At 33.5% G+C, this 142,616-nt stretch overlaps 15 protein-coding genes and 2 non-coding genes across 21 annotated transcripts in view; 5 read left to right on the top strand and 12 right to left on the bottom strand.

The window, feature by feature from the left end:
• Positions 1-7,001, bottom strand: part of LOC105965918 (uncharacterized) — a 10,316-nt gene extending 3,315 nt beyond the window's left edge. Inside the window, exons 1-23 of the mRNA XM_012990468.2 lie at positions 6,620-7,001; positions 6,330-6,415; positions 5,873-5,972; positions 5,667-5,774; positions 5,462-5,578; positions 5,095-5,245; positions 4,753-5,000; positions 4,460-4,648; positions 4,237-4,313; positions 4,021-4,138; positions 3,843-3,926; positions 3,665-3,757; positions 3,478-3,579; positions 3,310-3,378; positions 3,063-3,158; positions 2,852-2,959; positions 2,544-2,657; positions 2,119-2,202; positions 1,758-1,886; positions 987-1,329; positions 298-341; positions 109-192; positions 1-30 (exon numbers count right to left, since the gene is read on the bottom strand). The exon at positions 1-30 is cut by the window's left edge and continues 39 nt beyond it. Of these exons, the coding sequence (XP_012845922.2) occupies positions 1-30; positions 109-192; positions 298-341; positions 987-1,329; positions 1,758-1,886; positions 2,119-2,202; positions 2,544-2,657; positions 2,852-2,959; positions 3,063-3,158; positions 3,310-3,378; positions 3,478-3,579; positions 3,665-3,757; positions 3,843-3,926; positions 4,021-4,138; positions 4,237-4,313; positions 4,460-4,648; positions 4,753-5,000; positions 5,095-5,245; positions 5,462-5,578; positions 5,667-5,774; positions 5,873-5,972; positions 6,330-6,415; positions 6,620-6,661 (2,616 nt within the window). The 5' untranslated portion in view covers positions 6,662-7,001. The remainder of the gene's footprint in view (positions 31-108; positions 193-297; positions 342-986; positions 1,330-1,757; positions 1,887-2,118; positions 2,203-2,543; positions 2,658-2,851; positions 2,960-3,062; positions 3,159-3,309; positions 3,379-3,477; positions 3,580-3,664; positions 3,758-3,842; positions 3,927-4,020; positions 4,139-4,236; positions 4,314-4,459; positions 4,649-4,752; positions 5,001-5,094; positions 5,246-5,461; positions 5,579-5,666; positions 5,775-5,872; positions 5,973-6,329; positions 6,416-6,619) is intronic.
• Positions 7,002-22,723: 15,722 nt separating this feature from the next.
• On the bottom strand, positions 22,724-27,162 carry ASG5 (Protein kinase superfamily protein). The gene is made up of 5 exons (XM_012974465.2): positions 26,568-27,162; positions 26,174-26,358; positions 25,886-26,075; positions 23,940-24,331; positions 22,724-23,300 (listed from the first exon to the last, which is right to left on the bottom strand). Exons 1-5 carry the CDS (start codon positions 26,653-26,655, stop codon positions 23,010-23,012), a joined length of 1,146 nt encoding a protein of 381 aa, XP_012829919.1. The 5' UTR covers positions 26,656-27,162; the 3' UTR covers positions 22,724-23,009.
• Positions 27,163-31,843: 4,681 nt separating this feature from the next.
• Positions 31,844-34,070, bottom strand: LOC105951098 (glycosyltransferase family protein (DUF23)). Its single transcript, XM_012974489.2, has one exon. It carries the CDS (start codon positions 34,013-34,015, stop codon positions 32,306-32,308), a length of 1,710 nt encoding a protein of 569 aa, XP_012829943.2. The 5' UTR covers positions 34,016-34,070; the 3' UTR covers positions 31,844-32,305.
• Positions 34,071-37,962: 3,892 nt separating this feature from the next.
• On the bottom strand, positions 37,963-41,972 carry LOC105951070 (uncharacterized). The gene is made up of 9 exons (XM_012974464.2): positions 41,412-41,972; positions 40,619-40,661; positions 40,397-40,478; positions 40,251-40,296; positions 40,065-40,163; positions 39,653-39,721; positions 39,223-39,574; positions 38,954-39,111; positions 37,963-38,801 (listed from the first exon to the last, which is right to left on the bottom strand). Exons 1-9 carry the CDS (start codon positions 41,841-41,843, stop codon positions 38,220-38,222), a joined length of 1,863 nt encoding a protein of 620 aa, XP_012829918.2. The 5' UTR covers positions 41,844-41,972; the 3' UTR covers positions 37,963-38,219.
• A 2,385-nt stretch (positions 41,973-44,357) lies between these two features.
• LOC105951097 (HMG1/2-like protein) lies at positions 44,358-46,352 on the bottom strand. Of its 2 annotated transcripts, none has more exons than XM_088815354.1 (8): positions 46,245-46,352; positions 46,083-46,129; positions 45,479-45,568; positions 45,295-45,352; positions 45,156-45,200; positions 44,966-45,046; positions 44,803-44,871; positions 44,358-44,678 (listed from the first exon to the last, which is right to left on the bottom strand). In XM_088815354.1, exons 2-8 carry the CDS (start codon positions 46,127-46,129, stop codon positions 44,658-44,660), a joined length of 411 nt encoding a protein of 136 aa, XP_088671480.1. In that variant the 5' UTR covers positions 46,245-46,352; the 3' UTR covers positions 44,358-44,657. The 2 variants fall into 2 exon arrangements, with proteins under 2 accessions (XP_088671480.1, XP_088671479.1); XM_088815353.1 differs by having other exon boundaries at positions 45,479-45,577; positions 46,245-46,334.
• A 3,427-nt stretch (positions 46,353-49,779) lies between these two features.
• On the bottom strand, positions 49,780-51,955 carry LOC105951096 (HMG1/2-like protein). Its single transcript, XM_088815352.1, has 8 exons — positions 51,815-51,955; positions 51,670-51,716; positions 50,706-50,798; positions 50,524-50,581; positions 50,402-50,446; positions 50,216-50,296; positions 50,068-50,127; positions 49,780-49,974 (listed from the first exon to the last, which is right to left on the bottom strand). Exons 2-8 carry the CDS (start codon positions 51,714-51,716, stop codon positions 49,957-49,959), a joined length of 402 nt encoding a protein of 133 aa, XP_088671478.1. The 5' UTR covers positions 51,815-51,955; the 3' UTR covers positions 49,780-49,956.
• Positions 51,956-55,751: 3,796 nt separating this feature from the next.
• On the bottom strand, positions 55,752-59,473 carry LOC105951069 (putative F-box/LRR-repeat protein At3g58880). The gene is made up of 6 exons (XM_012974463.2): positions 59,346-59,473; positions 59,114-59,208; positions 58,750-59,026; positions 57,011-57,636; positions 56,334-56,477; positions 55,752-56,237 (listed from the first exon to the last, which is right to left on the bottom strand). Exons 2-6 carry the CDS (start codon positions 59,198-59,200, stop codon positions 55,896-55,898), a joined length of 1,476 nt encoding a protein of 491 aa, XP_012829917.2. The 5' UTR covers positions 59,201-59,208; positions 59,346-59,473; the 3' UTR covers positions 55,752-55,895.
• Positions 59,474-63,268: 3,795 nt separating this feature from the next.
• Positions 63,269-73,621, bottom strand: LOC105951068 (RAD3-like DNA-binding helicase protein). Of its 3 annotated transcripts, none has more exons than XM_012974461.2 (28): positions 73,050-73,621; positions 72,827-72,908; positions 72,584-72,659; positions 71,497-71,561; positions 71,379-71,423; positions 71,189-71,289; positions 70,964-71,105; positions 70,633-70,694; positions 70,487-70,560; positions 70,332-70,402; positions 69,626-69,713; positions 69,439-69,511; positions 69,264-69,359; positions 68,572-68,680; positions 68,123-68,216; positions 67,953-68,036; positions 67,695-67,851; positions 67,339-67,535; positions 66,869-66,913; positions 66,677-66,705; positions 66,461-66,582; positions 66,181-66,228; positions 65,674-65,798; positions 65,271-65,593; positions 64,210-65,080; positions 64,029-64,106; positions 63,711-63,830; positions 63,269-63,614 (listed from the first exon to the last, which is right to left on the bottom strand). In XM_012974461.2, exons 1-28 carry the CDS (start codon positions 73,456-73,458, stop codon positions 63,591-63,593), a joined length of 3,810 nt encoding a protein of 1,269 aa, XP_012829915.2. In that variant the 5' UTR covers positions 73,459-73,621; the 3' UTR covers positions 63,269-63,590. The 3 variants fall into 3 exon arrangements, with proteins under 3 accessions (XP_012829915.2, XP_012829916.2, XP_088671477.1); XM_012974462.2 differs by having other exon boundaries at positions 67,737-67,851; XM_088815351.1 differs by having other exon boundaries at positions 68,572-68,668.
• A 920-nt stretch (positions 73,622-74,541) lies between these two features.
• On the bottom strand, positions 74,542-77,747 carry LOC105962634 (PKS-NRPS hybrid synthetase cheA-like). Its single transcript, XM_088815992.1, has 4 exons — positions 77,721-77,747; positions 76,618-77,357; positions 76,023-76,529; positions 74,542-75,913 (listed from the first exon to the last, which is right to left on the bottom strand). The coding sequence occupies exons 1-4, from the start codon at positions 77,745-77,747 to the stop codon at positions 74,542-74,544; spliced, it is 2,646 nt and encodes an 881-aa protein (XP_088672118.1).
• A 4,033-nt stretch (positions 77,748-81,780) lies between these two features.
• On the top strand, positions 81,781-85,817 carry LOC105951067 (Pentatricopeptide repeat (PPR) superfamily protein). Its single transcript, XM_088815350.1, has 3 exons — positions 81,781-83,531; positions 83,956-84,045; positions 85,255-85,817. The coding sequence occupies exon 1, from the start codon at positions 81,799-81,801 to the stop codon at positions 83,452-83,454; it is 1,656 nt and encodes a 551-aa protein (XP_088671476.1). The 5' UTR covers positions 81,781-81,798; the 3' UTR covers positions 83,455-83,531; positions 83,956-84,045; positions 85,255-85,817.
• TRNAQ-CUG (transfer RNA glutamine (anticodon CUG)) lies at positions 84,571-84,642 on the bottom strand. Its single transcript has one exon. It is a non-coding gene; the product is annotated as a tRNA-Gln (tRNA).
• Positions 85,818-85,864: 47 nt separating the features above from the next.
• TRNAQ-CUG (transfer RNA glutamine (anticodon CUG)) lies at positions 85,865-85,936 on the bottom strand. Its single transcript has one exon. It is a non-coding gene; the product is annotated as a tRNA-Gln (tRNA).
• A 2,735-nt stretch (positions 85,937-88,671) lies between these two features.
• Positions 88,672-97,485, top strand: LOC105951087 (Calcium-binding EF hand family protein). The gene is made up of 13 exons (XM_088815349.1): positions 88,672-89,344; positions 89,931-91,317; positions 92,131-92,346; positions 92,435-92,662; positions 93,103-93,173; positions 93,519-93,590; positions 93,694-93,792; positions 94,229-94,300; positions 94,404-94,518; positions 95,404-95,472; positions 95,577-95,862; positions 95,950-96,025; positions 96,695-97,485. The coding sequence occupies exons 1-13, from the start codon at positions 89,201-89,203 to the stop codon at positions 97,097-97,099; spliced, it is 3,240 nt and encodes a 1,079-aa protein (XP_088671475.1). The 5' UTR covers positions 88,672-89,200; the 3' UTR covers positions 97,100-97,485.
• Positions 97,486-98,459: 974 nt separating this feature from the next.
• Positions 98,460-102,563, top strand: LOC105951064 (Pentatricopeptide repeat (PPR) superfamily protein). 2 transcript variants are annotated; one of them, XM_088815348.1, is made up of 3 exons: positions 98,460-101,690; positions 101,787-102,062; positions 102,286-102,563. In XM_088815348.1, the coding sequence occupies exons 1-2, from the start codon at positions 98,592-98,594 to the stop codon at positions 101,787-101,789; spliced, it is 3,102 nt and encodes a 1,033-aa protein (XP_088671474.1). In that variant the 5' UTR covers positions 98,460-98,591; the 3' UTR covers positions 101,790-102,062; positions 102,286-102,563. The 2 variants fall into 2 exon arrangements, with proteins under 2 accessions (XP_088671474.1, XP_088671473.1); XM_088815347.1 differs by having other exon boundaries at positions 102,137-102,563.
• A 14,874-nt stretch (positions 102,564-117,437) lies between these two features.
• Positions 117,438-121,423, top strand: LOC105951063 (monosaccharide-sensing protein 2). Its single transcript, XM_012974456.2, has 6 exons — positions 117,438-117,742; positions 117,846-117,952; positions 118,082-118,642; positions 119,194-120,068; positions 120,297-120,484; positions 120,784-121,423. Exons 2-6 carry the CDS (start codon positions 117,874-117,876, stop codon positions 121,220-121,222), a joined length of 2,142 nt encoding a protein of 713 aa, XP_012829910.2. The 5' UTR covers positions 117,438-117,742; positions 117,846-117,873; the 3' UTR covers positions 121,223-121,423.
• A 7,056-nt stretch (positions 121,424-128,479) lies between these two features.
• LOC105951062 (monosaccharide-sensing protein 2) lies at positions 128,480-133,448 on the top strand. The gene is made up of 6 exons (XM_012974455.2): positions 128,480-128,785; positions 129,393-129,527; positions 129,709-130,269; positions 130,468-131,396; positions 131,885-132,072; positions 132,755-133,448. The coding sequence occupies exons 2-6, from the start codon at positions 129,449-129,451 to the stop codon at positions 133,197-133,199; spliced, it is 2,202 nt and encodes a 733-aa protein (XP_012829909.2). The 5' UTR covers positions 128,480-128,785; positions 129,393-129,448; the 3' UTR covers positions 133,200-133,448.
• Positions 133,449-140,897: 7,449 nt separating this feature from the next.
• Positions 140,898-141,870, bottom strand: LOC105973568 (RING/U-box superfamily protein). The gene has a single exon (XM_012998603.2). It carries the CDS (start codon positions 141,736-141,738, stop codon positions 141,160-141,162), a length of 579 nt encoding a protein of 192 aa, XP_012854057.2. The 5' UTR covers positions 141,739-141,870; the 3' UTR covers positions 140,898-141,159.
• Positions 141,871-142,616: the final 746 nt, after the last annotated feature.

The following is a 142,616-nucleotide window of genomic DNA, read 5'->3' as shown; positions in this document are numbered from 1 at the left end:
TAAACCAGGTTCGATTCTTGAACACAGTGCCTTCACGGATCAACGGAGAAAAAAATTAATTCGAAGTTCCGAATTAAATAATGTAAAATATGTCGGGAAACAACTTACAATGCTTGCCAGTGTAAATGCACCGAATGCACAGATGACGAGCAGTTTTACACCCCAAATGTTCAGAATTGGAGCGTGGATTTCCTGGATTAAAAAAAATTAAATAATTAATTAGTTATAATGAGTAAATAAAGTAATTATAAAGCTTATACATAAACCAAATTTCAAAATTAATATGCTATTTATTACCTTCATATATCGAGCAAGAAGTCCGGGTTTCTGTTGATGACTGCCTACGATTTCACAAGTGATTTTTGTGTTAGATTTGTGCTTTCATTGTAATAAGAAAAAGGGGTAAATTACGGCCACCCCTGATGTATGGTCAAATTACGAAAAAAACCCCTCATGTTTGGATAATTACATCTACCCCTCAACTATGAATCTTCTTACATCTCCACCCTTATGGTGTCAGATTCAATATAATCATCTAGATTTCGTGTGGAATGTTCTCTAGTTTGTACTCGTTTTGTGCAAAAATACAGTTTCTGATGCACCACAATCTGATATATACAAGACAAAAAACACATTTTATGATCATCTAGCTTCAAAATGTGGAGCTCGAATGGGATAAAACGGGTCCAAAATTGAGAATATTCCATATAATCTAGAAGATTCCACTAAATTTGAAATGCTTGACTAGCCAAGCAGACAAACGGCCCTGCATCTTTTTTATCCCCCACATTTCTATTTAGAATATTTCAATTCTCGATCAGAAACCGCAAGGGTGGACGTGCAAGAATATTTATAGTTGAGGGGGGCGGTTGTAATTTACCCACACATGAGGGGGGGTTTCGTAATTTGACCATACTTTAGGGGTGGTTGTAATTTCGCCAAAAGAAATATTAATAAAAAAAAATTATAAAAAAACAATGTAGTACCTTGCTCCGAGTCTCCATTCGAACCAGATACTTTGACGCAAGGGAAACAGTCAACACGATTACCCTCGGCTCTCAAAAAGTCAAAGACGATCAAGGCGACAAATGCCGTAACTTGAAGAAGAAAATCCAAGAGGACCGCTAGTGCGGCAAACATGGAGAAGACGCGACAGGCTGGCATAGGAATGAAGCTTCCGACTGCGAATGCCAAAACCTCGGATAGACTAGCTAGCGTAATAGAGGGCCCCACTTCTACGAGTGCGTTACTAATTCTTCCCTCGATCGGCAGTTCCACTTGTTGTCTCTTTACTGCATGAACAAGTATGCACATGTTGTCTACCCCAACCTGACAAACACGGAACAAAAACCAATCAAATCACTAAGGCCTCGTTTGGCTCCTACGATAGGAAAATCCGATAAATAATCTACCAATTAGCGAAGATTAGTGTCGTTTTTTTACGGGCTGGCTCGAAAAATTATTCGATTAACCAACCAAACGAGGCATGAGTGTAAGTTATGTTCACAATTACTATCTCGAGCAAAAGCAGAAAATGCAGGCACTATGTAGTCTATTTCTTCTAAAGTCGAACACGAGTGGGAATATATTAATAATTATGATATGGGAATTTTTCATTTCAAGTGAAAGGCATCTGATTCGAATCGAATATTCCCTCGAACATGTACCACTATTATTTTAAATTAATTATTAAAAAAAAGGCTCATAAAAAATCAAGAAGATGCAGTTTAAGCATATTCTTGAAAGATGGAACTTACGGCCAAAACGAGAAAAGGGATGACTTCCATAATTATTAGTGTTGACTTCATTCCAACTGCACTGAAAAATCCGACAGATGCAAGTACGGAAAGCATAACGAGCATAACTCCCGATAGGCCAAGCAATACCTGCGAACTCAAACGTACAATATTAACCAATAATAAGAATGATTATTTAAAAAAATATTTTCATGTTTTTTTACGGAGAAACTTGAATTATATGAAAGAAAATTTGGAATGCAATCACCCGTTGGGTAAAATTGGATGAGCAGAACAACGCAGTGTGAACATACGTTCAGTCAACATCGGAAATAATTTAAATGTGCATGCAAAAAAATAGGCTTTTTATACGAAACCATACCTTAGAGGAGATATAGCATGTGGACAGACGAGACGTGTCTCCAAGAGTCAATGATATGTAAGCAAACATTACAAGATAGCTTATCTGAAACCAAAAGATATATTGATGAGAGAGAGAGAGAGAGAGAGAGAGAGAGAGAGAGAGAGAGAGAGAGAGAGAGAGAGAGAGAGAGAGAGAGAGAGAGAGAGAGAGAGAGAGAGAGAGAGAGAGAGAGAGAGAGAGAGAGAGAGAGAGAGAGAGAGAGAGAGAGAGAGAGAGAGAGAGAGAGAGAGAGAGAGAGAGAGAGAGAGAGAGAGAGAGAGAGAGAGAGAGAGAGAGAGAGAGAGAGAGAGAGAGAGAGAGAGAGAGAGAGAGAGAGAGAGAGAGAGAGAGAGAGAGAGAGAGAGAGAGAGAGAGAGAGAGAGAGAGAGAGAGATTCTTCATACCAAAATAGTGATAGCATCGGCAGTACTTTCTCTTTTTAATTCTTCCTCGACAGAGCTTTCCGACGAAAATGAAAGTGTTAAATTTCTAGACTGGACCAACGGTAAGAGCTCGTCCTGCAAATGAGTTCAGCAGCAGTTAAAAGCTGACGTAAGTAATGATTAAAAATATTACGAAAATAACACTGCATATTCGAAGATGAACGCTCTTGAAATATTTAGATTATTGGAACATATTAGACTCAATATAAATAGGCCAAGATCTATTTCCAATTTAATAGATCAATACGAGAACAAATAGTGAAACGAACCTTTGCCAGCTGAATGAAGGCTTTCTCCCATGCCACTGCTCGTTTCGTACCGTTCCCTTCTTTGTCTATTTCGTTGTTCACGGGATAAGTCACAATGAATGCAGAAGCCTGCTCGGAAAAAAAAAAAAAAAAAGAAAAAAAGAAAAAACATTTTTATTTTTATAAATATTTCATACACGAATAATCGACTAAAGAACGGTACAAAAATTACCTCCAAATAGTTATTCCCGGAGAAACCACCAAGAGCAGTGCTTGGTTCGAGTGGGGCTTTAAATGCGCTGCTGCATGTTTCTGCTGACGTGTAATGCTATAAAAGGCGAGCATAAATTTCAAAAACATCGGATAGTATATATATGTGTGTGTGTGTGTGTGTGTGTGTGTGTGTGTGTGTGTGTGTGTGTGTGTGTATATATATATATATATATATATATATATATATATTAAACCGCTGAAAATACCTGAAAACAGTATTCGACGTGATCCAGACCCCCGAAGCTGTCATAGTTTTGAGGATCCATCTTGAAATACTATCGCAAAGTAAATAAGAAATAGTTATATAAAGTTCTATATATATATATATATATATATATATATATTAGAAATTCACGAGATGTTCAAAATGAAACCTGAAGAATACTTTGAGTGGCACAATCGTTGCCAAGTGGCTTCAGGCAAATGTCAGTAAGAGATACCATCGAACCCGAATAATTAGCTCTGATGGCATCGACCTACAACGATTAATAAAAACCTCTCTGAATTTTGAAAATTGATTATAAATCCGAATAGCGCAAAATTCGAGGCACGTCTTTTTACCTTTTTTTGTATATCAAATAATAAATTGATACTACTATCCGTCACGATGCTCGGTGCTTTTCCATGCGTATCCGGAATTGTTGCTATTATGAGCTGGCAAAAAAAATATTCAAGATTACATTTTTAATCGGAGTTACTTTCGGGCAAAGGATGCGAAATAATTAACTAATGCATTTACCTGTTCGATTCTGTAAAAGGGTGAGAGATGAGTGTCGAAGAATTGCTTCTCTTTCGCAGCTCTGCTTCCGGGCCCCACCCATAACTGCAAATGTTTATTATAACATAAAAAAAAATCGTCTAATTTTTTTTTTTTAAGATTAATCGATAACGAATATAAAGATCCTTATTTATTATACCTTCTCGGGCCTCGTCTCGACTTGAAAACGTACGAGACCCAAGCAAAGCACAAGTACGATACCAACTGACGAGCACAGTACGAGAACGGGATTTCTAGCTACCCATGTTCCGTATCTCCTGAAACGAGACATTCGATCGACCATATTAATAAATCAACTAAATAAAAAAAAATTCGTAATTGTAAAATGAATATAAAAAACAATGATGTAAATCACCTGTAGAACTTCGACATATATCCTTGCACAATCGAAAGCTGTACTCCGTTCGTAATTTGCGGAACATCCTCGAGCATCTGAAAATCAAGAAAATGAAAAAAAAAAATCACTAAATTAAGAAAATCACAACTTTTTCGTGTCATTTCGACCAACAAAAAAAAAAATTATTCCTACAATGTAACTTTAATAGAATATATCTTCGGAAGTTGATATAGGCACTTACCTGCATAGGGATATTTTCGTCTTTTCGACTGTTTACGCGGCGAATGATGCCACCATTGGGTACATTAACTAAAGGTTTTGTTTTAGATACAGGGCTCGTTTTCCTTTTCTTGTAGAAGAAACCCCACCCGAGAAATACAGAGACGAGTACAACATACAATATCGCCACTGCCACTTCAACGCATTTCGCCTGCAATTATCAAAAACCGAAAAAAACAATTATCAAGATCCACAAAAAAAAAAAAAAAAAAAAAATCGAGCATGTCCATTAATTTAATTAAAAAAAAATCTCGCCTTTATAGACCCTATTCTGACTGAACATGAACTTTTCTTCAGAGGCGCAGGCGAAGCCGAACTCGAACAAACCGCCGAATTCGGACAATCGCCACACGAGCATCCCAAAGAAGTGTCGCCGCACGAATACGTTGACACGTTCATAGGTTTCATTCCGGAAGATTCCGGAACACCCGACAAGAAATTGATCGAATACGGCGATCCCGGTACACCAAGCCCGGCCCGCCTTCCGATAAACGCATACCACTCTGCCATAACAACGAAAAGGAAAAAGAAAAATACATATCACAAAGCTGCACATTTTAAAAGCTAAAAAATAATCGCTTCGTTTTTTTTCCGCACCTCTGAAATTTTTAGCACCGGCACCGATGAATTCAATGGCTCGAGTATTCATAGTACCGAATTTCACTTCTTTGCACGATTCGAACATTCCCTCTCCAAAAGCGTCGGTTATATAAAAATCTATTCCGTCAACTGTCAAATTTCCCTTAGCCTGTAGTACAGTAGAACCTCGATAAATTAATAACCTCGCTTAAATAATAGTTTCTTCTGGTCCCGACTCGGTAAAAACCAACTAAATTATTAGTTCGATAATTTAATATTTCGCTAAATTAATAGAATTTTGCTAGTTCCGACTGTATTAATTTATAGATGTTTAACTGTATATTATAACGGTAATCGTAAAGAGTGGTTGAGTTGAACAACGAACCTTCGAAATCGAAGTCACGTTAATAAACTGACTCTGGTTAGGCGAACACGTAAGCTCACAGAATAGATTCAAGAAATTTCTCAAGCATGCCGGACAACCTACAAGAAACGGAATTGCCTGCAAAAAAATTACAAAATTATCAATTAATTAAAAAAAAAAAAGAAGATAAATCGGAAAATCGAAGTGTTTTTTTAACTTGTCTTACTTGCTGGACTTGTGTTCGTAATGTATTGAACTGTGCCTCGGTACAACATACGTTTCCGGTAATTGTTGGGCACAAACTCTGAATCTTCTCCGATAGTAACTCATCAGGCTGTAAGCAGAAAAAAACAATCGGAATTACGAACACGAAATAAATAATCGAAAATTTGAATTAAGCCGGGGGCTGCAGTACACTACACTAGATCATACCGTGACCGACGGTGAACCGAGAGGGCAATTTAGTACTTTCCCATCGCTGCGAGCTCCGCAAATGTTGTACATAGCACAATACTCTTCAGAATGTCTTTGTCTGAAAAACAGATGAAACAATTGTGATCAGTTCTTCTAGTTTAATTGGAGATTAAACTCCGAAATTCGTAAAATCGAACTCTTTTTTTTTTTTTTTTTTTTTTTTGCTAAATTCAACTGAACTTGCTCACAAGATATATATAGAAAATCATGAATCCAGAATTATTAGTTAATTACATCTGCAATCAATTCCTTAGAAATAAATTCAGAACAACTTAGAAATCACACACACACACACACGCATATATATATATATATATATATATATATATATATATATATATATATATATATATATATATATATATATATATAGAAGCAAAAAATATGAACTTGAAAAGTGAAATTATCATTTTACCCTCCAGTGGAATTATCGGTGAGCAGAAACCTCGTATCAGACCGCTCCGAATTCACCACCGCCGCCGCCGCCGCCGCAAAGAAAACCTGAGAAAATTCCCGCACATCAAATTTCCACCAAAAAATTTCCTTCAATTTCAACGGCAGAAACACACACACACACACACACACACACACAGAGAGAGAGAGAGAGAGAGAGAGAGAGAGAGAGAGAGAGAGAGAGAGAGAGAGAGAGAGAGAGAGAGAACGGCATCGGAAAACACCTGGAAAAAAAAGTCTCCGACCACTTACCGCAAACACCGAGAGAGAGGAGAATCTCAATTTCCTCGCCATTGCAGAAAAAAAATGGAGCTTCGATTTTCGAATGGGAATCCAAAGCTGAACCCGGAGTATTTAATATACTCGACGGGAGAAGAAAGAGTTAACAGACATTTGGTACTCAATGTCAAATGGTCTGTATATATACATACAGTTATATATATATATATATTATATACATACAGATAGATACAGTAGTTATGCGGGTGTATATATTATATATATATATATATATATATATATATATATATATATATATACATTTTTATATAATTTCAGAAACATATGGGGTGGGGGAATGAGGTAAAATTCCTTCGCGAGTTTTAAGGAACTAAATCCGAGTGTAGAAATTGACGGAAATGCCCTTGCTTTCGGTCCCTTGAGTTGGGCTAGGGGTAATGAATAATGTTTCCCATTCTCAATTCTAAATTTGTATCATTACAAATTGCAATATAAAATTATTGTTTCAATTATTATTTTAAAGCAAAATCAATTATGTCTTTAAGATATTTGATTTCATTTAGGGAAACCATAACGTTATAAAATAAAATTAGATAATGAGTTACATATTGTGTATAATTTATTTTTTATTTTAATAGTGGTTAAAAAAATATATATATTCGCAGCTAACTAAATTAAACTAGCTTACAAACCATACGAAAGAGGTAAACAATAGGCTAACCATGTGTAATACGTTCGACAACCGGTACACAAGCTCAGTTACCCCCAACGGATTTATATGCAATTTCTTCTCTAGTTCTTTTTCTTATTTGCTTATTTTTCGTAATGACGAACATAAACATTTCTTAATTACTTACCAACTAATTAAAGATTTAGTCTAGTAGTATCCGAGTCTCTATCACAATGAAATTTCGAGTGGAATCGGGAATTTGAGTCCATTTAGTCATTTTCGAGAGAAAATTTCTTAATTACTTCTTGAATCGACTACGCCGACCCTTTATACATCCTGCAATTATAGCTTGGTTAAATTTTAGATCATGATTTTTAACAATCCGAATTCAACTATTTTTGCCAACACTTTCTCAGTCGAGTTTTTAGTACATGACTTGCTAGTATAGGGGCAAAAAGTTACCAATTTGTTGAGTACCATGTTTTACCAATCGAATATTATCGAAAAAAATATCAAACTTATGGTTACCATATCATTCGATACTCTAATAGTTTGTAGGGTAATGATATTACATTCTCAATGTCGTGGTAATATTGTGCATTGCCATACGTAATACTATAGTGCATTTTATTTTATTTTTGAAGTTTTATTTCATTTTTATAACGTAATAGTTATAAGTTTATCTTATTTTTTTTTATTTCTAATACTTTGTTATTACGTGTAAGTTTTCTCATATTTTCTCAATTAAATGCCATACGTAATATATATTCCTTTAATAACCAAACACATATGATATAAATTAATAAATTTAGGTAGATGAACATTTAGCTCAACAAATATAATGAAGACATTCACATAATGCATATACAGTTAAATCTTTATAAGTTAATACAGTCGAGACTCGTAAATTTCTATTAATTTAGCGAAATATTAAATTATCGAACTAAAATTTTTGTGGGTTTTTACCGAGTACGGACCAGAAGAATCTATTATTTAAGCGATGTTATTAATTTATCGATGTTCTACGTATTACAAAATTCATTGGTGTGAAGGACGACAACAATTTTTTTTTAAATTAAAATTTAATATAAGATAACAATAGAGTACTATATACCACGGTGTAGTACCAAAAGTAACGATATACTAAACATTAGTATACCAATGTTCTTAATACGGTCGAATTTTTTATTTACTATAAGTTACGTTTGATACGCGATGATAATCATAAATTTCGATATCAATATCAATGCAACCCCAATGTATATATACAATATGATAATTTTATGGTTGTATCAACAATTATAATTTAATTTTTTTTCAACTTAAAAGGGTATGTTGGTACTTTTCAATGTGTAACAAAATATTAAAGTAATGTGAAAACATTTAGTTATATGGATTTAGGAAGAACATGAAATTGACACGTTACTACCATTTTTGTGTGTGAAATCAAATTGGCATAAAATGTGTGCAACAAACAAAATAAATCCTCTTTTCCTCTCCCTTAGTGGTGGGGCTTAAAAGATATGATTTGGAAGTGTATGAATTTTTTTTGTAATTTTCCAATTATATCCCCTAATAGAAATTTAGTTGCTTTCATGAATTTAATTCACTGTTGTTCTTCATTCTTTTATTTTGGATTTAATTAATAACAATTAATGATAAAAAAAATGTATTTTTTGTTATTAAGACAAATAAAAATGGCACGCACCTAATGAGTTATTGAGATGCTACATCTGGTCACATACATCAAGCGATTTTCAACCACTGATGTGGTTAAATAACCATCCACTAAACATACATACATACCGATGCATGTGTACTTATATGCAGATCAATGATTAATAATCATCCGATGTATTTCACTGCACCTGATGAATAGTACTAGTAATCCATATCAAGTTATCAAGTGGACATAGTCAAATAACATTTTGTATTGCATAAAGCGCCTACTAATTAGTTTATTTGATTAAATATTTTAAATATTAGCACATTAAATTGGACATAGGCACTTGGCATTTTATTCAAATCACTAAAACATTTCAAAGTTATGAAAGCTAATCATACTAAAAGTGGATAAATTAAGTTATTAGATGGATTTTCTTCTTACATTCTAACTCACCAACCCCACTAATTGATGGTTCATTTTGAAGAGGTACTCTCCTTATGCCAGTGACGGTGTCAACACAGGGCTAGAGGGCCTACGTGAAGAAATGTAATTTTTTTTCATCGGTTTCGTACGATAAATTACCTTGCAAACATTACCTATAAGTATATCATTTCATTCACATATTGAAGATGCGCGTGCCATATATTCTTCGAGTTAAATGTTTTGTGCTTATAGAGTTAAACTTTGATAAACTAATGCAGTCGTAAATAACAAAATTTTATTTATTTAGTGAATATTAAATTATAGAATTAATAATTTAGTAAATTTTTTATCGAATCAGGACCAAAAAAAAATTATTATTTAAACAATGATTCTTAATTTATCCAGATTCTACTGTACTTTACTAAACAAACTCCGTTTAAGAGTAAACACATGGTGGTATGAATTGGTTAACATAAAATATCATTTTGCTTGAATTAAACATTAGACAAGAGAGTTGGGTTTCCAGCTTGGAGGTTCGTGTCATGTTAGTACTCCAATTTAATGATGATGCATTAAATTATTCTTGGGAAATCAAAATAATTCATTAATGCATTTACTATTTTTCGAAAATGATGAAAATCAAAATGATCTTATCTTTTTTGTATAGAAGAAAATTTCTCATTTACTAGTGTAAAGTGTATTTTAAGGTTGATTTCCACCAAATAAAGAAGGGTCTGTTCTATGTTATACCGGATAAAATATATCGTATAGATCTGTACTACTCATATGTATACAAACACACATATTTAAACACATCTACATTGGTGTGTATAGATCAACGGTAAAAAAAATTTCGGTGTAATTTTTACCGGTTGTAACATAGAAATACCTGTAAAGAAGTTGTTGACAAAATTATATAAGTATCAAGGTAAAGTTGGATTTTTTTTTTAAATTACAGTCACCCATGAGATAAAATTAAATTATGGGGGAAAAACCCCCTCATGTTAGGTTGAAAAAGGCAGTTTTAGATAGGGGTGTGAACGACTCAAGCTCGTGCCGAGCTCAGCTATTTTGGCCGGCTCGAACTCGAGCTCGCGTCCTGTGGCCGAGCTCGAGCTCATCGAGTTATTTTTTTGGGCTCGAGCTCGAGCTCATTTAGTTTTCTTTTTAGTTATTTAGTTTTATATTAAAATCAATTAATTTTATTAAAATTTATTTATAGTAAAATGAGAAAATTATAAAATAAATAATGAACCCTAGCTATATATTTTTTTAATTTGTATTTATTATTACCATATTTTATATTATTATGAATTATCTAAGTAATATAGATTTGTTTCTATTTAAATACTATAAATGTTTATTATTATAAAATATTTATTATTTAGTTAATAATATATATATATATATATATATATATATATATATATATATATATATATATATATATATATATATATATATATATATAAGCAGCTTGCGAGTCAGCTCGCAAGCTGTCGAACAACTAAAATTGGGCTCGAGCTCGTGTTCGGGCCGGCTTGGCTCGTGTACCACCCCTAGTTTCAGATACACCATAATCTAATATTTACGAACAAAGAGACACAGCGTATAATCATTTTGTTCAACATGTGGAGCTCGAATTAAATAAAACGGTACAAAATGAAGAATATCCCACATAATCTAGAAGATTCTACTAAATTTGACACCACTTCAAATAATGTGTAAGAAGATTCATTATCGAGAGTATAACTATAATTACCAAACATGAGGGATTTTACGTAATGACTTTACATCAAAAAGTGACTCCAATTTACTCTTCTTTTAATTATATCTGAAACTCTAAAAGGACACATCATACAAGAAAAATATTTAAAAACTAAAAAGACGCTTAAAGAAAATTAAATGGAAATGCAAAAAAATATTACCCTTGAGGGCAAATTGGTAAAATGATGGGAGTGTGGTGTTAAGGTTAAACTGCTTTAGATTACCAATAGTGAGTTGTCTGGTGGAGAAAGAGTAAGAAAATTGACTATGTTAAAAAACCATAAAGAAGAATTTGGACAAGTAGACAGTTGGGAAGATTGGAAGTGGGATTAATGATGAATCATGTCGTGTGTGACAAATATATATTTATATATTTATTTTCCCCCATATATTCTAGATGAAGGGGTCCCGAATATTCCTTTTTTTTTTTTTTCATTAAGCAAATTTTGAAGTTATTGAGCCAATGTAGGTAGAGAATGTTGAAAGTTATTATTAGGGGTGTGCTTGGTAGGGTAATTGTACCAAACCCCTCGGATTACTATTATTATCGAAATTTCGGTATTATGAAATTCTTTACCATTGCCCTACTAAAAAGTTCGGTATACCGAAATTCGGTATACCAGAAATTCGGTACGGTCGGGTATGGTAATGGTAATTACTAACTTATGTTATCTACTATTTAAGTTTAAATTGAATATCATTTTTTCAAAGCAATTCAAGGTATACATGTTTAAAATGTATAAAACTAGTTTTTTAAAATATAAGTATTCTAAATATATGTTCTTAATTTACTTAATATACAATATTTCTTAAATACAATTATAATATAAAAACTTTTAACATCAATTATATCATCATTAATGAAAGCAATTTAAAATATTTTTGACAACGTAAAGAATATAATTAATTTTAACTAATAGTATTTAGTTAGGATACTATATTCATTTTTTATATATAATAAATAAATTACTAAATAAAATTTTATTACTTAATAATATTTCGATATGGTAGGGTAATATCATTTTAATAATATTGAGTATCGTTGTCCTACCAAAACTTTTCAGTAGGATACGGTAGGGTATGATAATAATTCGGTAGAAATATTTCGATAAAAAATCGGTAGAGTTGGGTAGGTACTGGACTAGAATAGCCAGATGATTGCCATTAGACGCTCAAATCAGAGATCGCAAGTGAAAATAAGTAAAATAAAATAAAAAAATAAAAAAAGGTTTATAGATAGTCAAATTAATTAGCACTTACCTCAAAATGGGAAGTGACCTTCCACACACACACATATATATATATATATATATATATATATATATATATATATATATATATATATATATATATATATATAAAATGAAATTTAAAATGATTTTCCATTTTGAAATCGATATATGACAATTGACAAACGTGTTAGGCATTTCTTATGGGTATTATTGGGGGGTTGTTATCAAATTAATACCTTTGAATTAAACTTTGCTTTCTTGGGCTATGTTTGCAAAAACTTTCATAAAGTTAAAAGTTGGCGATTATGAGTAAGATTTGAAACAGTTACTTATTTTTAAAAGTTGACTGTGTTTGTAAACGAGAAGAAAAATTAATTTTAACTATTTAATTGAAAAGTTGGTGTGTTTGTAAATAACTTTTAGTTTATTTTGTTAGTGTAGACGCATAAAATTAATTAATTGGTTAATTAAATTAGCCAATTAAATTGTGTCTAAATTAAATTATAATTTATCTTGCAAAATAAGTCATGGAGATAATTATCAATTAATTATTGGCCAATAGGATTGTTTCTTCTCTTCCAAGTTATAAGAGATAAATATCAATTTAAAGAGAGCCAATCAAATCGCGCCACGTCATCAAGTAGACTTTAAGTAGGACTCTTATTCTACCACTATAAATAGGGACCCTCCCTACACAATTCAAGGCACAACTCAAGAAGAAGAAAAACCGTAGGAGAAAATTCTCTCTACAATATTCAAGTCGTTCTTCATCAAATTCAAGGCGTTCTTCATCAAATTCAAGGCGTTCTTCATCAAATCAAGGCGTTAAAGCGTTTAATTCGAGATTACGGTGCTAAACCCTCGAATTAACGTTATTAACATCAAATCAAGATCGAAGGAAGATTGAAGGGCCAAATCCATCAAGAACTCCAAGATCTTCAAGTCAAAACCCGTCAAAGTTCAGCGTTCGATCCGAGATTCAAGTCGCAAGACCCTTGGAAGACGTTATTCAAATCCAAATCAAATCCGGAGAAGATCAAGTCAACGACCTGACTCTGAAATTCAAAGTCAAACGCATATTATTCTTGAGAGAAGAATCAGAGGATTAAATTAGAGTTTGTAACCCGCAATATTTTATTTTAATTCAATAAATTTATATTTGTGCAAGTTTTTCTTGTTTGTCTAAATCGCAGATAAGAATTTGTTGCTACAGTTAGAATATCTAATTTTGCTCTAATATGTTGAGTCTGGATAAGAATTGTAAGGGTGAAAATGTAAAATGTCATGTTTTAGTTAGTTAAAGAAGGACTTTTAAATTAGAGAAGCAACTTTAAATGTGATTTTTCGATTACGACTTAAAACGGTTTTTTTTTTTTTCTATATAGATTTAGAAAGAAAATTTTCTGTTGCAAACATTAAAAAAAAACACATTACGAATAAAAGAAGAAGAACTCGTAATCAATTTCCAACAGTTTAGAATTAAACATGAGCAAATTACGGCCACCCCTGAGTTACAGCCACTTCTGCTTTTTAATATTTTTACATAAAATTTATGTAATTCCGTTATTTACCGAACCAAATTATATATTCATTTCGGTAAACGGTAAACAGTATGAAAGTTGGCGTAACGAAATGTCGGTTCGTTTTACCGATTTAACATCCTTTAATTTACTTCTGAAAGTGATATTTTAGTAAGATAATACATAGTTGATGGAGGTAGCTGTAATTACCTAAACATGAGATATGTTTTTATAATTTGACCATAACCCAGGGGTGGCCATAATTTTTCCCATAAACATTTAATCCCAATTTAACTCAACAAACAATAACTTTTGTTTTTAAATAAGTTCTTGCAAACACCACCAAAATCATATCGTTATTGTATAAGCAATCCGAATTAGCAAATGATCATGTAATATAGCGAAAATAAAGGATTCAATTTTTGAATATAAATCAAAGTTTTATAATAAATCCAAATCGATTTCAACCATAACTTTCTAAAATTCAAACTCATGCATAAAATCATCAACACATGGCATAATTAAGTTTAGCTTTTGCAAATTGAAAGAATCATTCAAATAAAATTCCACGTCATCTAAAAATCGCCTCAATAATATATGATAATTAGGAATATATACTTCGAAAAACTATTTAAAGCTATTAATAAATAATGTCAAAAAATATTAAAATTAAAATTAATTAGGAGTAAATAATTAATCCAAAAAATGAATAATATAAGTGGGAGTGAAGTGACGTTGTTATCATCATCATCATTTTCTCACACTTTAAGCCTTTTAGCCACGCCTCGGCTCACGCCAAAAAGATAGTTAAAATTATTATAATATATATTTATATATATAAAATAGAGTAAACTGCAAAAACTACCCCTGTGTAATCTCGAAATAGCAAAAAACCCCCTGTGATAAATAAACTAGCAAAAACCCCCTGTGAAATTATTTAAATAGCAAAAACCCCCCTATGGAACTATTTGAGGGTTGACTTGATATAAAAAGACACAAATACCCCTGGAGTCTTGCAATTAATAAATTCTTATATTTTATAAATATTTTAATTATTTTATTTAAAAAATAATCAATTTAGTTGTTTACTATTTTTTTTAATTTCTAAACAAATAAATTAAAAAGAATAAATATACATATAATATGTATATATATAAATACATTTTGAGGGACAATTTTGTCATTTCAAGTCTAAAAAATCAGCTGGGGGGGATTCTGCCTTTGACTAAATTTCACAGGGGGGTTTTTGCTATTTCGAGATAACACAGGGGTAGTATTTGCAATTTACTCATATAAAATATATAGAGTTTATTAATTTTAATCAAATGTTTAGAGTGGGATCAGCTAAATATTCCTTGCTTTTAATTAATTATTATTTTCTCCCATGTTGTAATAAAAAAATGTCGAAAAATGTGAGAGATTCCAGGGTGACAATCTTAAAAATTTGGTTAATTACGGTAACTTCGGAGATGAGTTTAAGTTACAAAAAAGTCCTGAACTATGAATTTTCTTATAGGTTCACCCTTGTGGTGTTAAATTTAATGGAACTTCTAGATTATGTGAAATATTCTCCAGTTTGTATACGTTTTACCCTATCCGAGCTCTATATTTCGAAACAAGATGGTTATGAAAAGAGTCTTGACTTGTAATTATCAAATTGTGGTGCATCTGAAACTGCATTTTTGCACAAAATGAGTCCAAACTAAAGAACATATCACGGAACCTAGAAAATTCTATTAAATTTGACATTATAAGGATGGAAATATAAAAAGATTCATAGTATGCAGTTATTGTAATATAAATGACAAATTATTAGATTTAAAAATTATAGAAGATAGAAGTTGTGATAAAAGAAAAATGAAACAGAAGTTAATGAATAAAAATGTAAAATATATCTCTGAATATATAAATTGGCAAAGTATTAATATTATGTGTTATAAGTTATAACTTGTATAGGTTGTATAAGTTATCTAATATTGACATTCGAGGCCAAAATAATTTATTGACTTTACTTAATAGTTAATTCAATTCATAAATAAATTAAAGCAAAAAAATAGTGAGAGTGGAGAGCCACTAGGTAAATAAGTAGTAGACAGTCAATTTTGACTTTGGTTGACCGTGAAATCATTTGATGTAATTATCTGCAACGACAATTTGACAAAAGGCAAATCATATCAAAGCTTGACATAAAAATTTGAATATAGTAGCATCATGACTATTTGAAATTGAATAGTTTTGGTATTTACAACAAATTTTACTTCAAATATTAATTACACTAGAACATAGATAAATTAATAGTTTTGCTTAATACTTTCTCTCGGTTCTGTTTTGGTGACACTATGCTAAATAATTAACTCGATGATTTGATATTTCACTAAATTAACAAAGTTTTGTTAATCTCAACTGTATTAATTTATAAATGTTTAACTGTATTTGTGTATATATTAATATATGGGTATTAATATTTATATTAGTAGATCTTAGGTTAATACTCACATAGTTTGACGAAATTAAAATTGAAAAATTGACTACTTTTAAATATTCTTTTGGCACTTAAATGATTAGAGGGACCCAAGGCAAAATATCTTTTTCAATAGAAAGAGAGCAACAAAGCAAAAAAAAATTAATGATGGAAATAATAATAATTATTATATTTGGCAGTGATCAGAAATTTCAGACATGATTTTTTTTTTTTTAATTAGGACTGTATACATAGGATCACACACTCCTAGTAAAATTGTTTCTTTCCTAGTTTTGAGCTCCTAAAATTGAATTCTAATATTTTTATTTTTATTTAATTTTAATTTTAATTTCCATTTTTTATTGTCAATAAAAGCCTGATATTTTATCTATTCAAGTTCACTTGTCACTTTCCTCTAATTTATGACATCAATTATAGGATAAACACAACAAGAGCATCTTCAATAAAGGGATTTTTAGCTATGGAATATTTTAGATTTTTAGGCAAAATTATAAAAAAATACTCATATCTAGCCTATCTATAATCACCAAAATACTATCGATTTCTGTTTTTGTCTTCATCCGACCTTCTTACGGTGTGATTGTTATGTAATTTTTCTAATTCTAGGAAATATTCCCGGAAAAATGCCGAGATATTATTCTATGAAGGTTCATATAATTAGCAACCGAATACTAACATTGCAATATGATGTTGAAGAAAAATAAGTTATTGTAGAAGGTATATGAAGGCCACCTACATTTACGAGGCTGCTCTTAGGGTTATAATCGGCATATTTTGGGAAATATTTTCTAAAAAAAAATGATCACGTGCAAAATCACACTGTGTAAGATTAAAACAAACGTTGGAGGAATTTTGATAATTACGAATAAGTGAGGTACTTTTTTTATACTTCAACCTAACTTTATGGGGGTTTTTGTAATTTACCCAAAATTATATTTACTGACATGAATAAATTATAATAATTGTGAATCAATATACTAATATATAAAATCAAATAATATGTATATGTATTCACTTAAATGAGAGAATTGGATAGAGAAATAGATTTTAAACTAAAATCATTGTCAAGCGAAGGTGGGATTGGTAGTGATAATAATAATCCTACAATGATTAATGCAGAGGTGGGATTGATGGGGTTGGTAGTGATAGGGCAAAAAAACAGATGGATCATATCGAAATTAGTATATATATATATATATATATATATATATATATATATATATATATATATATATATATATATATATATATATATATATATATATATATATATATATATATATATATATATAAAAACATTTGTTCAAGAAAATCGGGAAAAGTGAAAATTAGAATCAAAAAATTGTTCCAAAATCGAAAACTTTCAGATGAAATTTGGAGAAATTCAAAAGATCCAATTTTTCAATTATCTCTAATATACAATATATAATAATATTGGAATTTAAAGCGTAGAGTTTGGTAATATTTTTGAAATTTATAATCGGGTTGCATTTAGAATCTAACATATATTCAAATTCCATTCCAAATAATATGAGAAAAGTCAAAATAAAAACTTAAAAAATTAAGAATTAAAAAAAAAATATTGTGCAATTTGGAACATAGACTGAAATTGCACAATTCAGAAAATTTTGCTTCAATTTTCACCCCTGGGCAATGTTTCCTCAATGGTCAAACCCCCACATATATATAAATTTTTAAAATTAAGATGCAAAATAATTGATGTTTGAGAAGGTAATTGAGTGTTACAAATAATACTTTAAATGGAGTAACTGTTACGATATAGGTTATATTTCAAATCAAGGTGCAATAGCGTATTAAATCCTAAAATTTATTGGACTTTTTTTTAGAAGAAACTTCGATTTCATTAAGATCTAGATATTGCTTCTAACATGTAGAGAACCAATTAAGCGACACAATGACCGCCGGATCGGAGGAACGACCTAACCCGCCTAAACCACAACCATCTTCAGCCGAGTGAAGAGATGCATCAAAATTAAACAATATAACATCTCCAATGGGCGCCTCCCACCGAGTTGTTGTTCTTCTATTAGCTCGAGAAAGTTTCGGTCCGAGCACCAAAGCTCCGCAACTCCTAAATGTATTGGACTTACTAGTACAATTGTGCGATTATAGTACATCAGGATCTTGATAAATTAATAACCTCATTTAAATAATATTTTTTTTATGGTCCCAATTCGAGGACAACGTGCCAGAAAAATATTAAAAATCAGCATCACATAATTAATCAAACTAAATAAACTTAAGCAATATTGTTTTGGTATTTTTAGAAAGGAATAATATCCAGCGGCGCAGGCCGCAGAGCGTGCAGCATGCTCAATTTAATTAATTAATTCAAAATTACACGATTTAATATAATTAGGCGTAAAGTGTACCATTAGCATGGGATTAATTCGTAATTAATCCTAATTAAACACACGTCTTTTGGGTTATCAAAGATTCTTTCTAGTGTATATTTAAACATATATCCTCCATAAATTTATTGAGTATCACTTTTCTTAAGGTATTTAAAAATTGATTTGAAAAAAAAAAGAAAAAAAAAAAGTCTTTATGCATGGTTTCTTGATATAGGAATTCATATTTTTGTAGAATTATTTCGTGACGAAATAGTATAGATTGAATATCGACGAACAATTACACGCGTATATATGAACGTATGCTGTGTAAATAATTTTTTTCGGACATGAAAAACTAATTTTGATTCCGTTGGAACGAAATAGAATAAAGAATTAAAAGGGAATATTAATTAATTAACTAATTAATTAATTAATTAATGTTGGATGAAATGAGGACACATGCAAAATGAGTGTTGATGTGTAGGTAATGATTATGTGAACATGCTTAGGGATTTGAGTCTCAATCATTGCTTTCTAAACACAGGCCACCAAAGTTTTAATTTAAAATTTTAAAAAGTTGTAAAAAAGATTCTTAACAATTTATTTAGCCCCTTTCACAAATTTAGTTGGTAACAACTTTTTTTTTTTTTTTTTTTTTTGAATTCATATTCTTCTGCAATACATATTAAATCTTGATACTTAATACTTCAAATTAGGGTGGAAATCGAACATAACGGATCGGAAATGGTTTTTTTTTCAGAAATTTTCTAAGTTTTTTTCGAAGTTGGGAATCCCACATTTTTGTTCCAACATAATAGGAATTCAAAAATCCATTCTCGATTTCGAAATGCCTCGGGATGAACGGAATTTCGAAAATTTTAGAAATTACATTAATTTATAGTTTATCATTCCAAATATGAATATTATGGGAATTTCATTATTAAAGAAAATCAGTTTTTTTCGAAATTTTACAACAATATAAAAATGAGAATTTTTTATACCAACTATTTTTTTCTAGAGTATCAGTTTACTTGGTCCTTGCATATTTAATTTTTTTTATAAAATATATCCTAAATTATATTATGGAATCAAACAATATATCATAAAATTATATTACACATATATTAAAATATTGTGTATATATAGAAAAATAATTAAAATATCCGAAACTAAAATCGAATCGAATATCAGAATTTCCAATAATTTTATATCCAATTTCAATTCCGTTCCAAAAGAATTTAAAAAAATCGAAAGTCGGAATTTCAGAAATCGGAATGTAAAAAAGGGTACGAAACAACAACTACTTATGCTTACTTTTCATTAATTTAAATCTCTCAAAATTTTGAAAATAAATATAGGTGTTTAATATATATTTCTTTTGACTGCAAATAGTATATGATATATATATATATATATATATATATATATATATATATATATATATATATATATATATATATATATATATATATATATATACCCATTATTACTACTATGCGTAATTACAAAGGAAAATTGAATTTATTGCCACATTTTCATCATAATATGTTCAGCACACTTTTTTATTTATTATTATTATTTTTTAATTATCATTATTGCTTCCTTTTTTTTTTGGTCAGATATAATGTGCAAAAAATCAGTATTCTCATAATCAGCAATAATTTATTGAGCTAAAGTGAAATGAAAAGGTAAATCATTGAAAAATAAAAATTCCTGGGTTTTTCTTTTTATATTAAAAACTTGTATATATATATATATATATATATAAAATATAGTTATTGAGAAAAATATTCGTAATAGTAGTAATAAAGAAAATTATTAGATTGGATGAGGCTATAAAATGATGAAAATAAATATCAAATTTCATGATTAGATCAGCGCACATTAACACCAACAAGTTATCGGATCACGGTTGGACCGGTTCAACCGAGTTTTATTTTTTTATTTTTTTATTTTTAATTTTTATTCTTTTAATTATTTGCATTTAATTTTATAGTAAGTAAAATAAAATTTAGTTTTTCTTTAAATTATTTGGACCGGTTCAAGCTTAATATTTTTTTACACACAGTGTATCGACACACACATATCACATCTGATTTTTTTTTTTTCAACTGGACAGTAAAAAGTCGTAATTTTAGCGATTTCATATATTTCTTTTAGTATAAAAACCTATGATTTTGAGTAAAAAAAACCCCTATCGGTTTCAATCGGCCGGTCCGGTCCAAGTTTCAAAACACTAGATAAGTGTTTTATTTCACAAGTCTTAAATCTTAATCATCAATAAATAAGAAGATTGTGTACGAATATTCTTCTCACAATTAATTACCAATTAATGGCTACAATTATTTCGTAGGAATAGGAAAATAATTAAATTATGTGATTGATTAATCATGGATAAAAGTTTCAAATCTAAATAAATGCCGCTAATAATAAATGTTGATAGTAGAAATTTCAATTATTTGAGTTTCATGAGTGTTGTTATTTAGATCCAAGCATTGGGTTTTCAAATTGGGCTTAGAGCAATGGAATGATATCTCCGGCCCACATTGAAATGATATTTGACATAAATGCCCCTAGGGATGGCAAAAAAATCCGAACCGCTAGCTATCCGCGGGTATCCGCTCCATTTAAAACCCGTTACCGAAACCATTAGGGCTTGGTAAAAGAAAAGAAAACCGTCATGTTTTTGGTATGGTTCTTGTTTTACCTTTACGGTCATGGGTACCCGACCATTTAATATATATATATATATATATATATATATATATATATATATATATATATATATATATATATATATATATATATATATATATATATATATATAATTCAACAATATGAATAAAAAGAAATAGTTTTACGAAATTTTAAATAAAATATTAAATAATTTAGGGAGGATATGTTTGTATAATTTAATTTTTTTTTTCTTTTTTTCTTCCTCTGTTATGAGAGTTACTTAAACGTTGTCGGACCTAAAGTTGTTTTTTATTACCATAATTTAAATGGTAAATGGGTATCTGTGGGTACCCGGATATTCATGGTAATGGTTCTGGTATTTCCATTAAATTTTTAAAAAGATTTGGTATGGTCATGGTTTGAGCTATATTAAATGGTAATGGTTCTGGTATTGCACTTTTTCGAGGGTACCCGCCCCGCTACCATCCCTAAATGCCCCTAGCTCCACCACTTGCGGTGGTGGTTGTGACGGGGATAATGGTGGTGGCTATCGGTGGGGTTGGTCTCACTCGACTTTGCTCTTCCACTCGCTTCATCTTGATCCTACTATTTTGGCAATTAAAATCGGATAATAATTTAACAAATCGGTAATTAAGATGAAGAAAATTTGTGGTAAAAGTCGGAAATTTTCACATCAGAATTGACGGAATTCAGAAAATTTCATCTCAATTTCCACCTCTATTACTAATAAGGGTAAATTACGGCCACCCCTTGAGGTAATGTCAAATTACGAAAAAACCCCTCATGTTTGGGTAATTACAACCACTCCTCAACTATGAATCTTCTTGCACGTCCACCCTTATAGTGTAAACTATGAATCTTCTTACACGTCCACCCGTATAGTGTAAAATTGAACATAATCTTCTACATTTTTTACGTGGAATATTCTCTAATTAGTACTCGTTTTCTGCAAAAAAAAAAAAAAAAATCAGATGCACCACAATATGATATTTACAAGCCAAGAGACGCATCTTATAATCATCTCGTTTTAAAATGTGGAGCTGAAATAAGGTGAAACGAGTACTAACCAGAGAATATTCCACATAATCTAGAAGGATCCACTAAATTTGACAATGTAAGGATAGACGTGTAAGAAAATTCATAGTTAAGGATAATGGTTGCAAACTTGCAATTACCCAAAAATGAATGGTTTTTTTGTAATTTGACATTTCCTCGTGGGTTGCCATAATTTACCCTATATATAATGACAGAAATATAGCAAAATCAGGGAGAGAAAAAACAGCTCTTACAGAACAAAGTCCACAATTTAATTTGCACAAACCAATCTAATTTAATTTAATTTGCATAAACCGATTATCTTCTAGAAGCACAACGATCATCGAAAACGAACAATGTCTCGCTACATCTACTCTTAAAAACCCACAATTTTCATTCCTAGAAGAAACATTAGAACCCGAAAAAAAAAATTGTGTTAGCAGCAATTTCGATGATATATTTACAGTAAATATAATATAGCTACAAAAGACGACTTAAAAAAAAAAAAAAGGCTTCTTACAAAAAAAAGTAACCGATGCGCAGTGTAATAATAAAATCACACATTTGGAAAATCATGTCTTGTGGAATCAACTTGAACATGGAGCTGAGATGGCGACGAAGATGTTCGATTGTGGGACCTACCTTTGAGGGAATCTTCTGCTTGAGAAGCTAAGTATTCGAGCGCCATAACAATATCACTAATTAGGGGTCTAAAGCTTGCTTGTTCTTGAAGGCACATTGAAGTTATTGCAATTGCATGGTGTAGGCTTCGTATCGAGAATCGACCTTCTAGAAGCGGGTCCACCATTTGCACAAATTTCCTTCGGTCCTTCAAAAACGGACGAGACTGCAAAAAATATCATCATAATAAATTAATAAATTAATAAATAAATAATTTTCTAGTGTTCGAAGCAAATGTTCATATTGTGTGGAAAATAAATATGCTGGTAACATGTATGAGAATATTTTCTAAATCAATTTCGTGTTGGGGAAGAATAAACGACCCTACAATTCCAATTCCGAGTTCGAAAAAATCGGAAATTGGGAATTCACCCCCATTTCGGAAATTTCAGATTTTCGGAAATTACGTCACCTCTATATTTTCAGAAATCGAAAAAAAAAATTCTAATTTTCTTGAAAAAATACTTCAACCAACACATTCGAAACTTTGATGCAACTTCTTTCGGAAAAATCGGATATTCGAAAGAAATTTCGTACTCCAACACCCAAAAAACTCGGATCGAAATCAGCTGAATTCAGAAATTATATTCCGATTTTCCACCCCCGACCACAGAGATTGCCAATACACCACAAATCTAATTAAGTCTTGCCAAACAAATTATTATCACATTTTTCATAAACTAAAATTCAAGAAAATATATATATATATATATATATATATATATATATATATATATATATATATATATATATATATATATATATATATATATATATATATATATATATATATATATATACTCACCCAAACAACAAGATTCTGCTCTCCCGGAATTTGAGTGCAGTCAATAGCTTTTCGTCCGGTAATCAATTCCAACATAACAACACCGAAGCTATATATATCGGATTTCAGAGTCAATTTGCCGCTCATTGCATATTCCGGTGCACAATAGCCGTAAGTACCCATTACACGTGTCGAAACGTGAGTGTTATCACCGACGGGCCCCAGTTTGGCTAGCCCGAAATCAGACAGCTTCACATTGAAGTCATTGTCCAATAATATGTTCGACGATTTCAAGTCTCGATAAATGACGGGTGGATTTGCTCTGCAGTGCAGATATTCGAGCCCACGAGCTGCACCCACAGCTATCTTCAGTCTAGTGCTCCAACTCAGCGGCTTATTGCCAGCCTGTAAATCTACAAATAAAAAAATAATAAAAGAAATTACTCGTGTTTGTTGAAATGTATTTGACCGAAATATAGAAACAATGCTAAAATAATATGTAAGGTAAAAAAATTCATTTTCAGTTTGTTTGGAAACAAGGATATGACTTTGATAGACTATATAATCATACGCAATCAAGATGTATCAAATGTTTGTGGTTCAGGTTTCAAGCCCGTGATTAGAAACAGGCCCGGAACATAACCTAGCGTATGAATTATAGAATTATAAACCAAAAACATAAGGGAACCCATATAATACATTATCATCGACAATATAATCTTATCCAAATTCAATCAATCTTAAGAGTTCTATCAATATTCCCAAACGAGGCATTAGTGTATAATATTACATCCTCGTTTGGCTGCCAAGATAGGATTAGCCAAGTTAACTCAATTGTATGATTGCCAAATCCAATACACAATTCCACAATAAACCAAGATTATAGCTACTTTTTCCCACAATTGCGGCCCGGATTTTAAATTCATCGGCTAATCAAACATCGAATAAGGTCCAATTACTAAATTAATCATGACTAATCTGTCTAAACAAGTGCTTCATCGCTTCCAAAAGGACAACAATCATGAAAATGAAATGGACAAAGAAGAGCTAAAAAAGTTGATTGATTAAAACTCGTTTCTTTTCCCCACAATTGCAGCCCGGCCCGTAAAGTTATTGGAATAACCAAACATCAAATAACATCCAACTATTTAATTAATCATGACTAAAATGTCTAAAAAAGTGCTTCGTAATGCAAAAGAAATAGACAAAGAAGAGCCTAAAAAGTAGGGATGGCAATGGGGCGGGTATGGGGCGGGTTTTGCAATCCCCATCCCCGCCCCGCAATGGAAATCCCCATCCCCATCCCCATTAAAAATCCCCACGGGTATTAAAAGAATCCCCATACCCGCCCCATAAAATCCCCACGGGTATCGGGGCGGGTAAAAATCCCCGTCTATTTTTTTTCTCTTTTTTTTTTAATAAATAAATATGCACTTTACTTATAATTTAAAGGTTTATTTCAACAAATAAATCATTATTTAATTATAATACTAATATTTAATTATATAATGGAAACCTAAAAATCCCAATTTTTAACTAATATTTAATATATTACTACTATTTAATTATTTATATTTAATATTATAATTAAAAAATATATATTATATATATAAATAATGCGGGGCGGGTACGGGGACGGGTACGGGGCGGGTCTACGGGGCGGGTATAGGCAAACCCATCCCCGTACCCGTACCCGGTCAAAAAAAAATTTCAATCCCCATACCCGCCCCATTTTTTTTCGGGGCGGGTAATACCCGAAAATTTCGGGGCGGGGCGGAGCGGGGATCCGTCGGGGCGGGTCAAATTGCCATCCCTACTAAAAAGTCGATCGATTCGCTATTGTCTACTAAGGGTGAAAACGAGAAAGCGTTGAAACATTGAAAAAATAATCGAAGAGCCAATAGTTAATATAAATAACAATTTAAACCAAAGAATTGAAAAAAATAAAATAAAAAATCATTGATTACCAAAAAGATGATTTTCGAGACTACCCATCGGCATAAACTCGTAAACGAGGAGCCTTTGATCACCATCGGTACAATAACCGATTAAATTCACAAGATTCGGGTGGTGCAATAAACTCAGCATAAGAACCTCAACAATGAATTCTTGATTCCCTTGATGCCCTTCTAGGTTAAGTTGCTTCACTGCAACAACCTTATTACAACATAAATAAATAAATTCGCATTAATATAAAATTAAATAAAAAAAATCGGAAAACAAAAAAAAAAGTCGAGAGCTTCTTATAATTTTACCAAGCCGGATTCTAGGCGGCCCCTATAAACACTTCCGAAACCGCCCTCGCCGACTAAATTAGATTCTCGGAAATTCTGCGTAGCCATTGCAAGGTCCTTGAATGTGAAACTACGAGCCGCATTGCCCTTTTGTGAATTGCTCTCTTTGCCTTTCGATCTCACCGAAAATCCCTTTTTCGCATTCGCTATCGTATTTTCAATTACATAAAAAACCGAAACAAATATATATATATACACACATCAATGTCTATGTGTTGCAAATTGCACAGTCGAAAAATGAATATAAATTCCGTATCGAAACATCGATTTGAAGAACAAATAAGCATCAAACCAACAAGTTAAATAACTTAAAAAATTAAAATTAAAATAAAAAAAAATGAAAAAAAAAATGAACCTGAAGTATGAATGGATCTTGGAGCTACATCTTCATCACAATCTCTCACATCCTTAGTCCGAGGTTTCATGCAAGAAAAGCACCCCATCTCTTTCCTCAAACACCCCACCCACCCCCCAACCCCCACCCCCACCCCAACCCCCTTTTTTTTTTTTTTTTTTTTTGCAGATTAAAATTTGCCCTCACAAAATTCAACTCAACTATTACAATTTACACACTCAAAACTCCAATTACACTTCTAAACAGATCTGTGGAGAAATTAAACGATTACCCACAAAACCCAAAAATCAAAAGAGTGCAACTTTCAAGATTTAATTTTTAATTAAATAAGAAAAATAAATATTAAAAACAAATAAAGAAAGCCCAGAAGAATCAAACCAAGAAAGAAGATTTCTTTTTTTTCAAATTTCCATACAGCCCTTTTGTCAACGGTAATCTCTGCTCTTTATTCTTCCTTCATTCTCGATAAAAATGAAATCTTTTTCTTTCTCACGAAGTGTTAGTGTGTGTTTTAGTGTGTGTGTGTTTTAGTGTGTGTGTGGGTGGGCCTTTTGGGAAAAGCAGAGCAATAAAAGCAGTGAGATGGAGGGGATTCAGGTCACTCTCATTCATCACAGCTAGCATTTAAACGTTTTGGTAAGCATGGGCAGTGAAAGTACTAAAATACCCTCGGCTGTTAGTGTATTTTACTGATTAATCATTTTTTAATACTCAATTAGTGGGAAATTCAGACAATGAGTGAGACAAAAAAGGGGGAACTAGATTTGGATTTCACATGGGGATTAGTGCCATGGAAATTGATTTTCTTTATTTATTAGATTTTGAGGTCAAATTTTTTTATTATTTTATTATTTGTTTTGGGGTGGGTCTAACTTTTTTTTTTTTTTTTTTTAAATCAAGAATTGCGTTTTGGTGATCTATAGCGCTTATAAAGTATGAAAATTTAAATATTTAGGAGTTATAAATGCATTTATGGAGGTAATATTTTATTGATGCAATTACTTTTTAGGAATATTAATATTGTAAACTTTCAAAAAAAAAAAAAAAAAAAAGAGGTACCCTCTTTAATTCAAAAAAAATAATTTGTATATGTCTTCAAACTTTTTCTGGTAAAATCGTAAATAGATACAACCAATTGTTTCATCGGGTACATAATCACCATTGATTTACAGAACTATGCACACATCCCCTGTTAGTGATATACTCGATGTAAACTTCGTCGACTGTAGTATATAACTCACCTTATAATCAACAAGTATTCGTAATTCAGGCATTATAACAATACAACATGACTCCTACAATTTTACTATGTTGTTTATGGATTGGGTCAGTCGATTATCTGCTACACCTGACTAACCGAGTTTAAATAAAACTAATATCACCATCGACCCCATTTTATTGAATGCAATCATTCAACCACGCATGGGATGTCGGTTGCTAGTATTTTTGACCATCTCTTTTATATTTATAAATTTAAAATATATATATATATTACTAGTTTCATTAAATGAATTATTTAGTGCATTCAATACATATAATAGACAATTTATGTAATATATTTATAAAAAGTCAGTTGTTCGAGTATTATCGTATTTTCAAGGTTTTAGCAACCACTGACCGGCCCAACTGTTCACGTGTCGTGTTGATTTTCGGTCCAACTTTAATGAGTCGTATATATGATAATTAATTATTGGCTAAAATTTTACAGTTAAAATTAACCCATGAATATATCTAATTTTTAACAATTGTTCCTTTTTTTTATTTAAATTAAGTTTTTGAAATATGATATAATACACTAACAAAGATGTTAAATTGGGAAAACCTAGTCATTCATATTTCTTCCTAACTAAAAAAAGCTAAACAATAAAATAATTGGGAGTTAGGGAGAAATACTCCAAAGTAATTGAAAAGTCTTTATCAAAGAAAGTGACTTACCCCCAATTATTGGGTTTTGACAATTGTGTGATGATAAATTGCCAGACACTATTTCTTATTTGGGGATTCAATTTTTTTATTGGCAAATAAACAATAATTTAATTTAATACTCATTTAGTCAAATATTTTGTTGAAAATATACAAACTAATGTAGCTAGACTTCACATTTTTTTTCTTCAAGATCATGAATGTAATTGTAATTAATTTAAAAATATTTTAATTTTACGTAATTGTTTGAAAAGAGTATAGAGTACGAAATCGTTAGAGATTTACTTACGTTGGACTTTTACTTATTTCATTTTAATTGTTTTAGATTAGGGAAGATGATCGATGTTTCGAGAGAAGTGTCTAAAAGATCTCGGAAGAGGCCGTCCGCCGTCTGAAGAGAGTTCAGCCTTGGAGTGAGTTCAAGAAGTGCAGATTGAGTGAACTGCAGTGAAGAAGACAAGAAGTTCAAGTAGGGTACAAGAACAACGTATTACATAAAGAAGAAGTCTTTATTTTATTTTTAATAAATATATATATTGTACGCATAAAACTGAAAAAAAAACTTATTTTCATGTCCCTGTAGATGTAGACCACGCTTGTGTCCGAACCACATTAAATATCGTGTATCTCTTATTCTTATTCTGCTTTATAATCAGAATTAATAATTATACAGGATCAGTAGTTGCAACATAGTAATAAGTATGGTAGCAATTAACCAAGTTCAACTAAATAATTAGATTTCTATAGGCATATAAAACAGTAAAATAATTCATTTATTATCAAAATCGACCTTAATACCATAATGAATAGACTATATATTATGTGAAATTACATTTAAATAATATGTATGTATGTATGTGAAAAATCAGAAGCAGAAAATTAGGACCACTATGCATCAAATTATTGAATGCCAAGTTTGGTTGAGCCAACAGCCCCATTTTCAACAATATATCAATGTTTTGCCTTTTTCTGAACACGCACAATGTAACTTCAATTATTATTTCTATATTTTCGTAAATTTAATACGTGTCAATAATTTATATTTCTTTTTTTTTTTTTTATTATTGACAAAATAATGGATGATTAATTATTAGTATCTCTACCATTATTGTAGGAATTTATTTATTTATTATTTTTTTTTCCTTTGGCTTTGAATGATGTGATTTAATATCATATTTACTGCACAATGAAATAATTCATCACCATAATCTGCTTAACATGCTTTTCCAATTTAAAATTCTTTCAAGTTGCATTTGGCTGGAATCATTTCAAAATTAATAAAAAAAAAATTAATTATTTTCGATTTTAAACTAATTTTGTTGATAAAATCATTTTATTACGACTTTCAATTAATTATTTTGGTGAACTTTTTTTAAATAATGTAATTTGGGCCGTTTTCTAGATACAACCCGTTTGTCATAAATTATTGGGCCTAAAATGAATGAAATTTGGATCCGATTTAATCAATATTCTTTTTTTTTTTTTTGGTAAATTACGGCCACTCCTGAGGTATGCAAAATTACGAATAAACCCCTCTTATTTTGGTAATTACAGCCACCCCTCTTGTAAATATTTTTACATAAAATTTATGTAATTCGGTAATTTATCGAACCAAATCGTATAGTTAGTTCGGTAAACGGTATGAAATGTTGGCGCATCGAAATTTCGATTATATTTTACTGATTTAACATCCCTAAATTTACCTCTAAATGAGTATTTCCGTAAGATAATATAACATAGTTAAGGGGGTGGCTGTAATTACCCAAACAGGAAGGGGGTTTTCGTAATTCAACCATAATTCAGGGGTGGCCGTAATTTGCCCTTTTTTTTGGCTAAGAAAACTAAGCTTTACTAATACAAATTAGAACCTTATTTACAAACATGTTCGTGAACTCAAATTTGAACCGGCAAAATTCGAGCGATTGAAGGCAAAGCTCATGCAAATACATAAGGCTTCGTTACGAGGATGGCCATCGGTAGTCATTGAAGGAGATTGTCTTCAAGTCATTACAGAGTTTTATAATAGATTTCGATTCGTAACACTTGTTCTAAACAAACTTTTGAATCGCCGTTTTCGATTATGAATTTCACATTTCATAATCCCATTTTTTTTATATTTTTAAAAAAATTGTTTATGAATTTGAATTTCAGTCAAGCATTTGAAAACATTCCCCAAATTCTTTACTTGAATTGAAGTCCACCGATTTAAATATTTTTTTTTATGTAGGGTAAAAAGGAGAAAAACAAATGACCCAAGATATGCTAATGGGATTGATAACTTTGTAAACAATTAAAGGATAAATTTACCTAAAATTAAAAAGAGTGAACACTTAACTTTGTGTAAAATTGAAGTACTAAAGTTATGGTAAGTTAACTAAAGTGTGGCGGCCCTTTAGCTATAAAGCCATGCCCTACGCTCATATATTATATTACTATTATATATTTTTTACGATAAAATAAATATTAAAAACTCTAGCAAGAACGAGTGAGCTGGTGAACAACTAAAATGGATTTGATTCGTTTTGGTAACGAGTCGACTCAGCTCATTTACAGATACCAATAATATTTTTGACTTTTAGGATAGATTTGTAGTATGTGTATTGTAGACTGAAAAATTGGGATAAAGAATCCTCACCACAAATTTATATACACCTATAAGAACACCTTTGTTATATATTGCTATATGAAAACCCTTTCTTTTTTTAACCGTGGGTATCAAATTAATTGTCAATGGGAAGTTATAGGGGTGGTTTTATTTGCAATTGTCACATGTTAACTTGTGATTGGATGTTTAGGTGATTACATTTTTGATAACTCAAATTCCGGCAAGTATATATTTACGACCCAAGAAGTGAATTTTCAAAATAGAAACCTCATTTGATAACTCCATTGGAGTTCAATAAATTCTATTTTTAGTTTATATAAATGTTGGTTAAAAGTTTGAATACTCTATTGATAACCCCATTGGAGTTGCTCTAAGCTTATAAGATGTATAAAAGAGCTTATAAGCTCATCAAGAACATTTAAGATCTTTTACATTGAGTAAAAATAGCTTATAAGCTTATCCAAATAGTTTAAAAATTAATTTTAAAATAAGACGTAATAGTTTATCAACTCTTAAAACAACTTATCAAGAAGCTTATCAAATATTTAAAATAAAAACGAGCATGTCCGAATAATTATTAATTAGTATGTACCACATTCTCAACAAGTCAATTTCAAACTCTATTTCTTGTGCTAAGTTTAGTGGCAGCCACTAATCAAATTTCTTAAAAGTTATTACTAAAAATAATACTAACAATCAATAAATCATTTAATCAACTCCCATTAAAAAAAAAAAAAAAAAAAAAAAATTAAATGTTGTGTGTGTAAAGTTGTCATCACTAATTGCAGCAGTTTAATTACAGTTCCACCAAATTAAGTTGAAGAAAGCAAAACGCCATAAGCCAACCCATTTTTAAGTTCAATGAACAACTAAACACATTAAAAATACACCTCCTCTTTATATTTTCTCTAACTTCTCATATACTAATCAACTTTTGAATTTAAAAAAAATTAAAAATTGAAAAAAATTTAAATATAACAACTATGAACAAAGTCAAAAAATCCTAGAAAGAGAAAATATGTAAGAGAAAAGTATATCTCCAAAAAAGGTACCTTGTTGACATGATCAAGCCATCTTCATATGCCGCACGTGCAATCTCACATATTCTTTTCCTCCATATCCACACAAGAACAACTTCTTCACAAGCCAAGAATCCCGATTTTTTTACTCGAAAAACCCTAATCGAAAACCGACCGAAATTAATTAAGAATTATCTTTGCCACACCATTCTAAATCCGGAATCCGATTCGACACCGAACCATCTCAAAGTCAAATCCCTCAACTTATTATCGCGCACCTCGCAAAACTTCTGAGCCCAACCGGTGGGCTCCACGGGAGCGAACCCTAATCCGGGCGTCCGGTCGTTCGAACGAGGGTTCAATTTCTCGGTCCAATCCAATACGTAAGCCGAAACGCGCCTCCTAAACTTAGCCTTAAACTCGGGCCAAGCTTGGTACTTGTAGTGGTTCACGACGATGTTGTTCGTGCCCAATTTCCTAGCCTTGTATCCTTGCCTCAAGTAAAAATGGTGGATCACGTTGAGCAACGAGTGGTCGATTGCGTCTAGTAAGACGATCGATTTGTGTCGATTCTCGAATCTTCTCCGACAATTGTACCCTTGGAGTACCCCCATTTTCGGATGCACGGTTTGGTCCGAGGGGCCGAATTCGTGACAATTGATGCTGATTTGACCTAGTCTCGACGAATTTGTTAGGTGGATGAACGGGTGTAGCAACGTTTTCGAGGGGGTCGAGTGGTTTTGCCAAGACGGTGAATACACGAATTCGTCGACGTCGAGATACATCATCCACTTGCACGAGTGTTTGGCGTAGAGGGCGCTGTGCGAGAATCCGGCCTCTTGGGTTTTCGGCCACCGCCAGAAGTAGGTGCTGACGTCATACCCTAGTTTGATGAGGTCAGCAACGGTGGAATCGAGGTTGTCATCGCTGCCGTTGTCGTAGAGGAGGAATTTCTCGACGCCGATCCGGGAGTGGTACACCACCCACTCCTTGAGGAACTTGGTGATATCGTACACCATGGTGGTGGCGCACAATAGCGAGTTGGGGTTGGATGGGGCTAACGTGCGCGGGGGCGTGTAGTACGCCACTGAGGGGACCACCTGATTTTCCGCGACGATCTGTAGCGAGACTTTCGCTGGGCGGGACGGTGACGGCGTTAGTGGGGGCCGTTTGCAGCGGAACACCTCTTGCATGGAAGAGGTGACGGCGGTTTTGACGCCGTTAATCGCGTCCTCACCGAACACGCAGCGGAATTCACTCGGCTCGCGGTTGATCCCCTGCCTCGCGTTGACGCCCTTGACGAACAGAACGACGTCGTCTTCCGTCGTTAGGGAATCGTACACCATGTGCGACCACCGTATCAGCGACGGCGAATCTCGCGCCGGGTGGTGATTCTCCGGCGGCGACTCCGACAGCACCGGCTGCTTGAACGGGAGCCTCCGGCGAGACCTCGGCGGAAGGAGGCAACTGAACGTCGCTCGATCGGGAAATGGCAGTACGCCGGCGAATTTCGCCGGCGTAGCCTCGTTCGTGTCGTACAAACAGGAGTAATTGCCGTCGAGATTCGAAGGGGCGGTTTCCGGCGAGACGATTACGAGTACCTCCCATTCGGGGAGGAGAACCGCGGTGGTGGATATTGCCGGCGGCGGCGGCGGCGGAGAGGGGGAGAGGGAAAGGAGGAGGACGGAGGTAGTATCGTGTGGGGGAACTGTAGCGTCTGTGAGGTTTTCGTGGATGGCATAATTGCCGGAGGAGGAGGCGGAAATGATGGCCGGAGATGGGCGGAGGTGGTCGGAGGAGAAGGTGGAGATGGCGTTGCGGAGGTGGTGGTGGTAGAGGGAGGCGCAGATGAGGACCGAAGCGACGACGTATAGGAAAGTTGTGCGGACTTTTCGGGCCATGAATGAATGAGAGAGAGAGAGAGTGTAGAGAGAGAGAGAGAGAGGAGAGAGAGAGATTTTGGAAGGAAGGAAAAAGAGTTGGGTTCCTTTTATATATATGGAATATATATTATTATTAATTAGTAATTAATAATTAAGGAAATCCAAATCAAAAGTCATATTAGTACAGTGATTATTGCTTAATTACCCTATATAGAATTTTTAATTGAATTAGGGTTGAAGGGAAGTTAAAAAAACACAAATGATTTTCTTTGAAGAAAAGGTTGAAAAATAACATGGAAGATTAGTATTTAGTAAGGCTGGAAATCGGACGAAATGGATCGTAAATGACTTTTTTCGGAAAAAAAATATTTTTTTTCGAAAGTGAAAAAATGGGTTCTGATTTCTATTTCAAAAAAATCGAAATGCAAAATTTCATTTCGATTTTGAAATCGAAGGAATTTTGGAAATTTCGGAAATTACATTAGTTTTCAAGTGTAATGGAAATATTGTATTAGATATTTAGTAAACAGAAAGATAAAATGCTCATTTTAAACTAAAAAAATATTGGGACGATCCTAATTCAACTATACATTTTAATTCAACAAATGGTCTTGTGGTTTTAACATAGTTTACTTTATGTTGCTTTGAACAAAACTTATGGACTAATATTCAATTGTACACGTGTATTTGTTTGATGCATATTTCACACGTGTGTTTCTATTTACGGTGAGTCACCATTCATTGTGTTTTCTTTAACGTAAGATCAGAAGTACACAAATCATTTTCCGTAAGTGATGGTCTAATGGTTGGAATAAGTGAGTTTGTATCAATTGTTTGAAATTCGAATCTCATTGCTAACAGTCATTAGTTCAAGTCTGTCAAACATAATTAGTCTAGTGTGATTTACGTTTTTCTCAATCTATACTCGAGAACATCTATCGAACACCATATGGGCCATTTTGCAATTTCTAAAAAGTTCAAAACATATTTTAAATAGTGAATTTCCAAAATATATTTTAAATAGTGAATTTTCAAATTGATAGTTGATAATAATATTTCTTTTGAACGTATAGATGTATAGAATAATAATTTATATAAAATAAAGACTATGTAGCATATTCATAAATATACTATTATACTTTTAATATTTACATATTTTCCTAAATTCATGTATTTCTATTTTTTGGACACGTCGTTTTTCATTATCGTTTCTCTGTATTACTGTTTCGGTGTTCGTGTTACATAGATGCATGTACACAATTTTATTTTATCGGGTCCCACTCATCTACCTCTATCTAGTTATAATGAAATAAATTAAGCTAATTTCATAAATATTTAGAGAGAAATTATTTAATTTTGGTGGGTGTTAGAGCACAATCTAGTATACTACACAATCTCCAATTAATGAATAGCCAAATAAATGAAACTAATCAAGGTATAATTTGAAGCCTACGAACAACTCCCCACAATAATACGAGCTACAAACTATATCATCACGAGTATTAATATATTTATTAAAATAATTATTGACATTAAATTATTTGCATCATTGAATGTAGTCAGTCAATCATTCAATTTTCTATTTTCTTTATGTTGACCGTTTTTTTTTTTATTATTATTTTAATTTCATTTCCATCAGTGTTTATTAAACTGAACGAGTCACTAAATTGGTCTGATTTCATTAAGGATAAATTACGATTTAAGATTCAATTATTTACGATTTTTACGATTTAAGAAAATTTTAATTTATCATATTATTTAGGATAAATTACGAAAAAATACTTGAACTTAGGCTAAATAACGAAAAACACCCCACCTATTTGTAATTAGCAAAAACCCCTGAGGTTTGTTTATGTACACCAACCCCTTACAGTGTGATTTTTCACATAATTCTTTTTTTTTATTCCTTGGAATAGACTTTACACAATTTCGAATATTTTCATTTATTTCTCACCTATTTAACATAAGGTATAATAGACTGTACACATTCTCTGTTAAAAAACTCAAACACTAGTTAATCAAATTGAGGTTTTGGTTATTACGAATAGGTGATGGTGGTGTTTTTAATTATTTAGCCGAAGTTCGGAGTGGTTTTTTTAACTTATCCTATTATTTATAATAAATTTCAATTGAACTAGAAATAGTTAATGTGATTATTACGTATTGTCAACAATTTATCCCCTAAAATACCATTAAATCAAATATATATATATATATATATATATATATATATATATATATATATATATATATATATATATATATATTAGGAAAATCACAATATAGTATTACGTTTTTCCTATTCCTCGTCTATTGTTGGACTATAAAGTAGGAAAATCAATTGGAACGAGTTCAATTCTATTTTTTTTCTAAATTAATATTATTTTGTTTTAATTAGTTCTCAAGGAACATTTATTTTTACTCGAATTTCTCAGACGCCACCGATTTTAGTAGCATAAGTGAACTTGTATTAGGTCATTTATTTTATTTATATTTAGTTCATACAATTTTTAATATTATTTAAGATATAACTTTTATAATTTGACTTTATAAATTTTAAAAGACAGATTTGTTACGACACTATATATATAATTTCTTTAAAATAATTATATATAACTATTATCTATATTATTTTTGAAAGAATTACAAATCATACGATTTGCGATTCGATTCGAGTTACGATTTAAATTTTTGACAAATCGATTTCCGATTCAATTTACCATTTAACAAGGATATTGATATATAAACTCTTGTATATGAATTTCTTCTCTCTTAAAAAAGAAAACACAACAAGACATTCGAAGTATGGGTGTGAATCATTCGGCACCAACTTTTCTGGTTGATAAATTTAGCGTGCAAACAAAATTGTAGCTATTATGTAAATAACTCCACCAACTTTTTTGGTGGATATTCTCAAATTTAATGACAAATGTATTAATAATAACAATATAATAAAAATGGATTGTTCACTTTGCACCCCTGAATTATAGTTTGTGTTGCGTACATACCCTTCAATTATGAAATGTACCAAATACCCCCTATATTTTTTGATCAAACTTGCAAAAATACATTATTTTTGTAATGTTTTCTTGAGCAATTACAAATTTACAATCTTACCCTACCTTTAGTCTATGAAAAATATATGCGACCTTTAATATTAAGAATTATTTCAGCCATAATAAAAAAAATACAAAGATACACTATCTCCTTCATTTTTTTTCTCAACATAACTCATCTTTTAAACATTACTTGGATGACTGTTTAAGCAACTGTTTAACTTATTTTAATATTTTATTAAGATGAGCATATTTTTTAGGTTATAATGACAAGTCATTTTTTTTTAATTAAAATCCATTATGAAGACCTGACGAGCATTATAGTGCAGTTAAGAAGATTTTATTTTATAGAAAAAATGAATTCCAAATGAAAAAATGAGGGAAAATAAAGTTAAAAAAATAAAGGCACGTATAAGCTTTGAACCCTTACACAATAGAGGTAAAAATGTCCCAAAAAAGGCAACAAGAAAGGCAATAGGTGATGCTAGTATATTCAAATGAAATACAAATATGAGGGGGTCTTTTGAAACGTTTCGTAATTGAGGGGTGTGTTTGCGACACACCCCATAATTCAGGGGTGCAAGGTGACCTTTGTTCTAATATAAATGAGTTGTGTGGGGCTCTCCAGTCTCGTAAACTGGCTCAACAAATGTTCGAGCTCAAGTTCGAAAAAAAATCGAGGTTAATAATATTTTTTTATTAGAAAAAACATCAATATATAATAAAATTCAAAAACTAAAACGTACTAAGGTTTTCAAAAAATATTAATATCAATTATAATAAAATATACTTAATCTCCAACTAAATTCATTTACTCCCCAGTTCAGCATTAGTGAGATGTAATTCATTTCTTGAATTTATGCATGAAAATTTAATCATCTCTCAACCACCCAGAGTTACTTCATCATATAATATAACCAGACATATATATATATATATATATCCTTTTCCCCCTATCCTAATACAAAAGTTCTAAAAATTACAGTTAACAACCCCTTAGTATTTTCTTCACTAAAAGAAATTAAATACATTAACATGTACAACCTTTCTCCTAAAACTAGATCCCTCCAACACCAAGAACCCTACTTCATCAGCCTTCCGAAAAGCCTCCGAAATTCCCTAACTCCAATTAAACCAAAAAAAGAAAAAATCGAAAAATTAAATAATCAGAGCTGTAAAGCCAAATCTGGCTGCTGCTGCTGCTGATTCGGTGAACCAATCTGCTGTAAGCTAGAAGAAGTCGTCGGCGAACCAATCGGAATCCTCACATTCAAATCAGGCGGGCCCACATTCCGATTATGCTGCTTCGGCCAACCCGTTTTCCCAAAGCTCCACATTTCGGGCGGGGCCCGCTCGTTCATTTCCATAAAACCATTTCTCTCGAAATTATACAACGGCTTTTGATGATGAACCGGAGGAAAAGGAGTTCTCCACAAAGAAGGAGAAGAAACCGATACATCGTTTTGGCTGTTGAGTTTTCTAACGGCTTCGATCATGCCTTCGGAAGCTGAAGTAGAAGGTGTTGTACTAGGGAGCTTTTTTAAGGAGGAGGTGCAATCCCCTGTGGACACGGACAGGGGATGAGAATGTGTGGGCCCCACTTCACCCACCCAACCAGGCCCGTACTGTGCACCGGAGGGTAATGCATGCTCGATTCTTTTCGATGCGATTTTCCAAGCTGTGGGCCCGAGATTTGCTGCGTATCTAGCTAAGCTTCTTGCATAGGCAAGTGGCTCTTGTACACCAACCTATAATTAAAAATAAATAAGGTTCAATGGGCTTGAAATTGATCCATAAATGAGAAAATTCATAGAAACTAAGAGCCAATTCATCGAAAAATCCAAATGGGCATTTTTTATTTTATTTTTTTTATAAACTAGTTTCTAAGAAAAGCACATACCGGGACCAATCTTTTCATATCTTCAATAGAACTAGACAAAGCAGGCAAATTGTTATTGCCACAAGAAACGGGACGGAATTGCTTATACGTATCACGCCTGTTCTCATCCACCGTAAACTGTTTTTTCCCATACTTCATATCAGCCCTCAAAATCGATGCTGCAAGTCAATATACCAAAGGGAGATGTTAAAATAAAACCAAGACTAAAATAATAATCGAATAAATGTTGAATCATTTCACCATCATCAGCATAAAAACAAATAACAGACCTGGGAATTCATCGTTCCAATCAGCCAACCACTCAGAGTAGTTTTCGCCGTTTCTTGGTCTGTAAGGCGATACGTAAAGATCAGAGGTTCGATATCTATGTAAAGCAGGTGCCTTTCTTAGATTGTAAGAGTTGGATCCAGTGCCCCTTTCTTCTCCACTGTTGTTGAGAGCAGCTGCACCCGATGAAAGGTCAACACGGTCAACAGGGGAAGAAGTTTCTAGAAGCTTCTTCTGGTTTTTGTTCGTTGGGGGCCTACCCCTCCTCACGACTTTGGGCTGTGGTTCACCATTATCTCCTTCGTGCCTCAAATTTTCGAAATCCCTTTTTGCAAGATCTTGTATTGTTCGTGCCTGATGTTTTATATAGTAAATTTATTCAGATTGAAAATACAACGAAATGAAATAAGAAAAGAGATTATATGTACGAACCTGTCGATGGTAAACAGTGTCTGAAGCATTGTACAGCATGGCATTCGAACATATCAAAAACACGTCACCCTGGAATCACAATGGAGATAAGTATACATCAGCTTTGATTAATACCATCTGCTGCTAAAACTACGGAAATAATCTAATGAAATCGAGATTAACTAACACACATCACAGAATAACATAATTGAAATCAAGCTACCATGATAAAAATAAAGGCCTACAGGAAATACAATACTTCAATATGAATTTTATCCAAGACAGTTGATCGAAAATCATAAGAATAATACAGGCAAACATGCAAATCTAATCATGCTTTGCCCAGGTACACTAAACGCAGATTCGAAATGAAAATAAAGATAAATCAAACTGTTCGGTTTCTATAAATTTGGCTGATATAATTCAAACCCACCTCCAATTGTTCCAAGGTTTTATAAACTCCATCGTCGAGTTTCTTCCTCACAGTCCCGAAATCCATAGGTTGTTCTACTATCTCCAAATAATCAGGCAGCTGCAACGAAATATTAACTCCATATCAGCAGCTGAATATAAAAAATTTACCATCATTCAACTATCGAATAAAATATGTCGTCATCACCTCATCGATATCGACGGGCTCCGAAAACACCCCATAAGTGTCCTTCCTGCATTAAAAAAACATGCAACACAAAAATCATGTAAACACAAAAAACAAAACAGTACAAGAAGAAGTAAAAGAGGTTTTGTACAAGAAAAAACACATACTTTTGGAGCCTGTCAAGAACAAAGAGCAACAACTTTTTGTCTGGCAAAGGTGTTGTTGTGGGACCAGACTCCATTGGAGCCCCTATCCACAAAATAAAAATAATTTTTTTTAAATTAAATGGCCCGAAATCAAATCAACCACAAAAACCAATACACAAAAAAAAATCAAATCTTTTTTTTTTCTTTTATTCTAAAATCAAGAAAAGGGTTGTGATTAAGAACCATGTAGAGGAGGAGTGTCAGTCACTTTCACAATCTTTTTCTCCTGCAAAATAAATATCAATAGAAACCAATAAAATTAAACAACAGTAATAATAATAATAAGAAGCAGTTAATGAATCAACAGCAGCATATCAAAGTACAAGTGAGAAAGAAGATAATAATGCATGCTACTCTACTTGTAACCAAAAGAAACAATAATCAACTCACAATAAAGACAAATCTGAACCCTTTTCAAGACACACTGTTTTTCTTTTTTCTTTTTTTTTAAACAAATAATAATAATAAATATATAAATATTTACAAACAAGTTTTTTTTTTTCCAGTGAAATTAAATACAAATAAATTAACAGCATTAGCAAGAGAAGCATGCACGTATATATAGGAAAAAGAAAAAACAGAAATGGATAATCTTTATTTAATTTTTTTCCAACACTCACACAGAGATATAGATTTTGACTGAGTCAACACACACACACACACAGCACCCCACCTTTAGATCTTCAGAAGTCAGAGCATTCCCAAACAAAAAAAAGTATATATAATTTTTTTTTTTTCCGCGCGAAATCCCAAAATCCCCTTCAAATCAAACCCACAGAGTGAAAACCCCACCCCCAATTTTTCCGTTACTCCCAAAATAGAAAATTCATTTTCAAAAATAATCACCAAAATTCGAATAGCCGATGTTGGGAATTTTGTTTTACAACACTAAATTTTCGAAAAAAAAAAACCCAATTTTCGTTCAATTTTCAGATTTTTTTTTAAAAAAAAAAACAAAAATTCAAAATTAGCGAACCTGAACGGAAACAGGGTTATCAGATCCGCGATCGACGGCATTGATCTTGCGTTGCTTGGCGCACGCCTCCCGATCCTCTGATTCCGGGTCGGATTCGGAGCCCGAGCCCGAGCCCGATTCGGAATTGTAATCACGTGAATGCTGCCGTTTCTTACTAACCGTGGTTTTCTCATCAGACGGGGGCAACCGAACAACGAGCTTCACCTTCTTCTCCTTCCTCTCGTCGTCATCGTCGTCGAATTCCGGCGGCGGAGAATTATAGTTATTAGGGTTCCGGCGGCCGGATCGGCGGCTTTTGGTGGGGGTAGAATCGTAATTAAGGGTTTTAGCAGGGGCAGAAGGGGTAATTGACTTCTTAGGAGGGCGTCCCTTCTTCTTCTTTCGCTTCATCTCCGCTTGTGCTGCTGCAGTTGTTGTTGCTACCTTACCCATTTTGCTTTTGGGGTTTTTTTGGAGGGGACCTTTTTTTTCTTTTTCTTTTTTTCTTTTTTCTTTTTATTTTATTTTATTATATTTTTATTCTGCTTTTTTCAAATTTGGTTTTTTTTGGTGTTTATGAATAAGAAAATGTGGGGTTGGGATTGTCACGTGTGAATGTGTTTCACATGTGTGGGATGATACCGATGAGCCGTTCGACGATCTTATTTTAGTATTTTTTTTTTAATTTTTTTACGAAATACGACTACACGTGTCGGATACGTGTCATTATTCTACTTACGAAAAATCGGTAGGAAAAAAATTTAATTAGCCGTTCCACGGTCTTGTTTTAGTAATTTCGTAATTATTTTTTTTCACGAAATACGACTACTAGTATTGGATACGGGTCTTAATTCTAGTTACGAAAATCGGTAGGAATTTTTTTTAATGGATTTGATAGACGATATAGTAATAATAATATTTTAGTAAAATTTGTGATATTTTTTCACGAATACGACTACTAGTATTGGATACGGGTCTTTATTCTAGTTTTAGGAAAAAAAATTAATAGATTTGACAGACGATATAGTAATAATAGTATTTTAGTAATTTTAGTGATATTTTATCACGAAATACGACTACAAGTATTGGATACGGGTCTTTATTCTAGTTACGAAAATCGGTAGGAATTTTTTTAATGAATTTGATAGATGATATAGTAATAATAAAATAAGAATGGTTTCATAAATCGAAAATCCGTAAACAATACAGGGACGGATTTGATAGATTTTGTCAATAAATTGAGATCTAATCAAATTTACGGTACATTTTTCGTGTAATTATCTTTCTTTATTATCTAATATTTTTGTGAAATATTTTCTTATTAACTCTCTTCCATATTGTTGTTCCCAAATTATTTTTTGAGAAGTGTAATGAACAAACAATGTGCAATGAGATCGATCTAAAAAGTATTAATAACGACGATCGAATTCATATCGTTAAATATTGCATTCGATTTTGCTACTAGTTTCTATTTAAAAAGAAAAAAAACACAAACACATCATATCATTTTTCATATTGTAAATGTTTATGTAAAACAAAAATCTTGATTTAGTACAAATGATGTTATACTTTGGACATATTGAATATGTAATGTAAAATTGTAAATAATTATTACCAAATTCAAGAAATTGGAATCATGTAATTCTAGACACTAAAATGATGATATTTACAGAGTAAAATTTTATAGGTCAACGTCAAAGAGTAATTTCAAGATTTATTAACTTTTCATATTTCAAAATATAACTTCCTCCTCTCGAGCTCTCTCAACCCAAAAAAATTATTTATGATAATTTTTGACTCATATGGTAATAGATCCAAGTAGGGGTTGTTGGAACGGAATTTCTAATATTCGCTGGTTTCCATCCGAAAAGTTTCGATTTTGGAACAATTTTTTTTATTCCGACTTCTGAAATTCCGATTTCCGATTTTTTCCATTTTTTTTGGATTGGAATTATACAAAATAAATTTAGAATTTTCGATTTTCGATACGATTTAATGCCGAAATTAATTCCGAAAAATTCCGAAAAATACACCTATAAGTTTTGTTTAAGGATTTTGACATAATGAGTTGTTGTTAGATTGCATATAATCTTGTGTTTATTTTTAGTTATTTCTTTGAACTGAAATTTAGTAGTTATTAGTTTTACTTTTATAGACATGGATGTTCTTATTTTTGAAAAGTTATGAACATTTTAGAAAATTTCGGCTAAGTTTTCGAAATTTTAAAGCTTATGTGATTTCCATTTTTTTCCGAAATTCCGAAATTTCCGGACCTTTTGGAATTGGAATAAATTTTTGAATTCCGAAAATTTTGGAATTGGAATTGGAATTGGAATTGATTTTGTACTTTCAAATGTTTTTGAATTTTTTTCAAAAAAAATTAATTCCGATCTCATCCATCCGACTTTGACCCTTAGATCCAATGTAAAATTTATATATTAACTATTCTTGAATTATGTATAGATAAAAAATAATTGAACAAGAAATATGGAAGACGAAAAAAAATATCACATAAATAAAAAAAATGGAAATATTAGGAGGAAAAAAATTCAAAATTATTTGTACAAACCACAATGAAATGGCACAAAATAAGATCTTGAGCTAATTGCAAACCACCCTTGAGAAATACGTAATTGTCAAATACATCCCTGTGAAAGAAAAAAAATCATCCATGTCCTCGTGTAAACATTTTCGAAGCACACTGCACCCTTTTTATATTAGGCTTTGACTCAATGTAAAATGACAAAAATGCCCCAAGGGGTTTTTAAAAAATATTTATAAATATTATAGAATAAAAGGCAAAAAAGCCAAATGCCAAAATGGGGAATATAAACTGAAGTAATTTGTTTCAACATACCTTCTCAAACTTTAGAATCAACAACAAAAGCAACTTTTTTTTTAAATGGACTTATTGCTCAGAAATCAAATGCTCGAATCTTGCAGCAAATCAAACATACAACGACTATGTTGCAGTAGCACCGAGAAAACAACTCGAATCATACAACATAAAACAAAGCATACACTACGTTGCAGGAGAACCGAAAAACGACTCGAATCTTTTCATTTCGAATTGCCCCCACGCAAAAAAAAGCTACGAAAAGTTCATAGAAGCTATAAAGCTTAATCGCATAATAGAAACTACAACTACTAATTCACGTAATTAGAAACCGTGGGGCGATAAGTACTGCCTAACCGTACAACGAGTACCTTAAAGATGTTATAAACAAATGTCATAGAACAAATTAACACATCATCTAAGCACAACACTTAATCATCGTCCTCTTCCTCCTGCATCAGATTAGAGGCGAAAAAAGAAAGATTCCGATTACGTGGTTGTAAACACCAAACAGCAATTTCAATTATATCTTTAAAATAATAATAATTAAAAAAAAAATCCATAGGCACGACTCACCTCACCACTTCCTTCATCATCATTGACGTCTGACTTTGACTTGTCGGACTCGTCGTCACCATCACCAGACTATTAAAAACGAGGAACAATATGAGAAATTCGTAATTAGAAAAAAAAAATAACTGATACGGTACTCGAAAAAAGGTGATTAAAATTGGAGTACCAATTTTCTGTTGTAGACATCCATTTTCCCCTGATATTCCTTCTTCCGCTTCTCCGCCGTAGCGATATAGGGCGCTTTTTCCTAATATTTACATCATTTCATTTCGTACGAAATTTCAAATATATGTAAAATAAATCACGAAATTAAAGAAACCCAAGATAGAAGCCTCGAATATCCGGAGTGCTATTACCTCTTCATCCATTGATTTCCACTTATCACCACCAGCTTTGCAAACCTATATTTTACCCCAATACTTATTAAAAAATAAAATTTAAAAAAAAAACGAAAACAATAATTGCAAAAAAAAAATTGAAATATGAGCCACTCACAGCAGCAACGGATTTGTTGTTGGGGTGTTTTTCTTTGTACTGTTTCCTGAAGTCTTCCCTGCGATCATAAACGAAACCATTACAAGTTACAACCCTCGATTATTGAAAAACGACACTGAATAGCAAATTGGTAATACGAAAATAACATGTCGAAGAACAACAGATGAAACCGAGATCCGCGTACATGAAAACGAAGAAGGCACTTGCAGGCCTTTTTGGCTTGTTTGGGTCCTTTGCTGCTTGCTTTTCTTTAGTCGTCTTCTTCACAGCAAGCCTGATTTCCCTCTCGTGACAAATTTTAGTCAAAATTGAACTTGTCGTAAATCGAAAATTGGAAAAATGAATTACAGGCAAATGAACTAGAAAAAAAAAGAAAAAAAAAAAACAGATCTGCGTAGTTACTTTTTTTCTTCTCCGTTTTTTGAAAAACGATGAACGACAACAAATATCGAACTACGAAAATTTTAACGAAACAAACTGGACTACGATTCATCTCAGTAACTCAAATTACAGCTTAGGTCAAATTCTATACGAATCTAAATCGGTTTGAAAACTCGAGGAAAAACGTACAAGTGCTTAATCTACTGTAAATCATTTTAATCAGATTCTTCACGGAAAAACACATGAAACAACAAATGTAATTTGAAAAAATTAAGAGCATTCCAGATTTAAACTAATTGCAAAATCACAACAATTAGGTTACTGAACACAGCATTTAAAAAACAAAAAAAAAATTAACTAAAACTCGATCTACAGAGATGAATTTCAAAACATTTAACATAGCTTACTTGCTGTCAGGTTTCCTAGAATCAGCCTTCGATTTTCCTCCTTTCATCTGAAACAACAGAATGCAGCAGAGATCTGAGACGAAGAAATTGACAGAGCGAGTCACCGGAAAATTAGCTAAATTGAAGCGGCGGAACGACGCCGGATCGAGTGAAGTTCTTCACCTCAAATAATCCGTGTTGATGATTTCAAATTCGCGCGCACGAGAGAGAATTGAAATTTTGAAAAATGAAATTTGAAAGGCGGTCGGGAATTTGGGGGATTTTGGGCGGGATCTCTAATTTTTGCCATCTCATCAATGTTTTATATGAAATAATTTGTGCAGGCCAAAATTAAACATTCAGGTTCTTCAAAAAACAAAAAGTAAAAAAACTCAAAAACTCTCTCAATCTTTCGATTTTCTTTCGCAAAGCCTGTGCAAATCGTCAACAGATCGGAGGTAATTTTTACGTTTTTACGATCCTCTTGTTATGTAAATTACAAATCCGAAAAAAAAAACGAAAAAAATCGGACTTTGACCTGCTCGTGTGAATTTACACGAGCGCATCCACTGCGCTCGTGTAAATCCACACGAGCAGGCCTTGTTAATTTTTTTTTTTATTTGCTCGTGTAAAAACACACGAGCGGTTGCAAAGGGCTCGTGTGATTTCACACGAACGCTTTTCAACCGCTCGCGTGTTTTTACACGAGCATTTTTAATTTCTTTTTTTTTTTTATAAATTTATTTTTTGAATTATAAGATGCTCGTGCAAAAACATGCGAGCATTTCAACAGTGCTCGTGTGAAATCAGATGAGCACTGTTGAAATGCTCGCATGTTTTTGCACGAGCACAACAATTTAATTTTTTTTTTTTTTTTATTGGGTAGGAATAGTACAAAAGGTAAATAGTTATGGTAAAAAGGTAAAAAATCATGGTAAAAAAGTGCATGAATGTTTAATTTGGCCTGCGTGTATCATTACCCATGTTTTATTTGGGTCAAATCTCACTTTAGCCATGTACAGTAAAATTTCGATAAATTAATAATCATGTTTAAGTAATAGTTTTTTACGGTTCCTATTCGATAAAAAAAAACGTACTAAATTATTAGCTCTATAAATTAATATTTCCCTAAATGAATGGAATCTTGACAGTCCAGACTGTACTATTAATCTATAGAGGTTTAACCAGACTGTAATAATCTTAACTGTATTAGTTAAACATAAACATTCGAATATTAATTTAAAGTTAAGAAATTTCATGAGATAAATCCATTTTACGGCATCAATAAATAAATATTAAAATAAAATGAAGAAAAAATATGTCGAGCTTACCTTTAATTACATTTTGTTTTATCCTACTGATACGACCCAATATTATGGAGTAGGATAGTTAGATTAGAATTGAAACTTATTTGAGTTCTTTTTCCTTACGTATTATTTAGGTGATAGGGTTCCTTTTATTTCTTAGTTAGTATTTATCTTTTCATTGTTTTCCTAGGTCATTAGGACTCTATTTGATTAGTATAAATATAAGTACGTAGGTTTAGGATTAATTATGCAGAATAATAAAACTCTTTTCTTAGTCTTTTCTTGCAAATTGCGTAGAAGACACTGTCGATACTTTTGAGATCGCATCACCTACATGTAGTGATATTTATCGGGTAAAAGGCCACCACGTACGTGTATCGATAACTATGCATTGTGCACCCACCGATATTTATATACATGTAATTTGTGTAGATTTACGATGTAAAGTTACTTGATGTATTATATACTACCGTTGTACCTGTGACATCGAAATTTTAAGATAAATGACCAATTAATAATGTAATAAATTGATTATTAACTCGAAATCTATAATTTATTGGCTTTACAAATCGACCGGCCCATCCTACAAGTCAAGAAACCCTAACTGGTGGCTATAAAAAGAGGGCGTCAGTTCATGTAAAAGACAGACTCACACAGACACATATATATCGAGCTCTCAAACTCACGTCATGAGCCTCCGCCGCAAATTCATAACATATTTGAATACTAGATGTTTATACTAGTTCGATTTAAGAACAAGCCTCTAAGCCGTTGAATCGATTTTAGAATAGGAGATAAGAATCAAGGAAATTCCCGGAGATTAATCCACTTTCGTTTTGATTAACAAATTGTATTTGTTCCCCATTTTTTTGTCTTGTATTTATGTTTTATAGATTCGAAAATTTTCGGTTAAAAGTAACATCTTGAAGACCCTTAATTACTATATCGATCTTCGACAATCAATTAAACATTAAAATAAAGTAGCTCAATGACAATGGAAATAGTGCTTGGAAAGTCGAAGCAAATAAATACACATCGGTGAAATCCCATATAACAAACTATTACTAATCTACGTTAACAACTTATAAGCTCTTAAAGATCTTATAAAATATTTTTAGGAGCTTATAAGTTTAGCCAAAGATGCTCTAAGCACCACCTTCTTTAACCTTCAACCTGCATTAGATTAGAGAGAGGAATTATGTTTATGTTTTTTATTATACATGGTTGCAAATTTAAAAAAGAAAAAAGAAAAAACTAAACAACAATTCTGAAGAATCAAAAGGAGCTCCATATGTATGATATTATTTACCTAATTGCCACTGCCGTTCACATCATTGGCCTTTGCCTTTGATACAATAGATCTTGTAGCCACAAAAATAAATAAATAAATGAAAAATGGATAAAAACTCGAGGAAAAAAATAAGAATAATAATAAGTAAGAAAATGGAGAACTCACTCGCGATATGCAATCTTCAAGTTGTGAATGATTGCGAAAGTTTCGACCTCTCTGGGCAGATCCAATTTTTTTCGACTCTGTAAGACGAGTTTTGCACTAAATTCAGTGCATCTTCCCTTTCTTTCACGTTTTTTGCAAGAGCTGCGAATTGTTTGCGCTGAATTCAGTGCATCTTCCCTTTCTTTCACGTTGCAAATTGTTGTAATATCGATCTTGGGGTTTTATTATTTAGTAGAATATTCCGATAAAAATCATGCTATATGAATGTATAAAGTGGGTTGACCCGACCCGTACTACACAACCAAATCATGTTATATGTATAGTACTCTAAAATATTTTACTATTTTACCCTAATATTTGAAATATTCTATTTTATTATTTTACCCTAACTAACCCTATATATCAATTTTCTGCTCGATATCATTCCCATGGTATTGTCCTTTTTCCCATGGTATTGTCCTTTTTTTGACGGGTTCCCATGGTATTATCCTACCGTAACAAAATATTATAAATAAATAAACATAACTAGAACTTTATTAAACTCTATTTTATATAAAGAGTGTATTTTAAAATATTTTAAATGCTTTCATTGATGATGATATAAATAATGTTAATAATTTTTATTTTATTTTAGAAATAATTTATATTAGGTAGGTTAATAATATATATTAAGAATTTTATGACTTGAATATTAATTTTGGCAACTATAAACATGTATAGTATAAAAAATGATATTCAATTTTGACTCAAAACAAAAGTCAACATAAATTGACTATTACAATCAACGGTGCCATACAATACAGAATTTTTTGTATACCGAAAATTGTTTGGTAAAGTATTCCATGGCATCGAATTGTTTATTTTGACCGAGATAACAAGCTATCGACAAAGTCAACAACTAAACAAAAAGACAATCATTCTAAATATTAGAAGAAATGAACAACTCGAAACAAAATAACAAGAACGAATGTTTTTCATATCAAAGTTGAGTTGCTCTAAATAGAGAATTAAAAACATTAAAGATATGCAAAACTACTTGCTGCAACTAAAACCATAAAGTAGGTGAAATACAACCCAAGAAATATACATATAAGATAGTCGAAACGAACATAACCCTACCCTTTACGGGACTTCAATCATCGTCTTCTTCCTACAACAAACCAATATAAACAAAAAAATCGTCACATATGGGAGTAATTAGATTTTATTAAAAACAGCCCCGAAAGAAAGAAAAAGAAATTACCTCCTCACTTCCTTCCTCAACTTCCGATTTCGACTTATCAGACTCGTCATCACCTCCAGCCTGTTACCATTAACAAAACGTTATTATATAATAATAATTAAAAAAAAAAAAAGTCGAATTAAAGTAAATAGTAACAAAATGGTTATACCAATTTTTTGTTGTATGCTTCCATTTTACGCTCGTACTCCTCCTTTCGCTTGCCGGCCTTGGCAATGTAGGGAGCTTTTTCCTAATATATTCATAATTATTTTGTGAGGTAACAAATCAGAACAAGGTTGAATAGAGCAAACATTAGCAACAAAAACATCATACGTCAAATCTGTAACGAAATTACCTCGTCAGTCAACGACTTCCACTTGTCACCACCAGCTTTACCAACCTGTATTTACACCGTTAACTATATCCAAAATCGTAATTAGTGACGAAAAAAGATGCTCAACAAAAAGGGTTACTCACAACAGCAACGGATTTGTTTCCGGGGTGCTTTTCCTTGTACTGCGTCCTAAAGTCTTCCCTGCAATAATTTAACAGCATTATACCAAAAATTAGAATCGTCAATTATTAAAAGAAGAAACGAACATGTGGTAATGAATATGTACCAAAAGTAACGACAAAATTCAGAAATTCAATTTGCATACATGAAAACGAAGAAAGCACTTGGAGCCCTCTTTGGCTTGTTTGGGTCCTTAGCTGCATTCCTCTCTTTCTTCGTCTGCTTCTTCACAGCAAGCCTAATACAATCAAAAAATCGAACTGAAATTAATTACTTTAAAAAACTCATAATGACTTGAAAATATGAATTTTCAAAAAATTAAACAAAATCGATGAATAATCATTATTTTTAATCGAACCAGAAAATTACAACAGTGAAGAAAATATGATTAATCGAACCAGAAATATTACAACAGTGAAGAAAAAAAATACAAATTTTCAAAAAAAATAAAACAAAATTGATGAATAATCATTATTTTTTATCAAACCAGAAATATTACAACAGTGAAGAAAATATGATTAATCGAACCAGAAATATTACAACAGTGAACAAATTATGATTAATCGAACCAGAATTATTACAACAGTGAAGAACAAAAATATGAATTTTCAAAAAAATAAAACAAAATCGATGAATAATCATTATTTTTAATCGAACCAGAATCATTACAGAATCATTACATCAGTGAAGAAAATATGATTCTCCATAAACTAATCAGTTAATTAAGATCTATAATCATTAATTCACAATATCACAAAACTAACCACATTTAAAACCTACACCAAATCACACAAGGTCTGAAGAAAAACAAAACCTAATTCTAGGTAATTCAAGCATATTCCTGCAAATAGAAAATTCCAATAAAAAAAATCCACCAACACCAACGTAACACATAGAACACAACTTTAATTAACTTTGCGTCAATTGCATCGTGAACATTGAAAAAAAAATATACGAAAAAAATACTGAAAATGTAGTAAAAATCATTAAATCGGACTAAATTAATTTAAAAAAAAAAAAACAAATTTCACAACAGAATTGGAATCGCAATAAGATCGGGATGCGTTTTCAATAGCAAAAAAAAAAAAAAAAAATAATAAATCGGTTACCTGCTGTCGGCCTTGCGAGAATCAGCCTTCGATTTTGCTCCTTTCATCTGAAATCGGAGAAACAAAAAAAAAACAGGAGAAATTCGTAAACAAAATTCATAAAATAAACAAACGGAAAACAAAAAAGAAATCGAAAGAAACTCACGGCAGAGAGAAAGTTGAGAATTAGGGTTTCGGGAGAGAGAAGAATGTAAAACGCAGTTTAGGGATATATTGTGGAGGAGAGGTTATTTGCGTGTGATTATATTATTATTATTATTATTAATTAATTAATATTATTATTTTAAAAAAAGGGGGGGTGAAATTAATGAGCCGAATTCAATGAAATGAAATAAAATATATGCGCGCCTTTGGAAATTGGTAATTTACTTTAGGCGGGATCTGAAAATATTTTTCGCCACGTCATCCTTTTGTGTGGAGATATTTTTCTCCTATGGGCCTTCTTTCAACATATATACCTTGGCCCATTACATACCTACTGAAATATTGCAAATTAATACGGTCCAAAATTGATAAATATTAAATTATCGGATTAATAATTACGATTGCAAATAATTGTTATTTAAGATAAATTATTAATTTATTGGGTATTACTTATTAGTTTATTGATGTTTTATTGTGTTTCGAACTTTATATTTTTTCCCAAAATTTCTCAACTCTGAAAATCAAAAGTTTGTAAATCGTGAAGTTTATTCCAATAACATCAGCCGAAACCAATAATTATCGAAATGGCCGTGAAGTGAACGATCCCGATTATAAGGTAAAATTAACTTTTTTTTCGTGATTTCGTTTTTTATTTTACCTTTTGTTATTTCGAGTTATTAAAATGGATCAATAATATATAAGGGGAAAATTTTGCTATAGATCATAATATTTTAGCTTCTATATGTGTGTAAATCCATGTAATAAGTTCCAACTTCCAATAAATATATTAATTTTGATTTGTTAAAAATACCTCCTAATAACTAATGGAAATAAAAATATCCAGAATAATAATCCAATAATTTTCTCCCTCAAAGGAACAAAAATTAGTGTTCCATTCCCAAATATGTCGTAAAACCAAATCTGCAATACCAAACCCTAAAAAGAAAATTTCATCGCGTCAGCCATAATTACATTCTTGGAATCGTTTGCAATTTCATATTTCAGTCTGTTGTTTGATATTTGGATTCTCTTCAAATTCCCGTTTGTTGTTTGTTTTACAGCGTTTTGAAATCATAAAGCACAAAATCAATATATAACTTCAAAAATTTAACTATAACCACCAACTAGCATTAAGAGCATCAAGATCAATAAATTAGTCACAAAATCATCAAATAATTCGAGAGTGACAAGTATGATCTATTGATAGAATCTTTACATGCAAAGGTTTTGATATAATCTTTTATAACACTCGTCAGGTCGAACTTGTCACACATGGTTAGCTAGTATGATTAGCGTCTCTCGTATGATTTATAAGTTATTATACGATAATGTAGATTTATCCGGTACACATATATAGTTGGTTGCAGATTTCTTTATTATAAAAAAAAAAAATAGTGTCTCGATTTAATTGTGGATTCCTCCATTAAAAAAGAAATCCAATCGTGAAAACAACCGATTTCAATTGTAAGTCCAAATCTGCTACAAAATCAGCTCGGACTCAATCTTACTCCAATTATCAAAATTGGTACTAGAATTATGAAATTGGGTATCCCAATTATCACTTAGAGCAACTCCAGTGCTAAACATCAAAATTGGATTATTAAATACTCATTTGATAATTAAGATAATATTTTAATATTCATTTACAATTTATCTACTTCAACCATGGTTATCTAAATCAATAATCAATTGGAAGCTTTTTAATGGTTTTATTTGTAATTGCCACGTGTCATTTTGTGATTGGATGTTTAGGTAGTTATTTTTTTGATAACTCAATTTCCGGGATGTATTTTTGCATTCAAAGAGGTAGAATATCAAAATACTTACCCATTGGAGTGGAAAATTTTAATTTTGGAATATCAAAAAGGTGGTTTATGGATTTGATAATCCATTTGATACTCCCATTGGAGTTGCTCTTAGACACATAATCGAATTATTCTGGTTAAGGAATTGGCCATATGGAATTTTAACGGGGCCTCGATATTAATAAAATATGTTTTTGTTGCCAAAAAAAGTTGTAGTTTCTTTTTCTCGTTTCACAATTTTATTTTATTTTGTTTTTTTTGTTTAAGTATTTAAACTATCTAGTAATTATTTTCAGGAATTATAAAGTGAACTAAAAAGAAAAAAGAAAAAAAAAGTAAATAAGTAACATGACTGAAATGCACTTCCTATCGATTATAAGCATATTATTGTAGTATAAATTGAAGTTGTGCACTTCTTTTTCCGGTAATTGTTGGGACTCAATACCTAACACGCAAGTGTACGTATTGCAAACAAGTAGTAAAAGTGGACTCGTGAGAGTCGGATGTCGATCCCACAGGGAATACGCAAATTATCTAATCATAAGTACCAAATTCTAACAATTATGATTTTTATCCAGCCTACGCAAGTTTGTCAAATTAAATCAATTAAACAATTAAACTAATTAAGAAAGCAAATAATCACGAGAAAATATCAATATAAAAATGGATCTAGGATTTTATCTTCCCTTATGCGGTAATTCATCACCCAATTAAACCTTTATCATGCAAGTTACGATTCCTGATTATTAACCCAAAACACGATATTACTCATAACCCGCTGTCGCGTGTATTATGAGTCTATTATTCATAAACGATTCACTATATGTCTATGCAAACCTAGTATGAATAAAGCATTAAATAACAAGTCTCGAAAACGGCTACCTAAGGTATTATCTGTATGTCTACGATAACACATGCAATTAACACATTCATCCGGTGAAAACTACTCGAAGGCTCTTTTATCCTTGCTCTAATTATTAAAACGATCTGTCAATCAATTCTAACAATAACATATAGCAACATAAATTAGCTACGTTCATGCGCTAAATAAGATCAAATAGAAGAAATAATCACGGAATTTAAACTTGCATAATATTAGAAAAATAGGTTCGAATCACCACATAGGGTTCCAACAAAATCATAGATTAAAAACTTAGCTACTCATGTTCTCTACGAAAAGCATAATAAAAATAAGAAAAATCATAAAAGTTGTGAATAAAAGTAAAAAGGGAAAACTATGATGAAGATTCGTCAAGTCTTCGTCTTCGTTGCTCCGTTCTCTTGCTCCTAAATTGCGTGTAAAAAGATAGATAATATCCTAATTGTGTGCTTTTTGGCCTTTATTTAGGGTGCAAAAATATAAGAGGGCGGTTTACTTGTGTAATTAAACTTCTTTCACTGCGCCACTTCGTGAACTCGGACGCCCGTGCGAGAATTAACACTGAAATTCGGACGGCCGTCCGGTCTTTAATTCTTCAAAGTTGTGATTTATTTACTTCTGGCCCACTTTTTCCCCGAAATTGCAATTTTTACCCCATAAGTTTCCAATTCTTTAATTTGTACCTAAAATACAAATAATAACCATTTTAAGCACCAATTATCGTTAAAACACACCCAAAAGTCCCAATTAGAAGGTATGATTAAGTGTAAAAATATACACTTAACAGTAATATAAGCTAATATTAGGTAATATTTGAAAGGGGTGGACCCCGAGCAACTAGGAGTTCATATTTTTAAAACAAAATTGATGGTATTACTTTATTTTAAAAATATTATGTATGTGTCTCAATAATCAAATCCATATTTTTTCTTAAGCATAACCCGAGTTTTTTTTTTTTTAACAAAAACCCCGAAAAATAGAATTTGTAGTATTTTGAGTTAGTTTTCTAATCCAACTTGAATCACCAATATTGGATGTCGGACGAGAAAGATATACATGAATCAATGAATACTGCCCACAACTTTGATGTATTGAGGTATCTAAAATTCAAAGTGTGACTCATTCATGCATAACTTTGTCACACGACATCCAATCTAGCGGATTTAAGTTTGATTAGAAGGCTAACCCAAAGGACTACAGTTTTCGTGTTTCGAATTTTGCCGAAATCAAAATAGAAATATGCCAAAATCGGGTTCAAAGTCAAAACGACATAAGTAAAATTGAAACGACATTTAACATTTCAGATATTTCAATTACATAATATTTTCGAACTCAAGTGGAAAATTTAATTTATTCGATTTGTTCGTCTACGCTAACATAAATTATTCAATTCTGATTCAAGCGGATATTTTGCTCTTGGCTACATAATGCAAATTATGCAAATCTTGTTGAGCAACAAACAACGGTTCAATATCATCGAATATTGGTCGAAAATGGTCCCACACACGACTTATTGCCTTCCCTCGGATTCTTCTAGAAACATCACAGGGTTCTACGATAAACTCTTCGAGCGCCGCAGCTCTCTTTAGAACATACAATGCAAATTCCAATTCAGACGGGCACCCTAAATATCCCGAAAATGTCACCTCTTTCAGATGATTATTTGCCGGATTTTGTTCATCTAAACACTCGAGGGGCTCTCTCCGTTTAAATTCTGTATCATACATCGACCACAAGAACTGCAACCACAATTTATTTTTTCGAATAATTATTTTCACCTAAATAAAAAAAAATTATTAATTTAAAAAAATAAGATATGGAAAGATACTACTTACCTTCACTTCCAGTTTCTCCAACAAAGGACACGCCTCGATCAGATGAAATAGTTTAGAGGTATCGGTATCGATATTCATGATTACACGCAGCTCCAGATGCTTTAGATTTATTAATTTGGGAAGTATATAGTCTGCTTCAGTGGCCTGAAAGATTAAACCATATTTTGATCAATCATCTGCAGTATATATATATGTATAGACGGCAACACGGAAAATGACACAGGGTACGTACAACATATCCAGAAAATAGGACACAACAACGTGGAGAAACGGGTAAATGTAAAAAAAATAATAAAATAGGTATATAAACTTGCTGCGTATACATAGTCATATAAATTTATTCAAATACAGAATCACGAAAACAACAACAAAAACAAAATCGGGAATATGCATATTAAATTGATGTGTGCCTTGTCCTGCTAGCTATATATACAGTTTAACCTCGATAAATTAATAACCTCAATTAAATAATAGTTTCTCTCGGTCCTGACTCGGTGAAAACGTGTTAAATTATTAACTCGATAATTTAATAATTCGCTAAACTAATAGAATTTCCCTAGTCCCGACTGTATTAATTTATAGAGGTTTAACTGTAGATGGTATAATAACACGAGCCAATAAAAAAGCATATATCAAGAAAAACAAAAGGCAATAATATAATGTATATGTATATTTACCCTAATAAACTCGGGGGCAGTTGTCAACTTAAGCTGCAGCAGTTGATCATGAATGGAGGACGGAATTCTAGGCAATAAATCGGCAAGTGTGTTACGATATTGATCAGAAGTATCGAACTCGGTAAATCTCGGAACATTATCGAGCCGCAAAATATACGTAAACGGCAATCTATAACACCTCAACGAAACAAGGCTCGTCGCATCACAAATCTCGATAGATTCAACGTTTCTAGCGTGAGATATTTCCAAGTGCTTCAACTTAAGTCCTAAATGGCCGACAATCGCTACATTTCTCAACTTTCGACTTCGTAAAATCGAAAGTCTTTCGAGAAAAATAAAATTCGAAATTAAAAGCTCGATATCTCGATCGTCTGAATCAACTGCGCCTAGGGTTAATTCCTTAAGTGACTTTACGCATTGTAGGCTACTCGTATTCGACGGCCAAGGGAAACTATAAGACCCGATTTTAGCAGCATTGATAAAATAAACCATACTTATGTCGATAATTTCGACTTTTCTAGCTAACGCAAACTCGATCCATTTCTCGATATTGGCTCCTTCCAAACAAGGCATATGAATGCTGAATTCTGTCAAGATGCCATCGTTGTTGTACGAATCGAGTACGCTGTAGAGTATGTGGCCCAAATGAATTCTTTGTGAATGGCCCATTAAAATCCCACCTTGCAACCCACTTACGAGCAGCCCACAAAATTTGAGCCCAAAATTAAAAGTCAGCCCAATCTCACTAGGTTTTCCCTTTCTCTCTCTCTTCACCTCTTTTTTCTTATATCGGTGTTTTGTTTTTCCCAGCAGATTTGTTTTCTAATCTGCTCCTTTTTTCTCTCAACAAATCTTGGTGATTTGTTACCTAATTCTTAGTGAATTTGGTAGATGATTTGGGTGTATAAGTGCACCCTTTTCTTTTCCTGTGTGAGACGTGAGAGACGAAAAAAAGGCGTGAAAAATAGAGACAGAAAAATAGAGTCGAGAAAAATACTTTGTGTATTTTTGAGAGGGAAAAATAGAGTGAAAAGAGAGAAACCTTTTTTGAGAAGCAAAGCTCGATTCTTTCAATGAATTCGAGCTTACTTCTTTAGGGATAAACTGGTGAGATTAGGGTGTGAATTTGGGTTTCGTTTTTCTTCGTTTTGTTCGTTGGAATACACTGTGTGTGTACGTGTGTGTGGCTGCCGTGAGTGTTGGAGGCCCCACTTGGATCTTGGACGAGGACTCGGAGATTGAGGACTGAGCCGGATAATCGACGACCGCCGGAGCAGCCGTCGGAGGAACTTTCGTTTGCAATTCTGTGTGAATTGCTCGGTTTTGTCTCTTACCCTTATTTATTTTTCTGCATTAATTAAATCACGTTTTATTCTAGGTTAATTGAGCATTAATATTTTATTCTTAAAATATTATGATCTGATTGTTGGTTTTGCTGATTGTTGAGTAATGCTGTCGTCGTTTGTTGCTGATTAATGCCATTATAAATTGTTGTTATTAATTTAATTATTAATTTTGAATCTGTTGAATTCTGATTAGTATTAATTAGGAGTTTGATTTGTTTATATAATTTATATGGCTCATTACGTCAGTTGTTGCTGCTTGTTGTTTATATAAGCTGCTGTCATTAATTAATTATTAATTGTTGATTTATTATATTATATTATATTTTAATTGTTTCTAATAAAATATGAGTGTTTTGATTTTGTGTGGTTTGTCTTCTCCGGGCGGATACCCGCGATCGATGAATTTTACGTAATTTGGGAATTTTATTTCCTGTAAATATTTCATGTACTTTTCGGACGAGCCTCTCTGTTGTTCGAAGTGAGGGAAGTTGAGACGAGTAGTGTGGGTCCAGAGGCGGCGCCACCGGGTGGAGAGGATGCTTGTGGCGGCGGCTTCGGCCAAGCTCAGCCGTGAGATTATGGATGTGAGAATATCGTCTGGCAATTGGCTGATCATATCTATACCGTCGATCGCCGCCGCGGGATCAGGCGGCGCGTGGCGGCGAACAGCCTAACATATCAAATTAATTTCAGAAAAAAAAAAAAAAAAAACAGAATCTTTGGGAAAATAAATATGGGATAAATGAGATGAAATTACCTGCTGTTGAAATTTATCTGATTTGGTGTTCTTCTTGTTTCTCGTTGCTGAGGAATTTAATTTCCTCGTCCTTGTATTCTTCTTCATTGTGATTTCTGTAAACCCCAAAAAAAAAAAAAAACCAAATTAAATGGCAGATTAGATAAGCTGTATCCGGAATGATTGGAATCTTAAATCCAACTAATTAGCTGAGGGAAAACCCTAATTTTGCTGATTGAATTCAGATTTTAACCTTGTAAATCTTCTTCTCCTTTTCACAATCGAACACGTGAATGAAGAATGGTGTTCGTGCAGGTAAACAAGGACGAAAGCCCAATTCTCTCTCTTTTTTTTTTTTTTTTTTTTTTTTTTTTTTTTTTATTTTATCTATCTTTTGTTTATTGTTTACTATATAGATATATAATATATTAATATGTTAACCTAATTTGAACTAAATGACAACCTTAAATTCTTTTTTTTAGTTAAATTCTTATTTTTAAATAATATACGACCCACATCCCTAGTATATTAGAGCGGATGGCTATGGTGGTAGATGGCCATTTGAGACGGTGGTATGAGGTTAGTCTACGGTGGGAGGTGGCTGCATCTAGGCCACTTTGATGATGCTAGGGTTTTGGTTGGTGGTTAGGATTTGGTGGATTGAAGTTGCCGGCGGCGGCTGCGAATTTTTTGACGGCTAGGGTTCGGCGACGGCTGAGAGTTGTTTTGCGGCTAGGGTTTGGAACGGTAGACCTTAGTAAACTATAGTACATCGTAGTATGCTATTGCACAAGTATGCTATTGTAAACCGTAGTATGCTACAGTACACCATAGTATACTATAGTCTACTACAGTATTAACAACAAATAAAATAAAATAAAAAATTTAAAAACATGTAAATTGCATTTAAAAAATAAAAAGATATTTTTTTCGTAATCTTCAATATTATGAAGAGAAAAAAATATTTTTTTAATTGTGTAAAATTGCTAAAATGGAGAAATGGAAAGAAAATGAAAATTAAACGTGTTTTGTATAAAAAAAATTAAAAATATTGGTTGGAAAAATAAAAATATATTTAATGCACGAGGGCATTTTTGGAATGAATTTTATGAACGATGTGTAACAAATGTTTAGTTAAGGTTGTCATTTAGTTCTATTAAGGTTTGTCGCTTGGGACCTATATCTTAAGGCCCCTACTTATATTGGTATAAATTAATAGGGTTAATGGCAAAGAGGTCCATGACAAAGGTATTTAATTAAAAACAGAATATTCAACTTTTTTATTTTTCATATATTTTCAGCTCATTCAAACTTATTTGTAAATAAAGAAAATCATTTTATATATACAAGTACCCCTCTAATTTCTTGAAACCCAATTCAACTCCAATTTCATCAATTAACAAATTTTGACTATGATTCCAATTTTGACCCGCCACCACCGGAGATCGTTGGTCTCCGGAGTTGATTTTTTTTTTCCTTAAAAAAATATTTTAATTAATGCTACTATCTTGGTTGTTAAATTACAGTCGCCAACAATAATTTAATTGTTAATTGATTTTTTTATTTTGAAATTTTGTTTTTTCTCAAAAAAAAATATTTTAATTAATATTACTGTCTTGGCTGCTAAATTACTGTCTCCAACAGTAATTTAACTGTCTGGAGAGTAATATTATTGTTCTGAAACAATAATTTTAATGTAGTAATTAATTCCATCGTCTTGGCTTGCAATTTTGTTGTCTTCAACCGTAATATTATTGCCTCATGCAATAATATTAGGCCCCTTTTGGTTTGGATGATAAGGGGTGATAGACAAAATAATCACCCCTAATCAGACATTTGGTTCATTGGACAAGAACCCGTGATAGATTAAAAACCCGGTATCTAATCATGCAATTGGCTGATAAATTATCCTACCCCATGAGGTCTGATTGTGTAATCATTCATTGGAGTAAAACGTGAAATGACGAGAAGGGGCTTAATTGTGCTATTATTTACCATAAAATTGACTATAAATAAATAATTAAATAAAAAAAGTCCCATTATCTATTGTGCAATAAATTATTTTGTAAACTCTATTTCCTTTTGCAAATATTATATTAGATTATATTGTTAGTTTATTGAAATACAAATATTGAGTTAGTTCGTTTGATTGACAATATATTTTGATGTTGAATTAATTCAAACTTTTTACTGTTGTTGTGAGGATAATGATATTTAAAGTGTTATAAGGGGTATTTTGTAATTTCATAACTTATCAATCACAATCCTGCAAACCTAACTAAATGTCACGTTTATCCTAGTTAAAGTTATCCAACAAACCAAATACAAAATATTTGTTATTATATAATCATGAACAGTGCATTAATCTTGTATAATCCAACAAAATTAATCAATCCCATCCATTCAACCAAAAGAGCCCTTACAGTTTGGGACAGTAATATTAGTAATATTTTTGTTTAGGAAAGTAATATTCATAATATTATTGTCTCAAACAGTAATATTACTGTATGAGACAGTAATTTAGCAGTCAAGACACTAATATTAATTAAAATATTTTTTTGTAAGAAAAAACAAAATTTAAAAAAAAAAAGGCCGAAGACGCCGATCAACGGCGGTTGACCGGCCGGAAAAAAAATTCAGAAAAATATTTTTTTTTAAAAGTCAACGCCAGAATCTGGCCGGAAAAAAAATAACTCATAAAAAAGTTATTTTCTTAAAAAAATAATTTTTCAAAAAAATATTAAAAGGGATATATTTGTTTGAATTCGGGGTCAATGTGTAATATTGAGGAAGTTAGTGTATAATGGATGAAATTGATAAAAATTACATTATGGGTGGTATTTTAGACTAAATATATGGGGATGAGTTTAATTGAAGGCGGCGACTATATGCAATCACAAAAATTACTTAGGGAAAGACAAAATCTATTTTTTCACCAAATGAAGTACTTGGGGGAAGACCAAATCTAATTTTTCACCTTGTGTTCTTCTCTTCTCTCGCTAGATCACTCCCTCTCGTTTTTCAATTTCTCTTTTTTTTTTTTTTGGTCTTGCAATAGTAATTAGGTCTAACTTGAATGAATAATATCAAAATCAATATTGGGGTTATATTTGTAATTTTCAGTCTTATTTTTAGTAAATTTATTTATATATTTTTGTTTTGCATCAAGTAAGGTCTTACCTTTAAAAATTTTGAGATTGCAAATATTGACTGGTTTAATTGAAAGACTATTTTTATTTGACAAATGTGCATTTAAGTTTCTTCATCATCCCTCTTTGTCATTTGCCCAAATTAATAAGTTAGTTTGATTTGGAACCGACAAAATCAAAATTAGAATTTTAGAAATTGAAATATATAAAAAAAAAAAAAAAAAAAAAAAAGAAAACAAACTTGTTTCAGAATCTGAAATTTACGGATGGGAATCGATGTAATTCAAAACATTCTAATTTATAGCCACTTAAAATATAAAATGCATAATAATAATAATGATATTAAGTGTAATTTTCAGGAAAAATCAGATTTTTGAAATTATTTTCGGAAACTATAACCGGATCAAAAGTTGGAATATCATACTGATATGCCTAATTGGGCCAACCCAATGGGCCTACAATTTCTTTACCTACTGGGCTACGAGCCCAATATCGAAGACTAATATCACCGAGGCCCAAACACCTTCAAGTAAGGCTTGGGCCCAACAAAGCAAACCCAACCCAATAAACGACATATAAATAGAGGTTTTACTCATTTTATTAAGGTACGTCCTATTAACTGAGCAATACTATCAACTGTATTCTCTGGACTATTTCTATGATCAGCACGTCTGACTTGAGCGTCGGAGGGGTTTCCACCGGATCAACCCCCGGCGTAGTTCACGTGTGTTCATTTCGCAGGTACCTCAGGATCATCAAGTTGTCAAGCTACTGATCTGTTTTGCTCTCCCAGTTCGTTTTCTACACTACCCTAGGTGAGCTACATTTTAGCATCATCACATACATATTCTATTTCACATTAAAATAAAAAAAAAAAATTGGAGAAAATCGAAAATTGGAATATTCACAATATAATGAGTCAACCCATCGAAAATCGGAATTAATTTTTCATCTCAAAGTTCATAGCATCGTATTTACTATTCATCGTTTCAAATTAACAATCGTTTACGATATCGACGGATATATTAAAAAAGTTAAATGATACAAAAATATATTAAAATATGATGTCATTTGTTTCAACATAATATACATAATTAAAAATTATGAACCAAAAATTAAAAAAAATTAAAAGAAAATAATTCCTAGTGCAAGTAAGAAATATGCAATTTGTCTAATCATGAGATTGTTTGATCCTTATTTACATCTGGTGACCAATCAACAATCTTCATATACTGCTCTCAATAATTTTAACATTATTTCAAATATCACCAAATTAAGCATATAAATGTGGTATCTATTGATCTATCAAAATACCTAGCTTTCGTGTATCGATTTTCTGCAGAAGCAATTTAACCCTTCTTCGGTAGACGCATCTGCAATATTGTCGAATTAAATTTAGTTCAATGGAGGGAGAGAGAGAAGGAGAAAAAAAGCGCAGTAATAAAAGCGAATATAATTTACTTTCTTACCCGTGATCTCGTGTTCCTCCAGCCTCCTGAATCCTGAGTTGGTGAACTATATGCGAATTTCTCGAAGTCAGCGGGACCCACATTTTTCGCCTTGTTTGAGTCGAAATATGGAGATGAAACCTACAAATCAAGAAAAACAAGAAAATTCCCGTGTACGAAAAACGTAAGTGTTAGTTTGTGATTGATAAGGTAGTTATCCAATTATATTCGGAATGTTAAATCGTCTGAAAAGGTTTCTTCTAAGCAAACATAGTTTTAGTATTTTCACTGCATTTTAACTGTTTCGAAACGAAAACTAGAAAAAGAAAATTAGCTTACCTTTTCTTTCGGTCCTTCAAAACTTTTAATCTCTGTTTCAAAAATCTTAATCTCCAAGCGATCGAGATAAAATAATATCTGCATACACAATCATACAAGATATACAAGGGTGATTAGGAAGTAGTGTCACAACAGTTAATGCAAGAGATTAATTGTCTTGAATAACACAATTAACTCTAACCTTGTTTTGAAAGTTAATATTCGATGCATCAGTCGCAACAATCTGAACACCAAGACAATTATCCGATTCGACACAGAAAGGACAAAAGATAGAGTTGAAAACACATCCATCTTCTTTACACCAAATCCCCTGTCCAGAAGAACCTTCTCGAGCTGCTCCATAAACACGCTTATCCAACGATGATGTATCAGACACTAAAACATCAACACTTGCTTTATTCAAAGTCGCATTTTCCAAATTCTTTTGCTGTAGAGACATTAAATGAACTTTTGATGTTGAGCTTTTCGAGCACATAACAAATAAATCATTTTCGGGGAGGCCCAATGGATTTTTGCAACGTGAGCAGAATATTCGTAGCTTTTCGTCCATGTTATTAACACCAGAATGCCCATTTGATCCATCAGAATTTGCAGCCTTTGATGATGGAAAAGATTTAAATTTGCACTCTTCGGTTACGTGGGCTGCATCTGCAGTTGTTATTGAACTAACCGAAAAACTTACCCTATCAAGATCTTGAACCGCCGACAAAACTTTTCTCCTTTTCCAATCATTAGAATTGACACTCCACGGTGATTCTGCTTCAGGTTCGATACTCTCCGCTTTGGATCCGATTTCCATTTTAGGAGTGCCAATTGCCGAATACATGAAATTAGTTGGACTAGCATTTAAATTGTGGCGAGATCTTCGATGAAATGAAGAATGCTGAGGGAAAGCGGTGAACGGATTATTAGTCTGTGGAGTTGTGTAATCATGCTTTGAAACAAACCCGTGAGTTGCTTCAGGGGTTCTGCAGTTCATATCAGGTGTTTCTTTAACACTGGTGAGTTCAATATCATCTGGGAGAAAAGCCACTCGAGGTGTTGTGGAGCACCTGCATGTGGTGAAAAATTAGTTACATTATTAAATTATTACACAAGTACTATCTTCACAGGACTAGAGAATTACGAAAGTTTATTACATCTAATATGAAACTGAATATGGATATACTCTGGCTGAGAAGCTTGTCAAATGTTTAAAGTTACGGAATAAAAAACTTAATAGTATGGAAAAACAAAATGTACCTTGAGTCCTTCTCAGAATCACACTCTAGGTCAATGTACTCTGTGCAAACACTAGCGTCTTTATCATCTGTTAACGTAAACCCACTTCTTATTCGAGTAGACGGAGAATCATATTTTGCAACCGGAATCGATGGATGGGTCAAACCAGCAGCTTTTTCACCTACTAAGATAGGATTTGAATCTCCCTTTTTTTGGTAACTAGTAGATTTTGTTGTTTTATTATTATGTTTCTTCTTTGTCACATTTCCCTTATCCACAGGTTCGATGATTTCACACTCTTCCTTCTGATCTAGTGATGGATTTGCTGCTATGCCCGTATGAACCTGTATTCAGAAAAATTAGGGACAACAGTAAAATATTTTCATAATAGATCACATATTCGATTACGGCTCTATTCCAATACCTTGACATCTCTGAAAAACGATTTCAAGCCGTCAATGGATTCCTCAAAGCAGCTGTAGAGCCTAATCGACTTGCGCAGCCACTTTGATATATGTGCTCTATTTCTCTCTTTATGGAACCGCTCATCTGCGTGCAAAAAAGAACAAATTTGGGCAGATAGTTTCGAAATCCAATATAAAAGCTGAAAGAATATTAATCACGGACTATCTAAAACTTTTTGAAGAATCTGATCAGGAGTCAGCACACGATTGCAGAGCTGGGGTAGCCACAAAGTTGAATTTGTAATCACTTAAACACTGAGATGTTAGTTCAATTAGAACTTCACTTAATGGGTCGAAATAAATAGAAGAGAAATCCTTCAATTGGAATTGGACAAAAATACTTTGTACCAGAACAACATATGATATGACTTGAGTAAGTTCAATCTAATCTTTAGAATTGAGACAAGCAGAACTCAGACAATGTGTAACTTGTCTTGTTCCTTAAGAGAAAAATGGATCACAATTACCTAAGAAGATGATAGCTCCATAGTCATATCTGTGGCGTATGCAACGACCTACACAAAATTAAGGAAATAGATATCATGCTTAAGAAGAGCTGCAATTAAATGAGAATGAAATCTAAACAACCGAGAAAAGTGCAACTTAGGATGAAGAGTCGATTTCAGTTATGAATATGATGTGTAGTTTATTCTCAATAAAATGTAATGAAGGAGAGAGAGTAACAATAGCATTCTAAACTCAAGCTGGGAGCAAAAGAAACTGAAAAACCCTGTAATATTAAACTACCTGCAGCCTGGTTTAGAGCTCTGAAGGCTTGCTGACAGTACCACTCGTTCCCACTTAAGAGGTTTTTTGATGACTCGTGTACATCGTTAAACTTCTTTTTCTGTGCAACTTTAACGTCATATCTGCAATCAGTGATCAAGCGTCATAAATATGATTATATGAACACGGTACCTAATCATTAATTAATGAAGTAAAAGGAAAGAAGACCAATCTTACATGTTCGGAAAGGGAATCCCAACAATAACCTGAAATAGTTAAGGCATAACATTCGATAGAGTAGATCAATACACTAGTTTGCCCAGTTAATTCTCAATGTAGGAACAATGTTTATCATAGACTTGATAATGTCTGTTTAGCAAGATAATCATTAATCCCCACAGACTAAGAATAAAAAAAATTGAAGGATACAACAGCTCGAGCATTGTCATCTGAGAAGTCCATCCCTTCAGATACCTGCAAGCATTAAATCTCATTGGTTACTTGAGTGTAAAGTTAACAGAAGTAGCAATGCATCCGATATGACTTTTATGACATGATTGGAACTCGACTGAATGCAGCGATATTATGTAAACAATTTAACAACTATGTTTCAGCATGTTATCAAATAAGCTTCTATTAAATCTTGTAAGATCTCAAATTTTATGTGCACTTCTCCGCAAAATGTAGATAAACACATCAAGGTAACATTGATATTACATGAGGATGATGCATGTATTGCAGCCTAAGAAATATGCTTGCTCAAATACCAATTAGGTGGAATACGATATATACATTAAATTCCCATCCCGAAGTGAAAAGAAATAAAACAACTGAAAAGTGGCTTCTCAATAAGATTAAGAAAAAAAAAAAGATTTAAGTAAGGGAATATCCCGAATTACCTTGCCTCGACAAACAGCCAAAAAGGCAGCACCTTTTTTCTTAGTATCTTTTGTAGATTCCACTGAGTTGTCCTTTTTGAGTCCCAGCTTTTTACCCCGTGCTTTTTTTCCACTCACCTGCCTTGCGCCATGAGAAATCGTATTATAATAACCCTTTAAAACAGCCTCGAAAGACTCTTGACTGCTTCCTCTCGGTTCTATACCAAACAAAATCAGACAAAAGAAAAGGAAGAACAACAATTGATCAGTATGTTCAGGATCAAAAGACGAAGAAAAAAAGCAGTTATACATCATAATGCGTAAAAAGTAGAGATCCATTCTTGTAATTGTGTCCGCATTAAGGATATGAACCTTACCAACAAAAAGGGACTTTTGAGCATTTAGTCGAGACCATAAACCAGTTTCTTGCCACCGAGTGCTTACTTTATCCAGCAGCTTGTAGCTAGGAAAGAAAGCTAGGCAACCACCAGGAACGACCTTGCATATTTCCTCCAACGATGCACCAACGGAGTCCTTTAAAATAATTAAATACATAACAAAATGTCATATAACTCTAGGGAAGGAATTTCATTCAACTTCCGGTAATACATTAGAAGATGCATAAATCATAATACCTGGAAAGCATATTCATCTGAAGTCTTGTAACTTGCATTCAATGGATAGTTACCAGGACCATTGGAAATTGCAGCTGCCCATATCTATAGCAGATGGTGAAAAACTATTCTATTAAATATAGCAGTCCGATTTGAGCTGATATTATTAAAAAAAACACAACTTTTTGTACCTGTGAATCCACATCTACGACATGTGGAGCTTCTAGACAAGTGCCAAACTGAACCCCTAGTTCAGATGAGAAAGTATTCAGGGGTGATAGGGTCCTGTGATGATAAGAAAACAAAATTTTGTTGGTAGAAATGATGCAGTTAGCCAGTTACCATTGATATACACAGCTACAAAATTTTATCAGTATGTACTTAAGATTTCAGCAAAGATACAAGGTAGAAGAGCTCCACCAACAGAATTATTACTTCATTCAAATGAAATGCAAATAATAGATTTTTCGAAGAGATAACCGTTGAGTATCCATTTGTGGAACCCTATGGCACGGGATACCAAAACTCAATAAATCAAAACGAAATGTTAAAGAATTCAAACCATAAAACACACAATTTTGTGGAATGGTTAACAACAAACACAACCTCTATATAAATAAACCGAATGCAGCTAGATTACCCTGAAGTTAGAATCACGGATTGAGATGATTCAGCAATGCTTTTGAAAACAACAGCTGGATTGAGGCACCACAAGTTGAATGTGGTTGTCCAACCACCTGCAGCATTTCCTATACAACAATATCGGTAAGCGTTTCTTGAGCAGACAATCAAAAAATGAAGTTGCAAATAGGACAAGAGAACCTACTTTTCGGAACTCTATAAAGTGTAGACAAGATCTATAGAAGGTTTGGAACATATCATTTTATAGGAATAGTTCTCTCATTATTCCTCAAGAAATAACCCACCTTCATATCAAATATCTCAAACACACGTCCCACTCCCTTTGTCCCAATTTATGAATCCTATTATTCATTTTTCAATAGATCTCAAATAAAATTCGAATTCCTAAAAATGAAAATTTGTTTCCAAAAGTACCATCACAAATCATAGTCTCAAACTGAAGGCAATAATGTAAAGTTATACAACTTTCACTTTCCTCTTGCATTTAAAACTCTGCACTTTACCAAATGGGAGCTCTCATTTTGGGGTTGGAACTTGGAAGTGGTCAAATATTAACATAATCCTTTGACTCCGTGTTTTCCCATTTAATGAACTCGAGTAACTTTAAAAGAGTTTTTCTATAGCAAATTTGCATGGCCAGGTGCACTTGCCATTTAAAAGTTAAGGGGATAAAAAAATGATCACACTTACCTTCATCTTTCTTCACAAATCTTTGTAGTGCTAATTCATAGTCATTGGCATGGATGCCGTTCCCAGAGAAGAAATAACTGAGTGAAGAGAACAATCCTGTTGATAAACACAGTCCCGATTCAACAATATAAACTTCACTACAGTAGACACTTCAAGAATATAAATATGGACATACCTTCCAGTGTAGTTGCTGCGAGTCCACTTAAATGAGCAATATCTGGTTCAGCTTCTGAAGCAGCTTTGATTGCCTTCAGAGCAATTAAACCATCATAATGAGGGTGTAGATGGCCATAATAACGAGTAAGCGTATTGTATATATACTAACAAGATTTAACAAAAACTGCACATTATATTTGAACTACCTTTTTAGCACATTCTTGCAGGATCGGGAAACTCTGTAGTGATATATTAGCTTCCCTTAGCTCCGTTAAAGCCTTATTTCCAGTCCAACTGAGTTATCCGTAACAAACAAAAATAAAATAGGAAAGAATGAGAAAAGTTGAGAATTCTGTTTCGAAATACAACCATAAAATGATCCTTTTCAAAATGTGTTTGGCAAGGCCTAATTTTATGGGGACTTAACGTGTTTTGGGTGCGTAACTTTGTTTTTGATGTTTGAAATGAATTATATAAAGCAAATTCAGATTTCATAAAGCAAATTCAGATTTAAATGGAAGATTTTTACTTGAGATGGCTTTCGGTTTATAAGGAAGGAGATACCTTTACATGCCAAAAATAGGATACGACCAATTGCAATTCCTTGAATGTCTAATGGTTCCAAACACTAGATTTTGATTAGAAATTTAATTACACGTGAAAATCATATCCGAATTCCATTTATAATGATTCAAAACAAAAAAATAAATAGTATGACCATAAAATTGCAAAGCTTAAAATCATATATAGAAAATTTATTAGCTTACGATAAAGACACAAATAACCCAAATATTTCTATGTTCTCTTGCACCAAAATATTTGCAGCTTTTAGTTCATGTTACTGGATAAAGTAATGAGAAATATGTAGAACTAACAAAATGAGACCATTCACTATATTTAAAAATGACTAACCAATAGAAATATCGTTGAAATTCACGCTTTACTAGGGTATTTTTTCTGCTGCCAATCCAACTTAAGATGTCCTACACAATCAAAAGAATTCATTAACACCGGTGAAGATTAGGAATTCGGGACATAAATGGAAAACACGCAATTAGAATCAGTACATGTGTCATCTCAAACAACGGTTGGTAAGTCATGCCATCATTGAGGCTCAACTGCCCTAGTTCTGTCTGCAAATCTTCAAAAACACATAGCCACTGAGACAATATAACAGGTATTAACTAAATAAAATATGTGGATTTGCACTTACAGATCAAAACTTCTTCATCAAGATCAATACTACCAGCATCACGAGCTATATCTTCTATATTGCTGAACAGATTTAAGAAGCAAGGGATGGTGAGAAGAAATTACATTATCATTTAAACGGTCAGATACTTAAGTCTCAATTTTCAATTTAAATTAAGTTTGTTCAATCCAACACAAGACATTTAACGAGAATATATGTTCAGTGTCTGTTTCAGCAATCCATTGTTTTTACTCCATAAGAAGCACAAGAACAATGACCAGTTATTTTGTTTCTAAGAAAATGTTGTCATCCAAAATTATCATTTGGGGGACAAATAAATAGGCTAACATACTGTGCTTCGTCGAGAATGATAATGCTCCCACTAATATCAATTTCCATTGCAGCCCGGATGACTGGATTGATAATGTAGTTATATGGGCAAAAGACTAATTCTGATTCTTGTGCCATAGAACGTGCTGCAAAATACGAACAACCTGAAAATCGAAGTGCTCTTTCAGAGACGGCTAAATTACTAGGGAAAAACATAGTAAACTGAAAAGAAGCAAGATGGAACCACCTTTGACTACTTGCCCAACTTTGACAAGGTCTTCAATATCGTGAACCTCATGACAGCCTCCTTTTTGAAGAGAGGGATGAGATTTGACTTTATGAACATTCCTGACAAAGAACAACAACGATGAGGGCATTGATATTGCATGTGTTCAGGGTATAGTAGGCAGCAATATATCTAACGAAAATTAACTTACTTGAATTCTGGGCAGGTATCTTCTTTATTCTTCAAAAGCAACTTGCTGAAATTTAAAATCTTTGTCAGCGTAAAAAACAAATACAAGGAGGTTTATGTTTCAAAAAGAAAAGAAGAACCATTGCTCATCAACTTTATCTTCACCACGTAAGTATGGATTTGTACAATAATGTTTCCTTGATCCCTGAATGAACACACAAAAGAAATAAGCAAACAAAATACCATTTGAAACAAGTAGATTCTGATTGAATTAAATAACGAATAACGTTCAGTCATACAGCCAACCAGGCAAAAGAGGAAAGAATTGAACTACAATCCTTGAATTTGTGAAATTTCTTGCATCCGTACAAATATTTCAAAAACCAGATTTATGCATGACTTACAATTCCTATATCTGTTCCAAAATTTTGACTGTAGTCTACATCCAAATATTCATAATGTTGCAAGTTGTTTTCATATGCTTCCTTTTAATTACTTTGAGAAAGCAATAGTTCATTGGAATGCATCAGACAGAAAAACACATCCCACATCACACCTGAATATAAACATTCATTTCCTTTTTGCTGTTTTACCTGTTCATTTTTTTAGTGTCCCTTTACATTATAGAGCATAAGAAAGGAGATTGAATAGCACAAAGATGTGTGACAAAATATTTCCATCATGTTTACTTATAACTAAATGGAAAGATGACTAAGATATATTTCAGAAGCAATGACCAGATAAATTGCTTAATTATTTACTTAGTTACTCCTGCAGTTCAAGTATCAAGCATATCCAGGTTCACAAAACATGATTTGATCCCCAACCTTCATGCCACGACTTCTCAACTAATACTAAACCTAAGAACTAAGTTAAAACCGTAACTATACCAACAAAGCAACAAGATTTTCCCTTCAAGCTACATTATTTCATGAAAATGTCGGAAACAACAGAATATCTAAATATCATTTTCTATTCTTGTGGGTATATCCCGGACCAATGTTGTAAACTATTTCACAGTTTACACGTAGATGACGCATTCTTAAACATTCCAGCCAGGTAGTTTCTGAATTCTGACTATGCTCGTTAACTGTAAAGTAAGTCATATTGGAGGGAAACATCAACACTGAAATGCTGGAAATTAGATCTCGGCTCGTGACAATGAAGAACTCAAATAAACATGAAATAGTAAACGCACGACATAATTTTAAGATGGTAAAAACCTACCAAAACTGCCATGGGAACCCGGTAAGAGGTTTTCTTGTACTCTCGAATCACTTGACTGATTTGTGAATGAGTCCGCCTAGTAAAACGAAACTAACCACATTAATCGAAAACCATTATACCGTGAAATGTTTAGGTCATTGATACTTTGATATCCCAATGTCGAAATAATCTGGCGGCAGATGCATGTAAATTACTTTCCAAAATCCATCCAACAAATACAATGCTGGAGTAAATGAAACTTACGACGAATAAAAGATGGTCGGAGCCAATTTTTGCTTCTCCTTTTTACCACTGGTGGTTGCAGGTGGAGGTATTGATGGATTCCCTAACGAAAAATTACAAATTAATCAAACAAACACAATCATTTTTTTCCCCTTTACAACAAACAGAATCTAAACAAAACTATACCCATTATCCAACTATCATTCTATTTTTATCATTCGCTTCGAATTCAAATACGAAATACCTGATGGCTGAGTCTCGGGAATGAAACCACCGCCATGATTAATCGGGTCCGTGACCGCCTCGGGATTAGGCTTAAAGCTCGAATGGTTTAGGTTCCCGCGAATATTCTTCGACTTCTGATTCTGCTGCCAAGCTATGGTGGAGCAGAGCAGCGATAGCGATTTCCCTGTTCCAGTAGGGGACTCTAGCAGCGCGTGGCAGTGACCGTCCCTCTGAGAGCGATCGAGTGTCGATATCACTCGGTTCATAAACGCCAATTGAGTTCCGTACGGCTGGTACGGAAACTCCACCGGAATTCCCCCAATATGGATTGTGTTCTTTGAACTGCGGCTGGAATTGGGGACAATTTTAGGGTTAGGGTTTGCAAACGGCGCCGGCGAAGGGGGTACAGGGGAATCGGAGTCCGCCATTTTCACGAACTGAAGGTGTTCGTGTGTGAGGGTGAGGGTTTTGGTGTGTGTGTGTGTGTGTGTTTTTGCTTCTGCTTCTGCAGCCTGTTAATTTTCTGAGTGTGGTTTTAGCGGGCATTTTACACGCTGATGTGGCGGGAAAATGTTCCTAAAATTCACTTTTGAAATTCTTTTTTTCTTTTTTCTATTTTGTAATAATTTCATATCCGTGTATTATGTACTTACAGTTAAACCTTTATAAATTAATACAGTCGTATTGATAATAAAAAATTAATACAGTCGTGACCAGTAAAATTCTATTAATTTAAAAAATATTAAATTATTGAACAACTAATTTAATAAGTTTTCACCAAGATCGAATTGGAAGAAATTAATATTTAAACGAGCTTATTAATTTATGAAGTATTAATTTATTAAAATTCTAGTCATAATGGTACATGTTTTCGACTTTGGTGCTATTTGCTTTGTTATTTTGAACTTTTTTTTACTGAAATGCTATTCATAGTGCGGTTTTTACCGGCTTGCAGTGCGATTTATTTCATTTGTAACTTTCCTAAAAAAAAACCAAATTCGCCCGCTATTTCGTGTATTATTACACGAAATCCACTCCATAATTTCGTGTCTTTTCACACGAAATATAAGTGTTTATTGTTATAGAACACGAAGGACGAAACTGTTAGATTAAAAAAAATCGTGCATTTCGTGTAAACGTACACGAAATGGAAGACCATATTTCGTGGAGTTTTCTACGAAATGGAAGACCATATTTCGTAGAGTTTTCCACGAAATATGAAGTGACATTTCGTGAAATTAAGTACGAAATAACTAATTGATTTATTTTTTAATTAACCAATTTATTTCAGACACTCAAATTGACATAAAAATTCAAATACAAATACAAATTGAACTAGAATTCAAATACAACTACAAATTGATCTAAATTTCAAATACAAAATTGACCTAAAAATTCAAATACAAATACAAATTGAACTAGAATTCAAATACAACTACAAATTGAACTAGAATTCAAATACAACTACAAATACAAATTCAACTAGATTTGAGATACAACTACAAATTGAACTACCGACCAGACTTTAATTGTTCGTACAAGAGTAGTCGGGGTTTGTACGTTTTGAGTAAGTGCCTCAAGTTTTTAGCTCTATGGTGTACCCATGCCGGATGGATTGGTGGTAGTGGACTATTTGCGACCAAATTAACAAACATGAAATGATTGTTGTGCAATGTCACAACAATCATACATGATAAGTGACCACTGCCAAACATAGGAAGGTAAGTCATACTCCCTACTTGAGTCAAAAGTACCACTAATGCACTGTATCTGGTAGCAACGGCCAATCCCATTTCATTCATGTCCATCCAATAAGCTTGTGGACAAGGCCCTGAGGTCCAGTCACACTTGCGTATGACCTCAACGTATCCGGTACTGCCAAACATCGCCGTGTAGACACTAGCATGCTCGTATAACTCAATAAGCAACTCCCCTCTCACTTGCGGCCATCTTTCTTGATCCCCGTACACGGCTTGAGCAACGCACCGGTACCCACAGTTGCCATCCGCCATCACGTTAACATAATCTTGAATAAGACGGACCATAAATCTGGGCACGAAAGAATAAAAGTCGATTCCTTCATGTGCAGGTATTGTAGGGGCAGCAGATTCTTGTGTGGGAATACGAGAACCACGACCTTTCATCTTCGATTGAGGCGTTCCATCAGTGCTTCTCTCAACCTTTGTTTTAGGAATCTTTGCACCAGATGAGGTTTGGCGACCCTTGGAACCACAAGACGACTTAATTGTCTCCTCATCAATATGATACTGCCATCCAGAAGGGTCTCTCTTTGTCGAGTTATTCTTTGGTCGTCCTTTGGTCTTAACAAATGATGGCTCGGACAGATGCGACGTAGACGGATAAACGATACCACGCAATGAGGCCACGGCATTTATCTTACTCGTGTAATTCATCTTCTTCAAATTGCAATTCAGGTCATCAATCTGTCTATCCACAATCTCCTCGCGGTTTACTTGATACTCAGGTAGCTCCGAAGGCTCAACTGCCATGGTACTCCAGAATGGATGCAAGTCTGAAATGACGAACGTGTCATTATCTTCCATTTTCTGCACAATTTTGCACGCGCATGGGAGCCCATGAGTATTCCAAAGATAGTGTGTGCAAATACTCGGATCTTGCATCGCCGGGGACTCCATCTCTTCATCCAATTTCTCTAATGCCAGATGCGTAACATAACAAATCAAACCCTGAAAACACGGCCATGCTGCAGTATGCTTCCTTATCTTGGATGATAATGAAAAATCGCACTTCAGCTCACTAATTTGGATATAAACTTGGTCCCGAAGTTTGCCTTGCACGTTATCCAGACCACCGGTCGAAGCATTTAACCAACCCTTCGCTGAAGAATGAGCGCTCTCCACCCTATTCAATTACAACAACAATCAGAGCATACAACGACAATCAAATTACAAAATAAATATTATTTTTATATAATATCTTTTATCATTTAAATAACTAAAACATGTAATACCTGTTGGTGCTCGTGTTGCCAAAATGATACACATTGCGAGTATAGGCTCGAACAAACTTCTCCTTGTATATCAACCACGTATCATTCAAATACTGTATCAGCCTAGGATACCCTGCATACCGTTCAACAATTTCATTGTAATTGTAATGATACTCTTCTTCGGTTTCTGATTTCACCAGCTTAGCCCACAGCACACGTCGGAATATTAGACCTTGGTCCTTGTTGCCTCCCATAAATTTCGTCGCATTTGCCTCAACATTTCTGTTTATATGGAATATACACAACATATGATACGAAAATGGGAAGACATTTGGCAGTGCTTTCAAAAGACCCAACTCTCTGTCTGTCAAGATCGCATCAGGTTCGACACCATCTAGCAACTCTTTCAAACAATTCAAAGTCCACTCGTAGGTGTCTGCATCTTCATGCGACATAAATGCAACAGCAATTGTATAATTCCTCCCAACTGGAGTTATCCCAATTATTTCCAAAAGAGGCATTCCATACCTACAACAATGTTGTTTTTACATATTTAAACAATACAAGACATTAAAACACAATAATCATAATTTGAACAATCGTAATTTTTACTTACTTATTGGTTTTGTATGTGCAGTCCATCAATATAACATACGGGAACAACCGTAATAACTTAATAGATTCGGGACATGCAAACATAATATCTGTAATCGTGTTGCTCGTTTCACTATCGACGCGATGCCAATATCGATACTCGCCTTTTTGAAAGTTATGCATCATAAACTGAATAACAGTCATGCCCTCCATTTCCTCAGATTTAATCTTGGCCAACTCATTGTAAACATGCTTCATAGAGGTTTGTATCGTCGGATCATCTTTTCTCAGTCTATCCATGATCAGCATTGGCTTCACGTGAGAATTTCGCAATTCTTTAATTCTTGCTTTCTGTTGTGGAGTTATACGACTAGTCGTACCTTGTCCGTGAGGAAACAAAGTCGGACGATGACTATGCCTGCCATCGCTGACAGTCAACCGCCATAATTCATCAAACCTTGACCTTTTGCCAATCAATTTGAACGGACAACCACATTTTTTTGTTCCTGAGTTTCTAGGATCTTCCACATCGATATTCGTTTGTCGGCCATGTCCGTATTTGTCACACGTCATGTACTGTGCATTCTCCCTTCTAGACTGACAAATCAAACGGTGACAATGACTAACTGCAGTTTCTTTCGCCCAGTTGATTAATTCTTCCCTACTGCCGAACACAATATCAACTTGGAAGAAGTGAGAGAAATCTTCATATTCCTTTTTATCCAAAACCGAGGGATCAAAATACAAATTGTCGTCATATGGCTGCGTAAATACAAAAAAAAGGTTAGATACTTGCACAAAAAAAATTAATAACAATACTAGGTATTTCGTGTAAAATTACACGAAGTATATGCATACATTTCGTGTACAATTACACGAAGTATATGCATACATTTCGTATAGTACTGCACGAAATGAATAACAAAACAGTTTTACTGATATTTCGTGTGGCTTTACACGAAATAATAGGTATAATTTCGTAGTATTGTACACGAAATGACTGGAAAACACGAATAAAGTGTTCATTTCGTGCAAAACACCACGAAATGACTTGAATAATTTCGTGATATTCTACACGAAACGACTGAAAATCGAAAAAAATCACACTAAAACGTATTTTTTTACCTCATTTACGGGATCGATGTTGGCCATCTTGATAATCGTTGGGTTTTAACTGATTTCTACGAAAACAAATCACGATCTACGAAAGTCGAAATATTTGGAGGTTGAGAGGATTTTGTAAAAGGTTAAAGTGTTTTTTGACAAATGAATTATTTCGCACTGTAACTGGAAAAAACCGCACTGATAATAGCAAGCCCCTTTTTTTATGGTGAAATTTTATCATACACGGATTCCTTTTTTAACAAGTGAAGGTTGAGATGATGATAACTGGATTTTATGTCAATTCAATTGTGTCATGTAGAGAATATGATTCCTTAGGCGAAAATGCTATTTGCGGTTACAAAATTGCTATTCGCGGTTTATAACAAAACCCCCCAAAACTTTTAAAAATATCAAAAAAACCCCCAAAACTGCAAATAGCAAAAAAAAAAAATCGAAAATTCGAAATCAAGCTTGAAGAGGGGTTGGACTTCGATTTTTTGATGTAATTTCGACTCTTTTATGTGTAACATGCATTGGGTAGGTCGATTACGGAACCAATTTCATGTTAAAAAGCCCTACAAATCAATTTGTAGGGCTTTTTTTTCGCAGGCGTTCGTACACGCCTTGGGCGTTCGAACATTTAAAAAAAAAAAAAAAATTTTTTTGCACTCGACGCCCAACTTGAGCGCCCAAATGCAGCTTGCACGCCCAACTTGGGCGTGCACTGCATGAATGGGCGCCCCAGTTGGGCGTTTACGCGTTTTGGGGGGTGTTTTTGGATTTTTTTGGAAAGTTTAGGGGTTTTAGTGAAATAAAGTGTTTTTTTGGGGGGTTTTGTTAGAAACCGCAAATAGCAATTTTCAAACCGCAAAAAGCAATTCCCTTCATTATGTAATATAGAGCTAATAGCACATATACCCAGTGTTATTTTCAATTGGTGAAAAATATATCGTGTTAAAAATATTAGCAAATAACCTCATATATTGTATTTTTCAGAGCACACCAGCCCCTATTTCGAAATTGATTTTTGACTTATATGAGATGATTGAACTACCCTTACAAAAATAATGTTAAAAAAAAAAACAAAAAAGAAAACATAACAAAATGCAAATAACAATTGCAACAAAACGCAAATAACAATTGCAAGTTGCAACAAAACCCACCCCAAGGTCTTCTTCTCCAATCTAGGTCCCTCTTCTCCAACACTGAAAAAAATAATGTTGATTCTTCAATGTTCATGCCTCGCATCTTGCCACAGTCAAATCTCAAGTAAAGGTGGCTAACGGGGGAGATAGATAGGTGGGGCGGTGGATTTTGAAAATTTGGCGGTGGAGGGTCTAGGTGTCTATGGCGAGAAGAGAGAGGAGGCGGGTGGTGGAAGAAAGGGGTAGCGGCGGCGGCATGAAAAGGTGATTGCCGGAGCCCGGAGGTGGCATTGTGAGTTTGGTGGTGGTGGTGATTTTAATGGAAAGAAGAAGAATTTTGGGAAAGGCATGTTCTTTCTCTCTGTTTGGAGCCGGCAGTTTGACGAGGTGATTGCCGGTGGTGGCATAGGCGGTACTACAAGGGGGAGGGGGGGCAGTTGACCCCCCAAGAAAAAAAAAAATTTTTTTTAGCTATTTTGGCATTATATTTTTTGAATATTACTTTTGGCCCCTCCAAATGTTTAGCTATCATATATTCCTACATGCACAATTCGCGCGTGCATTATACAATGAGGTGTTAGGGATTTTTTTTGGCTTTGACTTATTTTCATAGGGGAGTCATTGCTAATTGTTTCAACATCATGGTGTTTTTAGCAATTTGAGATTTCACAGGGGTAGATTTTGCAAAGAAACCCGGTAATATATGATATTCAACTCTCCCGATGCTAATATTTTACTCGATTTTCAGTTTTTTTTTATAATTATGTGGGGTCAATGAATTCTGTGTAAAAAAAATATAAATTACCTGAAAATTAGGATAATCTACGTCCATTTTGATTACTGTTGCTTCCGAGTTGATAAAATTCGGAAAAAAATAACAATTTACCAGATAATATTGAAACTGTAAGAGTTTTTGGAATTATGTTGGAAAACATTATGCAAAATATCAAAAGTTATTCTGCATCTATCAAATAATAAGAAAGGGTATAAATGGGAACTTTTTGTAATTAAAAATTAGGATAAATTACGGAAAACCACCCTAAACTTAGGTAAATTAACGAAAAATGCCCCCACCATCTATCCATAATTACTAAAAATCCCCTCTAACTAACTATTAACCGAGTTTTTAAATAGAAAATGTGTAAAGTTCATTATACCCTTCGGTTAAATACGCGAAAAATAAAAGAAAAAAGTCTTAAATATGTAAAGTCTACATCAGGAGCTCGAGCAAGGCCATGAATTTTATGCACAACTTCATTAATAATATCTTCGACAAATTGATGCAGATGGTACAATCGGCATTTTTTTTTTTTGCAAATATTCCCTCGAATCAAGAAGATTTTGTGAAACTTCACACTGTAGGGGGGTTTTGTGTAAGGCATAAACAAATGTCAGGAGGATTTTGGTAATTACGAATAAGTGGAGTATTTTTTGTTATTTAGCCTAAGATCAGGGGGATTTTCCTAATTTATCCTAAAAATTAATTCGTTTTCATAAACACTTTGGGGATGTTTGGTTATGTTTCCAATGGGATTTTCTAGTTTTCAAAATTTCTGATGGAAAAAGTAGTTTATTGGTTTTTGTGTGGAAAATGGGAATATGTTTGGATGAAAAAATGTTTTTAGTTTTGTATAGGTATAGAAATCAGAATATGTTTGGTTATGGTGTGTTTTCTCTACGAAAGTACGTGCAAAAGTATAATATTATTATTATTATTATTATTATTATTATTATTATTATTATTATTATTATTATTATTATTATTATTATTATTATTATTATTATTATTATTATTATTATTATTATTATTATTATTATTATTATTATTATTATTATTATTATTATTATTATTATTATTATTATTATTATTATTATTATTATTATTACTATTATTATTATTATTATTATTATTAGGGTAAATTACAAACACCCCCTGAGGTATGACCAAATTACAAAAACACCCCTCTTGTTTGGATAATTACAACCACCCCCCTCAACTCATCAAATTTAGTGGAATCTTCGAGATTATATGGAATATTATCACTTTTGTACCCGTTTTATCCCATTCAAACCCTACATTATCAAGCAAGATGACCATAATATGTGATTTTTAGCTTGTATATATCAGTTTGTGGTGCATCGAAAACTGTATTTTTTACACAAAGAGTACAAACTAAAGCACATTTCACGGAATCTAGATGACTATGTTGAATATGGCAACATAAAGGTAAGAAAAAATCATAGTTGAGGGGGTAGATGTAATTATCCAAACAAGAGGGGGGTTTTTGTAATTTAACCATACCTCAGGGGGTGTTTGTAATTTACCCTTATTATTATTATTATTATTATTATTATTATTATTATTATTATTATTATTATTATTATTATTATTATTATTATTATTATTATTATTATTATTATTATTATTATTATTATTATTATTATTATTATTATGATTATTATTATTATTATTATTATTATTATTATTATTATTATTATTATTATTATGATTATTATGATTATTATTATTATTATTATTATTATTATTATTATTATTATTATTATTATTATTAATTATTATTATTATTATTATTATTAATTATTATTATTATTATTATTATTATTATTATTATTATTATTATTATTATTAATAATACTAATATTAATAATATTCATATTATTATTATTATTGATGAGATGGGAAAAAAGTGGAGGAGAGAGAAATATGTTAGTAGGTATTATTATAGGTTTGAAAAGTGGGAAAAGTATGAATAGTGTATTTCTATTGGAAATTGTTTTAAGAAAAATAGGAATTTTCAAGTGAAAAGTCTCAAACAAACATCATCCCGGTTTTATGTATAGTATAAAACTTAAAAGTCAATTTGGAAATAGAAACAAACATGCCCTTTCTTTTTTAAGGTTTCAATTTCCGAGCACAAAAGTTGGTTTGGAAAATGTTTCTCAAAGGATTTTCAGCAAAATCCTTCATCTACAGATCACTGTTGATGAACTATCGTCGTTCTTCTGTTTCCGCAATTGCTTTTTCAACCCTAGAAATTGATCTGAATCCCACATACAAGAATCACTCCAATGGCGACGAGTCCCGTATACTGAGCCAGCTCTCCGACATTTTCACCACATCGATTTCTAACCCCGCCGCCGCCGCCGTAAATCCACCGCCCAGGCAATTGGAAATCAGCGCCGCCGTCGATGATTTTCTTCCGCCAGAGGATAAACTCCGCGGAGTTTTTTTGCAGAGATTTAGCGGCGAAACCGCAATTCACCGCGCACTGAGCGGCGTCGGCGTTGAATTAAACGACGACGTATTTGCTAAAGTACTGAACAGAGGTAACTTATGTGGTAAATCGATGGTGGCGTTCTTCAATTGGGCGATTGAGCAGCCGGATTTGTCGAAAGGTATTGATTCTTACCATGTAGTACTTAAAGCATTAGGTAGGAGGAAATTCTTTGTGCATATGATGGGAATGTTGAAAGATATGAGGGATGAAGGAATGTGCCCTAATTCGGAGACTCTTTTCATTTTCATGGATAGTTATGTTCGAGCTCGCCAGGTTTCTAAAGCTACTAAATTTTTCGGAGAATTGGACAAGTACGGATTGGTATTTAACGAGGAAACGTTTAGCGTCGCTTTAAAATGTCTGTCTCAGCGTTCGTACGTGGCCACTGCATGTTTGTTGTTCAATAAAATGAGAGATAAGGTGCAATGTGATTGTGCGATGTATAATATCATTATCGGCGGTTGGTCGAAGATCGGTGCAATTTCTGAAATCGAGAAGTATTTGAAGGTGATGGTGGACGAGGGAGTCGAGCCCGATTGTGTTACTTATAGTTATGTAATCGAGGGTTTTGGGAGAGCTGGTAAAATTGACGACGCTGTTAAGATTTTTAAGTACTTGGAGGAAAAGGGGAGTGGGCTGAGTGGTGGGGTTTACAATGCTATGATTTTTAATTGTATTGCTAGTGGTGATATTAACGGGGCTTTAAAATACTACGAGGAAATGCTGAGTAATTGTTTCGAGCCAAATATCGACACTTACACTAGATTCATAGTGTATTTTCTTAAGAGTAGAAGAGTTTCGGATGCTATTGGGATGTTGGATGAGATGCTAGGTCGAGGGGTAATTCCGTCCACGGGAATTTTGACTGGTTTTATTGAACCTTTGTGTAGCTATGGTCCGCCTTATGCTGCGCTGATGGTTTATAAGAAGGCGAGAAAAGCTGGATGTAGAATATCGTTCACTGCCTATAAACTATTGCTAAGTAGGTTGTCTAGGTTTGGCAAATTCGGGATGTTGCTGAATATATTGGACGAAATGCAGGAGAGTGGTTATTCTTCTGATATGCAGGTTTATGAGTATATAATAAATGGTCTCTGTAACACGGGGAAGCTTGAAACAGCTGTCAAAGTTATGGAGGAATGTATACGTAAAGGTTTTTACCCTGGAAAGATTATTTGCAGCAAACTTAATAACATGTTGATGGATTCAAATAAAGTCGAGGTGGCGTACAAGTTATTTCTGAAGTTGAGAAAGGCTCGTGTTAATGAAAATGCACAAAGATACTGGAGAGCAAAAGGATGGCACTTCTAGAACTTTTCTCAATGTCGGTTGGTTGTGGCTCGTAAGATCAAAGTTCTTGATGAATTTAATTGCGTTGATGCTGCAAGGTAAAACTATAATTCTGGTCATGTAAGTTGGCCTTTCATAATGTAGTTAGAAATTGTGATTTTTTTTTTTCTCAAATTTTTTTTGTGGTGTTTAATTTCTGGGTCCTTTTCTTTTGTGCGGTCGACTATTACTTTCATGTATGCATAATGGTCTGTGCGAATGCTGACTGGTGTTTAGTATCGACCCTTTCATAAGGGGATTTTCTTTAGTTAGTTTCTACTTTGAAGTAATACTTTGAACATGTTTTCGAAGCTGAAATGTGAATAGAAGATGAATAATATTCGAGACTTTTCGTTCTATGAAATTTTAATCTAGTATTTTTATATGCGTCCAGCTTGAGCCGAAGTGCAAATGTTTTATTTATTTCTCAAAACATTATGTTGTTCAGCCAAGGCTAATGATATCTTTCCAAAAATTTTGCAGGTCAAAATGCGATCACTGTCTATATTACCGTACTTGGTCTTCAAATATAATCACTTTCAAAGTGCCATCTGCCGAAACCATCTGAGTAGGGTAAGCGTCGTACTTCATCTTGTTGTTTGAGATTGATGACGAAATCTAGAATATTTGTAAACGTGAAATTATATCAAAACAAACGGAGAAAAATAGATGGGGGTTTTAATAATAATTTGATGAGTCGATCTGCACTTAGCTTTCGGATAGAAGGAAGCTATATTAAACTTATGGTCTATCTTTCTTTATATAACTGTTGATTGTTTCGTAAGTTATATTGATATTATAGAATGAAACTAGTTCCAAAAACGGTAATGATATTGATTTTGAGATAATAAATCACTGCTTATATATATATATACTATAGTAAACATTACCCGTTGTATTTTACCACGTGTAGCATCTACAAGACCGGTAGGAGAGAAGGGAAAAATAATTATTGAATGGAGTTAGTTTGCAGTTTATGGAAACTATTCTTGGATTTTTTTTTTTTTATGTATATATTTATATGTATTAAATAAAAAAAAAACAGTAGAGATTTTGTTGAAAAAAATAGAAAATAATCATAAAAAAGATTAGATAATAAGGTCCCACCGAGACTTGAACTCGGGTTACTGGATTCAGAGTCCAATGTCCTGACCACTAGACCATGGGACCACTTTTGGCACAATTCAAGAATCTATATGTAATAATTCATTGCCTTCATTTATTTCGTAACTGATGAAGGCTTGTTTATAGACAGGTATAGCCGTAGGACCTGTTCGACGGTTGCATCTTCGTATGATCATAGCTACTCCCGATGCCACATAAGCATCTGTAAATCCGTAATCCATTATCGATTTCAATATAACACAAATGCTCATATCTTGCTTAAGACGAGTGCAGAAAAGGGTTATTGTGGATGCAAAATATTTGAATTTGTTTCCTAATACTTGTGAAAAGTTGCAACTTCTGTTACGAGATGAATTCAATGATCGTGTATCTACTTTAGCATTTTCCCGTATTCCCCTTTAAACATGGTGTCCTGATTTGCAGTACTTGAACTCGATATGGATTATGGCTTGACGGATTACGGATGCTTATGTGGCTTTAGGAGGATTAGCTAATCCTAATGCCACATAAGCATTCGTTAAAGTAATCCCTTGTGTCAAAGTAATAGTTCCACTGTGTGTATTATTATCTTGGATAGCTATTTTGGTCATCGAAAATGCATTCGTTGATGGTCATTTGTAATAAATGAGTTGACGGTTTTATCCTTATGTATCTCAGGTCCCCTTACATTGAAATGTTCCGGACAAGGTCTCCGATCTTATAATGCCTGACTCGCGCACGTGGAACTTGGAGCTTCTCGATACTCCGTTCTGGCCGGTTGACCGGAAGAGAATTCTCACGACTCCCATCAGCAGCACTCACGCCAAGGACTGGCTGGTGTGGCGGCACTATTTCCGTTCCGGCGATTTCACAGTCAAGTCTTGCTACCACAACATCATGCACCGCCACGTAACTGACTGTGGAAATCAAGATTCAGGGAATTCCTCGATGAGCGAAGACAGAAGAGTTTTGGAAGTTTCTTTGGCATCTGCATGTTCCACCGAAAGTCAAGATCTTTATCTGCTGCCGGGCTGCGGGGGATATTATCCCGACTAATGTTGCTCCATTCCGAAGGCACATCTCTTGTAATCCGTTTTGTTCTTCAGATTTATGCATGAAATCGCCTTTATTAATAATTAACGAAAAACGAGATTTCGTGCAAGTTTTCCAACACATAGTGGGGGTTCTATGTCTTTTGATCTAACATCAAATCTAAAATATATAAACTTATGCTTTTCAAATCTATTTTTGAATTTCTTCTGTGTATAAAAAAAAAGATTACACATTTAGGTCCCACCGAGACTTGAACTCGGGTTACTGGATTCAGAGTCCAATGTCCTGACCACTAGACCATGGGACCACTTTTGGTGTAAATCAACTATATATATTGATTTATTTCATAATCTATAAAGGCTGGTTTATATATATTTATTGCAAAGAAGCTTGCAACCAAGTCAACTATTTATCGACACAAGCACATATTATAAACAAATATTACTTTCATTCTTAAATTATTCTCTAAAAACATATTTATCTAAAATAAAATTAAAATAACTCCCAAAATCATTCCAAACATTGTCTGCCAAATAAGTTTTTAATTTTTATTAATGTGAAATAGATTGTCTTATATAAGTAAAGTAAAATCGCAATCAAAAGTTAGCTTGCAGGCCACCTACTCTAACATAAACTCGTAAGCCAGTTCCAGTGGATCATTTTTTTTATTTAATACTTTAATTAAAACTCAATAACTACACACATATTCCTTGATTTCTTCACCAATTCACCACATCTCTTTGACCAATATCTATCGCAAAATTCTCTTACATTCTTTTATAAGTTATATTGGCAATGCTTGTAAGATTTCCTTCTTCCTAATATTTTAACAAAGTCAAGCTCCCATTCAAATATATTCCAAATAAAATGCAAAGTCATGTATGATAAAATTCGTTAGTCCTTAATTATATATATATTTTTTATTATTTTTTCTTTAATTTTAATGAAATCAAGTATAGACTAATCACAAGTTTCAATCAGAAGTTGACTATGGTTCTTTGCAAAAGAAACGTAGAAAAGAAGCATTCGATGGAATTCGGTTCGATCTGGTTCGACTCAATCACATACATCAATCCATTCCTAGTGGAATTTTCTAAATTTGAATGTATGGATACAGAGGTTGATATACGTGTAGCGAATACAAAGGAGCCGTTTCAATTCGAATAATTGAGTTATCTTATTATTTTTTGTAACATTACCACTGTTCTTAATTCAAATTATTATTCTTCTTGTAATAGTGCAATCATTCTCAATGAATTATTATTTGGCAAAATTATAGTTTCTCATCTCTTAAATTTGTAGCGATTTCACATTTGACCTCCAAGTAAGAAAATATATATTTGGTCCCTCATGTTTCAATAATTTAATACTTCTGGTCATTTTTGTTAATTTATCGTTAGTCCGTCAGTTAAGGCAGTGATGGTTACACACTAGATTCCGTTAGTTTTAGCAGAAAATTGACGAAAAAAACTAAAAATACTGCATTTTTGAAACATGAGGGACCGAATGTATAATTGGTACAAACTTGAGAGATGAAAACTGTATTTTTTCAATTACTCTTCTCCTTGTAACATTTATTACTGCACTACGTTTACTGATTTCTTCTCGCTTTAATCCATTCATTATAGGTTTATTTAAATTGATTAAACAACAATTAAATTACTTTTTAACCCAAAAAGAACGAAAATAAAAGGATTCGACGGTCAAAATAAAATACAAATGCTACCAAACACTGCCCAAGTAATTTCAATTAAGGGTAAATTACGGCACCCCAGAGGTACGGTTAAATTACGAAAAACACCTCATGTCTGGGCAATTACAATCACCCCTAACTATGAATCTTTTTACACGTCCATCTTTGTACTGTCAAATTCAGTGGAATCTTCTATATTATGTGAAATATTCTCCAATTTACACCCGTTTACCCGGGTTTTTGGCACTTTGCACCCTTGAATTACATCATTTTGGCACTTTGCACCCTTAAATTGCAAAATTGGCAGATTGCACCCTTTAAACATAAATTGTTTGGCACTTTGCACCCCAAATCAGTTTTAGCTTAGAAAAATTACCTGCAACTTGTTGAAAACCTGAAAGATGGGCAAATTCGCAATTCTATAATCATCTATCATCTTACCCCAATTCTTAATCATCGTTCCACCATTTTTATATTTCGTCCTATTAATAAAAAATTCTTAAATTCTTCTTAGCCGTTTCTATTTGCCATAATATGTCAATTCTGAATTAAAACTCAAGAATGGTCGGGCCGGAATATATAGACAAGAGTCCGATAACACACCTTCAGAAAATCAAGTTTCATTCCATGGCAACGCTATTTATTTTTTTTCTAATAATTTTGCAGATCCAAACTATTTAATGAGAGCACAAAAATCTTCCCATCATGAAACTAATAGGCACCACCTTTCTACCACCAAATAAAATTCTCAGTAGCCTCATTTTGAATTTGACTATTAAAAAAAATATTGAGGGCTCGGCCTAAAATTACCAGTTATATTATTTTTCATACTCAAAAGAAAAAAAAGTGATTTACTATTATTGTTCAGTATTTATACCGATTTTACCATTGAAAGAAAGGGCTAAAAAGATTTTAGGATTTTTTGATTGGAAGGATGAAAGATAAAAATGGTGGAACGGTGATTAAGAATTGGGGGAAGAGGATAAATAATTAGAGAATTGCGAATTTGCCCATCTTTCAGGTTTTCAACAAGTTGCAGGTAATTTTTCTAAGCCAAAAGTGATTTGGGGTGCAAAGTGCCAAACAATTTATGATTAAAGGGTGCAATCTGCCAATTTTGCAATTTAAGGGTGCAAAGTGCCAAAAACCCCGTTTACCCCATTCAAGCTTCACATTTTGCAATAAGATGATCATAATACGTATCTCTTGGCTTACAAATCTGTGGTGTATCAGAAACTGCATTTTCGCACAAAACGAGTAAAAACTAGATAAGATTCCATGGAATTCCAGAAAATTCAGTGGAATCTGACACTTTAAAGGGTGAACGTATAAGAAAATTCATAGTTGAGAGGGTTTGTTATAATTATCCAAACATAATGAGTTTTTTTCGTAATATAACATTACATCAGGGGCGGCCGTAATTTACCGAAAATTTTCAAAAACGCGCAGTTGAAATGACGAACAATTCATTAGTTACCACAAAAGCGTACATCTACACTCTCCTTGCTATTGTCAGCACTTCTTTTTCAATTGGGGAAATTAAAAAACCAAACCAGAAATCAAAATCTTCTCTGTTCTTTCTCTCTCTACAGATAACAGAGGGAAAATCATAGCATAAAATTGCAAGTTGTTGTTTGTTCGTTGTACTCGACACCTCTCCTGAAATCTGAAATCTCAATTTTTTTAAATTTTTTTAATCGATCGAAGATTATAATCATCATTTTCCCCAGCAATTTATTCGTTTTCTGTGCGAAATTTCAGTTATGGTTACGTGGATTGTATTGAAAAATTAAGAGTGTGTTTTAGGGTATTGCGACGTGATTTTGACGGAGTGATGATGCTGTGATCTGAGGGTTTGAGAGAATAGGGTAAAACAAAATGGCGGGGGCAGGGGGTGTAAATCTGGAGAAATTCGAGGAGTATTTCCAGAGGGCGGATGTGGATCGTGACGGCAAAATCAGTGGAGCTGAAGCTGTTAATTTCTTGCTGGGATCTAATTTACCCAGACAAGTGCTTGCGCAGGTCAATTTTTTTTTTCTTCCTCCTAATCCCTTAGCATAATTTTTGGATCTATTTCTTTATGGTTTTAATTCCATGAATCAATTTAAGGAATCCGTTGAATTAGTGAATTTTGAGCTGTCTACATGTGTAGATTTTTTTTTTTTTGAAGTTTGAAATGTGTTTGCTTAGTATTGAAGAAAATGTATGAGGGTTTTAGTAAGACTGGTGTGAAGTTAATAGAATTACTGATTTTTGAAGTTAGAGATGGTAAAATGTATGATACCATTTGCTCTAATGACAATTGTGATCAAGAAACTTGTAGCTGTCTTACATAGATTTTACCGAGACATGGAATGAATGCCCTTGATTGTTACAACCATGATCTTTACTTATAATTAAACTATTCTAAACGATTTTCGACTCCTTGTCACGAAACGGGGCGTTGTGTTTATTTATCTCCTTTCTGCTTTGGATGGAAATAACGATCGTTATTCTTCTCGATGAGTTCATTCTTCTTTGGGCGATCTTAGTGTCTGTGAAATGCAGATGTTAGTTTTGTTGATGAAAGTATAGTTCGGATGTTTATTGAATGTTTGGTTTGTTGCAGATATGGGCGCATGTCGATCAGAATAAGATTGGCTTCCTCAATCGTCCTGAGTTTTATAATGCTCTTAAACTTGTTACAGTGGCTCAAAGCAAACGAGAATTGACAGCAGATATTGTCAAGGCTGCTCTATTTGGTCCTGCTTCATCCAAAATCCCACCCCCACAAATAAATACAGCTGGCGCGCCTGTGCTGCCGCCAAACACAGTAGCTGCCACACCTGTGCCACCACCTTTACCACAGGTGGGTGCAAATGCCCAGCCATCTCCTCAAAGTTTTGGGTTGAGAGGGCCTTCTCCTTCTATAACGGGGGTCAATCCGCAGTTTGGAAATATGCCTTCAACTACAGGAATGAATCAACAATTTAGACCAATCCCTTCATCTACAGGAATGAACCAACAGTTTAGACCGATGCCTTCATCTACTGGAATGAACCAGCAATTTGGACAACAGTTGCAACCGTCAAACATGAATATGAACCAGCAATTTGGACAACCGTCGCAACCTTCAAGCACGAATATGAACCAGCAATTTGGCCAACCGTTGCAACCTTCAAGCACAAATACGAACCAGCAATTTGTACATTTGCAACCTTCAAGCACAAATATGAACCAACAGTTTTTCCCTTCTCAAGTTAATCAGATGAGACCGCCTCAATCAATGCCTACAGGTATTGCATCACGTCCACCTCAGGCTGCTATGACTACTACAAATATTTCGGGGGGTCCTGGTCTTCAAAACCCAAATGATGATTGGCTTGGTGGAAGAAGTGTTTCAGCTCCCACTGGACCTGTAACACAAGTCTTAAACAGAGGAGCTAGTCCCTCCATTTCGCCAGTTGCTCCAAATCCCCAAGATCCATTTTCAACCTTTTCTTCGACAGCTGTCAAGAATCCTAAAGGACTAGTTAGTTCAGGAAATGGGCCTGCGACAAATTCCATGATTACAGGAGATGTGTTCTCCACCAATCAATCTCCCTCCCAGAAAGTTTCCTCTGCATCACAACAACCAATGAGCAGTTTGCCTACCTCTTCAGCCATTGTTCCTGTTGCTTCAAGTCCCCAGCCCTCGGCGAAGCCTGACCCTTTTGAGGTTTTCGGAAGCACTCTTATGAAACCATCTAGCGGGGTTCAGGTTGCACAGACACCGTCTCTCCCTAAATCTACTCAGCAGGCTCCAACTCCAACTAGTTCTTCCGTCTTGTCAGCCGGAGTACAAACTGGTGTTGGGAATTCAGTATCTGAGCCGCCTCAGGTTGCATGGCCAAAAATGACACGTGCTGGCATTCAAAAGTATGCAAAAGTTTTTGTGGAAGTAGACACTGATAGAGATGGGAAAATCACTGGTGTTCAGGCACGTAACCTGTTCTTGAGTTGGAGACTACCACTAGGTACAACATGTTGTAGCTATTTTCAGTTCTTATGGTTGAAACTTTTGTTTATTCATCGATCATTCCGTGTTTGTTTTAGTTATTTAGAGTGCTTATTGAACTTACATGCATAGACACTTTACACAGTGTACGTTTTCTGGTTTTTGGATTACGTTGAACTGCATGTGTTGATGTCAACTTGTCTACCTTTGAATCATCTCAAGTTAAGACTTTTGAACTGTTAAAATTGAATTGTGGTTTAGGTTATTCCTCTTTGACAGTCCATTTGGAGGTTTGCTTTGTGATGTCATACTCAGTCCAATTAGTTATCATTCCTTCATGAATTTATGACATCATCCCGAAGATCAAAATCAACTGAACAATACGGAAAACATTTATATAAGTACCAGTTATCTCTTTTTTTGCCCCTTAGGTAATGGAAATCTTATGAATCCCTTTGTTCTGCTTTGTAAACACATTCGCTATTTCATGAAGCACCTTCTTGCCATTATTCTTCTAGTCTAGAACTGCTTGCTATTTTTTTTCATTATACATGTGCTGTCACAGTCACTGCTTGACATTTGGAGCTGTGAAGCTTATTATTAAGTTAATCTATTTGAGGAGTCTAAGTTGACGTAATTGTCTGTGGGCAAACTATTTTCTCCAAATACATTGATCTGTATCAAATCGTCTGTATAGATTTTTAGCTGTCCCATTAGGGAGTAAAAGTATATTATCACCTATGCATCTGCATAATCACTTTTTCTTTTCCCAATTAATCAAAAACCTTTCAGAGTCTTGGATACTAACAATAGTTTTGGTGACAATTTCCAGAGGTATTAAAGCAGGTATGGGAATTATCCGATCAAGATAGTGATAGCATGCTCTCTTTGAGGGAGTTTTGCATTGCACTCTATTTAATGGAGCGATACAGGGAAGGACGCCAACTTCCACCCTCACTGCCCAACAGTGTAATGCTCGATGAAACTCTGCTGTCTTTGGCAGGTCCACCTTCAGCTTATGGAAACACGGGTTGGGGCCAATCTACTGGTACTGAATTTGACTTTGCTGATTTTTCATTTCAATTATCATCGTTCTTATTTGGTTCCATAATACTTATTCTTCTCTTGACATTTAGGCTTAAGACCGCCGCAAGGCTTGCATGGTGCCCAGCCTGTTACACCTGTTGGTTTACGGCCCCCATTGCAGCCAATAGTTTATCACGCTGATGGGTCGATGCAATTCAAGCAGAACAATGGCCGAGGTCCTATGATAGAGAATTCCCACCCCAGTCAGGTCAGCAATGGGGAGGAGAATTCTTTGGAAGTTGAGGGTCGGGAGGCAGCAGGAACCAATGAAAAGGTAGGTATTTCCATTTACACATATTTGTCTTGTTATCTATTAACTTTAGACTAAGTTATAGCATGCTTGCATAATTATAACGCTCAAACTTAGGATAGTACTTATTTGAAAAATAATTCCTACGCAGGAGAAGTTTCTTTGGTAATATTTTTTCTCAGAATTGGCAAAAGTTTATAATAATTTGATCAAGAATGACTTACCTTGAGTAAGGATGTCAGAGAGCATGATGTTTTATTTGTTCTTGATGACTTTATAATCATCGACACCTCAAAAAACAATTTTCTCTTTTTTGGCAACATGAGGTTATAGCTAATGTGGTTTTGGTTCTTGGTTTGATCGGACAATGGACAAGCATTAGATTTAACCCCTATCTCTTGCATGTTCTTGAACAAGAGGCTTTTGTAAGAGTTAATTTGACGCACTAATTTTGATCATGCCAGGTAGACAACAAGGAGAAGGAGATTTTGGATTCCAGAGAGAAGCTTGAATTCTACCGAACGAAAATGCAAGACCTTGTGAGCTACTGTACTCTTGTGTATCTGTTTCTTATTTACCATCATTGTGGACTCATGCATTGCCTACAACTGATAAACGTTGACTTGGGGTTAATTTCCTCTTTAACCCTCTACGTTTGGTTATAATTCCCAAACCTTTTCTTCCCTGCTCTCTCAAATGATTATCCTGCATAGTTTATTTTAGAACTTGTCTTCCAAATCCTATACCAAAATCCCTAAATTTTTTCATCCCTTTTTTACGAAATGGTTTATTTGCATAATTTACATGTATATATATATATATATATATATATATATATATACACATAAACTTATCTTACATTCTTTATCAAAATTTCCTTTCAGGTTTTGTATAAAAGTAGATGTGATAATCGGCTCAATGAAATTACAGAAAGGGCGAGAGCCGACAAAACTGAGGTATAGTTTGAAATTTGAGATACATGCTAGTGCTCTAAACTTCTTGTTTATGTGGGTGTATATTTTTCATTATTTTTTTAAGAAAATTCCTCTTAATTTCCAGGCCGAGTTGCTTGAGAAGAAATATCAAGAGAAATACAAGCAAGTTGCAGAAGTTCATTCTAAATTAACTATTGAAGAGGCTTCCTTTCGTGAAGTTCAGGTGACTTTCACATGCATCCTACTACCCTTCTTGACTTTGTCAACTTGTTTGCTTGACTGACTTATGACGGAGTGTTAAATCTTTAAATTTGGGATCTTATTAACGGGCATTTGGTTCAATGTCTTAGGTCTAGAGTATTTGTGGTTTGGTGATGAATGATGATTGGTGTTCCTTTTGCATTTCCTATTCGAAAGATTTAATTCTCCCTTCTTGATTTGCTTGTCATAAAATAAGATTAGAAATGATAATTACAAATTTCCCCAATTTAAAATATGCATCTCAATTGAGTTGCAAGTATTAATTCAATCACATGAATTGTTTTTGAAAAATGAATTTTGTGCACAAAGATATGGTCAGCCATTTTACCTTTCATTCCTTCTGCTGCACTTCAATCACCATTTAACTGATTCAGAAAGCAATGTATCACATTTTCTAGGAGAGAAAGATGGAGTTGCATCAAGCAATCATTAAAATGGAACAAGGTGGAAGTGCAGATGGTATTCTTCAGGTGAGTACCCAACTATAATGGGATGCATTTCAGTTTTATAAGCCTTTTCTTTGAATATGCATATATTTTTTTTTTAACTCCAATGCGTTCTTGGTTTGTTTAGGTGCGTGCTGATCGTATACAATCGGATCTTGAGGACCTATTGAAGGGATTGACCGATCGATGCAAGAAACATGATCTAGAGATGAAGTCAGCTGCAATGATTGAACTTCCTCCTGGTAATTCTGTAACTCTTGCCCGTTTTTGCATTTGATTTTACCTACTCATTGGCCAATTCAATTATGTGACTTTATTTTGTTAAGGTTGCTATCTTTGACCCCCCTGCATGTTAACTATCTAAGTGATTTATTCTTAGAAAGATATCCCCCCTTACGCTTGAAAAATCTTCATCTAATGAACTATACAACCCTTGGGTTTATACCAATAAACAAAAAAGAAAAAAGTTTCAACAACGAGTTTCTAAACCGAATTGAAGCTTTAGACAAAGAGTCTATTTCGTTGAATATACTCAAAACAATAACTCAATTGTGTAATGATGATTCTACAAAGGAATACTTACTCAAAAGGTATGATCCTTTCATCAACGGATCATATCGGAATTTTTTTTTTTACAAAAACACTTCAGCTTTAATCCTAAAAAAAACTTTGATAGAAAATATCATAGGGAAATTTGGGATAGATCAAATTCATGGTATTCTTCTTCCGGATACTGATTACCAAGAATTTGAACAGATTTTTTATTTTTATTTTTTTTTCTCTAAAAATCCATTATTAACAGAAATTGTTGATTTCTTAAGTGAATTTGTTAGAAATCAGGATACACCAACCTAGATTGGGAAGGCCTTTCTTTATTTTCAGAAAGAAGAATAAATTCAGAAAGCGGAAAATCGATTAGGTCTCGTGTAGGATTTTGTACACGAACCCATGACCAATTTATATTCTGGAAAAACCACATCATCTAATGTACAATAAATTAGTCAAACTATCTGATTTATTTTATCTGACATGGTCGAATTCAAAACTACCTGATCTAAGTGTTTTATCGATATTTATCATATCGAATTTGAAAGAATCATTCTGATTCATTATTCATTTCCTTTAAGGTTGGCGTCCTGGAATCCCCGAGGTAGCAGCAATATGGGATGAAGACTGGGACAAGTTTGAAGATGAAGGTTTCATGTCATCTCATTTTTTCGATTGTTGTCAATAAATAGACATTTTTAACCTGCGGTTTTAACTCCAATCATGTGACGACATGTGTAATCTATTTTTACAGGATTTTCTTTTGATGTTGTTGCTCCTCCTGAAAATGGCAAGCCGAATTCGGCTCAGATAGAAAGTTCTTCCCCAACTCGTAGCTTTTCCCCTGACTCAGTGGTGAATGCAGCCGCTACGGAAGATCTATTTAATGTTGGTTCCTTTGATGCCGAATCTGTGTACAGTGCAGATGAATCAAAAAGCCCACGAGAAAGTCCTGTGAGGCAAACATTTGAAAGCCCACCTCGAGAAAATCCAGAGGATCATTTCAGGAAAAGCTCCGACGGAGATACTGAAACTCACAGGTATTGGTCTTCTTCTTTCTTTTTTTTTTTTTTTTTGTTTCATTTTTTCCTTTTGTTTTTTAATATTTTATTTCCCTTGCTGTGCAGAAGCTTTGATGAACCTAGTTGGGGTAATTATGACAACAACGACGACGTTGATTCAGTCTGGGGCTTTAATGCTAAAGTAAGTAGTTATGTGGCATGTTTGCTCTTATTATGTTTATCATGGGACCAACATTCTTTTATCAAATTTATCGCGTAGTATGGTTGAATAAACTGCACGAGATATGTCAAGTCTGCATGTGATCAATTTTAATTTGCTAAAAAGGGACTTTGGCTTCTTGCACTTGCTCTTATTAGGTGGTGTTGGCAAAAGCTTTTGAAAAAGTGATTATGAGCTTTTTCGGTTATTAACCAGTTTTTAAGTTGTTGCAAATGTAGTTATTGCTTTTGCTTTTGATTATCTTAAAATAAGATGTTTTAAGCCATAATTCCAAAAACATCTCTGCATCAGCTTTTGGGCCTAAAGACATTTCAATTCAATTATTGAGGACATTTACCACAATAAGCTGCAACTTAAATTTTGTTTTGCAAACACATCAACTTACAAATTAACTGCGTAAATTTGATTTTTAACGACATTTGCAAACACCCATAACCATAACTTCAAAAAATAAGTAATTGTTTCCAACTTCTGCTTTTACATAATCTTTTGCAAATACCCCTTAATTGTCTGCTCTTATTATGTTTATGAACTATGCTTTTGATAAGCTAATTCTGTGTTATATATCTACACACTTTCGATACCTAAAGCTATACTTACACCTCACCATTATCACTATCTCACAATCAGGATTCGGATCATACAAAGCACGAAGATAAATATTTCTACGAATCCCACAATGATTTTGGTGCAAGCCCAGAAAGAAGTGGTTCCCCTCATACAAAGAACAGCCCGTATACCTTTGAAGAGTCTATTCCTGGAACCCCACTTTCGAGGGCCGAAGAATATTCTCCAAGAAACAGCATCGAATCGAGAGATCACCTCTTTGACAACAGCTTTTCGAGGTTTGATTCGTTCAGTGCAAACGACGGTGGCTCTCAACCCTATAGAGAGAGCAACCTCACTCGATTCGATTCGATGAGTAGCACAAGTGGATTTGGTCACAGCAGCAACTACTCGTTTGACGACTCGGACCCGTTTGGCTCCACTGGTCCGTTTAAGGTCTCGTCGGAAAATCAAGAAAAGAAGTTTTGAGAATTCAGAGTGTGATTTAAATTGCTTTGGGAGATTGTATACCCTTGAGAACTCAAATCAGAGTGTTTTGATGTATCTGTGCCACTGAAGATTGTAGACTGAAGCATACACTAAAAATCGAAAATGAAAATCAGAATCTACCGGAGAAAAAAAGGCATTTTCTTTATTAATTTTTTTTTCAATTATTTTTTTTAATTTTCTGGTATTGGTTTTCTGTTTTATTTTTATTTTTTTTGGGGGGGGGGGGGGGGGGGGGGGGGGGGTGGGTTGGCAGTGTGAATTGGTGTAAGAAATATATTGGCTAGTGTGTTATTGACAGCAAACATTCAGTATGTAAACTTTGTAATGATATTTCATATTCATGTATTCTATTTTTTTTGGATAAAGGAGGTTTGATTGGACAAAACAATCTGGAAGCAATGTTTGTTAAGGTTATGAAATTCTTCCAATTTTTATCTCCTAATGAATTTATGCTTTTTGAGTTTATTCAAAAATTGATTTGATTCATCAATTAAATTACAAACAAAAATTATTTTAATATTTCTTACTGTTTGTTGGAATAAATTAGTGAAGCTGAGTCTTATAGAACAATAAAATCTTTTCCAAAACTACTAGTGATCTAGCAGCACGAACATGGAAACAGTGATACGGGGAAGTGGACATGGGGAAACGGCATGTCCAAAAAACGGGAATACGGAACCTTAGGGAAATGTGTAAATATTAAAAGTATGGGGTGTATTTATAAATATGCTATATAAACATATGTAAGTTTTTATTTATATATTTTCATACAATACATATTGAAAACAAATCAACTATCAATTTGCAACATTTAAATCATGTAATAATTAGGAAAACAATAAAAATATTTGAAAATTTGATATTCAAACATGTTTTTAATTTTTTAGAAATTGCCAATGGCCCGTTGAGTGTTCAGTAGGTGTTCTCGAGTGTCGGACACGAAACGTGTACGAAACACGAATACGTTAAGAAGTTGAAATTTCCGTGCTGCATATAACTCGTGATCTAGTCACACTTATGTACAAAACTTGCTAATTCTTCGATTACACAAAAACAATCTTGAAAAAAGAAAGTGATTCCAGAGAGATTTTTCAGGGTTAGGTTGCATGATCATATTAAATTGTAATTCCGACATAATTCCCACACTACTTTTAGTTCTCCTGTAAAAATTCGATAAATTAATAATCTCGCTTAAATTATCAATTCTTCCGGTTCCGATTCGGTAAAACATACTAAATTATTAATTCGATAATTTAATATTTCACTAAATTAATAGTATTTAACTAATCCGACTATATTAATTTATAGAGATTTAACCGTAATTAATTACTTAATTAAGTAACTTCTCATTTTCTCATTCTCATTCTAAAAAAAAAAAACAAAAAAAAAAAAATTAAAATCTTATTTTCTGATTTTCTCTCTTGCAAGAGAGGTGCCGTCACACAGACGTTGCAGAATCATATCAGCAAGAATGAGATATTTATTCAAGATTGGAACTTTTAATTCGATTTCTTACAATAATTTGATAATTTCACAGTTTATTGCATCTAGGCTTATTCAGAAGGAGTGCCTTTCAATTCTGTCATCAAAATCACTGGAAAATCCCAAGAGAGTTGATAAAGAGTTGCATGGTTTCGGGGCCCTGTTCGATGAAATTCTAGGAATTTTAGGAACTGAAAGTATTGCGGCGGATAGAGATGCTCCATGTGGGTTTTCGATATCGAAAGAATCGCAGTTGAAAGGAAATATGGCAGGTGTGGAATCGCCACTGCACCAGCTGCAAGGTGTTTGTGAAAATGCCGAGGAGAAACCAGACCTTATAAAGATTGGGAATTTATCGGCTTTAGGAGATAACGAGAATGCGGTTTTGGATGAAATCGAATTCACGGATGTTTATCCAATCGTTCGTAAGGTGACTGAGATTGTTAGGACTGAAAACGGTGTGCCCCCGATGGAGGAGAGGCTCGAAAAAGCTGATTTTAATTACAATGAGGAAGTTGTCGAGAAGGTATTGAAGAATTGTTTCAAGTATCCTCATTTGGCTTTGCGGTTTTTCAATTGGGTGAAATTAAGTAAAGGGTTTCGGCACACGACGAACACTTTTACTATGATGATAAACGTGGCTGGAGAAGCTAAGGAGTTGAGTTTGGTGGAGGATTTAGCCGAAGAAATGGTGAGGAGTTCTTGTAATATGAATGTTAAGACGTGGACTATTCTTCTGTCACATTATGGTAAATCAAAATTGATTAGCAAATCGTTATTGGTGTTTGAGAACATGAGAAAATCTGGTGTCGAGCCTGATGCAATTGCCTATAAAATAATGCTCGGTGCTCTCTGTAATGGTGGAAGATCCGATCTTGCATTGGAGTTCTATAAAGATATGGTACATAACGAGGTGAATTTAGATTTGGGCTTGTGTAAACAATTACTTAAGTGCTTTGCATTGTCTGGAGATGTTAGTTCCGTTTATTTAGTCGGTGAAAACATGAAAAGAAATTCCGAGATTTCCGAACCTCAGGTTTACCATTTAATGCTAAAGAGTTTCTGTATTGCAGGGAGAATAAGAGAATCTTTAGAATTAATTCGTGACTTGAAGAATAAAAATGTTATTCTCGATGCTGGAATATTTGAAACATTAGTGAAAGGGCTTTGTAGCAAAGATAGGATTACGGATGCAATGGAAATACTTGAAATAATGAAGAAAAAGAACGTATTTGATGAGAATATATACCGAATTCTTATAAGTACGTATCTGAGAAGAAATGAAGTCGCTGAAGCACTTAGTCTTTTTGAAGAAGCGAAAACATACGGAAATATCTCGGTCTCTACTTACACGAATTTGATGCAACACCTTTTCTGGAAGAATGAATTTGAGAAGGGGTTGGAGCTCTACGATGAGATGCTCGAAATGGGATTGGAATTAGATTGTGTGGCTATAACTGCTGCGGCTGTTGGTTACGTTCGAAAAAATTGTATTTCCGAAGCATGGGAAGTATTCATGAGTATGGATGAGAAAGGAATCAAGCCAACTTCCAAATCGTACACGATTTTCATTAATGAGCTCTGTAAAGTTTGCAGTACGGATGAGATTATAAAGACGTTGAATGAAATGAAGGTTCGAAAAGTGAATATTCAAGATGATATCATTAGGCACGTTCTATCTCACCTGAAGAAGAAAGGAGAGACAGAGAAGCTCGATGGGGTACTAATTGACGGTCAATGCAGTCAACCAAAATCGATAGGAAAATCGGAACCAGATCGAACAGTTCAAGAAAGGTTGTCGAAATACTCTGCGGGCCCCGCAAGATTCGATGGAAATTCTGATATGCAAGAAGTTCGACAAATTTTATCTGGCTCATTTGATTGGTGTTTTATACAAGAGAAATTGGAGAAGCTGAATTTCCAGTTTTGTCCAGAGTTAGTGGTGGAAATTTTGCGTAGTAGTGCGCTTAATATTAGCAATGCGTTGAAGTTTTTCTCGTGGGTTGGGGCAAAAACCGGTTATAACCACAACGAACAATCGTACAACATGGCATTGAAAATTTCAGGTCAAGGCAAAAACTTCAAAGAAATGAGAAATCTCTTTCACGAGATGCGGAGAAAAGGTTGCTTAATAACACCCGACACATGGACAATCATGATAATGCAGTACGGTCGAACAGGGTTGACCGATATTGCTTTGGAAATTTTCGGAGAGATGAAAATTAGCGGTTGTAAACCGGATAAAAGCACGTACACTTCTTTGATCACTTCTCTTTGTGGCAAAAAAGGCAGAAAAGTCGATGAAGCAATTCGTTTGTATCAAGAAATGCTTCGTGTTGGGTTTGCTCCTAATAAAGAATTGGTCGAAACCTACGTCGGATGTTTATGCGAAGTCAATAAATTATCCGATGCGAAAAGTTGCATCGATTCTTTACGTAAATTCGGTTTCTCAATTCCTCTATCTTACTCCTTATACTTCAGGGCCCTTTGTCGGGCAGAGAAATTGGAGCATGCTTTAGCTTTGATGGATAAAATCGGTTCCGAAAAATATCTTCTTGATCAGTACACATATGGCAGCTTAATTCACTGTTTTCTACGAAGGGGGCGATTGGAAGATGCATTGGCAAAGATAAAATGTATGGAAAAACAAGGCATTCATCCAACTGTACATGTGTACACATCTCTAATAATTCATTTTCTCAAGGAGAAAGAAATAAATCGAGCTTTGGAAACTTTAGAGGAAATGAAGAAACGGGGTTGTCATCCTACAATCGTTACTTATTCAGCTTTGATTTGTGGGTACGTGAGATTGGGGAAGATTACGGAAGCTTGGGATGTTTTCGGTAATATAAAAAAGAACGGCCCGTTACCCGATTTCAAGACATACTCCATGTTTGTTGATTGCCTGTGTAGAGTAGGAAAGTCCGAAGAAGCTTCTAGACTTATTTCGGAAATGCTGCACGATGGGATTATTCCGAGCACAATTAATTTTCGGAATATTATATATGGTCTGAATAGAGAAGGCAAACCGGATTTAGCACAGGTTGTGCTGAAGAAAAAGTTGGATATCAAAAGCAGAAGAAAAATGGTAACTCTTATAATTTTTCCTTGGAAATTAACAGCTCCTATAATTTTTATTTATTTATTATTTTTTAAATTAATTAATGAATTTATTAATATGCAGTAACTCGAGTTCGGAGGGAATATTAAGAAGCTCGTTTACTTTGAGATTGCTCTTAGAAATCAGCTCGTCGATGGCAAGTTAAATTGCACGGTAAGTTCATATCTTATCTGCAAATGATAAGAGCCATCCATCGAACGAGGAGATACGAATAAAGATAAGCGATTTGGCTTATTAGGTTCCGCCATTTTAAAGATGGGGTTTGTTCGTGTGGGGATTACTGGTGACATATTCGACTATATATGAACATCTTTTGCTAAGAATCGGGATCGCTTCGAGGTATTTTATTTTATTTTTTAATTATTTTGTTATGCCACTAATAAGATGCTTTAATTTACTTGTTCTTTTTTCAGTTGCTTTCAAAACCAGTTTAACGATGAAGCTGCTCGAAGAATTTTCGAAACCTCATTTTCTCTCTCCGACAAGTGCAGATGATAAACGGAACATGTCTTAACTGTATTACCTCGTCATCGTAATTTGTGATACGTACATATATATGCAGGTATAGTCGTGCCATCTTCTTTAGAAAAGTTTCCGCATTCTACATTCGAGCCGATGAAGAATTGAGCAGGACTACAGCTTCAAATGTTTAAGCAAAACTATGCATGTGGTTATATCCTAAGCATTTTATAATTTAATTTAATTAAAAAAAATTCAGAAAATAGTAAAACAGTTAAAATTGTAATATTTATTTGGTCTGTGTAATTAATATCCCAGATTTGGTAGCATTGTGAGAAACTTGATCCTATATATGTGGTAATGAAATCTGAGAGATTCGTCTTAATCAATAGCGGAACCAGGATTTTAAGTACGAGGGGGTCAAATGTATTAAAATCTTTATGAGGGGGGCCGATTATGCTTTTAATTTGTAGTGTATTAAATATCAAAATAATTAATAAGGATCACCCAATTAATTTGCCAAACTTAATATCCATTTATCTATTCTTTCATTTTATAATAAAATTCTTTTGTTATTTTATATATATATATATATATATATATATATATATATATATATATATATATATATATATATATATTAAACATTGTATATTAACGTACATTTTGGTAGAACTTTATACATAATATACAAATAATATATTTTTAGAGTTAATTAATGACAATTGAATTTAAACTTAACAATTTATTCATATTTTGAAATTTTCTATTATACACATAGGAGATAGGAGTTTAAGAGAAATAAGATCATTCTAATTATTAACATGAACAAGAACCCATACAAAGATTATATTAGCGGGTAAACATTTAAAATTTTATTGAATTTTATTATAATATTTTATTGGGTAAATTACAAACACCCCTGAGGTATGGTCAAATTACAAAAACACCCCTCTTGTTTGGATAATTACAACCACCCCCCACTCCTCAAATTTAGTGGAATCTTCGAGATTATATGGAATATTATCACTTTTGTACCCGTTTTATCGCATTCAAACTCTACATTATGAAGCAAGATGATCATAATATGTGATTTTTAGCTTGTATATACCAGTTTGTGGTGCATCGGAAACTGTATTTTTACACAAAACGAGTACAAACTAGAGCACATTTTACGAAATCTAGATGATTATGTTGAATTTGGCACCATAAGGGTGGAGGTGTAAGAAAAAATCATAGTTGAGGGGTAGATGTAATTATCCAAACAAGAGGGGGGTTTTTGTAATTTGACCATACCTCAGGGGGTGTTTGTAATTTACCCTATTTTATTTGATCATTCATATTACACAATAACTAGCAACTTATTTTATGTAAAATTATATATATATATATATATATATATTATAATAATAATAATAATAATCAATAAAACGAGGAAGAAAAAAAATGTTTGTAGAAGACAAAGGGAAACTAATAACATGAATAATTGGTAGTTTCTCAGCAAAAATTGGATGAATAAAAGCGAGATGAATTTTCCAATGTCCATTTATCTGATGTTTTACGCATACTTGAGAAGAAGCGAGATGAGGAGAAGGTGCATCAATTTTTTAATGTTCAGATGAGGAAACTACTACTAAAAATCATCCGGTGCAGGTGGCTGTGGATTAGTACGCATTTGTTATGCGTAACGCTTTCTTGGGTAATGTTTTTACTCCTCGGCTTTGAAACGAAATACGTGCAACCCATAATTCCGAGCAAAATAAAAATCCCGAGCCTCGGCCACTACGGTATTGTTTTTGTTCTGCACATGTGTTTTGGAGCTGCGATATATTTTATGCTCGTGTTTGTTGCGCTCTTGCTCTCGTATGGGTACAAGTCGATACGAGATGTCAAAGTAAAGATTCGCATACTCAGAGCTCTCGAGGCGCTATATGTGATGATATTCCCCGTACTTGCACTTATACTCGGGGAATATTTTAAGGCCGTATATTCCCTAGTTATGTTCATTTCATGTGCCATAAATTTAATTTCAATTCTTGTACAATTCAGGATCACCGTTGATTTTGGGTTTGCCGACAATATTATCGGAATTGCACTAGGCATTCTGATAAATATTGAAGGCAAGACGTGGAAAATAATAATCATAGCCTTAATTTGTAGTATTAGGTATATAATTACTCATACTAGGATATAACTCGAAGAAGGTGATGAAGAAGACGAAGGTGATATTTGGATGATTATTGTTATTATTTATGTATTTTTGTAACTAATCCTCTATTGTAAATAAATATACTTATATAATGATTGATCGACAAATGTACATTATAATATTTCTTTTTCGTTTAGTTCAATTTTACTTTATCTCGATTCACGAGTATAATGAAATGATGAAGTTTGTGGGAAATAATAAGTAAAATAAGCTTTTTAATTTGGAATAATTAGAAATGCAATCTAGGATTGAAACTCATACTGAATTATATTTTTCACCTTTATTCTCCATCAAAAAAATGAAAGCATTAAATAAACTGACACTGAAAAATTTATCTCTCTTTTCTTCATTCAATTTTGCCGAGAGACTAAGTAAAATTATTATTTTTTATTTTGAGAATAATTATAAAAATTATCATTGATCAAATATGTTAGAGACAAATAATGAATTATAACAGTATGAGAGAGAAATAAGAATACCTTCTTTGAGTTTGATATTCGGAGATTTCAGTTGATATTGAGTCAACAAGTGTTTGGTCCTCCTATGTATCATATGTTTCAAGCTAATTTTTGAGCACCGGCGCTACAGCGTTGAAGTAACCCATACCAGACTCCCCAAAAAAGCAGGAAGGACCTTTAAACAAAGGGGGTACATGTACCCCAAACTGACACAAGTGGATAGGTAGAGTATATTTAGGTGAGCGAGACATGAGGAACCCGACAAAGTATGTGTTTTTTCGTATTTTATATTTGGAAACAATTTTAAGAAGACTTATAAAAAGACTTATAAAAAGACAAAAATATTATATAGATAGAGGCAAATGAAAACACCAATTTAAAAGAGTTTATAAAGATTAACCTACAACTCTCCAAATATCACTTTTACTTTGTTCACTCGAACAAAAAGAGTATGTTTAACTAATGATGAATTGTGTGGTTTAAATAGAAAAACAAAATATAAACAATGATTAAGTCCTATTAAATGACATGAATATATCTTTCCCATGCCCAATGTAAATATTAGTAAATGATATAAATATATGTCTTATTAAATCACATGGACCACAAAAAACATTATGCAATATCAAATTAAATAGTAAGCACGCAGGCGCGTGACAATGTAGATAACAATTTTTAATTCCATATATACAATCATAGCACACATATTTATATTATTTTATAGCGCAATTGCACTATTTTTTTTTTAAATTAGGACAATGACATTTTTTTCTCTACCAGTACTCTATCCATCTTTGCTGCAACACTTCAGATCTGCTCCTCTCCCGCTATCAATGTTCCAACCTCCCTTTGTTTGAAGCATTAACTAAATGGCTTAATTCGACTTTGCATCCTTAAAGTATAGGTTTTTGACATTTTGTACCCTCGAAAAAAAATTAATAACACTTCGCACCATCGAAACATAATAAATCATGTGAAATGCACATCGGAAGAATTTTTTAAGCTAATGAAAATATTTTAATAGTTTTAGTAGTATTTTGTAGGATACCAAAATAAAAAATAAAAAAAATATATTCGTCAATGCTATCTAAACAAAAATGTGCAAAAATAATAATATATATCATTGAGATATTTAAAAATTATATTTTTTCACAAAAAAATATTTTTACCAAAAAAAAGGTTCATGTATTTTTTTTGATTAAATTATTGAAGAGCCTCCCCAAGTTCCAACTATAGTACTATTGTCCAATTAATTTTTTTGAGATTTATTTAGTATAAGAGAAACAAAATCTAATTGTCTCATTTTCAATTACCGCTTCATGTCTCTCATAATTTCGTGGATAAAATTGATTTATATTATATTATGGGCGGTATTTTCGGCCAAAGACAAAGGTTTGGTCTTTTTTTGTGAAACTATTTTTGGTCTGAATATGTATGCATTTAAGTCTCGGTCTTTGGGCCGCCTACACGGAATGTACCCAAGAATGAACAATGCATTACTTTCGTTTCGATTAAGGTCCATAATAAGCTTAAAATGTACCACTGCACCAAACACAACAACAAGAACATCGGATTCAGGGTGAAAAATCCCTGCACGAAAAGTAAATTATTTTAGAAAACAAAAAGAAATTCGGAGCATTAGTTTATTCAGGCTATAAGCAGCAGAAGCATACGAGGCATAAGATCGATCATATACTACGTACAACGCACAGCTCAGAACGAACGAATTATGAAATATTAAATAAGAATGGAACTAAGAACAACTTCTCGCCTGGAAAAATTTCCAACATATAAATACCCGAAGTTACGGTGAAGACTAATTTTAATAGAGCATCCGAAAAGAAAATACACGTATATTTGCAATATTAATATCCTCACAAACGTACCATCTTGCCTAAGATATTGAAAAATGCAGCCGTGACGACGAGCCCTATCAACAAACAGATAAAAAGTCTAGTAGCTTCAAAAAAGCCGAAGAAGCTAGAAAACAGAGACAAGAACGAAAACATATGCCTATATATAACATCAGTGTTCGAGTGCTTGTCTGCATGCAATCGTGTTTTTAGTAACGTACTCAATTCAATCAAACAGAGACGAGAAGGAAAATATATGCTTATACAGTTAAACCTCTTTAAATTCATACAGTCGGGACTAACAAAATTCTATTAATTTAGCGAAATGTTAATTTAATACATTTTTACCGAGTTGGGACCACCAATTCTATATATAACCTTATGCCAAAGAAAAAAAAAATATTAATAATAATAAATAATTTGTTATAAGGCCACGCTCTAACGAAAGAATGCTACATTTTTTTACTCTCGACACGATCCGGAACCCCTTTGGATTTGGCTCCCACACTGATTCGAGAGTGGGGCTTAATGATATGCCTAATTGGGCCAGCCCAATTGGCCTACAATCTCTTACCTTACTGGGTCACGACCCCAATTTTGAAGACCACTATAGTGAAGGCCCAAAACTTTCAAATAAGGTTCGGGCCCGACAATTACCATTAATTAATTCTAGCCCAACAAGCCTAGTATAAATAAATGTTATAATTCATTTGTTATGGTACGTTCAATATTCTCGCAATACCACTCAATGAATTCTCTCTACAACCTTTGCATTCTACACGTCTGAATTGAGTGTCGGAGGTGTTTCCGCCGGATCAAACCGCTGACTTAGTTTACGTGTTCTCTGATCGCAGGTGTTATGGAATCATCAAGCTCGTGAGCCAGTGATCCACTTAGCTCTTCCAGCTCATCTTATTTCGACTACTTTAGATGATCTATCCCTAACATCGTCACCTATGATTGCCCTTGTGAGAGTTGGCAAGTGGGGGCCCACCACTCCAAAAGGGAAATGTAGAGCTTGCATTTTTTGCATATCTCGTTGCTTATGCTTAAGCTGTGGGTGCTGCTTAGATGATAAGAAATATGATTAGGTGATAAGAAAAACCTTAAAAGAAAAAAAAAAAGAAACTAACTACTAATAAGATGGCGAGAACCATGTTGGTGTGGGCTTAATTCTTCTAAAGTTTCGAAAATCAAGAGAATAGTCGAAAGGAGAGAAATTCTTTTCTTCATAATTGAAGACGCCTACATCATGGCCACCGTACGGTTTATCGTGATCCCAATGCGGTGGAGTGAGTTCCTTTGTGTCGGTAAAATAGATCGAATTTGGCTCGACAATATTCTCGTCCATTTCGTCCGGTTCAAGGGCGAAACTGTGGCCTGTCGAACCAATGAAGAATGCCATAGCATCCAATGTATTCTCCGTGAAATGCAGACCTACTTTATCTTTGTCTGCAGCAGCATCAAGTTTAACAACGACTTCTTGAACACTAAAGTTATAAGATCGAAGATAGGATGACCTTTGACGGTACGGAAATAGGAAACGACGGGAGATCGAAGATACTCTGAGAGACGGGATTATAGAGATTCATATTATTATTATTATTATTATTATTATTGAAGCTGCCCCCCGAATTGCACAAAGCTAGCCAACCGTGCGAAGATCCCACCACCATCCCGATATCTTTCGTCGATGATTTCGTATACTTGACTTAATTGTTAATCTTACTGCTAATGATGAAGACGACGAAGATGATAAACTAAAGTTGATTGGCATGGCTACCTTGGAAGGTATGGCATTCTTCGTTGGTTCGACGGGTCACGGATTCGTCATCGAAGAAACGGACGAGAATATTGTCGAGCCGAATTCGATATATTTCACCGACACAAAGGAACTCACTCCACCGCCTTGGGATCACGATAAACCGTACGGTGGCCACGATGTAGGCGTCTTTAATTATGAAGAAAAGAATTTCTCTCCTTTCTACTATATATTCGCATGATATTCGAAACTTTAGAAGAATTAATAACCCTGCACTGACATGGTTCTCGCCATCCCATTAGATATAAACAATGTTTTAAAAACCGACCCGGCTAGCTAGTTGATATTTGCGGGACTTTTAATTTTTTTTTTTTTACAAATTTAAAAGTCGTTCATCGAATAATTTGATTCATAGTTTTACTCGTATTCTCCGTTTTCTTGCATTAACTCTTTTATTTATCGTGCTCATTTTCCATTCTTGCAAAGATTATATTCCGTACGGAAGAAAAAAATCCAAATCATTTCAACTATATAATCAAAATTTGTTGAAATTTGAAATTTGAAATTTGAAATTTGATATCGTGAGAAGGCTACAGTGACGTTCAATCGCCTCCATGGAAACATAACACTCCCTGGTTTCACGATCGCAAACGGGGTCCGTACCTTACGTACGGTTTCGATGTTCACGAATTAATTGAAGTACATGAAAGGTACGTTGGATGGTATGGCGTTCTTCGTCGGTTCTACGAGATATGGATCTGTCATCGAAGAAGAAAACGACGACGAAATACCGATCAAGAAGACATAAATATGTATATTTATATATATCCAAGTCCATACAATCATGTTTTTCAAGAAAAGAAAAGAAAAATTAATAGGCTTTTTAATCACTTAGTACCGTATTTTATTGACGACGTTTTTCATAATTCGTTGTTAGCACATCATATAACTGTTTAGCGCCATTAGACTTGAGGTAAGCCGTATGTTAAGTGTATATTTATACACTTAATTATACCTTTTAATTGGAGCTTTTGGTATGTTTTAACGATAATTGGTGCTTAAAATGGCTATTAATTGTATTTTAGGTGCAAATTGAAGAATTGGAAACTTATGGGGTGAAAACTGCAAATTCGGAGAAAAAGTGGGCCAAAAGTGAAAAAATCAGATTTCTGAAGAATTGAAGACCGCGCGGCCGTGCGGATTTCAGGCATAAATCTCACACGGCCGTCCGGATGGTCGAGGTGGCGCAGTGAAGGAATTTTAATTACACAAGGAAACCCGCCCTATTATATTTTTGCACCCTATTTAAAGGCCAAAAGCACACAATTAGATCTGGGGAATCTTTTATCTTTAGTTTTTATCTTTCATCTTTCTACACGCAATCAAGGAGCACAAGAGAACGAAGACGAAGACTTGACGAATCTTAAAAAAAAAAAAAAAAAAAAATTATTTCGATGCATCGATGAATTATGATGATGGGAGATGGTCAATGTTTGATGATGAGATTACTTGTTTTATGTTGATAAGGAGTATGTATTCGTTTAGCTTTCGATTCAACGGAACGTAGAAGTGAATTATTGCTAGGAATCACACCTTGTGCATTGCTTTGGTTGAATGTTTTGCATTTTAAATTTGGAATTTATTTGTGCTCAATCATGCTTTGTTCGGTTTTAAATCTCACCTTAGGACATTTATGATACGAAGTGTTGATAGTAAGTGATTTGGGATATGATTTGGGCCTTCTTTGAACCGTTTGAGCCTTTCAAGCCTACCCTTTTTGTCAAATTATCCTTAGAACCTTGATTTGAGCCTCGGAGAAAAGGTGTTCTTTCTTTTAGCTAATGTGTAGAAGGTAGAAAAGTGGAGATTTTTGAATAATTATCCCTTGGAGGTCGGTCGAAAAATTCTTATAAGATCTTTCTTCTTCGAAAAAAAAAATAAAATAAAATAATAATAATAGATATATATGTGCATCTTCATATATATATATATATATATATATATATATATATATATATATATATATATATAAATTCTTCGATTCGAAAAAAAAAAAAAAAAAAGAGAAAAAAAGAAGAAGAAGAAGAATAGATTAGAAGAGAGAAATATGGACTAGTTGTGAATTGGGTTGAAAACTCGATCCATTGCCTAAAAGGCAAAAGTGTTGACGTGTGAATTTTGGAGAATCGAGTTTATTTAAGTCCCTAGAGGTGAATTCATTGCCTATCTTTCAAATTTTGGCGTAATCACCTCAATTCAAGAAAATTAGCCACACATTCCCATATTACGTACCTCGGACCAAAGAGCCTAACAATTGAAAGCCACAAAGTCCCAATGATCCCAATAGCTTATTGTTCAATATTAGTTGAGTAAAATAATTTGGTGAGTATTTGGAGTCAAATATATGCATGTAAGTATAAATTCTCTCTATTTTTAACTTGCAAATATTGGATACTTGAAGCAATTGTATGATTTGTGGTTTTTGGTAATAGTGAGTGACTAAGTGCCGTTGAATGTTAAGCTTGCGAATACCTAGGAATTATCATCATAATTGCAAGTTCTGAAAACACGAAGTTGACCAATCGATCTATGTAATGATATGTATAGTCGTGGTTTGTGCTCTTAAATTGATTTTACTTGAGGACAAGCAAAATTTCAGAGGGTGTTTGACTAAGACAATAAGTTGTTCCAAAAAAATTATGAGATGTTTAAGAGTTTGTCCGCTCTTCAAAAGTTTTACGTAATTGTGACAAAAATATCTGTAAAATTATACTGTCAATGACATCAGTATTATTTCTTTTTTGACTTTTTTAATTTTTTTGATTTGTTGGCCGTCAACGTAATAATATTACTGTCGCTAACAGTAAAATTACTGTAAAACACAATAATATTAGTGTCAAAATATAATATTTTTGGTCTTTTTAATTTTATTTATTTGTTGACCGGTCAGTAATGTAATATTACTGTCGTCGATAGTAAAATTACTGTAAGAACAATACTATTATTGTCAACCACATCAATATTAATCTTTTTTTGTTTTTATTATGTTTGTCTTTGTTAATCGGTTAACATTTTAATATTATTGTATTACAAAATAATAGTAATTTATGGGGTAAAATTCATTTTGCACCCCTGTACTATGTAAAAGGTATCATTTACCCCCCTAATGTATAGAAAACATCAAACACCCCCCTATTTTTAACGGTCAACGGTCAAATTTTTAACGGTGTTAAATTTTGAGAGTGCAATGACTCTTTTACTCTGTTTTTATGTTTGTTATAATTCCTAATTTTTTCTAGGCATATTTTTTGTGGATTGTTGACGGTTTCTAGTGTTCATTCATATTAGGGCTTTTTTGTCGATTTTAGAATTTGATTTTATTTTTGGTTTTCTTTTTCGAGGATTTTTCCATTATAATATGAAAATCTTTGTTTTTAATTTGCAATTCTTTCATATGGTTTTATTCCAATTTTAGGGTTTTTTATAGATTTCAGGGCTTTTAGTTTTCCTTTTTGTGGGTTTACATTCATAACCTGCAAAGCTTCATTCTTATTTATTCGACTATTCAGCTTTTTTATAAGAAAAATGGCTGAAAATGTTAAGTAAATGATTGAATAAAGTGAAAAAAATGGCTGAAAAAGGTGAAAAATCCGGTGAACATTTGTCAAAACGAAGCATCCTATATATATAATTTTTTTGGGTATTTTCATTAATAAAATAAAAAAAAGCCAACATTTCTTTGCAATAGTCGGTCAAAGGGTTTGACTAACGGAATTAGAAAAAAAACTAACGGCAGGGGGGTGTTTGATGTTTTCTATACTTCAGGGGGGTAAATGATACATTTCGCATAGTACAGGGGTGCAAAATGAATTTTACCCTAATTTATGTTGTGTTAATATTCTTGTGCTAGAGAGTGTTATAGTGTTAAACAATAATATAGTTAATATTATTGTCGACCACAATTGTATTACTGTTTTTACGGGTTAAAAAATGTTCAGGGAAAAAATTCAAAAAGAAAAAAAAAGTCAACGCCGCAGACCGAAGGTCATCGGCGATGATAGACAAAATTGGGGTCTAAATTGGGCTAGGGTTCAAAATTGATTAATTAAGTCAAATGGAGGTTAAATTGCAATAAATGATGAAGTAAAAGAGTTATTGGTTTGGACTGCTTTAGAAATAAGTTGACCATAATGGGCTTATATATAAGGGGTCTTAAGATATAGGTCCCTAGTGATAAACCTAATTAGAACTAAATGACAAGCTCAACTAAACATTTGCTTCACATCCTTTATAAAATTTATTCCGAAAATGCGCTTTCACTCATTTTTATTTTTTCAATTTTCACTCTAACATTTTCTACATTATTATAAACAGTTTTTTTTCCTTATTTTTTATGTTTTATTGGAAATTACGAGAAACAAAATTGTTAAATAATTCAGCAAATTTTAAAAATACTATGGTGCACTATGGTATACTATGGTGTACTATAATTTTTACAACATTATTAAAAAACAAATCTTACATGATATTGAAAATTACGAAAAAAAATTTAATTTTCGTTTTTGTTAATTCAAGCTACATATATTTTAATTTTTTTTTAATTTATTTGTTGTCAATATTGTAGTATACCATGTAGACTATTGTAGTATACCATGTAAACTATAGTATACTACAGTGTACTATAGTCTACTACGGTATACTACCAAACCCTAGCAGCCAACAACACCCAATCTCGCCAACCCTTCGTAAACACAGCAGCCGTCAAACCCTAAAAACCAACACCGCCGACCACCACAGCCCCCCAACACCGCCGACCACCGCAGCCACCAACACCGCCGGCCACCGCAGCCCCCAACACCACCGGCCACCACAGCCCTCCCCACCGCCGACCACCGCAGCCCCCAACACCACCGACCACCACAGCCCCCCAACATCGCCGACCACCGCAGCCTTCAACACTGCCGACCACCACAACCCCCAACACCGCCGACGACCACAGCCCCCCCAACATCGCCGACCACCGAAGCCCCCAACACCGCCGACCACCGCAGCCCCCAACACCGCCGACCACCGCCGACCATCGCAGCCCCCCAACACCGCCGACCACCGCAGCCCTCCAACACCGCCTCGACCACCACAAACCCCCAACACCGCCTCGACCACCACAACCCCTCGCCGTCGCCTCGACCACCACAACGCCTTGCCGGAAGATAAAGAGGCGAGAGAGAGAGGGAGAAGAAGAGGCGAGAGGCGTAAAAAAAAAAAAATCTGAGAGGAAGAGGCGAGAGCGAGAGGGTGAGGGAGCGGCGAGATGCGAGAGAGAAAACTAAAAAAAAAATGATTAGTTGAATAAACGTGGGATATTATATTTAGGGTATAAGGGCAAACTAGGGATAAAATAAAAATTAGGGATGTGGGTCATATATTATTTCAAAATAGGGATTTAATTAAAAGATTAAATTTAAGGTTGTCATTTAGTTCAAATTAGGTTTCATTTAAGGGACTCTTAGCATATTAACCCTATATATAATATGACATATTTCTAATTTCATATTAATACTTAATATCGCTTTTATTCGCTCCAAATATTGTGATACAGACGAATTAATTGTATTGTACCTTTCAATTGGTTATACTTTAAAGAGGAAGATGAAATCAAATGAGTTACATTATAATCAATAATTATACTATCTTTATCAATAATGTTTTTTATTTTATTTCCAACGAGGCACTGAGTCATCATCTATGTTGATCTATTACAGATCATTCATTTGTCATCAATTTTAATAGTATAAATGAGCTTGAAATAGGCTGGGAAGTTTTAATTTTATAATTAATTTCATTTAATTAATTTGTTATATTTTGTATTTTATTTTATGTACATTTTCTTAAAGTGATCAAGAATTTTGTGGTCTAAATGGTCCTAATTACAGCAATGAATATGTATAAAAAATGTATAGTAATGATTTAATCATATTAATACGGGATTTTATTTTTTCTTACTAAAAAATGTTAATACAAAATTGATGATGCTAATTACTAGCTCACCTAGGGTGGTGTAGAAAACGAACTGGGAGAGCAAAGCAGATCAGTAGCTTGACAACTTGATGATCCTGAGGTACCTGCGATCATAGAACACATAAGCTAAGCCGGGGGTTGATCCGGCGGAAACCCCTCCGACGCTCAAGTCAGACGTGCTGATCATAGAAATAGTCCAGAGAATACCATTAGTAGTATTGCTCAGATAATAGAACGTACCTTATCGAATGAGTTCAAATGTGTATTTATAGCTTAGTTGAGATTGTCGGGCCCAAACCTTGCTTGAAGGTGATTGGGCCTCGGTGATAGTAGTCTTCGATATTGGGCTCGTGGCCCGGTAGATAAATAATTTGTAGGCCCATTGGGTTTGGCCAATTAGGCATATCAAAAATTTATCTAATAAAATTTAAATTTTGAACACGGGTGCATTTTTTTAAGTAATTAAATAAGTTACATTATAATTAATAATTATACTATCTTTATCGATAATGTTATTTATTTTATTTCCAACGAGGAACGGAGTCATCATCTATGTTGATCTATTACGAATCATTCATTTGTCATCGATTTTAATAGTATAAATGAGCTTGAAATAGACCGTGAAGTTTTAATTTATAATTATTTCATTTAATTAATTTGTTATATTTATTTTATTTTATTTTATGTACACTTTTTTAAAGTGATCAAGAATTTTGTGGTTTAAATGGTCCTAATTACAGCAATGAATATGTATAATAATGATATACGATAATATTGTTTTAATACGGGATTTTAATTTTTCTTACTAAAAAAATGTTAATTCAAAATTTATCTAATAAAATTTAGATTTTGAACACGGGTGCATTTTTTTTAGTAATTAAATGTATTACATTATAATTAATAATTATACTATCTTTATCGATAATGTTATTTATTTGATTTCCAACGAGGAACGGAGTCATCATCTATGTTGATCTATTACGGATCATTCATTTGTCATCGATTTTAATAGTATAAATGAGCTTGAAATAGACCGTGAAGTTTTAATTTTATAATTATTTCATTTAATTAATTTGTTATATTTTTTATTTTATTTTATGTACATTTTTTTAAAGTGATCAAGAATTTTGTGGTTTAAATGGTCCTAATTACAGCAATGAATATGTATAATAATGATATACGATAATATTGTTTTAATGATTTTAATTTTTCTTACTAAAAATATATACAAAATTTGTCTTATAAAATTTTAATTTTGAACACGGGTGCATTTTTTTTAGTTTGACTTCTACACTATGAATTTTGGTCATAATATTATAGGACAAATTACGGCCAACCCCTGAGTTATAGTCAAATTACGAAAATCACCCTTACAAAAATACTCCTCCAGAGGTAAATTAAGGGATGCTAAATCGGAAAAATCGAACCGAAATTTCAGTACGCCAACATTTCATACCGTTTACCGAACTGAATATACGATTTGGTTCGATAAATACTGAATGACATAAATTTTATGTAAAAATATTTAAAAGAAGGGGTTGGCTGTAATTACGCAAACATGAGGGTTTTTTTCGTAATTTGACCATACCTCAAAGGATGGCCGTAATTTACCACAATACAATTAAACCTCTATAATTGAATACAGTTGGAACCAAGAAAATTCTATTAATTTAGCGAATTATTAAATTATCGAGTTAATAATATAATACATTTTCACCAAGTCGAGAACCAGAAGAAACTACTATTTTATCGAGGTTATTAATTTACCGAGGTTCTAGTGTATTACATAATTATTTTGTTAATGCTGGTACATAAATTTTAGGTATTAATATAAAATAAAAATGTACCTTACATTACTTTAAAAAAAATAAAAATCTTATAGTTTATTATTTTTACGATTTAAGATTTATTCAACGATTTAGTAAAATAGGAACAATCATTAATTAGAGGAAGTGTGTGACAAAGAAGAAAATGCCTATTCTATGCTACACTTGGTGAAATTAGGGGTGGAAATTGGAAAGGAATTCCCGAATTCCGCCAATTTCGATTCGAAAATATTCGAATTTAGAACACTTTTCTTCACTCTGATTTCCGATATTCCGATTATTTTTGGAACGGAATTAGAATTACATATAAAATTATTGAAAATTCCAATTTCCGATCCGATTTTATTTCCGAAATATAAAATACGATATATATATATATATATATATATATATATATATATATATATATATATATATATATATATTGTATATTTGAATTATTTTTCTATTCATATTTTGCAAGAACTATATTTACCAATTTTTTTTTGAAAATTTGCAAGAATTATATTTGCTTTGATAAACTCATTATTTTGTTTTTACAAGTGTTTACATTTTCTCTTATTGACCTTTGAGTTTGGATTCTTGCCTTTTGCCGGAAAATTACGAAAATATTAGAAGAAAAAAAATGCTAAAAATTACCATTATTTCCAATTTTGGAACAAATAATTAAGAATTAATGCAATTTCCGAAAATTCCGAAATTCCGCCGATTCCGAGGTATTACGAAATTGGAATGGATTTTGAAATTCCGATTTTTTGAAATGTAAATTGGAACCTATTTTTAACTTCTGAAAAAAAAATGGAAATTTTCCGAAAAAGACATTTCCGATCCATTCCGTTTGATTTCCACCGCTAGGTGAAATACATCAGTTAATTTTCTACTATTCATATACGCACACCCACATTGGTGTGTAGCATAAAAATAACCGAAGAAATGTGAGAAGTAGGCAGCCAGCTAATATGACGACATTGATCCGACTCATCATATGCTTAATCGTTTCTTAATTGTAAACACGATCTCAATAATAATTACTAACATTTAATTATTTATTAATAATAAAATAGTGTATTTCAGATCTATAAAGCGGTGTCGTTTAGTCAATTTAAATAATATTAAAACTTTTGTTTTCATCTCCAAAAACAATACATACAGAGTGGTGGACTACTACTTCGTGTCAGATACACATATACATACAGACTATACATACAAAAAATTCAAATACACACTCCCCCAAATTTCACCGGAAACACAATCACGGCGGAAGTAATATATACATACACACGTTTATGTATGTATAATATAATATATAATATATGTATTCCGCTTCTTCGTTTCTCTCTCTAGAAAATTATATATATATATACATAATTCAGTGCTGGATTAGTAGGCATTGAGTTCAGCAACACCTTTTTTTTTTTGGTAGCTTTTCAAACGGTAAATCAATTTTGCTCACACTTTCAGATCTCTCTACTTTCTCTCTCTAAAACTTTTTTTTTAATTGATTGTTGATTTTTGATTGATCTCTGTTTTTTTGTAGATTGAAGTTTGAATTAAAAGTAATTAAAATGAACGGCGCTACATTGGTAGCCATTGCCGCCACGATCGGCAATTTTTTGCAGGGTTGGGATAATGCCACAATTGCAGGTGAATTTTTGTCTTCTAATTGCAATTTTTCCTTTAATCAATCAATCTAAGTAAAAAAATCACTTGAATATTGAATTTTCTGTGAATTAATCTCTAATTTAAATTAAAAAAAAAAAAAAATATATACAGGAGCTGTTGTTTACATTAAAAGAGAGCTCGAATTGACGGCTGCAGTAGAAGGGCTTATAGTGGCAATGTCGCTCATCGGAGCTACAGTGATCACCACTTGCTCGGGGACAATCTCCGATTCGGTTGGGCGAAGGCCGATGCTTATCGTTTCGTCCATGTTTTATTTCCTAAGTGGAATAATAATGTTGTGGTCTCCTAATGTGTATGTCTTGCTTTTGGCAAGGCTTTTAGATGGATTTGGAATCGGGCTTGCTGTTACGCTAGTTCCTCTATACATTTCCGAGACTGCACCTTCGGAGATTCGAGGGCAGTTAAATACTCTCCCGCAGTTCCTTGGTTCCGGTGGAATGTTTTTGGCGTACTGTATGGTTTTCTCGATGTCGCTATTGCCCTCGCCTAGCTGGCGATTGATGCTTGGAGTTCTTTCGATTCCTTCACTTTTGTATTTTGCGTTTACTGTGTTTTATTTACCTGAATCTCCGAGGTGGCTAGTGAGTAAAGGGAGGATGGTTGAGGCGAGAAGAGTTTTGCAGAAACTGCGTGGGAGGGAAGATGTTTCTGGTACATTCTTGATTCGATCTTTGTTTTTCCTATTTGCTGAAGTAATTTTTTTTTTTTTTTTTTTTTTTTGATTGAGTGGATTAATTTTGATCTGTTGGTTTCCTTACTAAAAACTGTTTGATGTGAGCATGTGGTTTTATGCGTGGCATGCTAAAATTATGTAAATATTACTTTAAGAAACCTCAGACATTTTCTATACGAATAATATTCTAGGTCTTAAATCCCTTCAATGTGAAAATTGCCGTTTTTTGAATCGTATTGTTCGCAGTCTTTGGCTAGGCATCAATTAAATTGTTCAGAAGAAAATGTATTATCGTAGATAAGACTAGACATATTCAGTTTGACTATGGTGCTGTTTAGATGATTCAAGCATCGTCTTGTAGTAATTTTCTCTATTCAAACGTCAATTACTACGAAGTTTTATTAAGAAATTATTATGATTTATTCCTCGCGTATAATTTGTAACAACAAACGAGACGTAAATACCAACAACGACACACAATTGTTGCGATATATGTTGCTTCTGCTCATGTTACGTTCTCCTTCCACAGGTGAAATGGCTTTATTGGTCGAAGGTTTAGCAGTTGGTGGTGAAGCTTCCTTAGAAGAGTACATCATAGGTCCAGCAGATGAATCAAGCAAGGATCAAAACCCAACTGATGAAGAAGACACTATCAAGTTATACGGGCCTGAAGCGGGCCACTCATGGATCGCAAAGCCCACCACCGAGCAGAGCCGTACAGGCCTTATCTCTCGCCACGGGAGCGTGGCGAACCAGAGCATACCCCTAATGGACCCGCTCGTGACCCTCTTCGGAAGCGTCCACGAGAAGCTTCCCGAAACATCCGGAAGCATGCGGAGCATGCTCTTCGCGAATTTCGGAAGCATGCTCAGCACTGCAGAGGCAAACATGAAGCACGAGGAGTGGGATGAAGAGAGCTTGCACAGAGGAGAAGACGAGGGCTACACCTCGGAGGACGCGGGCCCAGACGAGGATGACAATTTGCGGAGCCCACTGATGTCACGGCAAGCTACAGAAACGGGCCATCATGAGAGCTTGTCAGAGATGAGGCGGCATAGTAGTCTTATGCATGGTGGTGAAGCGATGGGGATTGGTGGGGGTTGGCAGATGGCGGTGAAGTGGTCTGAGAAAGACGGAGAAGGTGGTTTTAAGAGGGTTTATTTGCACCAAGAGGGTCCGCCTGTTTCTAGACGTGGGTCCCTCATTTCTGTCACTGGCGGCGGTGGTGGTGATGGTGATGGTGGCGATGAGTATTCTCATACGGTGGCTCTAGTGAACCAGCAGGCGAAGGAAATTAGTGGGGCCACGGATACTTCTGGAAATGTGTCCGTTTTGAGTGCGCTTCTTGAACCGGGAGTTAAACGGGCTTTGATTGTTGGGATCGGGCTCCAAATACTGCAGCAGGTATAGAATTTTCTGTTTCGAAGTGTTAGCTTTATATTCTTTTTCTTGGACTAAGATTTTGAAAGATGAAATGAGCCGGAATAGTTTTCTCCTAGAATTACATAGTTGAGTGAAAAATCATATATAAGAAGAGACTAACACAATAAATAAATAAATAAATATGCAGAGTTTTCCGCCTACTTGTTCAACGAAATTAGTCATATCTGATTTGATCTTGTGTTTGTGCAGTTTTCTGGTATCAACGGTGTACTGTACTACACTCCTCAAATTCTTCAGCAGGCAGGTGTGGGAGTTCTTCTGGCTAACCTTGGCCTGGGAGCAGATTCTTCGTCTTTCCTCGTTAGCACATTGACCAACTTTTTGATGCTTCCTTGTATTACTGTTGCTATGAGGTTCATGGATATAGCTGGTAGAAGGTAACGCTCCTTCCTTTTTCTTTCGTTATTTAATACTATTTAGTCTCTTTTACAGAAAGAGGTCGATTATTGAATGCTATTTTAGTATCTTTCCTCTCCATGATTAATTCGGAAAATAACCATAATCAAGATTTATTTATTCTCCTATATAAGCATTGCCCAAAACTCCGAGAACCTCGTTTGAGAATTAAGACAGGACTCTTGATACACAATATAATCAAGGATTTATATTTCAAGAAAATTTATAGTTTAGTCAATTTCGGTTTCTATACTTAATTTACCTATAATCTCTTATATAGGTCACTGTTGCTAACAACAATACCAGTTTTGATTCTATCACTCATCGCACTCGTGATCGGAAATGTTTTCGATTTCGGGACTGTGGCCCACGCAGTAATCTCCACCGTGTGTGTCATAGTCTACTTCTGCACATTCGTGATGGGTTACGGTCCAATTCCAAACATCCTCTGCTCGGAAATATTCCCAACGAGAGTGCGCGGAATATGTATCGCTATATGCGCGTTAGTTTTCTGGATATGTGATGTCATTGTTACTTACTCACTTCCCGTTATGCTGAGCTCGATCGGCTTAGCTGGTGTTTTCGGTATTTACGCTGTTGTTTGTGTTATCTCGTGGGTGTTCATTTTCTTGAGGGTCCCGGAAACTAAGGGCATGCCTTTGGAAGTTATCACGGAGTTTTTCGCCGTTGGAGCCAAACAAGGTGCTAAAAGTGAGTGAGTGAGTGATGGAGGGAGGTGTCAACATTGCTTCTGAAGATGATGGTGTTATTATCTTAGCAGGGTTTTTTTTGCAATGTAATTCCAAAAATTTCATTTTTTTTTCAAAGATTACATCTGTAATATTACATTCGATATGATTTATTCGATTTTGGAACAATTTTTTTTTTCTATTTTGAAATTTTAAATGCTAATTTCGACATATGCTCGGTTTCTAGACCTACTAAATGTTTTCTGCATTTCTTTGATAATTAAAAGTTATAAAGTCATATTCTGATCTTTTCTAAAAATGTTTCATTTTTGTTCAAAATTAAATAATCTATCAAATATATATATATATATATTAATATTAGTACGATAATTAAACAAAAAAATCGAAAAAAGAGTCGGTTATGATAGCTTCGACACACGCTAGTGAGTGAGAAAGATTCGGTTTCGGTTTTACAAATGAGGAGCATTACAGTTAGGACTTCGGATGCTGGCTTGTGGCCCGTGGGATGGGGAAGAAGGTGAACATGTCATGGTAAACGGGCCGGATCTTATTTCAAAAATTTCGTGAAAACAAAGTTTTAGACACTGTGGCGAATCAAGATTATTTATTTATTTACGTCACATTTTGTTTTCTTTTGATAACGAAGGAACTTCGATAAGCTGATACAAGCTCTCTTGCTCTTACGCTAGGTCACTCCTAACGTGCTATTTACTTCATATTTGTTGTTACTTCTAAATTTACTTGAGACTGAACTATAGAAAAAAATTCGTTTTTAAAGATATTATTTGGCGACGCTCGTACTCTTCTCTCTTTTTTTATTTTTCCTTTCAATAAGATAGGGAATTAAGTTCAAATAAAAATAAGTTGAAATTTGTGAAACAAAAGTTTGAAGATATTTTAATGGAAATCAAAATAATTTGGAACAATAAGCATGTTAGCAACTTATTATCAAACTTCAAATCATTCCATTTAAATTAAAGTACCTAATTTTTTTCATGTGACAATGATTGCTTTGTAGGTGAGTTATATTTATTTAATGTGTGGTTCAATCTTAAATATCGACATGTCATATTTTCTTTGACATTGACTTGTCCCCTCACCCTACTTGTGCTAACACAACCCTTTTGTGGTTATGAAAAATAGTATATATTTTATTTATTTTTCTATATTTTCCTTTTAATAACAAATTAAAAGAAAAAAGTTGTTTTTCTTGCTATTCGTTGTATATTCTTCTTACAATTTGCTATAACTTTTTAATCGAAATGAATAAATTTATACTGAATACTTATTTTATATGTGTTTTCATACTTTATAGCCATCCTTTTCAAATTTAATATATACTCATTTTGTGAAGGTAGAACCAATATAATTGGTGTTTCCATAGCATTTCTATTAATTTAAAAGTAGAAAAACCTACTTTCCCTACTTGGTGATATTGTAATTTCGAATTCTTTTAAATGCACCTATTATAGTGACAATTTAAATCGGTAACACTATACCAAATAGTATCGGGTTTCTATTCAAATTTTGATACTTCAAAAATTTGTACAGTTTACTGAACGTCTGAACCGAACTATTCGTTTCGGTATGGTTTTTTACCGAATTAATCCAATTTTTTCAATTCGGTATTGGTGAAATCAAATATATATATATATATATATATATATATATTGAACTTGACATTCAAATTTCAAGGCACTAAAAACAAAAAAAAAATGATTATCATTAGAGAGGCTAATTTGTAAATAATGATTTTTTTTTTTATAAATCTAAAAGTATTTTATAAGGTGTTATAACCTTAAAGAATTTAAAATAAAAGGCAAAAAAAAAATATTAAATATTTTCGGTGTTCAATATGGTACAGTATACCGGACATTAATACCGTCGTAATATTGGAAATCCAAAAAAAAATTACATAATTCCGAACTGAATTTTCGGTTCACTATTTGACACGTACCAAATTTCCGATACGGTTCAGTTCGATCGATTTATAGATCGAGTGAACACCCTTAATTTAAACAGCCAATTAAAAAAGAAAACCAAATCCACCGCAATAAAGTTAACTAATTAATTCCTCAGTCCGACACAATTTGAATCAAGAAATATCGTATGCCAAGGGATGTTGAGTTACGATGATTTACATTCCTCCATCAAATACTTATCAAGTCAAGTGATTTCGCCTTTTGGTACAAGAAATATTGTATGCTACCATATTAGTCAAACAAATTATGAATATCTATTTTATAGACTCACTCTTTTAAGGGGAAACTACAGATAAATCCCTAATCCAAAACTCAACTCACAGATCAGTCCCTAGGTAGTTTCCCCAAGCAATTCAGTCCCTACTCACGCGCCTAACATGCAGTTCAGTCCCTAATAAAATGTGCAAATACTAAAATACCCTTTACTTTATAATAATTTTACATAACTTATTTCCAACCTCCAACGCGCCGTTTGTGTTACACGCTCTTTGCCCGTTACATTTCAAAAATTAAACAACAAGAAAGAAGCTAAACAGAGAAGAAACGAAGAACAAAGAAACAACAAAGAAGGAGGAAACAACGAAGCACGAAGAATCAACAAAACGCAGAAAAATTATAAAACGAAAGGAAAAATAAAAATAAACAAACCCATTTCTCGACAATGGTGAAGCAGGGTAAACAACAAGGTTTGATTTTTTTTTTCTTTCATTTTCTTGGAAACAGACCCATTTGGGTGTTGCTTAAGCTTGCAAAAAGGTTTATTTGTTGTAGAATTGCATGATTTTGAACATATCCTCTCATGGGTATTATGCCTCGACTTTATTCGGTGTTTTCCCTAATCATTAAATCGGTTCCAATATCTGTTTTTCTGTTGTTTGGGTTTGCAAAGATCATTTATTTGTTGTCGAATTTCATGATTTTGTAACAGTTTCCTCATGGGTATTATTCTTCGGTGACATTAGCATGTCCCCAAAGCATTTTGAGTCCTAACAAGGGTTTCATATAGGATATGGGAAAAAGGCTTATTGTAGTTTTCGTACTGGGTATGTGTCATGCGCAGTAATGGTATTAATAGTGCATTTAGATGGTATTGACACAGGGTACTCGAAGTACTGTCCCGAAAGCATTTAGTCCCAACAAGGGATATGTCATATGTAATAATGGTATTGCTCTTGACTTCAGACGGTATTAACACAGGGTACTGGAAGTATAATCTTTGATGGTTCTGTAGTATGTGTCATATGCCACAATAGTATTACTAGTGCCTTTGAATGGTATTACTAGTGACTTTGGATGGTATTGACATGTGGTACTAGAAGTCTAATGTTTGATGCCATAATAGTATTACTAGTGCCTTTGAATGGTATTACTAGTAACTTTGGATGGTATTGACATGTGGAACTTTATAGTACGTTGTATTTGTTATAATTGTAGTTTTATGTGTATGTAATTGCAGGAATTGATGTAAAAGAAGATTGCAGCAAGCTATCAATAGGCTGCAGGTGCTCACCGATCGCTTTTCAAACAACCATGGAAGGTGTGAAAAAGTGATGAAGAAACAACATTATGAAGTACTGAAGAAAAATCCCTTCTATCACTACATGGACATGCCTAAAATAAACCACAGCTTCCATAGGGTTGTGTCTCTCATGCAAGCGTACAATGTAAAAGATCGGGCCTTCTAGTTTGGGGGAAATACTATACGCTTGGAAGTGTTTTGGGGTTTTTGTGTTTTTTTGTAATTAATGAACAGATGAATGTGTTTTTGTGCCATAAACAATCTGTCCTTTTGTTGTAGAGCTAATAATACTATTGATTAGCTCGCTTCGTACTTTTCCATTGTATCCATTGTACTATATGTTTCTATGAAATGTACTTACCTTTTGAACACATGGTACTTTATTTTGCGATTAATTAGTTTGTATAAAGAATATAAGCGTACCATAAAAATGAGCAACAAATACTTTCTAGTCTATTCGAAGATACCTTGTTAACACTAGACTTTGTACTTACTTGATGAATAAAGCGTACTTCACATGTGTATTCACGAAAAACTTACCATAAACTGAAGAATTGTGTCTATTCATTCTTAATAGTCTTAAAATGAAGAGTTATGCCTTAAAATGCGATCATATGGATGCATTGGCCCCACAATAATATATAGATTGTAACAATACTATATGAATGGCAAACATATACTTTATCAGTGAACACAGCGTACTATAGTCACGAATCACTTGTACTTCACATGTGTATTCATTGTACTTACTTGATGAACAAAGCGTACCATATTTTTTTATGAACTGAATTGTACCAATTTCATTGACGCTTTAATGATCAATAAGTACGGGAGATGCATAAATTATGTTTTAGATGATTATTTTAAGGTAGGTGAGCATTATTGTTGCGTTTGGAATACAAGATCCCATAAATATGTTGAATTTCATACATGATACTCATATACTATACGATATATTCATACAAGTCTACAATGTTCAAGTGTAAAACTAATATTTTCCTCAATTGTTACCATAATCGATATTGATCGACTTCCACATTGTCTCCATTCATTCTTAATAGTCTTAAAATGAAGAGGTATGCCTTAAAATGCGATCATATGGATGCATTGGCCCCACAATAATATATAGAGTGTAACAATACTATATGAATGTCAAACATATACTTTATCAGTGAACAAAGCGTACTATAGTCACGAATCACTTGTACTTCACATGTGTATTCATTGTACTTACTTGATGAACAAAGCGTACCATATTTTTTGATGAATTGAATTGTACCAATTTCATTGACGCTTTAATGATCAATAAGTACGGGAGATGCATAAATTATGTTTTAGATGATTATTTTAAGGTAGGTGAGCATTATTGTTGCGTTTGGAATACAAGATCCCATAAATATGTTGAATTTCATACATGATACTCATATACTATACAATATATTCATACAAGTCTACAATGCTCAAGTGTAAAACTAATATTTTCCTCAATTGTTACCATAATCGATATTGATCGACTCCCACATTGTCTCCATTCATTCTTAATAGTCTTAAAATGAAGAGTTGTGTCTTAAAATGCGATCATATGGATGCATTGGCCCCACAATAATATATAGAGTGTAACAATACTATATGAATTGCAAACATATACTTCATCAGTGAACAAAGCGTACCATAGTCACGAATCACTTGTACTTCACATGTGTATTCATTGTACTTACTTGATGAACAAAGTGTACTATATTGACGAATAACCCAAACTTTACCAGCTTATATATTGTACTTATTTGTTGAATAAAGCGTACTATATTCACGAATAACCCGAACTTTACCAGCTTATACATTGTACTTATTTGGTGAATAAAGCGTACTATATTCACGAATAACCCGAACTTTACCAGCTTATACATTGTACTTATTTGGTGAACAAAGCGTACTATATTCACGAATAAACCGAACTTTACCAGCTTATACATTGTACTTATTTGGTGAACAAAGCGTAATATATTCACGAATAACCCTAACTTTACCAGCTTATACATTGTACTCTTATGTTCACTAATTAAACAACGGTACATAGGTTTTACATACATGTAGACTGCAAATATTACTAGATTCAACACTATTAAACTATGAACTACTCCACCTTCAGAATTGCAATTCTTCACTTCACTTTCTTGATGGACTTGGTCCATCGACGCACTTGTAGCTTCATTTTCTTCACGATTTGAGTTGGAAAAAGTTTGCCCAACTTCAAATGGTTCACACCAATGGGAGTAGCCATGGTGTGGGCAACAGTAAAATAACCTTTCGGGATTCAAAATAGTTTCTGAAACCATGATTATTGTTTTCTTCCCACAATCAAGACACTTGCATTTCCCTTTTTTGTATTTTAACCCACTCATTTGAGTGGTGCTACTCGAAGAGTAGCATCACCACAAGTGTGCTCAAGATTGCATTTACGAATGCTAAATAACTTATCTGACTTGTACAATAATGCATAAACCCTCCATTTGCAGTTTTCGTCAATGCATACTGCTATGATCTTTTGTTGATCATTTTTCATGTACTTAAATGATCGATTATTAGCAATATAATAGTTTTTCAGCATATGCCTAAAATCATCAGGATCTTTAAAAAACTGATTCTCCCCACGGATGCAATGTCTCTATGCATCAATTGAATTTCTAAGCGGATTACCCTCGATTTCCATCGATTGATCGCCGCTTTTAGTTTAAAAAAATTTAAAAAATGGATTACAATAGAGTGGAATCCAAATAACAATGTACATGAAAATATCATAACAATGCACTGGTTCCATACTATCTTCTCCATTATATAATACTAAGTTTTCCCACAAATAGTACCAAGTTTACCTATCACCTATACTATCCGAATAATGGTTACGTACTGTCTTCCCCATTATATGATACTATGTTTTCCCACCAACAGTACCAAATTTATCTATCACCCATACTATTCAGATGAAGGTTACGTACTATCTTCCCAATTATATTATGTTTTCCCACCAACAGTACCAAATTTACCTATCACGCATACTATACGTATAACGATTACGTATTGTAAGTACCATACGTCCATACCATATTTATATTAACATGGTACTATTGCGTGCCATATTTTATACTATGTATCACAATAATTAACAACCATAAAGAAATGCATTTCAGTAGTACAGAAAAATATGGAGATCTACCAGCCATCGGTGCGAACCCTCTTTCGTCGGAAAAAAGAGGAAACCAGAGGAGAGAATGAGAGAAGAAATAGAGAAGAAAAAGAGCAGATAGAAATGAAGAAAGAGAAGAAAGAAAGAGAAGATGAAGAGAGAGAAAATGAAGAGAGAGAAAATGAGGAGAGAGAAAAGGGTGAGAGTGAAAAAGAAGAGAGAGAATATAATAAAATATATTAAATTTACATTAGGGACTGATCTGCATGTCAGACGCGTGAATAGGGACTGATTTGCTTGAAGAAACTACCTAGGGACTGATCTGTGATTTGAGTTTTGGATTAGAGATTTATCTGTAGTTTCCCCCTCTTTTAATTTCTTTATTTATTTTATTTTTTTCATAGGAAAATAAAAATCTAGGGAAAAAATGAAATAAAAATAATACCAATTAAGAAAAAAAAAGATTTTTATTTATTTTCTCCAACAACAAAACGAAGATGATGTAATTATTCAACTACCACCTGTGATTGTTCTCCAATAATTTAAAGAATTATGAAAATGATGGGGCCAAATAAAATAATAAATAAATAAAATAAATAAAAATAAAATGCTGCAGCAGAAGATCTAATATCTAGGGACAATAGTTCTCTCTGGGTCAAATTGGACTTCAAAAAAGGCCCAAAGCTGAGTTGTTTTCTCTTGTCTTCTTCTTCTTCTTCTTCATATTTCAGTTTCACTTCTTATTTCTAAAGATCTCTTCATTTTCTTGAAAACCCTTTATTCCCAATTTGCAAAATTCAGAAATTACCATAAATAAAAAATCCAATCTTTATCAGAAAAAAAATGATTCTTTACGAAATTGAACTTCTGGGCTTCCTCTAATTTCTGTAAGAACCCTCTCTGTTTGTTGAATTTTGAAATTCCCTACGTAAAAGAGCTATCTTTAACTGAACTGGAGTGTGTGTATCTGTGTGTGTGTGTGTTTTGTCTCACCTAGATAGTGTGATAAGTGTTTGTTGTGCAGTGGGGTTGTGTTCTTTCAGTTTAAGAGACACTTAAATTTCAATTGAAAGTGTTCTGTGTTGCATTTACATATCTGTACATGAAGAGTTATATATATATATATGTATGTATGTATGTATATACCGCTTTCTTTTGTTTCTCTCTCTAGAAATACACATTCACCATTGAGTTCAACAACACCTTTACTTTCTTTACACTCAGATTGTTTGTTTCCTCTCTCCTGTATGCTGAAGTTTACCATTTTTTTATAGCTTCTAAAAAAGGTAAAAAAAAACCCAATCTTTTTCCCACTTTCAGATCTCTGAACTTTCTCTCTCTCTACTTTTAGCTTTATTTGATGTTGATTCCCTAAATGGCAAAAGCAGAAGTTTGGACATTTCTGTAGTAGGATCTATGTTTATGGGGTTTGTTCATTGTTCATATTGATTGTTAATTTTTTTTTGATCTTTGTTTCTTTTTCTTGTACACAAGGCTGGTTCGGAGATTGAAGTTTGATATTTTCGTCGGGAAAAAAAAAAAAAAAAAAAATGAACGGCGCAGCATTGATAGCCATTGCTGCAACAATCGGCAACTTCTTGCAGGGTTGGGACAATGCAACCATTGCAGGTCACTTTTTAACTTTCATTCTCCTTAATGTGTTTAAGTTTCGTAGAAAACCAATCCCGAAAAAGTGTATTTTCTTGATATAAATGTAAAAATTGTTATCTTTTCAAGACTTCGGGTAAGAATTGAAAAAGTCTCTGATTATTTCTTATTAAAAAATATATATATATATATATATACGCAGGAGCTGTTGTTTACATTAAAAAAGAGCTCGAGTTAGGAGCCGCCATAGAAGGGCTGATAGTGGCAATGTCACTAATCGGAGCGACACTAATCACGACTTGTTCCGGCACGATCTCCGATTCGATTGGCCGACGTCCTATGCTTATTGCGTCGTCCATGTTTTATTTCCTAAGTGGATTAATAATGTTGTGGTCCCCTAATGTATACGTCTTACTCTTAGCAAGGCTTCTAGATGGATTCGGTATCGGTCTTGCTGTCACTCTTGTGCCACTGTACATATCCGAGACTGCGCCTTCGGAAATTCGAGGGCTGTTGAATACTCTGCCGCAGTTCACCGGTTCGGGTGGAATGTTTTTGGCGTACTGCATGGTTTTCTCGATGTCTTTATCGGCCTCGCCTAGCTGGCGGTTGATGCTTGGAGTTCTTTCGATTCCTTCGCTATTGTATTTCGCGTTGACTGTGTTTTATTTACCTGAATCTCCGAGGTGGCTTGTGAGTAAAGGGAAGATGCTTGAGGCGAAACGAGTTTTGCAGAAACTTCGTGGGAGGGAAGATGTTTCCGGTACATAATCTCTCTCTCTCTCTCTAGTCGAACTTGTTACTTCATTATGTAGAAATCTCGTTATTACTCTAGTTGTTTCGTGGGCAGTTTAGATAATTCAAGCGTCACTTTGTAGTAATTTTGTTTATTCGAACGTCGACTACAATGAAATTTCATAAAGGAATTTATTATGATTGTTTTTAAAATGCTCGTCCACAGGTGAAATGGCTTTACTGGTGGAGGGTCTAGCAGTAGGAGGAGAAACATCCTTGGAAGAATACATCATCGGCCCGTCGGACGAACTGGGCGACGATCAAGACCCAACGGGCCACGAAGACGACCAGATAAAGCTATACGGGCCCGAAGCGGGCCTCTCGTGGGTCGCAAAGCCAGCATCGACGGGCCAGAGCCGGATCAGCCTGGTCTCCCGCCAAGGCAGTATGGTGAACCAGAGCATACCTTTAATGGACCCGCTCGTCGCCCTCTTCGGCAGCGTCCACGAGAAGATGCTTCCGGAAGCTTCAGGAAGCATGCGGAGCATGCTCTTTCCCAATTTCGGCAGCATGTTCAGCACCGCCGAACCGAACATAGTCAAGAACGACGAGGAGTGGGATGAGGAGAGCTTGCATAGAGAGGGAGAGGGGTCTGCTTCGGATGATGGGGGCCCCACTGATGAGGAGGACGGCGATTTGCGGGCCCCACTGATGAATATGAGGAGGAATAGTAGTCTCGTGCAAGCGGGTGGGGGCGGCGGTGGCGGAGATGCGATGGGGATTGGTGGTGGGTGGCAGCTGGCGTGGAAGTGGTCGGAGAGAGATGGGGAGGATGGTAAGAAGGAAGGTGGGTTTAAGAGGATTTATTTGCACCAAGAGGGTCCCGCCGCTTCGAGGCGTGGGTCCCTTGTTTCGATTGCTGGCGGTGATGGTGGTGGTGCTGGTGGTGAGGGTGGTGGTGAGTATTTTCAGGCGGCGGCGCTGGTGAGCCAGCCGGCGCTTTACTCGAAGGATATTTTGGATAGGCGTCCGGTGGGCCCCGCGATGGTGCACCCTTTGGAAACTTCCGGAAATGTGTCGGTTTGGGATGCTCTTCTTGAGCCGGGGGTTAAACGGGCTTTGATTGTTGGGATCGGGATCCAAATACTGCAGCAGGTATTTATTTCAATCGAAATTTTGTTCGTCCAATTACTGCTTTAATTACTCTTTATTGGGCTAAAATTTGAAAAAAATGAAAATAAATATGAGTTTATTGCGTTTAGTACCCCTGTGTTATATTGAATTGTTAAAAATTCCCTGTTCCGATAATGGTTTTTCTTTTTTCCACACAACCCCCTGAAGGGTGAGTTTTTTTAGGGGGTAATTTGCTAAAATAAATTGCATTATAGGGGGGTATTGCTAATATTAATAACATGGGGGCTTTTTTTGCAATTTGATATAACACAAGGGTAATGAATGCAATAAACCCAAAATCATAGACAATCAGAACAAACCTGGAAATTATTGTTTTCTCCAATGCTGGATCACATGGTTTGAAGAATTGTTAGGATTTATTTATATAGCGGATATAATTATTAATTTTTTTTTTCCGGAAAAAATAAAAAATATATATATCTAAATTCGATATCGTGTTTTTTGTGCAGTTTTCTGGTATAAACGGTGTATTGTACTACACTCCGCAAATTCTGCAGCAGGCGGGTGTGGGAGTTCTATTAGCAAACCTCGGCATGGGAGCAGATTCTTCGTCTTTTCTGATTAGCGGGTTGACTAATTTTCTTATGCTGCCGTGTATTGCTGTTGCTATGCGCTTCATGGATATTGCCGGTCGAAGGTATAACTAACTCTCTTTCGTTTTTAAGCTAGTGCACTTGAATTTTAGGAAAAACCTAATAAAATGACTAAAATACCCCTCTCACAGTAATTGTTTCACCATTAGTTCTCTCCTAATAGATCAGAAGTAGTAAGGGCAAAATTGAGAAAAGTATAGTAAATGCTTCACTAGAATTGTAAATTGACAAATAATTTATTTATTTATTGGGTAAATTACAACCACCCCTTGAGGTATGGTCAATTTATGAAAAAACCCCTCTTGTTTGGATAATTACATCTACCCCTTATCTATGATTTTTTGTTACACCTCCACCCTTATGGTGTCAAATTCAACATAATCATCTAGTTTTCGTGGAATGTTCTCTAGTTTGTACTCGTTTTGTGTAAAAATACAGTTTATGATGCACCACAGTCTGATATATACAAACCAAAAAACACATATTATGATCATCTTGCTTAAAAATATGGAGTTCGAATGGGATAAAACGGGTACAAAAGTGATAATATTCCATATAATCTCGAAGATTCCACGAAATTTGAAACCGCAAGGGTGGACATGTAAGAAGATTTATAGTTGAGGGGTGGTTATAATTACCCAAACTGGAGGGGTGTTTTCGTAATTTAACCATACCTCAGGGGTGGTTGTAATTTACCCTTATTTATTTAATTTTATTTTTTAATAGGTCCCTATTGCTGACAACACTACCGGTTCTAATAATATCACTCATCGCCCTCGTAATCGGAAATGTATTCGATTTCGGAACACTGGCCCACGCAATAATCTCAACCACATGCGTCGTAATCTACTTCTGCACATTCGTGATGGGTTACGGACCAATCCCGAACATCCTCTGCTCGGAAATATTCCCGACGAGAGTGCGCGGAATATGCATCGCTATATGCGCTCTAGTTTTCTGGATATGTGATGTCATCGTCACTTACTCGCTCCCTGTTATGCTGAGCTCGATCGGCTTAGCTGGCGTTTTCGGGATTTACGCCGTTGTGTGTGTCATCTCGTGGGTGTTCATTTTCTTGAGGGTCCCGGAAACTAAGGGTATGCCGTTGGAAGTTATTACCGAGTTTTTCGCCGTTGGAGCCAAACAGAGCGCTGCTGCTAAAGGTGAGTGAATCGATCGAGTGTTCGATATTTGATGTGTGGTGGTGCTGCTGCTGAAGATCAATGTTGTTGTTATTTTGGCAGTCTTTTATTTTATTATTTTTATTTTATTTTATTTTTTAATCTTTTTTTTTTAATGTAATTTTATTCAGAATTCAGTAATCAGACTTTGGCCTTATTTTACATCTTGTTGTATGTAATATGGAAAAAGGTTTGAATTGTTTTGGGTAAATTAAATTGAAGTCCATCTCCTAACTCAAGTGGTTGCTTCAGGTTTAATTAACTTCCGATTAGTTAACTCCGATTAGTTAACTCCGATTAGTCAACTTCGATTAGTCAACTTCGATTAGTTGGCTGACTTTTCCGACTTTCGCTAGTAGTGTCTTCCGATCAGTTGACCTCAATTAGTTAACTTCTGCTCAAGTTGACTTATCAAGTGGATTTGACTTCCGACTTCAATTCAGTTGATAAGTCAACTGAATTGAAGTCGGAAGTCAACTGATTGGAAGTCGGAGTCAGAAGTCGAAAGTCAACTGATTGGAAGTCGGAGTCAGCTGATCAGAGCTCTTGCAGGCGTTACCCATCACTGGAATAAAAATTCACAAATCGAAAGTTAGCTGATTGGAAAAAAAACAATAATTTTTTTCTTTTACGTATGTTGTCATTAATTTTTTAATATTATTTTTGGTCATGCAAATATTTTTTAATATGTGTTTTCAACTCTTCCATTTTTTATTTATTCTCCATAATCTTATATAAATTATATATATATATATATATAATAAAATAAAATAATTAAAACTTGTATTATTTTAAATATACTTCATGAATATTTACTTATTATTGATTTTTTTACTAATACCTCTAAAAAATAATCTGAATAATGCCCCGACCCCTCATAATATTGACATTATTATAATAATTGTGATTAATCAGATATTTTCTTTCATCTTTTAAATATGATAAAATAACAATATATATATATATATATATATATATATATATATACACACTATTTTAATTAAAATTTAACAATCATATTTTTGCAATGTCTTGTGATTCCAATTTTTTTTTTCAGCCCCAAAAATTTAGTTCCCCAACATATTGATCCTGGGTCAGCCCTGAATGTAGTGCATTAAAAAATATATTCCATATATATATTTTTTATTATATTTGGATGAGTTAATTTTATTGATTTAAAGTTATGGTAAAGCCTAATCAGTTTTACTTCAATATAATTTATCAGATATTGACAAAATTAATTATCAGATGAAATTTTGTTTGGCTAACAAAGTGTCCAAAATCAGAAGCAAAGATCACATATATTACCTGGCTCAACTGAAGCATTATTCAAAAGTTATGATGAATTAAATAAAGCATACTTATTGCATGATCAATTTGATTTTTTTTTTCCTTCTAATCTTTCATTTATTTTATTTTATTTTAATAAAAATCAAATAAATAATCACACATCTTTGTGTTACAATTGATTTTGACCACAAGTTTGACTAATAATAATGCATGGAGATCGCGTGTACAATTGGTTCAATAATACATGAAAAGCGTGCTTTGCATTTAACGTTAGTAGTTGTAAGTTAATATAAATACATTTTCACGGGATGCATTTGCTCCAATTGAAATAAACCCCCTACAAGAATTAATATTGCATGATAGTACCTAACAATTAATCCTCATTTTGTAATAATAAATATCTTTTTTTTTTTTTTTTTTTAAACTAGATATGGTTTGCCGCTATTATTTTTAATTTGACTAAATTAATGGGTAATAACATGTTCAATTGACAAAATTCATACTTGAATGAATTCGATGCCCCTGAATTCGTGTAATTAAGTATAATTAATATAAAATTGGATTTAATAAAAGTTTGTGTGAAGAAATGTTTTGCATCGGAATTTAAAAAACACAAGTTTTAAATCCTTATCCATAAATAAATAATTTGTGAATGTGCCTCTACATGCAAAAACTTTATTAAAATAATATTTAAAGACATGTGCTAATGTGTTAGTGGGTGTTTTGATTTTGGGAAGAAGAAGATGATAATTTTCCTATTTTTTTTTTGTTTTAGTTTTTTAATTGATTAATTAATATTTAATATATAGAATTCAAGTCAATAGACGAATTTATCCCTGCAAATCTCACCTGCAACACACATGATTTAATATTGTGTCCAAAATTGTCGTAAAATTGAGTTTAAGGGGCACTGGGCAATGAATTAACAAGTTTAGATAAACCTGTGTAAATATTTTTATTTGGAGGACAAAGTGCTAAACGACCCTTAATTTAGAGGACAAACTGATTTAAAAAAAAAAAAATCTTATATCTAATTATGCATTCATAAATTGACAATGAAGAAAGTTTCTCAAGATTTTCGGTTAATTAAAGTTCACCAAACTTCTACATTTAGGTTGAATAATTTGTAGCTTTAATTATGATGCACCCTAATAAGGGATATTTATATATTTTTCCCCACTAATTAAAGTTCAACCAAACTTCTAAATTTAGTTTAGGATAATTAATCTCCACGTGGAAGCCATTTATTGGGTTGAAGTTGTACTTTAGATAGCCTTCTATCTTTTTTTTTTTTTTTTTTTTTTTTTTGGTAATGCAGGAACCCGCAGCCAACCATATAGGTGCACTGGGTAAACCTACACTCTCGTATAATAGCTTGCAAACCATACGAGAGATGTAAACCACACTAGGCTAACCATGTGTGACAAGCTCGACCTAGCGACCGTTGACAAGGGGATTCGAACTTGGGTCAATTGACCCAAGCTCCCTTGCTCCAACCGCTAGGCCACCCTTGCGGGTGATAGCCTTCTATCTTGGTTTATTGAAAAGCTTACCTATGTTTGGTTCTCTCTTGAGACTCTATTTTTATTTTATTTATTGGAAAATTAATTTGAGAGAAATTGAAAAGAAAATAATGTTATTTGTTTACTATTGAAAAGAAGATATAATTTACACTTGTAGCATGGTTCGCCGGAACGGCGTTGGAACGGTCGGAACGGCCGTTCCGGAACGGGAACGGTGCTCTCCGTTCCGGAAACCGTAACCAGAACGGTGTTTGCACCGTGACTCGTCGGAACGCCGAGAAATCGGTGGGATGGGCGAGAAGGAGACACGGAACGGCCCCAATGCGGCCGGAACGGCACCGGAACAGCACCGGAACGGTGCCGGAACAGGAAAAAAGTATTTGAAAAAAAAAAAACAAATTTAACTAAAAAAAATAAGGGAAAAAAACATAAAAGAAAAAATAAATAAATAATATGATGGTGGTGGCCACTTAGATAATGAAGATTCTCCTGACTCACAGATATTTGGCCTCATTCTTCAGTTATATTCTACACAATTCTAGCTCGGTATTCTACTTGGTATTAATATTGCTTATATTTTCATAATATTCTTTGTAATATTTTTTTTTAAATTGTAATAATATTTTGCATATTATTAAATTGTAATATTGTTATTAAAAACATATTTGAAATATATTGTATTTTTTTAACAATTTAATTAAAATATGTCCGTTCCGGCCGCGACGCAGCCGCGATGTTGCAACGGAACTGGAACGGCAGTGTCCACTACAATGCACTGTTCCGTTCCGGCGAACCATGACTTGTAGAGTGAAATCATCATTATTAGAGTAATTGGAAACAAGTATGTTTGAATAATAATTTTAAAAATTACAGTTTTCGTCCTCAAACTTTAGCCACTTTTTTCAAAATTATCCTGAAATATTTTTGAGTTACAATATTAATCTTTAATCATCAGAATAATTTGTAAAATTTAGGGACAGAAAAATATCCTAGTGTAAACATTTGTCACTAACCAAACTAACAATTTTTTTGGCTTAAAATTGCATTTGAAATTCGTATTGTCGTTACTCTTTTTTTTTTTTTTTTAATCTAAAATAAGCGAAAAGTTAAAATTGACAGACACTTCAACTTATAAATTAACTATATTTAAAAAAAAACTTATAAATTAACTATATTTTAAAATTGTTTTTTTCATGATATATAATAATCCCAATTTTTAAATTAAAAAAATAAACACTCATTCTAAATTTCACTTACCATCACCACCAAAGTGTTGAATTATCTGAACTGCAGTCACATGGATCATAAAAAAAGTTGGTGGGTCATTTTATCAAAACCAATAAGCTAAGAGACAAATGGTGTATCATGCAATAATCGTTTTAACGGTTGTTATTTAAGAAGATAACCTTATCCCTATGTTTTGGTAGTTTGTTGTTACTCTTATCTATATGGTTTAGTAGTTTGTTTGTTATATATTTAAAAGGGATTATTTGTCAAAAGCCCTCCATCACACAAGTCTAATTACAATGGATCCAATTGTTTTACTACTTTTTGAGATAAATCCATTTCAGTATTTATTAATAAAAAGTAATAAATTATCACAATTATACCCCTAACCTAAAAATAACGTATGTTTTAGGATTGAAAAAAAAAATTGTAATATCATTTTCTATTGAGATGTGCTAAATCCTACACTAAAAATTACCTATTAATTAGCTATTAAAATATTTTATTCAATGTTTAAGTATTTTTAATTGTCTTAGCAAATTATTTAACACTTAACATTAATTAAAAAATTATTAGCACTGCAGAATATATTTAATAAACATAATAAATGGGAAAAGAAAAAACCAACCCCCAACCCGCCTCTCCCCCCCTACCCCTCCCAAACTTCTGCATCTGCCATGGACACAAAGATCCAGGGCAAGGCTCCGACACCATTGCCAGTTTCTTCTCACAGCCATCCGCCCAGGGCGCCCACCCAGTCACCCGAGACGACTCTAGACGCCGTCACTACTCCATTGAAGACCAAAATCTAACGGAAAATATAGTTTATCTTCTTTTTCTTTTTTCGTAAATTTAATAAAAACAGCCCTAAATTCATCGTAATTCGTTCCAATCATAAAATTGGTCGCTAATGATAGAGCACTAAATTAGTCGTAATTAGTCTCCATGTGCTTCTTGCTTCCATGGATGACGATATCTTTTCAAATTCGCGATAGACCGGGGACAACCGAGATCCACATCTTCGTCCGTAATCTGATCTGACGTTTATTCCTCTTCCCTATCAATTGTTGATGTTTATTGTTGTATTTCATCTCATCTGTATGAGAGATGAACTCTTCTATCGGGTAAGAATTGGGTTTGAGAATACATACTTGTCCAACCCTGGTTCATGTTTCGTCAAGTATGGGGAGGACTACTTTATATGTACATGACCCACTTCAATGTAAGAGTGGTTTTTGCACGCAGAGTGGTTTTCGCATACATAGTGGTTTTCGTACACAAAGTGGTTTTTGCACGCAGAGTGGTTTTCATTAATTTCATAGTCGTTTTCGTTAATGATAAGTTTTTAGTGAATTTTTGTAATGAAATTTGTTAATTACATAGCGATTTTCGTTAATTATAGGGTGATTTTCGTTAATTATAGAGTGTTTTTTGTTAATTTGATAAGTTTTAGAGAATTTTTGTAATGGAATTTGCTAATTACATAATGATTTTCGTTAATTTACAGAGTGGTTTCATTAATTAGTGGTTTCTGTTGATTACATAGAAATTTTCGAGAAGTTTATAATGAATTTTCGTGATGGAATACTATAATCACGTAGTGGTTTTTGGTAAGTTTATACTGATTTTCAATTTGTTAAAAACAATTTTTTTTTTAATTTAAATTTTAAATACATAAGTAAAAAAAAAAGAAAAAGAAAATTAAAAATAAATGAAAAATGAAACTTTTTTTAAAAGCAAAATCAAATTTTCTTATGAAGAAATCGAAAATAAGAAAATAAATAAAATGATATTTTTAGAATTGATTTGGGTGCATTAATCTGGGCATAAATCTGTAGCATGATTTTGGGGTATGATTTTTGGAGAAGATTTGGGTAGATTATGTGTATAATTTTCTTTTAATTTGAATAATTATATTAATTAATAATTAGTGGGGGCATATAAAGTTTTTCAGGCCCATTGGATTTATGTCAAATATCATTTACAAATAAAGGATTTTTCAAGAAGTAAATTTTCAATGGAGGGTGTTTAGCATATAGCCCCTTATTTAAAAAGATAACACAATCTCTATAGTTTAATCTAAACTACTACATGTTTGTTGGATTCCAACGAGTCTAATCTTGCACCAAAAAGATGAAATTCCTCGATCACATGGTCACCATTCCTGGCTCGACAGGTTTTTTTTTAGAAAATTGTAAATTGTGGTTACTCACGGGTCTCGTTATAGTAGAAATTCTCACGCTGCGGCTGTCAGTACTCAATTCTAGAACACTGCAGCAACTTACATTCCGTAATCAGATGCGAACTTCAACTAATCTCAATATACATGTATGTGCATTGTCAACTACCTAATTTTATACACATCAATATATTTAGATATACATGTATGCATTTGTGATAGATTTGTAGTGTAAGGCCTCGTTTGGTTGACAAGATAAGATTAGTCAAGATAAAATTAAATAATCTAATGAGACCTAATTATTTTATTCGAGCTTGAAACGTCCAACAAAAAAAAATCATTAAAAGGCAAGATAATGCAAGATAAACCATAATTATAAAATTTTGGCGGGTCGACCCGACAATTTACTGAGGATACCAAACATCAAATTAACTAACTATTTAGTTAATCATGACTTATCTTGACAACCAAACGGTGCCTAAAAGTATTTGATATACTTTTTTCAGTGTAGTATCTACAAAACATGTAAGACATTCTCTCTTCTCTTATGTAAATAGACGAATATGACCCTATGTCCCTAAACACCAAAACAAATATTAGACATGGTCAATATAATATAATACCTTCTCAAGCTCAAAATCACCATATATCATTATATTTTTTATTTCTCCCTCTTCTTTTATAAGAATTATGTAAAATTTAAAAGTATAGATATTATGGATATCCAAACTTTAATCAATAACAATACTTATTAAAAAAATATATACTTCACACTTTAGAATACTTCTAATCAATATAAGATGTGAAGCTCGTTACGTGCTGTAAAATCGATTACATAAAAAAACACGTTAAAAAATCAAATTACTCATACTCGATTCATATTTCATTGATTAACTCGTTCCAACTCCTAGACTACTACATTGCTTAAACAATCATGCATTCGATTCGACTTTGTTCACTCAGATGATTGGAGATAAAACTAACTAAAGAATATTAATAATAAGTTGTCAAAGTTGTAATCAAATACCCAAAGCAAATTATGGGACCCTTTTAGACTTATTTCATCTAACTCCAGCCGAAATGTATTATTTGACTAACATTTTAAATCTAGATATATAGCCACTACTAGGGCTATACCTAATAAATTCTACAATAATGCTGCCCCGAATTTATGCTGTCAATTGAAAATATTGTTTTCATGAAAGTTGCTAGTATAATAATGTTAAATCAAATAAAGTAATCCTATTTTCTTTATTGATCTTGAACAATTTCATTAGAACAAATTAAATGGAATCTAAAGTATGGCAAATTACGGTCAAACACTGACGTAAGATCAAATTACAAAAAAAACTCTTTATATTTACATAATTACAATAACCCCTTTTAATTATGTATTGCATTGCACGTCCATTCTTACACTGTCAAATTTACCTATTGAAGATGAAATTTTTCATAAGAAATACATAGTTGAAGGAGGTGGTTGTAATTATCCAAACAAGATGGGATTTTTCGTAATTTGATTTTACATCAGGGAGATGACCGTAATTTGTACTATACCATATGGATTATGGAGTATAAAAAAGAAAAAAAAAGGGGGAAAAAATGCATTGAATTAATTTGATAATTTGATTAATTAAATGTAAATGATTTTTTTTTTTTTTTATAAGCCCATACCTTACATTAAAATTGTGTAAGTACTATGAAGCAATTCCGGAATCCCTACTCTTTAAATTAAGGCAAAAACCCAATTGCGTGGGTCCCACTTAACTCATTCCGACCTCCGCCGGCGGCGGCGGAGGAAGTGGTGGTTTCCGGTAAGCTGCCGCAGTTCTTGCACCGCGCCACCACCAAAATCTTGCGGCAGGAGGGGCACGACGAATGGGATCTCAGCCACGTGTCGATGCACGACACGTGGAATCCGTGGCCGCACTGCGGCAGCAACCGGATTTCCTCTCCGGCGGCGAACTCCGCCAGGCAAATGGCGCAGTCGGAGAGGTTTTCCTGCTGCTCCGTCTCCTCGCCGTAGGTGAGCTTGGGCAGAGAATTCAGGACTTTTTTCTTGAGGCCTTTGTTGGCCGCCGCCGCCGCCGCTCGTGGAGGCGCCGCCGGAGGCGTGGAGCGCCCGCCGGCGAGGCGGCGGATCCAGGCGCAGCGCGCGACGGTGACGAGGCCGAGCACGCATATGAGGGCGCAGAGGAGAGCGGCGAGGATTACTACGAAGTCGGAGTCGACGGGTTCGACCGTCGGCGGCGTGGAGTCCTTCAGCGGCGGTGAGTTTACGCCGCCGAGGTGGCGTGAACGGCCAGTCATTTAGAGAGAGAATTTTTGTGTGTGGGGTGTTTTTAGAGAGAGAGAGAGAGGAGCGCGTGTGGTGCACGTGAATGCTTGTTGAGTTTCAGCTGCGAAAGCAGAATCACAAGTCTCAGTTTACATGTTTTTATACTAAAGTGCCAAAAAAAAAAAAAAAAAAAAAGAAAATTGCTATTTAGAAGTTTGTTTAACTAACACTTAAAAATGCTGTTTAAAAGTAATACGAAAATTTGCAGGGGTGTTTGTTGCAATTTCTAGGAAATTAAAAGTTAATTGTTTCATTTTCAATAAAAAAATTATGAGTAAATTCACTTTTCTCCAGTTGTACTTTGCCTCGTTATCACTTTACCCCCTTCTACTCTCGATTGCATCAATTTGGCTCCTTGCACTTAAAAAATTGTCACAGTGTCCGTCTCACCGTTAGTTTTCATAACTTTGACATTAACACTGTTTGGTCTGAAAATTAAAAAAAAAAAAACATTCCTCCCAATTTAAATAATTATAAAAAAATAAAAATAAATTGTGGTTGCCGCTGTGGACTATGCTATCTCGTTGTCTTGATTTTTTATTTCTTTAATAATAATTATTTAAACTGGGAAGGGATGACGTTTTTGTAATTTCAGAGGTTAGACCAAACAGTGTTAAGGTCAAATGTCTGAAGTGACAACTAACAACGAAGGCCACATTGAGACAATTTTTCAAGTGTAGGGGGCAAATTGATGAAATCGAGAGTAGAAAGAGGTAAAGTGATACCGAACCAAAGTAGAAGGAGTAAGTGGAATTTGCCCAAAAATTATTTACCTAAACACGTTTTTTCAGCAATTTCTTTATTTATTTTAATCTTGTGTGTTTATTTATTGTTTTCGCAATATAGAATT

The sequence above is a fragment of the Erythranthe guttata genome, chromosome 3 (assembly GCF_056151865.1).
Source record: "Erythranthe guttata isolate IM_541 chromosome 3, IM_541, whole genome shotgun sequence".
Lineage (NCBI taxonomy): Eukaryota > Viridiplantae > Streptophyta > Magnoliopsida > Lamiales > Phrymaceae > Erythranthe > Erythranthe guttata.
The sequence above is the reverse complement of the archived record's forward strand: the minus strand, read 5'-3'. Positions and strand labels throughout refer to the sequence as shown.

Coding starts and splice junctions, on each gene's coding strand:
- ASG5 (XM_012974465.2), bottom strand. CDS start 26,655: ATGGGGTGCTTTTCTTGCATGAAACCTCGGACTAAGGATGTGAGAGAT. Junction 26,076..26,173: donor GCCGCCTAGAATCCGGCTTG/GTAAAATTATAA, acceptor TGTTGTAATAAG/GTTGTTGCAGTGAAGCAACT. Junction 24,332..25,885: donor TCTCGAAAATCATCTTTTTG/GTAATCAATGAT, acceptor TTTTATTTGTAG/ATTTACAGGCTGGCAATAAG.
- LOC105951098 (XM_012974489.2), bottom strand. CDS start 34,015: ATGGCCCGAAAAGTCCGCACAACTTTCCTATACGTCGTCGCTTCGGTC.
- LOC105951070 (XM_012974464.2), bottom strand. CDS start 41,843: ATGGGTAAGGTAGCAACAACAACTGCAGCAGCACAAGCGGAGATGAAG. Junction 40,662..41,411: donor ATAACCCTGTTTCCGTTCAG/GTTCGCTAATTT, acceptor TTTATTTTGCAG/GAGAAAAAGATTGTGAAAGT. Junction 39,112..39,222: donor TTGGAACGATGAATTCCCAG/GTCTGTTATTTG, acceptor ATTGACTTGCAG/CATCGATTTTGAGGGCTGAT.
- LOC105951097 (XM_088815353.1), bottom strand. CDS start 46,129: ATGAAAGGAGGAAAATCGAAGGCTGATTCTAGGAAACCTGACAGCAA. Junction 45,047..45,155: donor GGAAATCAATGGATGAAGAG/GTAATAGCACTC, acceptor TGTAAATATTAG/GAAAAAGCGCCCTATATCGC. Junction 44,679..44,802: donor ATGATGAAGGAAGTGGTGAG/GTGAGTCGTGCC, acceptor AATCTGATGCAG/GAGGAAGAGGACGATGATTA.
- LOC105951096 (XM_088815352.1), bottom strand. CDS start 51,716: ATGAAAGGAGCAAAATCGAAGGCTGATTCTCGCAAGGCCGACAGCAG. Junction 50,582..50,705: donor AGTGCTTTCTTCGTTTTCAT/GTATGCAAATTG, acceptor AAATTATTGCAG/GGAAGACTTTAGGACGCAGT. Junction 50,128..50,215: donor AAGCATACAACAAAAAATTG/GTATAACCATTT, acceptor TAATGGTAACAG/GCTGGAGGTGATGACGAGTC.
- LOC105951069 (XM_012974463.2), bottom strand. CDS start 59,200: ATGAAGAAGAATACAAGGACGAGGAAATTAAATTCCTCAGCAACGAGA. Junction 57,637..58,749: donor TTACGTAAAATTCATCGATC/GCGGGTATCCGC, acceptor ACATACTCTACA/GCGTACTCGATTCGTACAAC. Junction 56,238..56,333: donor TGGAGAAACTGGAAGTGAAG/GTAAGTAGTATC, acceptor TTGTGGTTGCAG/TTCTTGTGGTCGATGTATGA.
- LOC105951068 (XM_012974461.2), bottom strand. CDS start 73,458: ATGGCGGACTCCGATTCCCCTGTACCCCCTTCGCCGGCGCCGTTTGCA. Junction 71,106..71,188: donor AGTTGGGCAAGTAGTCAAAG/GTGGTTCCATCT, acceptor TTCGATTTTCAG/GTTGTTCGTATTTTGCAGCA. Junction 70,695..70,963: donor ATCATTCTCGACGAAGCACA/GTATGTTAGCCT, acceptor AAATCTGTTCAG/CAATATAGAAGATATAGCTC.
- LOC105962634 (XM_088815992.1), bottom strand. CDS start 77,747: ATGGCCAACATCGATCCCGTAAATGAG. Junction 76,530..76,617: donor TGCACATACAAAACCAATAA/GTAAGTAAAAAT, acceptor ACATTGTTGTAG/GTATGGAATGCCTCTTTTGG. Junction 75,914..76,022: donor GGCAACACGAGCACCAACAG/GTATTACATGTT, acceptor GTAATTGAATAG/GGTGGAGAGCGCTCATTCTT.
- LOC105951067 (XM_088815350.1), top strand. CDS start 81,799: ATGTTTCTCAAAGGATTTTCAGCAAAATCCTTCATCTACAGATCACTG.
- LOC105951087 (XM_088815349.1), top strand. CDS start 89,201: ATGGCGGGGGCAGGGGGTGTAAATCTGGAGAAATTCGAGGAGTATTTC. Junction 93,591..93,693: donor CGAGAGCCGACAAAACTGAG/GTATAGTTTGAA, acceptor CTTAATTTCCAG/GCCGAGTTGCTTGAGAAGAA. Junction 94,519..95,403: donor AATGATTGAACTTCCTCCTG/GTAATTCTGTAA, acceptor ATTTCCTTTAAG/GTTGGCGTCCTGGAATCCCC.
- LOC105951064 (XM_088815348.1), top strand. CDS start 98,592: ATGAGATATTTATTCAAGATTGGAACTTTTAATTCGATTTCTTACAAT.
- LOC105951063 (XM_012974456.2), top strand. CDS start 117,874: ATGAACGGCGCTACATTGGTAGCCATTGCCGCCACGATCGGCAATTTT. Junction 120,069..120,296: donor GGCTCCAAATACTGCAGCAG/GTATAGAATTTT, acceptor GTGTTTGTGCAG/TTTTCTGGTATCAACGGTGT. Junction 120,485..120,783: donor ATGGATATAGCTGGTAGAAG/GTAACGCTCCTT, acceptor TCTCTTATATAG/GTCACTGTTGCTAACAACAA.
- LOC105951062 (XM_012974455.2), top strand. CDS start 129,449: ATGAACGGCGCAGCATTGATAGCCATTGCTGCAACAATCGGCAACTTC. Junction 130,270..130,467: donor TGGGAGGGAAGATGTTTCCG/GTACATAATCTC, acceptor GCTCGTCCACAG/GTGAAATGGCTTTACTGGTG. Junction 132,073..132,754: donor ATGGATATTGCCGGTCGAAG/GTATAACTAACT, acceptor ATTTTTTAATAG/GTCCCTATTGCTGACAACAC.
- LOC105973568 (XM_012998603.2), bottom strand. CDS start 141,738: ATGACTGGCCGTTCACGCCACCTCGGCGGCGTAAACTCACCGCCGCTG.